This window comes from Saccopteryx leptura, chromosome 7 (assembly GCF_036850995.1).
Source record: "Saccopteryx leptura isolate mSacLep1 chromosome 7, mSacLep1_pri_phased_curated, whole genome shotgun sequence".
Taxonomy (NCBI): Eukaryota; Metazoa; Chordata; class Mammalia; order Chiroptera; family Emballonuridae; genus Saccopteryx; species Saccopteryx leptura.
The window spans coordinates 89881119-90025297 of NC_089509.1; the positions used below are offsets into that span (position 1 = coordinate 89881119).

The window sequence follows — 144179 nt, forward strand, 5'->3', positions numbered from 1 at the left end:
GTATGTATCGGATGGCTGATAATAAGAGGAGAGCCATCAGTCTAGCAGGAGTAGAAGTTGGTTAAGCAGATTGGAACCAGACTATACAGGCAATTTTGCTAGCTAGACTGAGGAGTTCAGACATTTTCTTGAATGTAGGGAGTCCTTGCATGCTTATGAGGAGGAAAGTGAAATGGTGGAAGAACTTCTAGAAAGCTCAACATGACAGACATCAGCAACATGGTCCAAAAGAGGGAGAGACTGGAAACTTGGAAATCAAGCACAATAAATCCAAGTCTTAAACCATCTAGTGAGTTATAGTGACAATGGGATACTTAGTTATATGATGAATAGCTAACATTAAGTGCATGCTCTCCATGTGCCAACGACTGTTGTACATGCCTTAGAAGCATTAATTAATACTTGCAACAACACTTCGAGATGGATGCTATTAATTATCACTCTTGTCTGACAAGAAAACAGTCTCAGAGCAGTAAAGAAAATCGCTCAGTGTTATCTGGTTAGGAAGTGTCTGAGCTGGGATATAAACCATGGTTGCAAGGCCCTCACCTTCAACTACACTCTACACTGCCTTCCAGCAATTTGTGGCTGAGCTTCTTGGTCCCTGGCCTTTCCCTGACATTGTAGTGAGGCTGGACTGGTACCACTCTGCTTCATTGTCTATTATGTTTGTACACAGACCTCTAGCCCAGGTGGCATGCTTGCCCAGGTGTTAACTTTAGACACTCCAAACACTTCCCTATGCTTGCATCTATTTCAAAGGATACCTGTGAGCCAAGAAGGATAAGATAAGGCACAAATACTATAAAATATATTCCACACGACTGTTCATCACATTCTAAGAGAAAGGAAGGAAATTCAGTTCTTTTCCCCCTGTTGCTGTTCATTAGCTGTTAATGATGTTATTTGCTTGGCCTCGTTGGCCTTGGGTCAGTGGTCTTAGGATGCATTTGATTTCAAACTGGGCGTTTTGGAGCTCACCTGATGTCAAATTGTTTGGTGTTTTACTGGCATCCTTCAATCATCACTAGATGTGGGAAATTTATTGTAAATAAATAACACTGCCTACATGTTTTTGTCAAAGCTATTGTGAAAGATCCCCGCACTTTTTGAGTCTGTGGATAATCTAGTCAAATACAACCTTGTAAAAACAAAACCAAGAACAGATATTTGCCATTTAAGTTTCTTCTAACACTACCTTACCACTTAAAAACCTGATGCAGAATCAACCAGAAGGTGGTCTAATTAGATAATGTTTAAATTAAGGTAATTTCATATAGGCAGCATAGAACAATTTATATATATATATATTTATTTTCTCACTATGAAACTTTCCTATGTAGGACAGCCATTAACTCAGAGAATATTAATTTTGGCTAAGGCTCTAGATTTATATATTTACTTTTTAAATACTACCTAATAATAAATACTGCAGTGTTAAAAAATTCTATTGTAGAAAAAACAGACTATACCTTAGTTATAAACCTAAACTACACTGCTCACAAAATTTAGGGGACCTGGGAACGTGCAGATACTCCAGTAGTTTCAGCCTTTTGTATGGTGCATTTTCACCAATGAAGTAAAAGTTGGTTTTGCGTCTCATTTGCATAATCAAACAACTTTCTTTGACTTGTTTGCTTTTCTGATGTTCTTGTTTAATAAAAAAAATCAAGTGCTTCTTTTTTTATCATTTCATATTCATTTTTAGATATCCCCTAATTTTTGTGAGCAGTGTATTTACAAATGACTGTCATCATATCATATAACGAAGGAACTTACAGATTTGATTCTATATCAATTTCAACAAACATTTATTGAGGACCCGCATATTACTTGATTCATATGCTGTAGTTTCATTGCTAGCTGGATTCTCTGTGAACTCTATTAAGAATACGTTGTTTACTGTTTTAGCAGGATGCCCTCTGGTCAGCCCCAGCAACACTCCACTGCATCAGCAGATCAACCTATTGATTAATGCTCCAGTCTATTTTAAAGTTTAAACTTTGGCCAAGCAGTGATTCAGATGGATTTATTTTTGTAAACAAGCAGATTACAACGGCAAGCAGATTTAGAAGTACTACTGAGAAATTCTGAAACCATTTTGTTTAGAAAGTTCAACAAATGGATTGATTCCATAAGAGAAATATCTAAAGCACAATGGTTAAACAATAGAAGTTCTCTGATTGTCAACTTTTAAATATGCATTGATAAATTTGTCAGGTCTCTGTGAAAATATGGTATGGAGATATATAAAGTTAAGCTTACTAGAAAACTTATGAAAGCAGTATTAAAATTTTAAAGTAATTCTTATTTGATTAAGCATGGGTCCAACTTCAGTCAGAAATGGTATTAAAAAGTAGGACTTTTTTTTTTTTTTTAACTGTAGAGAAAGTTTATCAAATTCCTGAGGAAAAGTTTAACATTTGGGTCACTCTCCCTAATAATATTGGGTTTATAGAATTGATATTGATCGAGAACTAAGAATTCTATTTCTGCTTAGGAGCTTTAAAAATTGACTTCAGAGAATCAATTTTTAAAAGATAACCTTCCCCAAATCCATGTTTCTTATTAAATTTTGCTTTACATTATTTTACTGGATTTTATTTAATATTTTGCCTTCAGAACTCCGGATTTTTTTTAAAATTTAAACAATAGAATTTCTTAAAATGGGTTTTGCATAGATGACATGTCAAATACAATCAATTAAAAATATTTTAATCTATATAATATATAAACATCTTATAATAAAACATCGAGATGCATTGTTTGAACAGACCCTGCTGTGCCCCTCCCCACAGTGTCTCTGGCTGTAGTTCTGGGCCTGTCTTTAACCCTCGGAGTGGACACATAGACAGGCAGCTATATAGACACACATAGACAGTGACTTTCAAGTCTTCCCCTTTCGTTTAGATTCCATTTAATGAGAAAATTCATTTTGTTGGTAAAACAGTTAACAGACTTGACAAATAATGTTTATCTCCTCCAAACAGTTATTTGTAAATTAACAGTGAAAGGAACTAATTAAATGAATGCTTCTCATTAGGGAATCATTTCTCTGGTCCTACTTCTCCTGTCCACAGTTGAGGAATTCTTTGTTAGTGTCCAGGGAAATGTAAGAGATGCGCCACACTCTGTCAAGGCCATTATACCACTTGTTTCTGTCCCACATTATTACTTTTATGCTCAGAAAAAGTAAGGTGTTTGAAATTTTGATGACCTTCTGCCATGCCTTCTCTTCTTTTCCTTCCTGTTTATCTTTTTCTTTTTCTTTCTTTTTTTTTTTTTTTTTTTTTTTTTTACAGAGACAGAGAGAGAGAGTCAGAGAGAAGGATAGATAGAAACAGACAGACAGGAACGAAGAGAGATGGGAAGCATCAATCATCAGTTTTTCGTTGTGACACCTTAGTTGTTCATTGATTGCTTTCTCATATGTGCCTTGACCGCGGGCCTTCAGCAGACCGAGTAACCCCCCCGCTCAAGCCAGCGACCTAGGGTCCAAGCTGGTGAGCTTTTTTTGCTCAAACCAGATGAGCCCGCGCTCAAGCTGGTGACCTTGGGGTCTCAAACCTGGGTCCTCTGCATCCCAGTCTGACACTCTATCCACTGAACCACCGCCTGGTCAGGCTCCTTCCTGTTTATCTTGCCTCCCCTTTTATCTTTATCCTTTTTCCTTTTCCTAAGTCTGTCAGGCACTCATGCTTGCTGTTGATTTTCAGGATAAGCCATACATATATTTTAAAAGCGGAGTCATATTTGCTGGGTGGGTTACACCCAACTGCCAGTGAGCACTGGCTTCCTGGTATTGTGGCCCAGTGACTTCTGGAGTCAGAGAGAGCCAAGTTTGAGCCCGGCATCATTTGCTCTGTGGCCATAACGCATTCCTTAATTTAGCTAACCTCAGGTTCCTCTTCGATAAAACGGGGGGGGGGGGGGGTAATAAGATCCTTCTCATATGGCTGTTGTGAGGAAATAATGAAATAATGTATGTAAAATTTCCTAGCATGATCTCTCAATAAGCAGTGGTTATTATCACCCTAATGTTGGCACTTGCCTTGTGAATGAATGGCTAGGGAGATAGGGAACATCTCCGTAAATCTTCATCAGTGGCTTGGCTTCTGGGAAAGCACTTCCTGAAATTATAAAATCTTTTGTGAGGAAGTGAAAAAGTAGGGATCGAATATAAAGTGACCCAGCAAATTCACTAGGTAAGGAATTTTGAATTAGATAAAGTTCAAAGGGGTAAGTGTACAACGTTTACGGGACAAAATCAAAATGCTGCCATGCAAGATGGCAAAGGTGGTCGTTAAGCCAGCATGGCTACCCTTTTAGAATTGCTAACTAAGTGCCGGTTATTCATAAAGCCAACTAGATAGTGGGATGCATGTAAAGCAAAGGGCAGGAAGTGGCCTGTCAGCTTTTCCCAGCACTGGCCTGACCCCAACTGTGGCTACGTTGTGTCTCCCCTTTAAGGAGGATGTGGGGAACTGGCAGAACTCCAGAGTAGAGCAAAAATGTAATTTAGGCTTAGGAAGTAAGGACTACGAGGAAAGGCCAGAAGCTGTGGGGTTATTTAGCTTAGAGAATCGAGTTCTAACAGATTTGAAGGGTCATTATAAAAAAGATATTGGTTGTTTCCCATTTCCATAAATAACGGGATAAGTGGAAAGAAGCTTACACTGCACTCTGGAAGGTTTGGGGCTGTGAGAATTATTAATAAGGAGGCTTTCAAGGCTCTTGAGGTAACTGTAGAGAAGAATGTACAACTATGGGTGTGCCCACTCATTCAGATTTACCTGCAAAAGAAGAATAAAGGTGCTTTTCAAATACTAGCTTTCGAATTGTCCAGTTACTTTTTGTTTGAAATAATTTAGTTGTTGACTATCCAAATCCAGTTATTAACAATACTTTAATTTGAAAGTGTAGAAACGAATTAGAAAGGTTCAGGATTTTCAGAGACAAAGCCTTGCCCATTATATCGGTTTCAGTTAACATCAACTAAAATGCTCTTTGAGGCTACATTTATTCACCACATCGTGGAAGAATCCACTTCGGTTGTGACTTTTTTGTTTGTTTAAAAAAAAAATTATTTGCAGGTTTGATCCCCAATCAGGGCACATACAAGAGTCAATGAATGAATGCATAAATAAGTGTAACAACAAATCGATGTTTCTCTCTCTCTCTTCCTTCCACTTATTTATGCATTCATTGGTCAGTTGCCACAACCTTGGCATACTGGGATGACACTCTAATCAATTGAGCTACCCGGCCAGGTGGTTGTGACTTTTAGGAAAAGTCTGATAAACCCCAGTGTGGTGTCCGTATTACTGCACATCAAGGCTTCAGTGACGGGTTTCTTGCCTTTCATTTATGTTCCCCGATGGTCATAGGGAAGGTACGGCCCAGCAAGTACTGTGAGAAAGAGTCTCAGCTCAGAATGTGGTGGTGTCCAAGTTAGAGGGAGAGGAGTACATTTGCTTCAGTAAATATGTGGTCTGTCAATGTTTCCTACTATCTTCCAATTTAGGTGGTTGATGACTAACTTCTGTTTGGATGCTCCTTCTGCTGTTTAGTGAGGCTATTCTTAGTAAGAATTTCAAAAACTCAAAATAGCTTTATTTATAGTATTCCTTTTTTCCTTTCTATCTATCATTCTTTCTATTATCACTTCTGTTAATAATTCTCAGTTACATCAGCAATACAGAACAATATCTTTTGAGGTATTTTCTCATTAGGATATATATAATACCGCTTTTTTTTGGGTGAAAATTCCTGGGTATGGATATATTGTAATTGAAAAAAATTACAATTGGTGATAATTGTGGAAGTCAGAATCATCGTTACCTGTGTAAGGGCATTATTGATTGGAGGTGGCATGTGGGAATGTTTCTGGGGCCTGTTTGTGTTCTGTATTTGGCTCTGGGTGCTGATAACATGGGTTTATACACATGAAAATTATCTTGTTTGTGCACTTTATTGTATGTAAATTATACCTTAATAAAAAGTTTAAAAACATGATTAAAGTCATTATACTTTAAAGATATTATAAATAATTACAATATATTCTTGAAGAAATATGACAGGGATATAGATAAGAAGAATGGGAGAGTTGAGAAGGAGTTGAGCTAACATGTATTAAGTACCTTCTACCTTGTGAGCATATTACACAATTTCTCATGTAATTATCGACCACTCTGTCAAGTGGGTATTCTTACTTCATTTTTGTAGATGAGGAAACAGACTCAAAGGGTAAGGAAATTGCCCCAATTCACACATACTTGATAAGTACCAGAGTCAGAAAATAAAATTATCTTATTTGGGGAAGAGAGGAATGTGTCTTCTTCTAGACTACATATCACAAAATGATATAATATATTCCAGAAATAACATTCCAAATATTGCTAGTGAAGTAGTCATAACTGACCTTGAACAAAACTTTTTTCTGTCAGATTATAGATTGAAACCTGCTTTGTGGTCTACTGCCATACAACCCTGAATGCGCCCAATCTTGTCCGATCTCAGAAGTTAAGCAGGGTCGGGCCTGGTTAGTACTTGGATGGGAACTTGTTTTGTGGATTTGTTAGCATCAGAAAATCATGACATGTCAAAGCCAATGGACATCAGAAAGTCATGATATTTCAAAGCCAATGGACATGAGGTTGGACCTGGCTGTCTTGTTCTTCAGTGTAGAGACAACCAAGAAGAGTCATATACATATGATGTATATTCTAGCAGGAAAAACATAGGTCTGTACTGTTTATTTCTGTCCACTCTTGAGGCAACAAGGAATAAAATATCACTAACTTTAGGGGCATTTCTAAGGTGATTCTTCTGTCCTGTAACCTGGCTTCTTGTGGACAAACCCAAGTAGCTGAAATAAAAATGCTACATTTGTTCTTTTTTCCTTTTTCAAAGCAGTCTTTCTGTGTTTATAAACTAAAGGACGAAAGGGCCCAAAAGGCATTGCCAACTTTTCATGCATTTTAATACATACCTATAAAACTAAATCAATGAAGGAAGCACGCATTACTCATGTAATCAATGATCTAAAGAAACCACATCATTTACTTTTAGGTTATATGAGTCAGACTGCTGGCTGATGAAAGAAACCAATTTGTACAAAGATCTTGGGGCTTTTGTTTCCTCGTGTGCAAAATTGGGCCTCTTTCATGGCTAACGTTCTAAGATTCTATAGTTTACAGCCCCAGCAAATGTGTTCTTTTGGGTTTAAACGTTGTCTGGCTCTCAATAGATAACATTTCAGAATAGAATTTACTCCAATTATGGGAGTGAGCAGATTATCTGAGGAGTATGTGTTCTTGTTACATTCCTGTCATTACTAAGAGAGCACAATTATCAATCTCTAAAGTATGGGTAAGTGGATTGATGTAAACAAGCTCATGCCAAGTGCTGAGACGTAATGAAAACATTATATAACTCAGTATGAGAAGTGGAAAACAATTATCAACAGGAGGAGGAAACAAAATGCTTTTACTGAAAAGTATAGAAAAAGGAGCTTTGAAAAAGGCTGATGAGTTACATTGAAGGGAAATATCCAGAACAAAGAAATCCAGTCTCTGTAAAAAAAACGATATAAAGGTTTATACAATTTATATTTTTATATGAGCATTCTTAAATTGTCCCAGATGGTCTTCTTTGTCATTAAATTGTTCTTAACTACCTTTAAATAAATGATTTTTATCATCCACAAGTTCCAAAACAAAACAAAAATCTTTAACCCTCGTACACATTTCTGAGGTTAAAAACCAAATCATTTTCTACAAAAGCATATAATTTTCAAGTTTCCCCAGGACCAAAATAAAAAAGAAAGTTTTCAGACACTGAAGTGGTTCAGGTTATCCTTTCATAAAGTCTAATTTGCGTCCTTGACAATAGGGAATTTCTAAAATTTCTCCATCAGTAAAACCTCACCTAGCACATTTTCTTCTAGTATGTATACAAAAAAAGAGACAAAACTTTCTTAAACACTCTGAAAATTAAACAGAGAGGAAGTGAATTGTTGCGTGAAAGGGCCGTGGGATAGGAGCGCCCACTTGATCCGCCGCTTGCCCATCGCATAAGCTTGGGCCGTTCACTCAGGCGCTGAGTTTTACCTTCAACCTCATAGCCCGTCTTTCTTTGTAAATTTTACTGATCTTCATTGCTGACAAAGCATTTGAGATTATAGAAGCAGATTTTTTTAGTTCACGGACTTGAAAGTCTTCAAATATTCGATATAAATATTCATCAATTTTGGCAAACGTGTCAAATGTTATTAACGAGGAGATCAAAACAGATGTGATATTAATGATTAGTAGGCAAAACAAGTCTTTCCAACTGTTTGCCAAGCCAGGAGAAAAAATTTCTTTTTCTTCTACCCTCCTGTGGACGACTCCCCTGCAGCACTGTGGTTGGCTTTGACTAACAGGCTCAGGTGTCATTCCAATTAAAATGTTAGCACCCTGCCTGACCTGTGGTGGCGCAGTGGATAAAGCGTCGACCTGGAATGCTGAGGTTGCCGGTTCAAAACCCTGGGCTTGCCTGGTCAAGGCACATATGGGAGTTGATGCTTCCTGCTCCTCCCCCTGTTCTCTCTCTATCTTTCCCTCTCCCTCTCTCTCTCTCTCTCTCCTCTCTCTCTAATAAAAATGAATAAATAAAATCTAAAAAAAAGTAAATAAATAAAATGTTAGCACCCTGAGGGCAGGAACTGGACCACCACTCTGTGAGGATCTCACTATGTGGACTGTCCCTCCATGGCCCTCTGTAAACTTTGTGGGTCAATAAACAGCGCAAAATTTTCCATTTGATTCTCCCCCATTTAGCAGCTTCCACCTTCTTTTTCCTTGTCTTTTGAAAAATAAGTGTAATATTTGCCCAGGGCAAACAGACTTGGGAGGCAGCATTGCATAATGGATGTAAAAATCATGCTGGTTTAACTCTTTGCTCTCCGAATTATTAGCTCTTTGACCCTGGGGAAATTACTTAACTCCTCTCATACCTTCCTCTGGAAAATGAAGATAATAGGTTCTACTTCAAAAAGGGTACAGATTAGAGGAGACCATGTCTTAAAGACTTTAACAAGGTGCCTAGTATTAACACTTGATAATTGGTAGCTACAACTATTATTATTTCCTCAAAGGTACAGATATACCAAAAAAAAAAAAAAAAAAAAAAGCAAAAACAAAAGATGTCATCGGCTATTTCTTGTCTTTCCCTCTAGTGGACACATCAACTTCTGGATTGGAGTCAAGCGAAGGCTAAACGTTAGTAGAGATTAGATCTGAGTCTCCTAACAAAATCCGTCTGGAACATAGGTCCACTGATAAAAATTAGGTTTTTATGTTTTCAAAACTGAAAGAGGTGCTTCAGAGTATTGAAATAGGGGAAGAATAGGAGTGGGCTAGGTAATAGTAATCATAGAGTATTTTATTTCGGGTAAATTATAACTTGAGGCAGTCTCTAGTAAAGCACTTAAACCACATTAGACAACTCCAGGGAATAAACTGTAGTGACCTTTGTTCTTTCTTAACTAGCAACCAACCCTTTAGAATTACATCTCCCTTTGGCTGTTTTGCCCTAAGACCATTATTGAGTTTCACCAGGGCTGCCTTACTGTATGTACTTTATTCACCATGTAGCAGTTGAGTCTTAAAGATGGGGGAACATCTTATGGACATGCTCACCAAATTTCCACCAGGTTTCTGCATTTGCTTCTGGAGATGGCTCAGAAAAATGCAGCGTCACCCTGTGTCATATTTCCAAAACTTCTTTCCTCCACTTGGATTTCTCATATATTAAGCCGATTATGAACAGCAAGAGCACTTCTGAAAACCTATGGAGCAAAAGATAGCAACATCTCCTGCACATAATAAGCATTTTCAAATCAAGTCAAATATAGCTCCCTTTGAAAGGCAGAATTAAACAAATGATGAACAAAATCTATACTTCCTGAGGCCAAGTGAATGTCCTCTTTTATGGAAGCAAATACACACTCCTTCCCCTTCCTTTAAGAAAGCCAGGTTTCAATTTATTTATTTTTGTTCAAGATTCAGCAGGAGCACAATGTTTTCTTATTTTATAGAGGCTTATTACAACACAATGACAGCACCACAATTTCCCGCAGGGGATAGAGCTTTGCTTGGCTTTAGGCCAGCTAAGCTGAGTGTCATTAAGCAATGTTGTACCTTTTGACACAGGTGAATACCTTTACGTTTATGTATTTTGTACTGTATTCTTTTAGGAAGCATTTTTAAAAATGTTGTTTTAACAACATTTCAATAGAAGCAACAGTCAGACTTTGCATGTGAGCAGATGATTTTTCCCTGGTGTGGACATTCACATAGTCTACTAGCAATTGCAAATGACCGCACTGCCCACTTCTTCGGAGGCCAAAGCAGTCATAAAATCAGTTTGGCGTGCAGAGGCCCTTTTGGTTCTTCTGTTAAAGGAAACCTGTAATTTTAAAATTGCTCCCGGATTTCATCGTTCACATAGACCTAAATAACGTTCCTTGGTCTTTTTTTTTTTTTTTTTTTTGCAGGTTATGTGGTATGTGGTCATTCTTGCTGTTGTTCTGAAGTTATAGACAGTTAAGTAAACATCTTAGGAAAAATAGCTAAGATCTAAAGCTAGGAACACTTTATATTTTTGTCTATTAAAAAAGAGACAAAGATTTTTCAGAAGTCTTCTGCCCTGCCCTCCACGCCTGTCTCTTGTTATCACTGTGGACTTTTGCCCCAGGAGACTGGGTCTCTACATAAAAGTTGTGTAACCCTTACTTTCTGAATGAGAACTACCTGAGTGCTTGCGTGTAATACTCGCCTCCCACATGGACAGGCACGGAGGCTGCTGTGTGACTAGTATTGCACAGCCCAACAGGAGACCTGCCCGAGGGGGTGAGAGGTGGATTCCTCCGCGCAAGCACAGCTGTGTAGCACGCCTTTGATCCAACAGCAGAGCTCAGTACATTATATCGGGGTCATCTCCTTCTCCTTTAGCCATCTGACACGGCTTACTGCAATTTCTTCCAAAAGCTTCCCTCCTTGCCCTGGCGGGGTGTTTCAGTTGGTTAGAGCATCATCCCAATACACTAAGGTTGTGGGTTCCATTCTTGGTCAGGGCACTTACAAAAATCAACCAAAGAATGTATAAATAAGTGGAAGAACAAATCGATGTTTCTCTTTCTCTTTCTCTTTCTTCCTTCCTCTATCTCTGTAACACAGTAAACAAAAATTTCCCTCCTTTCTGCTTAGACTGAGGGTGAGATGAAGATAGAAAATGAGAGATCAACAAGAGAAAACAATTATTTGTTTATTTATTGACAACAAATGTAAACATTTACTAAGTGCTCTTTGTGGGTCAGGCTTAGACTAAGCTCAATTTCTTACGTGCATTCTTTCTCTCACTTCTTATTATAGCCATCAAGTAGGTACATTTCAAACCCCATTTAGCAGTCGAGAAAACTGAGTCTGTGGAGAGGTTAAGAAACTTGCCCAAGGTCACACGTTAAGAGGCAGAGCTGGGACTTGATTCTGATGGGATGCCAAGGCTGTGCTCTTAACCACTGTGCTATACTGCCTCCCTGTGTTAGCATCTTTTATCTTTTGTTTCCAGCACCATGGAAGAGAAATAGAAGATAAGAAACCTGCTAGATGCCTGGAGGTATTATTATATGTGTTTGTCATTACATTAATACTATGTTATTGTGGAATGGCATGTTAAATTATTATGTTTATGTGAAACAACTGGGAAACTGAAATAGGCTCCAGCAAACATAATTCAAGCTGTTTGATCTGTGAAATATGATTATAATGATCTCTTTCTGCTGGCCTCTGTCTGTCTGTCTCTGGTTTTCTGAAGTGATCTTTTGTTTTGCATGAACAGTTGTTACTGAGCAATACCAGCTGCAGGAAAACAATTCATGACATTACCGCCTCCCCCAACTGCCCTCCCCTTCCTCCCACAGCCTCCAGTCCCAGCGTGTGCTATGATTTTGAATGAATGTGATTGACAGAGATGGGAAGCTATCACATGAATTTCTTGTATAAAATTCATTGAAGCAAAAGCTTCTCCAAGAGTGGCCCCAGCATTGTTATCTGGTTCAGACACAAATCTTCAAGGGAGGAAAAGGCTGCCGATACAATTTAATCGGAAGATAGAGAGGCAGAAGTAGGAACACTTTGGGGAATTTTGAACACTTTTTTTTTTTCTATTTTTGGCACCCTGAGGGATAGTTACATCTCAAAGCACAAATTAGAGTAAGGAGAACTTCTGAGATTATATAATGTCCTCTGTTAGACACATCAGATTTAGGGTTGGTCTAATTTACTTTGACTACTCATTTCTGAAAATTGCTTCTGGGGTGCAGAATCTGTCCTTAAATTAAGCCTTTTTCTTCTTCCTTACTTTGTTGTGAGAGTGCACTCAGCTACACAAAATCTTCAAATCTCCAGATCTTCAATAAAGGTAGAAAGCTTTCTGTTTATACTGAAGGTTCTCAGTCTTCCGTGTTTGTAGTCCACTTTCAAGTGCTAGAATTATTGGCAACACAAATCAAGGGTCCCCAAACCCCAGAACACACTACCATCCCCGTTACAATAAAACAGTCTCCCTTGGTGTCCATAAAAATAGCTACAGCAAGGGCATGGCTTATGTGCTTGCCTTTCCACGCCACATCTAGGTGTGAGGACAGCTGTTTTCTACCTTTTCCTGATGTCTTGTATGTTTACACATTTCAGAAAACATGCAATCTTTCTTTGTTGCTGGTCTGCTCTTACGCCACAGCTTTTATTTCTTTGTGAGATGAATCCTGCCCACCTCAGGAACAGTGTGCACAATTAGTTGCAGCAAAGATAAATTTCACAAGATTTGGTGAAGGGTTCAGATGCTGGGGTGCCATAGCGTACTATTGGAAAACCACTGCCTGATCTACTTGAAAATAAATAAAGCACTAAAGGGAAGAGCAGAATAAAAAAACCGAAAATGCACCCTGAGAGTGCTTGCCAAATGGCCCTACACTGGGGTGACAATGTTAGGTCACTTTTTGATTTAGTGACACTCAGAGTTGGCTGCTTTGGGTAACAAATGAACATGAGGTAGCTCAGTAAAGCCTGGATAATGAGTCAAGAATTTCAAGGGGCTCTTATAGTTTGATGGTTTAGAAGTAGATACATGGAAAGCAACATTAAATATGTGTACTTAAAAGTTGACTCTAGTTCAGTATTAAAGAATTTGATTAGCGAGTGCCTGCCATGCATTTAGAGAAGCTTTTTATTATCACTCCATGTTCAGAATTATCCAAGAGATTAGGCAAGTTTATTTTATTCTTGTGCACATTAATTTAGGAATTTGGCTGGGAAACTTTCTATCCTTTTTTTTTTAAAAAATTAGTTATTTTAGAGAGAAAAAAGAAGGGGGAGAGAGAGAGAAACATCAATTTATTGTTCCACTTATTTATGCATTCATTGGTTGATTCTTGTATATGCCCTGACAAGGGATTGAACCTGCAACTTTGGCGTATCAGGATGGCTTTCTAACCAACTGAACTACCAGCCAGTCAGCTCCTCTTCCCTTTTTTCTTAAATCAATCATCTAAAGTTGATACCATTAAATACTACAGAGTTCATTTTCCTCAACCTTCTTAGTATCACAAACAAATTAAATCTTGAGTAGCTTTGAGAAATGGGCCCAAAAGAGAAAGAATGAATAAAACCCAGTGAATTTCATTCAGAGTGAATGATATGCTTAATGCTTATATGCAACCTGACTAGGTACAAATATTTATAGATGGTTAATCATGTACCAAATATATATTCTAGGCTTTGGGAATAAAACAGTGAACCAGACAGACAGCAGTTTCTGTTAGTGTGAAGGGCAAATGATAAATAAGTATAAAAATAAATACATACATGCTAGATAGGGAAGAGTAGAGAGTTATGGGGTAGTAGTGCCAAGTCATAATGGGTAATTATGGAAGGACTTCGAATAAGGTGACATTTGAATAGAGGACTAATGGGTCTAGATATCTGTGGCAACCACATTCCAGGCGTAAAAACATCAGAGGCAAAGAACCTGAGGCCAGTTCCCATCCTGACTGTGGGTTTATCCGTGTGACTTGCTTTGGGCCATGGAATGTTAGTAGAGGCTTGGAAATCATGTGTGTTTCTTCTAGCCCTTTGCGTGATAGGCTGTATTCTTGTTTCCATCTCTGTCTGTCATGAGAGCGTGCCCTGGCTAACCTACTTCAGATGTGTGAGAAGAGTGTGGAGCAGAGAGCCAAGGCCATTGAAACCAGCTGACAGCTAGCCAAGTCCCAAACAGGAGAATGCTCAGCTAAGGCCAGCTGAAGTCCTCCCCAGATAGTTTCAAGCAGAAACTAGAGTCAGATGGAAGGAGATGGTGGACAGTGCAAAGGAAGAACCTGAGAACGGGATGAAGTACCAGTTTGAGACAGAAAGAGAAACTGGTAAACTGCCACTTTGGTGACAAAGAGGACTGAGAAGGGACCAGTGAATTTGATCATTAGAAGAATGTTGGTGTCTTTGAGAAAAGAATGTTTTGGTCTATAGTTATGGATTTTGAGGTCAAATTGCAGGGACTGAGTTAAGTTAAATGAGGAAGTGGAAGGAGAGAGTGTAGATTCCAAGAGACTTGTTAAAGAGAGATGAAATAGTAGCTGAGGGTTGAGAGAAGACATTGATGTGATTTGGGCATTTGTGCAGATAAGTTGGTGGTGGGGATTAGATTGGAATAAGGAAAAAGGTTCCAGAGAAAATGGGAAAAAGAAATGAGAGCACATAAGGGAGGTTGACTTTAGCAGGGGAAACGGCACTTCTTTTTCTGAAATGGAAACTAGAAGAGGAACATTTACCTTCACCATATCTTCACGTGGACCATTTATGGGCTATGCTTACAGAGATAAAATATCACAGTACATCATCAGTCATTCGACATAGTATGGCAATTGACATTTCTTAACTTTTTATCTTAGAGGTTAAAAGCATTTAAAAAATGAAATGTTAATATATTAGTCTTTTCAACAACCCAGTTGTTTATGTGACCAAGAAATGTCAAACTGTTAAGAGGTTAAAAAAAAAACCCAACAAAAAACCCCTCAAAGCACATGGTTTTTTACAGAATGGGAAATAAAACAGATGATATTTATCAAATGTATATTTATCCATTATAGTAACCGGTTTTGCTACATCTCCAAAATTTGGGGGTAATCAGAATAGATAATAATTGGGTGTATAATATAGATACAAATTTTATATGCTCTTTAAATTGATTATACCTTTATTTGGCTTTAGTACTTTATGAAATAGAAAAACATTTTCACAGGTATTTTCAAAAATAGGTCCGTAACTGTGTATATAAATATTTACTTGCTTGTATAATTAAGCTAAAAAACACATACAATAAAATATTTGTACTAAAATCATAGAAATTTACAGATAACTTAAAAATTTATTCATCAAAATTCTCTTCAATGTGGTTAATGTTTGTATGATATAACATAAATACCAAGAATTGATCTTTGAACCAAGATTTTATAATAAGGAGCAATTAAGGGGAGATTTCTCATTGTTATATTGGCTTGGTTTAAGGTAGTTCCAATACTCTGAGTTTGCTTTTAGAAAATATTTTATTAAGATATTTGGGGCCCTGGCCAGCTGGCTCAGTGGTAGAGCATTGGCCTAGCATGTGGATGTCCTGGGTTTGATTCCTGATCAGGACACACAGGAGAAGCGCCCATCTGCTTCTCCACCTCTCTCCCTCTTGCTTCTTTCTTTCTCTCTTCCCCTCCTGAAGCCATGGCTCAATTGGATCAAATTGTTCCTGGGCATTGAGGATGGCTCCATGGCCTCTGCCTCAGGTGCTAAGAAGAGCTTGGTTGCTGAGCAACAGAGCAAAACCCCAGATGGGCAGAGCCCCCTAGTGGGCTTTCTGGGTGGATCCCAGTTGAGGCACATGCGGAAGTCTGTCTCTGCCTCCCCTCCTCTCCTTGGATTAAAAAAAACAGTTTGGGTGACATTACTTTTTCACAGGGAATGCTAAGATAAGGATGAAAAAAGACTAAGGGTTGCTGCAAGTGAATGGACATTCTCTCTAGTTGCTTTCATGTCTTTTGACAGGAAGTGAACTGGCCACCCCCCACCCCACCTCTTGCCTCCTTTCCTTTTGCCCTCACACAGACTGTTGTTGTTGTTTTTTCTGTAAGGACAGGTGAGGGAGTTGAGGGGTCTCTCAGAAGGAGGGCTGCTTTGATCTCTGCTGGACCGGCAAGTGACCCTGGTCTCTTAGGTCATGCCTGTCTTTTTTGGGGGAAGGTCTGTCTTTTTTTAAGGATTCCTAGTTCCCGACTGTGTCTGTGCAAGGAATAAAAGCTGTTCCTGCACTCCTGACTGAGGAGGGGTGCTTGGCCTCAAATCCCAGTTCAGATTCCAACACACCCTATTGAAAAGGAAGCCTTACAAATCTGAATGTTGGTTTGAGCAACTGAGAATGAAAGCATTTTCTTTTAAATCCTTTGTGCTTTATGGAACACCTGAAGGGAAATGTCTTTAATTCTGGAGCCCTTAATAAAGAACTTAGGAAAGTTTGGTTTCTTTGATGAAGAAAAACCTGGTGCATAAAACAGATGATATAAGTAACCCTGCTTCTTTAAATGCTGTTGTTTTACCTATTTAGTGCATTGAGAATTCTTTGGAGATAAATCAAAATGTAAGCAAAACTGGGAGAGAAAGGAAAATAATAGGTTTTTCCCCCCATTACTGTATAGAGACACTAAGATATACTGTATAGAGACACTAAGACACTAAATTATTCCTAGGATGTCTAGAATTCTTAATAAAAGTTCTAAGAAAATATACTTTAAAAAATTGCACACAAGCCCTGGCTGGTTGGCTCAGTGGTAGAGCGTCGGCCTGGCGTGCAGGAGTCCCGGGTTCAATTCTTGGCCAGGGCACACAAGAGAAGCAACCCATCTGCTTTTCCACCCTTCCCCCTCTCCTTCCTCTCTGTCTCTCTCTTCCCCTCCCGCAGCCAAGGCTCCATTGGAGCAGAGATGGCCCGGGCGCTGGGGATGGCTCAATGGCCTCTGCCTCAGGTGCTAGAATGGCTCTGGTTGCAACAGAGCAACGCCCCGGATGGGCAGAGCTTCACCCTCTGGTGAGCATGCCGGGTGGATCCCGGTCGGGCGCGTGCGGGAGTCTGTCTGACTGCCTCCCCATTTCCAACTTCAGAAAAATACACACAAAAAAAATGCACACAAAGCTAAAGAGGAGAAGAATTTCATGTTCCGGGGAGTTTTCAGGAGCAGACATCTTAATGGGGTGACATTTAGGTGTCAAAGGAAAAATTGGTGTGTCACTCAAATTGAGCTCTCCTGCTCCTCTATTCTGTAACTCTAAAAGCTGATACTGAAACCATCGGAGGGCTTCCCATTTTCTTTTTTCTCTGGTTCCCAGGTCAACTCTTCATCTCCTCCAGCTCCTTCTGGCCCTGCTCTTCCTATAGACAACTACAGGCATGAATCCCTTGCTCTTCATTCCCTTGTACAGGGAGGGAAGACCCCAATTACAAATCAAACATTCCTACCCTCTGACAGGACGTGACCCCAATTACAAATCAAACATTCCTACCCTCTGACAGGACGTGACCGCGAGTAAGCTAAATCTTATGGTTTAGTTTTGAACTTCAAGTTCTGATGGCTTCTGGGGCTTCATTTTTGGTATTTTGAATTTACTATGTATAACTATTTACAGGGGTCCTCAGGTTACGACAGTCTCGACATACCATGTTTTGAGTTTATGACATTCACTCCCATAAAAACTTTGAAAAATGGAGACATGAGTGTTTTAGCTTATGCCGTTATTGTCATACTTATGGACTACATGGGTGGCTTAGTTTGGTTGTGCATGGCAGAAGAATACACAGTATTCTTTTTCTGTGGCTTAGTTGTGTTTTTATGTTCTAGATTATGATTTTACAATTGTATTAAGAGAGGTAAGTGACTTAGACGAGGGTGTGTTTTGACTTATACCAAAATTCGGGTTATGTCACTGTCATAGGAATGGAACTGTGTCATAATCCGAGGACCGTGTGTGTGTGTGTGTGTGTGTGTGTGTGTGTGTGTGTGTGGTTAACTCAAATTTAAAAGATTGAGTTAAGTTTGTATCTCCCCCTTAATACTTTAGTGAATCTCATTATCCTGAGATTAAGCCCAAGATCTTAGCATGTTTAGAATCTCCTATCCTCATTCTTTGTCTGGTTGACCCTTCTCTTCAAGTATTCAACTCAACATACATCATTTACAGAAAACGTCTGAGTATCAAGGATGTGTACAGGTACCTCATCTTTGCCTCTGTATCCCTTAGTATATTATAATAAAGTAATTTACTGATTGATTGGTTCAGCAAATATTTGTTGAATGCTTACTCTTATTGGCTTAACACTATAAACTCCACCAGGTCAGGGTTGTTTGTTATGAAACAGACTTTAATAAATATTTGTTCAATTAAAATAGATATATATTATTTTTAGTTTTAGGAAAATGCTTAATTGGTTACTCATGAATGAAATTTTCCTTAGGCAAAGTGATGTGGTTAAAAAAATCCTGTTGGAGTTAAAAACAGAATAGCTGCTGGTGGTGGCTAAAAGCCTAGTTTCAGAGTCAAATTACATGTGTTTTAAATCCTGGATCTTCTGCTTGCTGGCTTTGTGACATTCAGTTTCTTGTTTCTCACATGTAAGATGGAAATTACAACAACAGCTGCTCCACCAGGTTATTGAAAGCAGTAAGAGAGGAAGGTACAATTAAAAAAAAATGTTTATTTTATCAATTTAGAGGGAGAGAGAGAGACAGGAACATCAATCTGTTACTTTATGTGACCTGACGGGATCAAACCAGCAACTTCTACATTTTGGGACGATGCTTTAACCACCTGAGCTATCCCTCCAGGGCAGGAAGGTACAGTACAATTAAATGAAGAAGTACATTATAAACTTCACAGTGTTGTTATTTCTTTAATTAATTTATGCAGTTAATTAATTTTTTCAACCTCATCCTTGATAGTGCCTCTCAAAAACTTTAATGTCTATACAAATCACTTGGTCATTTTTAATAAAATGTAGTTTCTGATTCAGAAGATCTGCGAGGCTTGAGGGTCTGCATTTCTTTTTTTTTTTTTTTTTTTTTTTCTTTTTCTATTTTTCTGAAGCTGGAAACAGGGAGAGACAGTCAGACAGACTCCCGCATGCGCCCGACCGGGATCCACCCGGCACGCCCACCAGGGGGCGACGCTCTGCCCACCAGGGGGCGATGCTCTGCCCATCCTGGGCGTCGCCATATTGCGACCAGAGCCACTCTAGCGCCTGGGGCAGAGGCCACAGAGCCATCCCCAGCGCCCGGGCCATCTTTGCTCCAATGGAGCCTCGGCTGCGGGAGGGGAAGAGAGAGACAGAGAGGAAAGCGCGGCGGAGGGGTGGAGAAGCAAATGGGCGCTTCTCCTGTGTGCCCTGGCCGGGAATCGAACCCGGGTCCTCCGCACGCTAGGCCGACGCTCTACCGCTGAGCCAACCGGCCAGGGCGAGGGTCTGCATTTCTAACAAGCTCCTTGGGGATGCCCTGGTCCACAGAACACACTTTGGTCTAGTAGGGCAGTGGTTCTCGAACTTTATATGCACCAGAATCTCTCAGAGGGCCTGTGAAAACATGACTGCTGGGCTCCACTCCCCAGTTTCTACATTAGTAGGTCTTGGTTGGGGCCTGAGAACTTGCATATCTAACCAGTTCCTAGGTGACGCTAATGCTGCTAATTTGGGACTCTGTTCTTTGAGAATTGCTGATCTAGAAAACAAATGATTGTTTTACTTGGAGAGTAAATTACTTTTCTATGTTACTGAAAACAGGAATTAAAGACTTAAGACTTAGAGTCTACTCTTAAGATTTTAGGTCTGGTGCCTAAACACATTTAGTATAATTTAAAAAAATAATTAGCACTAATCTGTAGTTATGGTTCTGTATTTTCTAAGGCCTGCCACTGTTGTAGTAGTAATAATCTATTCTTGACCTGGGAAAGCCTGACAAGGATTGCTCTGAAAGCCAGCGAGATTTTGGCTCTTGACCAAATGTCCTCTCCCTCACATGGAGGAACAAAGGAGAGGAAAATATTTTAGTAAGGTTCTCATTAGGCATTGTGAACACTGGCTCATGCTTTGATAGCCTTTGCCACAATAAATAAGTACACTAGGATAATGGATTCTCTTCCTGGACTTAATGGAAGAGTTGGTATACTTGGCGGACGGGCATGGATTATATGACTCTTCAAGGGTTTACTTATAGAAAACCATTAAAACAGAAGCAGGGAGGTCAAATCTGTCTCTAAAAAAAGCGAAACTTAGAAATATGCAATATTAAAATATACTGAACTGAATCATCCTATGTTTGTTGGTTCTCTAGCTCTTTGGAGTCAAGAGATTTTCCTTGCAAATTCTAGATTAATTATCTTCCTAAGTCAGCCTGGTACTATTAAGTCAAGCAACCCCTCTAGTTTATTATTTATTTATATTATTATATTTTATTTTTAAAAATTTGTTAAAGTGACATTGGTTAATAAGATCATATGGGTATAAAGTGGATGTTTTTATGATACCCGATCTATATATTGCATTGTGTGCCCATCACCCAAAGTCAAACCATCTTCTGTCACTATATATTTGGTTCCTATTACCCCATATAACCTTTGACAACCCTTTTAGTTTAAAGAAAAAGAAAATAAAATGGCCATGGAACAAAATCATGCTTCCCTATCCTGAAGATGGACCAACTATGTATAATATATTTAACAGTAACTATATTTCATCTTCTATACAAAATAGAGTGCTATATTCTGGGAGTAAGTTCAAGAGTCATTCTTGACTCCAAGATGTTTACAATCTTAAGAGAAATGAGGATTTTTGTAAATAATTACACCGTAAGTAGAATGGAATAACTGGCATATCGCCCATATTCCCAATGTGAGGAGGGAATGCAGAGGAATCTCTGATATATTCTGGCTCAGGAAGTTCAGAAGGTTTAAAGAGGTAGTACTATGGGAGCTGAAATTTAAAAAAAAATAAAAGCATTTCAGTAGACAGAGGCAAGTTAGCTGTATTGAGCCTAGAACTGAAGTTTCCAATTATTGTGCTTTGCAGACATTGTAAGGTTTATTTTTCCTCAAATTGGTGGTATATAATGCAGAAAAAATATACGTGGACTTTATGAATGGAAATATGTGTTACATTTTGTTACACGAAAGGACAGTGGTTGCTTAGATATATTTTTGATTTCTATGCCTTTATTTCCCTAAGAGTCAATGGGATTTTGTTAACAAGATGACTGATTTTTCTATTGGCCCCATCTGCACAACTCTAAAATAGAATTCAAAGCTGATTATAGCTAAAAGACTAATAACCTCCAAAGACACACTTTAACTTTGGAGGACATATGAGTAAATTATTTCTTTACATCTTTCAGAGTCCAGATAATATGTATAGCAAGAAAAATGGGTAATTAACAAAGAAACCTAATAGATATAAATTTAAACTTGATGGAAATCAAACTTGTCTTTTTAAAAAAAAAAATTATTGATTGATTTTACAGAGAGAGGACAGGGGTGGTGGATGAGACATACCAAACTCATAGTTACTTCACTGTAGTTGTTCATTGATTGCTTGTCATATGTGCCTTGGCCAGGCAAGCCCAGGGTTTCGAACCGGCGACCTCAGCATTCCCCGTCAACACTCTATCCACTGCGCCACCACAGGTCAGGCAGTCTTGCTTTTTACTTGCAGCACCATCACACTTGCTTTGACACCCCACTAGATTATCATTTTCTTGGCTGTTCTATTTCCTTCCTATCAGCAATCTTCTGGTATCATTTCTTATGATCCAGCCTGGATTTGGTAACTTATTCCTTTGACCACTCTCATAAATTAACTTTACCTTTCTGACACTTTGTCTTTCCATTGCACTTACCCACCAAATCCTCAACCCTAGATTAATCCAGTATCTAGATGTCTTTATCCTTCTACTTTAAACTTATGTTACTATGTTTTGGTGTTGCTTGTAGTATATATCTATAACTGTGTTTTGTTTTATTTTTAAAACAATCTGAGAATATTTATTTTAAATTGGGGGAATTTGACTTGTTTATATTTATTGTAATTACTGACCTTTGGGGCAAATTTATGTCACTTTCATTGGAGATTTTTATAATGTTACCCCCACTTATTTTTTTTTTAGCATCACTTAATTGCTTCTCTCATCTTTATTAAAAATTACATTATTTTATCATATTTTAGTGGTTACCTTTACATATTTAACAGGTCTACTTAACAAGGTATCACATTAATAAATATCTCTATTCTTCTTCAGAACAATATCAGTACTACAGAATGTTTGAACTCTGACACCCTTGTCTCATATTCCATGTTACCGGAGTATAGAATTTTAGTTCCACTTTGTTTTTAATTCCCTCAGTTAGTCATTATTATTTTAATAAAATTTTAATTTTATGTAAGATTTCTATATTTATATATATAATCTAGACCTATTTTTAAAAGTATGTAAATCATAATAATACAGCTTGATGCCTTTTCACAAAGGGAGCAGCTCATGTAACGACCACCTAGATCAAGGAATAGAATATTACTAGTACCCCGGTGGCACCACTACGCCCCTTCTCAGCCACTACCTTCCCAAAATAACCATTATCTTAACTTGTGTCATTATTGATTCGTTTTGCCTGTTTGAAACTTATGTGGACTCTATGTTTGGCTTATTTCCCTCAATATTATTTTTGTGAGATCTATCTGTGTTGTTGTGTGTAGTTTGCTTCTATTGCTGTAAAACATTTCATTATATATATGAATATGTGTACCTTATCTACCCATTTTGTATTGTTATATATTTAGATTTTCTTCAGTTTGTCTATTACCAATAATCTACTATAAACATCTTTTATGTATCTTTTATATACAATTTGGGATACATGCGTTTAGCATAGGTTCATAGGAATGGAATTGTTGGGTCACTAGACAGGCAATTTACCTTCTCACCAATAGTGTAGGAGAGTTCTAGTTGTGCCACATTCTAGCAAATACTTGGTGTTGTTAGTCTTTAATTTCAGCCATTCTGGAGGCTGTGTAAAGATATCTCATGTTTTTTTTTATTATTAGTTATTTACTGATCACTAATGAGGGTGATCACCTTTTTTCATGTTTATTGGTCATTTTGATATCTGTTTTTGTGAAATGCCTATTCAAATTCTTTCTGTGGTTTGTACTTGTTGATTATGAACTTAGTTTTAGTTTGTTTTCCAGGTAAATAATAAACAGCAGAGCTGATTTTAGAACCCAGGCCATCTGGAGATGTTCTACCTGCTAGCATCTCAGGACCTAATAAGGTGGTACTCTTCCTTAAATTTGAGTTAGTGTAATTTAAGGAAACTAGGGGAAATCCCTGTTTCTAGAAAGAATAACTAATAAAAATACCAAGGAGATTTCAGTTGTTTTAGTTGTTACAACTGGTATATAATAATATAACATTTTCTCATACATTGTAACTGAGACAGCAAAAGAAAAGATGTGTGTGTGTGTGTGTGTGTGTGTGTGTGTGTACTTCCCCCCATTTCCTCCAAAGGTCATGTGAAAGCTGAGATAACTCAGAGAGATATTTCTACACTGAAAAAAAAATCTCTCAAATTTAAATAAATTCAAATCCCTTCTTGACATCTAGGCTGTATCTAGGACACATCTGGACTTTTGAAAACATCCAAATTGGACTTTTCCAGTTTTTAGCAGAACATTTAGTGAATAAAAATACAAGGAACTTACTAATCATGTTTTCTTTCTCTCTTTCTTTTTCCTCCCTCCCTCCCTCCCTCCTTCCCTCCCTCCCTCCCTCCCTTTCTTCCTCCCTCTCTTCCTCCCTTCTTTCCCTCCTTCCTTCCTTCTTTCCTTTCTTCCTTTTTAAAGGGCAGCAGCATTTCTGCGGGACCTACATCTCCATAGCATAGCCTTTATTTCTTACACCATTGCAGACCTGCCCATGTTAGTGGAGGAAGCTGATGTTCAAAGGGTGTGGTTTCTGAGGTTGCCACATGGCCTTGCCATGACTTAAAATATCACTCTCTGGCAGCCAGATGGCCTGGGCAAGCACCAAACATGGGATTCACTGATCTCAGAACTTGATGCCTGAGACTGGAGGCTCTTTCACCACACTTAAGTTTCTGTTTCTAAATTATCTGGAACACTTTAAGCCTTAAACCAGGATTTCACTCTTTTTTTCCTCTTTGCTTTAGTGAAAGTAGAAGGTGAGAATTAATTTTGGGCCAAGAAAGTGAATGCTGACCTTTCATCATTCCCCTGAGAACACTAATCTTTACTTTCCAGAAGAAAGTCTCCCTTCTTCAGCCTAAATTCTTTGGAAATTGTGGGCATAAGATGTGGAGAAACCCATGGGGAACTTATTCTGGGAGTCTAAAAATAGGGAAACAGCTTCAGTTTACTCTTCAGGTTCAATTCTCTACTGTGTGAAGATGCAGAAAATGCAGCTTACTTCCAGATAGTCAATGATAATGTCTTGAAAACTTAGAGAAACAGTTAACTTGAAGGAAAAAGGTAAAAAATATTATTTAGAGAAGAAAATTACTTTTTTTTCTATTTACAGAATGGAAAAAGAGATAAATTGATTCAAAAAGAGAAAAATATATATGTTAAAGGAGAGAGTTTATTTATCAAACATTTATTGAACACCTATATGGAAGGGGTAGCTCTAAGCTCTAGAAATATAATAGTCAGTAGAATAGATAGACATGTTATTTTAGCCTCATAGACTTCCCACTCTAATGGAAGGCACACGGAAGGAGTGCTACTCCAGTGTGTTTGTGTCAAGAAGGGTCAGAAATTTCTCTGAAGGTGTGATGTTCAAGCCAAGAACTGAAAGTGGCTAGATGGAAAAAGTCTTTAATTTAGTTTGGCTTCTTTTTCGGTGATCCTGTTACAAAACAAAACAAAACAAAACAAAACAAAATAAAAATCTAGTTTGAAATATTTTGTTTTTTCTCTGCTTCTATGGTTGCCTGTCACAGAGAAAATTCTAATTTCAATGAAGTACAATTGGATTTCTACCTCTTTCTCTATTTCTATCATAGCTATATATTATTTTCTATATCTCACTATATTATGATTAATTGGTTTACATGTCTGTCACTCCCTCTAGATTGTGAATCTCTTAAAATCAGGGATTAGATCTTAATAGCTTCTGTTCTGGCACATTGTAGCTCTATGAGCAAATAACAAAATCAAGATGAATGAATAAAAAATGGATTGCTTCCATAGCATCATTTTGCATTGATAAAAGTCTCATATTAAAATATACTTTCTCGTAGATATTTTTTTCAATCTTTATTACATTTATTGAGCATACCATGTGCTGGCCCAGTGTTTGTCATGGGGGTATAAGCTGACCAACATGGACATGACACTGTTTTTTTTGGCGTGTACAGTCTAATGGAGGAAGATAGACTTTATCTATACAATCACTCCAGTATCTAATTCCTAACTCTATCTAATTCCTAACTCTATTATAAAAGACAGTGTAGGTTAAAGATTAAAATAAAAATTTTAGCCAGGAAGTTTTAAAGTTTCATTAGATTTTTGGATGCCTATAAGAATTGTAACTTTTATTTTCTCCCTTTCTCCTCTCCTCTCCTCTTGCAATCATTAAGTTTTAAAACTCAAGATGTGTAAGTTCTACAAAGAAAAGAGGCATAAGTGAATATTTATTATAGATCTTTTAGCTCCTTGGCTTGGCTCAACTGTTTATGGCAAAACACATTTTTTTTTGAACAACAGCCTGATTTCCCCAAAGTTATTTCCCAGTGGTCTTGATATTTAATGTGTCAGAGCCCTACTTTGCAAGAAAAGTTTGGAATTCTAAAAAATTACCAACATTTATAAACAGGGGTGTATATCCTTGTATATTAAGAATTTGAAAAAGACACATAAATACAAGAGGTAGAAAATAAGAGCAAGTCATTTGTACTGCTCTCCAAATGTCAGGAAGATTACGCTTAGAAGCTTATGAAATAATTATATACAGCACAACATATATATTTTGTTCTGGCTCTAAATCTAAAAAAAAATTAAAAAAAGAACTTTTTAGTATTAGGATGTGAACACTGGAGAGTGAGCTGACCTCTTTAATATAGAACACACTTAAGTTGATGTCTCATTGTTGCCTTTAAAATTTGTGGGTATATATTAGAAAACACCCTCAGCATTGTTTTTCTTTCTATTCTCCTATTTACCTTTCATCCTTTCCTTTATTCACTTTTTGTCCCTGAATGATAACATGTGAACCACTGAGCTGTGTTGCTAATACATATGCTCTTGATGTTTTTTTTTTTAAAGGTATAAAAGGGAAAGGGCACTTAAAATGGTATGATAATATGGAAGAATACTTTTCACAGATTATTATTTTTTTTTAACAAAGGAAACTGCTCATAATCTAAAAAGGAAAAGCTTATTTATAATTGTTGATTAATATCATGCTATTCTTGATGGAAATCATTCTAGTCTGGTATTTAGTTGCTTACCATTTTAATAAAAAATACCAGAGCTGAATTGGTAAGAATAAAAATAGCAAGTTAAGAAAAACAGAATAAACAAACTGAAAAAATAAAAAGTGTGAACCACGACTGAAAGCCTCACCACTAAGGTAGGCCACTTCCCCACCTCGGTGTCCTCTGTAAACCCCTTGTCAGTCACAGATAACAGCCAAGTAAGAACTGTATAAGAGAAGCAGAGGGGAATTGTGGTTACCAGGGGCAAGGAAGTGGGAGTGGGGAGATGCTGGTCAGAAAGTAAAACATGCAGTTATGTAGGATGACTCTGTAGATATCTAGTTCACAGAATAATGATGGTAGTGATGATAATACTATATTGAGTACTAAAAATTAGTTCAGAGAGTACATTTCAGGTGCTCTTACTACACCTACACAACAGGTAACCGTGAAACGTGATGCTATGTTCACTAACTAAGCTGGAGTAATTGTTTCACTAAGTATATGTATATCAAATCATCATGTTGTACACCTTAAATATATATAATTTTTATTAAAAAAAGAATCATATATAAGGTGCCTTAAATCATATGTCCTGAATCATGCAGTTTCAACAGGGTGATATTGTCTGCAAGGAGGTGACAGTTTGTGTGTATACATAATATTACTTTATTAATGTACAAACCATAGATGTAGAGTGTATAAATAAATATGCAGTATACTTATGATATTAACATTTCACAGTAGGGGAGCAATTAGAAAAAAATGTTTAAAAGGTTTCTTAGGGAGAGGGCAATAATAAAAAATGGTTGAGAAACATTGTTCTTAATGGCACCTTTGTGTGGTGTAGAGGAGATAATTTACTTCTGGGTAAAACTAGTTAATTTTAAAGAATTTGATATTTATATAGTAGCATCAATTAGAAAATTACTGTGTTGCCTGACCAGGCGGTGGCGCAGTGGATAGAGCGTCGGACTGGGATGCAGAAGGACCCAGGTTCGAGACCCTGAGGTTGCCAGCTTGAGCACGGGCTCATCTGGTTGAGCAAAAGCTCACCAGCTTGGACCTAAGGTCACTGGCTTGAGCAAGGGGTTACTCGGTCCGCTGAAGGCCCATGGTCAAGGCACATATGAGAAAGCAATCAATGAACAACTAAGGTGTCGCAATGCGCAACAAAAAACTAATGATTGATGCTTCTCATCTCTCTGTTCCTGTCTGTCTATCCCTGTCTATACCTCTCTCTGACTCTCTCTGTCTCTGTAAAAAACAAAAAACTGTGATGAGATAAAGCCAGATGATAGTGTGGCTAATAAATGATGAAAGAGCCTGGCCTGACCTGTGGTGGCGCAGTGGATCAAGCGTCGACCTGGAACACTGAGGTCACTGGTTCAAAACCCTGGGCTTGCCTGGTTAAGGCACATATGGGAGTTGATGCTTCCTGCTCCTCCCCCTTCTCTCTCTCTCTTTCTCTCTCTGTCTCTCTTCTCTAAAATGAATAAATAAATAAAAGTAATTTTTTTTTTTAAAAAAAGAAAGAGCCTGAGGCAAATTGACAGGCTTCTTTCTCAAAAGCTTTACTATAGGTCAACAAACCTGGGCCAAAATTAACTCTATATTGTCAATAACAAGGCAAATCCTGTTTGCTTATTTACAGAATGTCATTTATAGATTTTTATTTACAGAATCTATAGTTTTAATGTGTACATGTACAAAAGACATTCTCTTAACTGACCCACTTGTAACTAACTTGGCAGATTAAGAGAGTTTTATCCAAGCCCTCTGTAATATGTCTGGGCTGAGGTTCATGGAAATTTGAACACCCAAGACTAGTAGGCTATACATGCTTCTCTTCTCCTCATTTGAGTTATAAGCTTACCAAGAGTCAGCTTGGTTTATTCCTAAACCTGTTAATTCCATTTGCATCTGTTACTATAATTTGTCATTATTTAGTGAAATAGCAGGTAAACTGAATGCAAAAAACAACAACAAAAATAGGATTATTGTTTCTACAAAACCCGAGTTGAATGTTTCAGAAAGAGTCAATAAATAGAATCACAACTTTAAATTGACTAGCTCTACCCTCTGGGCTCCAGAAGGCTCCAACCTCACAAAACCTGGTGGTCTTACCCTTCCAAGTTCTGGGCAGAATCCAGGACAGACTGAATTGTGTGGTTCTAGAACAGGGACCATTTTCCTTCACACACCAAACTAGTGTACAGCCCCCCCCTTCCCATGTCCAAATCTTGGTCTGTTTGGGCTAAACTCTAATGGCCTCACCCTGACAACTTCCTGAGACCCTACTCCACCACAAAGATCTGCAGGCAACCAGCAGGGGGAAGCTAGAGTTGAAATCCCTCAGGACATTTGCTGAGTGGCCTCAGACCCAGCACTGGTACTGAGATTGAACCTGTATAAATCCTGTGAACACCACCTGCCCTGACCTGGAGCCTCATTGAGAACCTACCTCATTCGACTTAAGTACCATCAGAGGCTCTTTCAGTGATTGAGCCTAACAGGCAGGCAACAGGTACAGGCAAGTGGAGGCAGATCTTGGGTTGCCTTAGAACTTTTGCCACCATGTCCCTGGGCCTGATGCTGGTAAAAGTCAGCCTTGGTGCACAGCTTGGTCCTTCCCTGCATACCCAGGCCCAGCAGAGGCAGCTAGAAATTGTGGCTCACTTTGTAGCTTCAAACAGATTTCCCAGGCTAGTCATTGGAGTGTATGATATTGGTCTATACCAGAGTCCCTCCCAAGAGGCCCCAGAACCAACACACCCAGTTTTCAACTTCAGATAACAACAGAATAGTATCCAATTAGCTTCACAAGAAGCATATTCAAAGAGAGATCGCAGCAGGTCCCCGACACTGCTGAGGTAAATTCTACTTCATGTGGCTAGCTACTGGACAGCAGCTTGTACACTGTGGTTGGGGTCAATCTTCATAATTTTCCAGCCTGAGGGTTGACCCTATGCATGGACAGGCCAATATTAATTAAAAATTAATTACAAGAGGAGGGCCCACATAACCCACACAAAGGATATTCCTGGAGCACCCAGCTTAGGTGATCAAGGAGACTGTGGCACAGGTCACATAGGACACTTACTATGGAAGGCTAGCCCACCAAGACTGGAAGTAATAGCAAATCTACATAATATATAGAAACAAACACAAAGAGGCAGCAAAAATGAGGTGACCAAAACAACAACAACAACAAAACAACCTGCTGAGACCAGCTCGGCAATGGGTGTACACGAAAGGAAAGCACTGCAGGACTTAAGAAAAAACACACAAGACACAACATAGCGAAGAGATGGGTACAGGGGACTCCCAGCCTCTAGGACTAGGAGCACAGATTTCTGCAGCCTCATCCTATTTATTTGTTTCTTTAATCATTAAGCAAATTAGTAGAACATGAGTTAAATTAGCAGCGCATGGATTCAGGTGTAGAGAAGGATGATTAACTAATACCTTTCAGGTATGCTGGAAATGGCTATAGGGATCAGCTGCCTCCTTTATGTATTTTTTCTGAAGTTGGAAACAGGGAGGCAGTCAGACAGACTCCTGCATACGCCCAATGGGGATCCACCTGGCATGCCCACAAGGGGGCGATGCTCCGCTCATCTGGGCCGTTGCTCTGTTGCAACCAGAGCCATTCTAGTGCCTGAGGCAGAGGCCATAGAGCCATCCTCAGCGCCCAGGCCAACTTTGCTCCAATGGAGCCTTGGCTTGGGAGGGGAAGAGAGAGGCAGAGAGGAAGGAGAGGGGGAGGGGTGGAGAAGCAGATGGGCGCTTTTCCTGTGTGCCCTGGCCAGGAATCGAACCCAGGACCCCTGCACACCAGGCCAACGCTCTACCACCGAGCCAACCGGCCAGGGCCTCAGCTGCCTCCTTTGAACAATCTTATCAGTGCTTGCTGGGGCAGCATTCTGCCCCCACAGGACTTGGAGTTCCAAAGTCCACACCAAAGACTTGTTTTAGGGCAGCAGTCTAATCTTTGGCCATTTTCCTACAAAACCAAACAACCCCTCCCCCCAAAGAAACAAAACATGCTCCAAATGAAAGAGAGCAGGAAAAATCTCCAGAAAAGTGTAAAATGAAATGGAGACAAGCAATTTATTAAATATAGGTTAAAAAAAATAGTTATAAAGATTCTTAAGGTACTTAGTGAAAGCTACAATAGCATTAAAAAGGAAGTAGCAACCATACAAAAGAACCAGTTAGAAATGAAAACTACTATATTTGAAATGAAAACTAAAAACTAGAGGGAATAAACAGTGGGTTGGATAAAGCAGAGGATTGAATCAGTGATTTGGAAGACAAGGTAGCAGAAAACACCCAACCAGAGCAGCAAAAAAGAAAAAAGACTTAAAAAAATTAGGATAGTTTGAGAGAACTTTGGGACAACATGAAGCATAACAACATTAGCTTCATAAGAGTACCAGAAGAAGAAGAGAGAGAACAAGGGATCGAGAATCTATTTGAAGAAATAATGACTGAAAGCTACTCTAACCTGATTAAAGAAAAAGATACACAAGTCCCAAAAGCACAGAGAATTCCAAACACAATGAACCCAAAGAGGTTCACACCAAGACGTACTATAAAACTGACACAAAAGAAATACAAAGAATTGTAAGGAAATATAATGAACAATGATGTGCCAACAAATTGGACAATCTAAACAAAATGTATACATTTCTCAAAAAAACAATCTTCCAAAGCTGAAAAAGGAAGGATCAGAAAAACCTGAATAGACAAATTACAACTAATGAAATGGAAACAGTAATCAAGTTCCCAAGAAAGGCCCTGGATCAGATAGCTTCAGAGGTATATTTTACCAAACATTCAAAGAAGAACTAACACTTGTCCTTCTCAAACTATTCCAAAAATTCAAGAGAAACTCCCCTCCCCCAAGCTCATTTTATGAAGCCAGCATTATTCTAATTCCAAAACCAGTTAAAGATACTACAAAGACACAAAATTATAGGCCAATATCCCTGATGAACATAGATGTTAAAAATTCTCAACAAAGTATTAGAAGATATTTTGCTATACATTAAAAGTATCATACTCTATGAACAAGTGGGATTTATTCTGGAGATGCAAGGTTGGCATACTATCTGCAAATCAATAAATGTAATATACCACATAAACAAAATAAAGAATAAAAATTATATGATAATAACAATAGTTGCAAATAAAAAAAAGCATTTGATAAAATCCAGCACACAGTTATGATAAAAACTCTCAGCAAAGTAGAAATAGAAGGAACATACCTCAACATAATAAAGGCCATATATCACAAACCCACAATGAACATCAAACTCAATGGGCACAAACTACAAGTGTTTAAAGATCAGGATTAAGACAGAGATGTCTGCTTTTACCACTCTTATTCAACATAGTACTGGAAGTTATAGCCACAGCTATCAGACAAGAAGAAATAAAAGGCATACAAATTGGAAAGAAAGAGGTAAAACTGTCATTATTTGCCAATAACATGATACTGTATATAGTAGAACCTTAAAAATTCCACCAAAAATAATATTAAAACTGATAAATAAATTTAGTAAAATAAAGTACAAAATAAATATCTGGAAATCAGATGCATTTTTATGCACTAATAATGAACTATTAGAACAAGAAACTAAGAAAACAATCCCATTTACAACTACATCAAAAACAAAACAAACCACCTAGGAATAAATTTAACCAAGTGTGTAAAAAGGCTGTACTTCTAATATTATGATACCAAAGAATGACATTAAAGAAGTTACTAATAAGTGGAAGCATACACCATGTTCATAGATAGAAAGAATTCACATTGTTAAAATGACCATACAACTGAAAGTAATCTATAGATTCAACTCAATTCCTATCAAAATTCCAATGGCATATTTCACAAAACTAGAAGAAAGATTCCAAAATTTATATGGACACAATTGATATACTACTAAGCCATAAAAAAGAAGTCAATAATTACCTTTTATAACAGCATGGATGGACCTGGGAGAGTATTATGCTGAGTGAAATAAGCCAGTCAGAGAAAGACAAATACTATATGATTTCACAAAACAAAGTACAAACAAAATAGAAACAGACTCATAGATACAGGGAACAGATTGACAGCTGTCAGAGGGAAGAGGGGTTGTGGGGCTTGGTGAAAATGGTGACAGGATTAAGGGAAAACATCCTCATAGGCACACACAGCAGTATGGTGATTACTAGAGGGAAAGGGATGTGGGGGAGGTAGACGGGGTGAAGGAGGGATAAATGATGATGGAAGGAGACTTGACCTGGGGAACACGCGATACAATATACAGATGCTGTATTGTAGAATTGTACACCTGAAACCTGTGCAATTACACGAAACAATGTCATTCCAATAAATTCCATAAAAAACCCAGCCAATTAAAGTATTAAATATCTCCCTCCCCCAAATAAAATCTCCACTTTACTTAAAAAAAAAAAGTTAGGCCAGGTTATATTGGAATGATACTGAAATGACCAAGAATTTACCCCACGGGTAAGGTTGGAGGGAAACAGTGAAATGGCCCAGGGAGTAAAGAGTGACATAGAATCTGCAGGTGACAAGTCAGTAAGTGTCAAGAGTATTCAGAGGAGAAAGAATATTGTGAACTGGCATGTCTTGGAAAAGTATTGTGAAAGAATGGTGTTATGTTGGAGTGGTGAAGGCTGATGTGTTATGCTTGGATAGACAGAGAGGACAGGGGAAGGTGTTTCAAGTTGTGAACAGGTCATGGAATAAGCAAAGGCCAAATGACAGGAAGGAGTGTGGTGTTTTTGGTGTTTTGAGTTTATGAAGTGTGGAGGTTTTGGACTGTGAAAGGTTTGGAATGCTGGACTGGAGATTTTTTGTTTTTGTGCTTTTTGCTTTTTCTGTAGAAAAGTGATTATTGTTTGGCTACTGCCTTTTAGAATTTTCTCAAAGCGCTAATCTTTACTGACGTTATTCTGTGAGCCAGAATTCATTCTGACATTGAAGTTTTGAGGCTGTAAGAAATTGCCGACACTTATAAACATAAGTAAATAGTCAAACACATTAAAATAGAAAAGAACCGATGGAAATAGATTAGAAAATTAGAAAACGACATTTGAGTTTGCCTCGTAGTTCATTTGGAGAGTACATTTTCAGAAGCTTTTGTCTGGTAAACCTCATGTCTTTATCTTTGAACCCTGATCTTCAAGAGCACTTTATCTTAGAATGTCAGCCCTTCAAATTTGTGGGTTTTTTCCATAGAACTGAATGTAAACTAAGTTAATTCTGCCACTTCCACTTCCTTTTGACTTTCCATTCACTGTTTTTGTAAAGCACAATAACAATGTACTGATTTGTGATGAGATATTGAGTGGTCATGAGAACCAGTCTGACCAGGGTCTTCTATTTCATTAAGTAGGCCAACATAGAAAGCCAAGTTACCATCAAGATTTTAGGTGAGGTGTAATCAGAATGAGGGTAATTCTTTTTGGATGAGACAAATGGTTAGTGATATCGAGCGATGCATGCTCAATGTGTCCATTTCCTAAAGGGTCTTTCTTAATCTTCACTGCTTACTTCCTTCAGGGTCCTAATGTGAAAGAAGTGGCATGATCAAAGGTGTACTCAAGGAGACTTTAACTAAAGGATTCTTTTTTTTTTTTTTACAGAGACAGAGAGAGTCAGAGAGAGGGATAGATAGGGACAGACAGACAGGAATGGAAAGAGATGAGAAGAATCAATCATCAGTTTTTCGTTGTGACACTTTAATTGTTCATTGATTGCTTTCTCGTATGTGCCTTGACTGGGAGGCTACAGCAGACCGAGTAACCCCTTGCTCAAGCCAGTGACCTTGGGTTCAAGCTAGTGAGCTTTTTTTTTTTTTTTTTTCTCAAACCAGATGAGCTGTAGCTGGTGACCTAGGGATCTTGAACCTGGGTCCTCCGCAGCCCAGTCCGACAATCTATCCCCTGCACCACCACCTGGTTAGGCTAAAGGATTCTTAACAGAAATATGCACAGGGTTAAGGGAATTAACAAAGATGATGAAGCACCGAGGAAACTAACAATGTTAAGATGCTGCTCCTGCTTCTAGTCCTGGAAAGATGAGAGGAGTGAGTGGTGATGGGGAACCCAGAATGAGTTATTGCCATGGAGAGGAACATCCAACCAGAGCTGTGGGTATCAGTAGAGGAATGAAAACACAGTCAGGGAGGGAGAAGACAGAATAAATACCCAGGTCTCTCTCTCTTCCCACCCTTCAATCTTCTCCAATCAGTTGGAAGCCAGATGGCAAGAGAGCCTGGACGATAAAGCCAAAGAGATCTACCTCTTGGGGTGCAGCAAGGAAAAGCCAAGATTAAGTCTGGAGAAGACAAAGAACAGCCAGCACTCTAGTAATTCAACTCATCAGTTCTTTAGAAATTCATATAATTTTACTTCCTTCTTAGAGAAGCACTTTATTAAAATTTGAAAAGTTAAATATTTGAAAAATTATTTTTTAAAAATTAAGCCACTATTGGGGTTTTGGAGAGGGTTCAGTAAATAGAACATACTGGGGAATACTCCAAGTGCTGGCAGGTGGGAGCTAAAAGACCATGCTTATGATTGGTCAAGTTAGGTTGGAGGGAACAGCTTCATGGGAGCACCTATGAATCTACCAATGGAGCTGAGAAAATTAAATTTGTTTTGTGATATTAGCACAATTCTTCTGTCTTCTCTACCTGGTCGCAGATGGCACCAAACCAAGTGGGGAAGAGCCTGTTCTGAGAGGTGTGCTTCCTTGGGGCAGTTTGGCCTCCCCCCACTCAGAGGAAATGGGGAGGAGAGGGCAGGCTTACCCACAAGGGCGAAGCTGGAAGTGTGAAGTCCAGCGGACGCCCTTTGAGAGCAGCTCACACCTGGAGGAAGGGTGATGCTGGGCCACACATGCCTCATTAGTTTTCCTGAGCTTATCAAGCAAGAAAGTCTCTCTGCCGCCTTGGGGCAGAGTGAATGAAGGGCATTGGAGGGGACGGCCTTTTCTCCACTCCATTTTCTCATTCATTGGTTCATTCAACTTGCATGCTTCCAACAGTGAGGCATCTTAGATGCTGGCAAGGTCGAGATGAATAGGACGCCATTTGTTCCTGGATGGTAATGACCAGAACAGCTGATAGTTACTGAGGGTGTTCCTTAAGGCAGGGCATGCTTTTATTTATTTCTCACAAAAAGAGTCACAGCCACCACAGAGACAGACACTGTTACTGACTTTATTTTGCAGCTGAAGAAACTGAAGCTTGGCAAGGTTAAGGGACTTACACAAAACCACAGAAATTAGTTAGTGGCAGAGCTAGGATTCAAATCTAGGCAGTTTGGCCCCAGAGCTAGTCTTCTTAATTCCTTCCCGTGTCATAGGCCAGTGGTGGAGACAGGCCTGTGAACAAATAATTACAGCATAATTAATGAGGTAAGTGCTAATGAAGGGATGTACAGAGTGCAGAGGAAGGAGTGACTAAACAGGCCTATTTGTGTGACATTTGTGCAATTTCCTGTCTATTGCCAGAAATTGACATACTGAAGTCTTTTTTGGGGCTTGACTTATTATTACTATACATGGATTCAGATACAGAGCTCAATTCATGCTGCCTGGCTGCCCCTCCCAAGCATAACAGCACTTAAAATAATTTCTTCCTGACATCTTGGACCCCTTCCAAGAGTTCTGTTCTAGCTTTTGGACAAGGCAGAGACAGGAAGAGGATGTCCTAATGTTCCCTGACTGGAGACCTACACTGGAATTTGGAATCGTTCTGGGATTAACATCACTGTTAAGATGCTATTGTCTTATACTATATAAATATGTGTATGTGTGTCAGCTGTGTTATACAACAGTCATAATACATGTGCTATATAGAATCACTAGAATCAGCTGTGACATTGATTAAATTTCTATACTTCTATAGTTTATATATAGTTCTTATATCAAATGATGATTATTTTCTTCATAAAGTAAAAATTTCACACCTCAAAAACTTTTTGGCTATGACTTTATCATAATTTAGTAATAATATATTATATTTTTTGCTAATAACACAAAAGCAATTACATTTCTGTTTCATTCTTCTAGGTAGGAAGTTGTTTCCATTTGCTCCCCTTTCTCTCAGCTTGTCTTTGAGATACTGAACATCCATACGTTTGGCTTTTATATCCCTTGAAACTAGAGTAGGTATCATTAAGCTTATATGACCAGATTGGGTACTGTAAACAGCTGTCCGCTGCTGCCAAGTGATGGCCCATTCATGCCAGGATATTAAGCACATCCGGTAGTTTGGTGTAAACACCAGGTGGAATTCTAATTCATCCAATGCAGAGCCCCTCACTCTTTCCTCCTTAATTAATGAAAATCTCTGGAAAGTCCCTGCTCAAGAATTCTGTATCCTTTTGAAGTCAGTGAGTCTCACTCCAAAATGACCCAAGAACAGGACAGGATCAGCTATACCCAAACTCCCTCTATTCACACCACATTTCTCAGAGTGACGTCACTAACTCACAAAGGAGTCCCAAGTGAACATGTAGCCCCTTTTTGTACTAGGTTACTCTTTCAGGGTTTCAGGGTTAGAGAAATCCTCCTTCCTTTCCAAAGTTGAAACTGCCTGGGAGCTTTGCAGCCCTGACTCATTACTGTGTGATTCTCCTGTTAGGGCTGTAGAGAAGACAAAGTGATGGAAGTGATCCTCACAACCATCAGATGACCTCTGGGTCTCAAGGTGATCAAAGCAGTATCTTTGGCCTCGGATAACTGGTGATGGTACTTAGACCCAAGCAGAACCATCATCAGGAGAGTTTTCCAGGAGGTGATATAGACCTGCTTAATTTGGCCAGATGTCACCACGCAAAGGTATACGAGCTCTGTGACACTACTTCAAAGACCTCTCATTCCTTAGGCATACCAGAATATCATACTGGCATAGGTGGTTTGAGAAATGGAGTAAATTTGGAGGAAGGCACAGTGCAATAGCTTTGCAAGCAGGAAAAGGGGCTGTGTCCTCTGACAAATTATCCATCATCAAAGTAATAATTTGAAAATTGACAATTGTGGCAAACCATGGACATCTCCCAATATCAATTCTCTCTTTTTTCTTGAATAACAGAATCTCCGATATGTAGCCAGGAATAGCACTGAAGCTCTGGTCATGAAACTAGGTTTTGGTCAACAGTATAACAGCAGAAGTGATGCCATTTCCGGGTTGTGCACTTAAAGTGAAGGGCAGGCCTTCCATTTCTCCATCTTAACTTCTGGTTGGCTAGAATGTGAGTGCAAAGGTCCATGTGGGTTCAAGGATGTCAGAACTACACGGCAGATGGCACCTGGGCCTCTGAGCCTGAGCTGAAACACTACACCTGGACTGCTTACTCCCAGACTGCTGGACGAGAGAGGAAAACCCATCAGTTATGTTTAAGCCACTATTAATTTGGGTCTCTGTCAAAGCAGTCAAGACTTTATCCTAAGTCAGTGACTTCAGGTTTCAGTAGAATAAAATCAATTTTAGTTGAGAACATTGCATTATTAATTCAACACATCTGTTTCAACAGATAACATTACTCCCCTCAGAGCTCTGTAGATTCCATGTAGGATACTGCTTTTTGGGGGGAAACCCAGAAAAACAAAGGGCTCTGAAATTAGGCCCAACTAGAATAGGGAGTGAAGAGCTAGATTTTCACTTTGACTCAAAATCCTTCCCCAAAGTGTCATTTACTCCAAACATTGCCGTGTCTCTCTGGCACTCCCCATGACTGACGTCTATAAGAGCAGGGCTACTTTCTCAGACATGAGTAGTGTTTGAACTTGTTGCTAGGACATCTATGGAATTTCCATATTCTATCCCAGGAAAGAAATATAATTTTTCTTTGATGCCACATTCTTCTTTAGCCAGAAATACAAGAAAACCACTGTTAGCTCTGGGGTTTGGCAGAACTCTGACGTGTGGCCTGGATCTGGGAACCCACAATCCAAGAATAAGGCACCATTTATGTACAGAATTGTTGAATTTGGGTAGAAACTAGGTTCAGCTATGTTTGTGAAGCCACTCTCATGTAGGGTCAAAAAGAGCTTATTTTTCAAGTAAGTGTGTTTCACTGTTTACTGGCGACTCTAACAAAATAATTATTTCCTGTATGGGTCACTGGGAGTGAGGTAATCCCAAGGAAAATGTTCCATTGTGCTTACTGGGCTGGGCAGTGCAGCAGCTCCAGACATTCCCTTAAAGCAACAGTAATCGTGTTGAGTGGTAAAGTCTGGTTCATATGCCCCTGGGAGGGAGATTCATTTTCTGATTGATACTTTCAGGATCTTGTGAGAGAGATGGCAAATGGGAAGGTACACATACACATACACATATCTGTGGGTGTCTTTATCATGTTGGTTCATTTAAATAGTTTTATAGGTATTTTAGAAAGAGAATGTGTATACGAGCCAACATAATGTTCTCTATTCCTATCAATGTAAAAACTGAAACTTACCTTGTACAAGTTATTAATTTGCTTGTCTGTCTTGAGCCACTTGAGGGCATGCTTCATTTGCTTTTGTCCTCCCAGCTCATAGTAATGAGCCTATCACTGAGTGCAATGCTCATTAATCATCTGGGGATGCATTCACTGCTTACAGAGAAACTGAATTCTGGGAGGGACCTAATACCTCAAAACTGATTTCCCTGGTATGATGACACCAAGATGAGAGATATTTCTGGAAAGACTGCTTGGCCAGCCAGGATTAGAGCAACTCTGTGGTGCTAGACTCCATGGTTCTAGAGATTAAATAACTCTATACTTACTGCCATCTTCCCTGGAGTCAGAGAAGTTGGCACAACATTATCCACACCAGTTGTTAGAGACTAGAGCAGCAAGTATAGTGAACTTGATCAACAGGTGACAGACAATCAAACTAGGCCAAATGGAATAGCACTTCTAGTCCATAAAGCAGAGGCATGCTTTTGAATATACATCATCTGATACTTTACTCTGCCTACTTTCCATTATTACTCTGGTATAAGAGCTTAATGTATATATTATAGATTATAGAACTGTGTATTATAAAAAAGAATGTTCATTACTGATCAATCCACTCACCAAATTTTTATTGAATGCCTACTATATGCCAGGCATTGCACTGGTGTTGAGATACAAAGTAGAACAAGCCATATATGGGGTCTCTTCACTTAAGTTTTGAGCCTCTAGTGAAAGAGATGGACAAGAGCACAAAGATATGTATAGAATAATTACCCATTGTGGCCATTTAAGAAAAATTACTAGATATTGTTGCAGGGAAGGAAAGAAATACCTAATTTACATAAGGTTGCCAGAAGTGATTGTCAGGTAGAGAAGCAAGCTTTGGGGAGGGTGAAGAGGAGGAACATTCCAGACAGAGGAAAGAACTCATGTAACGGACCTGGTGTCTAAAATAAACTGGTGTTTAGATCATGAAAAAACAGTGTTCATGTGTCGGCAGCAGAGTGAGTGATGGGAAGAGTGTGCCCTAAGTGGCAGAAGTCCTCCAAAGATATTTGGATCTCCCGTCAAGGACAGAGTATCAGTGGAGAATGTGGAATGCTTGCAGAGTGATCAGAGGACTTGAAGTCATTATCCAGAGCAAGAAGTCTGAGCTTGATTGGCGTCCTTCCACTGTATGTCGCTTCTTGTCTCAGCACTGTTTATCTTATCCAATTGAGTTCAGTGAGCAATGGAAAGTTGGACTCCATCTCAAATGAGGGATCAAAATAAGCACAGGTGGAATTGTGGAGCTTGTGATTCTAGCTCAAGTTTCAGGCCCAAATGAGAAAATCATGCTTTGGAGTGGCCATCTACAGATCCAGTTGGTACTTGAAACTAGAAGCTAAAGAGAATGCTGACATTGAAGTATACAATGTTACCTGTACATTCTGCTCCTGATCTTTCAGGATAGAAGACATCTGGCCAGTGTCCTTTATGAGTGTCATTAAGAAGCTGTCAGTTTCCAGTTGAGACTACAAGGCATGCAGTGTGTGTGTGTGTGTGCGTGTGTGTGTGTGCGCGCGCGCGCCCCTGTTCTGTATGCAGGTAGATGGATGCTGATGACCGCCAGATGTATTGGCATTGGCTATTCAGGGATTTATAACCAAGGTCTTGGCAGGAAAAAATTATATCTTTGTTTTCACTGACTGCTCTAACTGAAATTTAGCATTTCAATGACACATTTGGGCAATGAACAACAGTAATTTTAGCATCAGTAGAAATCACAGATATTTTCATATGTTATAGTTGTTGCAGGTATCTCAAATATCACTTATACTTATCACTACTTCAAAATTACAGTAATTATCACATCATAGCTAGATCTTGTTATTTAATGTGCTAACAAAGCACATTAACTACATTATGTTTTTAAAAAGACTTGAAAACCACATTTCACTATTCTGGTTTCCTTTACAATCCTATTTATTTTATTTTTGCATTTAAGACATCGTTATGAGAGGGGTTTGCAGGCTCCCAGACCACCGAACTGGTCCTAGCTCAGTGGTGGAATTCAAACAATTTAACAACAGGTTCTCTACCCTAATGACTGTTTTAAGTATAAAATAATATATGGAAAGGTAGTTTATTATTTCATGCATTTAATACGGAAATAAGAACAATAAAAGGGGTACACAAAACTAGATTGTGTTATAAGAAAGAGTTTTAAAATATTAATGAAAAATATTAAGTAATATCTGACAGAAAACAATAAAACTGTTATTTAAGATATTTCCATATTGCTCCTTGATTGGCGTCCTCACTTGCAATTTTTTTCACCTATGGACAGAATGAACGTTAGTACGGGCTTTTAGAATATGCTATTGCGCAGGTGAACATTAAAAAAAATATGTGATTGCCACATTGGGCAGCTGCCCAGGTGGCCACCTTACAGAGAATTCTGATTACCAGTGCCATTTTAACAACCGGTTTGCTGAACTCAATAAAAAATTAGGTATTGAGGCCCTGGCTGGTTGGCTCAGCGGTAGAGCGTCGGCCTAGCGTGTGGAGGACCCGGGTTCGATTCCTGGCCAGGGCACATAGGAGAGGCGCCCATTTGCTTCTCCACCCCCTCCCTCCTTCCTCTCTGTCTCTCTCTTCCCCTCCCGCAGCCAACGCTCCGTTGGAGCAAAGATGGCCCGGGCGCTGGGGATGGCTCCTTGGCCTCTGCCCCAGGCGCTAGAGTGGCTCTGGTCGCGGTGGAGCGACGCCCCGGAGGGGCAGAGCATCGCCCCCTGGTGGGCAGAGTGTCGCCCCTGGTGGGTGTGCCGGGTGGATCCCGGTTGGGCGCATGCGGGAGTCTGTCTGACTGTCTCTCCCCGTTTCCAGCTTCAGAAAAATACAAAAAAAAAAAAAAATTAGGTATTGATTCTGCTGAATTGGTGTGAACTAGCTGAATCCTACCACTGTCCTTGACATAAAACAAGTTAAGAACTGCCAGACTTAACAGACAGTCTTGCCAGTTCAATGTAATAAGAATGTTGGGGACAGACTACCCTATCCATGTGCCAACTTTCGTGTGAAGCATGTTCGCATTCTGAGTAGAAAAAGGAAAGAGGCAGTAAGTAAATACTTGTCAACCCCATGTTTGTGCAAAAACATACATATTTTTATCCAGTTTGTAAACCAATTCAGGGGCTGAATTTCTTTTTATAAAAAAAATTTATTTTTTCCTCTTTTACAAGGACAGAGAGAGAGTCAGAGAGAGGGACAGACAGGGACAGAGAGACAGGAACGGAGAGAGATGAGAGGCATCAACTATCAGTCCTTCGCTGCGACACCTTAGCTGCTCATTGATTGCTCCCTCACATGTGTCCCGACCACGGGCCCTCAGCCGACCGAGCAACCCCTTGCTCAAGCCAGTGACCCTGGGTCCAAGCTGGCGAGCTTTTATTTTTTGCTCAAGCCACATAAGCCCACGCCCAAGCTAGCGACCTCGGGGTCTCAAACCTGGGCCCTCTGCATCCCAGTCCGACACTCCATCCACTGTGCCACCCCCGGTCAGGCAGGGGGCTGAATTTCTGAGAAATAAAAAGGAGAGTAATAAATTAAGGGAGCCAAGAGAGGGAGTTCTGAGAGAACATGCTCTCAATCTTGGGTAAAAGGAATGTATTTCCACAAACCGTTGCTCAGTAGAGACCTGGGGAAAGAACAAACATAAGTTTCTTGAAACCCTAACTTCCAGGGCCAGAGAGAGTCCAAGCAGCCAGCCAGATCCTTCCCCATCCCTTGGGCTGTAGCCACAGGCTCCTCACAGAGGACATCTCTAACCATGAGGCAAATTATTAGCCCATCTGCCACCTTCCGAGGCTCAGTCACCTGATGGATGCTATTTTTAGGAAGACTGATTTCTGGCAGAGATATAGCACCAACAGCAGGACCTGAGAAGTCAGCCTGGTTTTCCAAAGGTCTGAGGTGGCACCCAGGGACATAAGAAATACCTTCACGCCCCTCTGCTGAAAGAGATGTTTGTTCACTTTTCCAGAGACTTTAGAAATAGAATTTAAAACTCAAGAAGCCATTCATTTCCCACCATCTTCCACTCTTCACCCTACAAACTGAATAATGGCTTCTGAAGATGCCTCTCTCATTAATTCACTTCGTCTGGCAGTGGAATCTCATTCAGAAGCAACACTTTAATGAAATGATGGTTTAAAGGCAAAGAGCAAGGAGTCAGAGAAATCGTCAACTTTCCCAAGATCATAGTTTCAGAGCTGGCAGAAGTGTATTTCTGTTCCTTTTTGCTGCTGAGTAGGTCTTCTCATCTATAAGATGGACCAGTAAGAGTGGCTCTTACACAGGGTTTTTATGAGATTATGTATGTAAATGGAAAAGTGCCTGGCCAATGGTTATTAATCTCTGACTGCTATAATTTCTGTTTTCTTAGACAAGTGTGACAGTTTCAAATAGGTTTCCTCCTTTTAATTTTTTTTTTTTTTTTTTTGTATTTTTCTGAAGCTGGAAATGGGGAGAGACAGTCAGACAAACTCCCGCATGCGCCCGACCGGGATCCACCCAGCACGCCCACCAGGGTGCGACGCTCTGCCCACCAGCGGGCGATGCTCTGCCCCTCCGGGGCGTCGCTCTGCCGCGCCCCCACCAGAGCCACTCTAGCGCCTGGGGCAGAGGCCAAGGAGCCATCCCCAGCGCCCGGGCCATCCTTGCTCCAATGGAGCCTCTCTGTGGGAGGGGAAGAGAGAGACAGAGAGGAAGGAGAGGGGGAGGGGTGGAGAAGCAGATGGATGCCTCTCCTGTGTGCCCTGGCCGGGAATCGAACCCGGGACCTCTGTACACCAGGCCGACGCTCTACCACCGAGCCAACCGGCCAGGGCCAGGTTTCCTCCTTTTTAATCAATACTGAGGTACTAGTGTATGTCCAGGCCTATTTCCTGTTATCTCCTTTCTTTCCCCTGGAGATTATCTTCTCTCTTATCTCTTCCGTCCTCTCTGTGATGTCTTCCTTTCTGGAGCATGAAAATGTGTTCACCTGTCTCTCCCACTTTAAACCTGTCCCTCTCCTGACCTTACATATCTCTCTGGCTCCTGCTGCCCTCTGTCCTCACCTTTGGGACCTGTTCTCCTGTAGAGAGCCAATGTTCTGCTCTTGGCCCAGTGGTAGCTTAGCGGTGAAGGCTCTGCCCTTGTAGGTGGGCTGCGTATTATTCTAACAATGTCTGTGAGTGATGGGTAAATCTGTCTAATTCTGGGGTGCTTGTTGTGCCTGCAAACCGTAGCCACATTCTTCGGTAGTACTGTCAGTAATATTTGCATCTCCATCAGCATGACTCCTTTATCTTTCTTAGTCTCCCTTATTAGATTTAGAACTAAATTAGCAAGTGGAAGGAAGTAATCGGTTGGCCTCCTCAAACCCCAACTGTGGAAAACTGCCAAGATTTAAGGGACAGGTGGGGAAAAGCAGTCTGCAATCTGATCTGTGTTCATGGCTTTTTTTATAATCCTGACCAGGGAGCCACAGAGAGCCATGCCTATGCTCCCCCTTGCCCTTCCCACGCTCCCACTGAACCAGTATGAGGCCTCAGAAGTCCCATTCAACATTGTGACTCAGGTGGCTGATATCAATCAATTGGAGTTGATGTAAGAGATTAAACCAGGGGTCCCCAAACTTTTTACACAGGGGGCCAGTTCACTGTCCCTCAGACCGTTGGAGGGCCGGACTATAAAAAAACTATGAACAAATCCCTAAGCACACTGCACATATCTTATTTTAAAGTAAAAAAACAAAACAGGAATAAATACAATATTTAAAATAAAGAACAGGTAAATTTAAATCAACAAACTGACCAGTATTTCAATGGGAACTATGGGCCTGCTTTTGGCTAATGAGATGGTCAGTGTCTGGTTCCATATTTGTCAATGCTAGCTGTAACAAGTGATATGACGCGCTTCTGGAGCCCTGACGCGTGCGTCCCGCATCGCTGCACTTTGTGGCGCCACCACATACAGCACACAGGATGCATCCTGTGCTCTCTCACTGACCACCAATGAAAGAGGTGCCCCTTCCGGAAGTGTGGCGGGGGCTGGATAAATGGCCTCAGGGGGCCGCATGTGGCCCGCGGGCCGTAGTTTGGGGACCCCTGGATTAAACCTTTTGAAAGCCTGGGTTGAACATGCTGATGCCTCCTAATTCAGTAACAGCAGCCTAGACCTGAGTGCTGACCCATATTGTAAGGGTTCCTCATTGTTTTCAGTACAAAGAATCATCTTCTTTTTTTTAGATTTTATTTATTTATTTTTGAGAGGAGAGAGAGAGAGAGAGAGAGAGAGAGAGAGAGAGAGAGAGAGGAGGAGTCGGAAGCATCAACTCCCATATGTGCCTTGACCAGGCAAGCCCAGGGTTTTGAACCGGCAACCTTGGCATTCCAGGTCGACACTTTATCCACTGCACCACAATAGTCAGGCAAGAGGCAACTTCTTACCATAGCCTGATTGCCCCTGACTGCTTGTCACCTCCCTTGCCTTTGCTCAGTGTTCCTTCTTTTCCAGTCACATCGAACTCCTCGTGGCTCTTTCAGCAAGCTCTGCACTTTTAGGCGTGTGCAAGTAGTATAGTTTTGCCTGGAAGGAAAGTGCTGTTCTTCACCACTTCCGGCTAATTTTGCTTATTCTCCAAATCATAGCCTCCCTGCCCTGAATGCTTCTCCAGGCAAGTTAGGGGATTCTTCCTCAGTGTTTCTTCCAGTGTTTGAATTCACTGGGAACAAGAGGACTGCCTTAATTTCTCTGGATCCTCAGGGTGTAGAACAAGCTGTCTCTATCATGGGCACTGAACATGTTTGTTGAGTGCATTTTCAAGGTCACTCTATATAGACTCTCCTATTCTTGTCTGTTCTTCTTTGAAGCCTAGATGATTCCAATTTTTCTAGAAGAGACCTAAGACAATTTGGCACAACAAAGCTGGGGGAGCTTCATACAATGAACAACAGCATGAGAAAGCAGCATAGATTAGATTCCTGATGTGAATGAGATGTCCTTGTTTCAATGTCTATTTTGGCCCCTCAATGAAGAGAGTGATGATTTAGGTTTCAGTTATCCCCAAACTGAACAGCTTGTAATATAAAGGGAGCTAAATGTTTTGAGAACAAGGTTAGCCTGGAATTTTCCTCAAGACCATGTATAAAAGCTATCACATACAATGTAGTGTTGTTAATGGCTATTTGTGGATGGATTCTTAGACAAATTCTAGATTTGTCTGGACCTTACCTCAGGACATAGCCTCTTTATTCTTGTTCCTTACTGTTACTATATGGCTTCTTGTAACATCTGTTACAACTTTTTTCCTCCTCCAATATTTCTGGGAGAAAACATAAAATCTTTGGGTTTTTTTTTTGTTTGTTTGTTTGTTTTTTTGTATTTTTCTGAAGCTAGAAACGGGGAGAGACAGTCAGACAGACTCCCGCATGTGCCCGACCGGGATCCACCCGGCACGCCCACCAGGGGCGACGCTTTGCCCAGCAGGGGGCGATGCTCTGCCCCTCTGGGGTGTCGCTCTGTTGCGACCAGAGCCACTCTAGCGCCTGGGGCAGAGGCCAAGGAGCCATCCCCAGCGCCCGGGCCATCTTTGCTCTGATGGAGCCTTGGCTGTGGGAGGGGAAGAGAGAGACAGAGAGGAAGGAGAGGGGGAGGGGTGGAGAAGCAGCTGGGCGCTTCTCCTGTGTGCCCTGGCCGGAATCGAACCCGGTACTTCTGCACACCAGGCCGACGCTCTACCACTGAGCCAACCGGCCGGGGCTAAAATCTTTGGTTTTATTGTCTGTTCTCACAGGAGGTGAAGGTTGTGAGTGTGTATGTGTATATGTGTGTGTATGTGTTAAGATGTTGAAGTATATTGACTTAGAGAGAAAAAAAGTATTGCATTTTCCAGAACTTAAAGAAAAACTTAAGAACGTGGTATGCTTTGGGTTTGTGCTATATCTGGCACATAGCAAATGCTTAATGAATTTTAGCTATAGTTATTATTAAAATTATTAATATTTTTATTAACAGTAATAGGATCCAATACTTGAAAACAAGTTGTTCTCTACCAAAGCAAATTCGGGGAGTACACTCTCCTGGCTCTACATTCTCCATAGGAAGTAGAGATTGTATATGTTAGCTGGAGTTCACCCAAGTCACTTTTGGGACAAACAGGATCATGTGTTTGGAACAGAGGTCAACAGCTGCTACTCCTCTGTGGCATTCCAGAGATGTGGACAGATGTATCCAGATTGACCTTTCTTATTCAGTGAGTGTGGGAACTGGTGGAAAATGGTAGGGGGAAGGGAGATATAGCAATGGGGAGGGTGAGAAGGCTCCCATGGGGGCTCAGTAACATGAGAGACCATTGAAAGCAACATTGAAGTTAACAGTTTTATTTCCTGGAGTTTCTGTGCTAAAAAACATTAGGAGATGAGGGCCCTTAACATTTTTCTGAAAGAAAGAAAACCAGGCATGACAATTTTCCCAAGGCCAGAACAAGATTGCACTTCCTGAAGAGGTCAGAGGTGACTTCTTTACCATTCCACTGATTGCACAGTAGGGAATAGGAGAGAGTCAAATCAGGTTCAGTACAAGATGTAGAGTGAAATACATTGCTTACCTTGCCCTCCCAACCCCAGTCATATTTAATTAACATTCCTGTTTCTCGAAGATATCCAAATGTCTCAGTGGCTTCAAAAAATTAAAAACTCAGCCTGACACAGGGCACTTGGTAAATCTGTGTAATACCAGCCATAAGGTCAGCAGCTGATCTTCCATGAGGACAAAAGAACATGGCTCCCTCCATGAGACTATTAAATTTTCCGACTAATAGGATTTGAAACAGCACAGTAGACTTTCCCGTTGACAATATCTTTGGGTTCTAAGATGTGTGAGTTGGGTTCTAAGATGTGTAAGTTTACACTGTCATTGTGGTTTAGAGTCTGCTTGGCTAAACCAATAACCTTTCTCAGTCTTTAATGATGGTGATTGATATTTCTGTACCTACCACTCCCCTTCTGCCTTCTTTTTTTTTTACATGTTGCCTAGTGAGTGAATGTGTTGTTATGCTGTTCTCAAGCTCAGATCAGCATTGCTTGGGTGCAGGATAGATTCTTGCTGACAGTACACAAATTCATCTAGAATCTTGTCAGCATTAATTCCTCTCGGATAATGTTGAAACTACACAAATTTGGCTTTTTCCTCTTGACGGTTTCTACATGAGCATAGGGTCAGCAGGGAAGTAATGGGAACCGCAGCCTCCTGACTGAGAGAAGATGTTGCAAGTCACAGAGAGAATTCTTGTTGAATTTTTATGAAGTTGGTATTAAAGGTCAGATATGCCTATCAAGAAGATACATTTCTCTTTAAAAACCTTGTTCCTAAGCACTGTGCAATCAATCACATATCCCAGCTATTGATTAATCAGGATTGTGTCCACTTTTGTCATGATGCTCGAAACTAGGCTTCACATTTGAGTAAGACAAAATCAAGTTTACATCTCTGTTCTACTATTTACTGTGTGATTGTGGGTAAATTACTTAACCTCTCTAAGCTTCTGTTTTCTTACCTTTGAAACAGAGGTATTAATAATACCCACCTCTTAGAGTTGTTGTGATTAAATGAGATGAGGCATGCATAACAGCACAATGCCTGCTAGCAGGAAGCCTCCAGGAAATATTAGCCACTTGGAGCCATAGACCTACCTCTTTGTGTAAGTGGTCAAAAGATTTTTTAAGGTAATTATTTTAAGCTACCCTTCACTATATTTTTCATGTAATCCTTGATAAAGCCTCCTGGATTGTTCCTGTAAATCTATATTTCTGTAATATTTGTTTACTCAGTGGAATTAGTTGATCAATATGGTAGTTATTTCTTGCTTTTTAATTTCTTTTAGTTGAAATGTAATCTTTTTCCAGGCTTTGGTCCTGCTGGTTTGTGATAATATGCATGACTTTCTTAACCATCTTTGTCTACTTTTTAAATAAGTTTTTCATACCAACAGCTGGGGTAATACTGTGTAGCTCAAAGAGAGGATCTCAGGCTTTGCTATTTTCCCACAATTGCTATGTGATTATTTGAACCTCTGTATGGCAGAGGTTTATGGAAAATTGGAAACTAAGATAAAGGCAAGTTTCTAGCTGGAATTTACATGAAAGAAGATATTGTCCTGGTAGGCATGCTCAATATTAGCTAGAGATAACCAAAGGGTTTCTCGTCATTGACTGGCTTGACAACTGTACTTCTTGAAGACTCTTCAGTGACACCTTGCAGTTTATACTGGTACAGGTTATAATGAAAGAACTGTGCACCAAGGAGGAATACTATGCTGATTTCTAAAACAGAGCTCTGGTGGTGCTCATGCTATGAAGTAAAATCAATCCACACAAATATATCATGTATATATATATTCAATGATCCATTTTGGTTGATCCAACAAACATTTGCTCAGCTCCTTATAATAAATGTGAAATGAAGAGTCATTAAATCTTATTTCTATCTTAAGGGTGTAGAAATTCACATGTCATGTGAGACATCGACAACTTATTGCATGAGTTATTTTCATCCCCACTTTACACATGAGGAATTGAGGCTATGACTTTCTTTTTTTTTTTTTTTTAAAGATACTGAACAATTTATTAAATTTTCTTTTTTTTTTTTTAAATTTTTTTTTTATTCACTATAGAGAGGAGAGAGAAGGGGAGAGAGAGAGACAGAGAGGGAGAGAGAGAGGAGAGAGAGAAGGGGGGAGGAGCTGGAAGCATCAACTCCCATATGTGCCTTGATCAGGCAAGCCCAGGGTTTTGAACCGGCGACCTCAGCATTTCCAGGTCGATGCTTTATCCACTGCGCCACCACAGGTCAGGCGAGGCTATGACTTTCTAAGGTAGTGTGGCTTCAAGAGGCCCCTAAGCCTGTGGGACTTCAAGTCCTGTACTTTAAGCCGCAAGAATCTTCAAAAGTGTTCCTTTCTCCACCCACCAATTCTCTGACACCAATTGGTTGTCCTACAATTTAATTCTAGTTTGACACTATTTAACTAGAGTTAGTGCCAGATTGCACAAGTTAAGGGCTCAGTCCTGCAAGATTGCACCCCCCCCCAGATGATGAGTGAAAGTCCCAGGTTGTCATTTGTACTTTTGACTGAGTGGCTAAAAATTATGTTCCCATGACCCACTTCTCAGCTTCAATAATTTGCCAGAATGACTCATATAACTAAGGAAAATATAACTTATGCTTACTGGTTTATTATATAATAAAAGATGATTAATGGTGGGATTCAAATAATTTAACAACTGGTTCTCTGCCCTAATGACCATTTTAAGTATAAATAAATAATATACCAAAAGATAGTTTATTATTTCATGCATTTAATATTTCAATAAGAACAATAAAAGAAGTATACAAAACTAGATTATCTTATAAGAAAGTTTAAAAATATTAATAAAAATATTAAATAATACATGAGAAAAAAACAATACAACTATTATTTAAGACATTTCCATATTGTTTCTTGATTGGTGTTCTTGACTGGTAAGAAAAATTGCACGAAATGAACATTACTACAGGTGCTTAGAATATGCTGTAGTACCGATGAACATTAAAAAAGAGTTAGAAATGTAAATTTGTGATTTCCACACTGAGCGGCTACCCAGGCTCCCAGTTTAGAGAGAACCCTGATTACAAGTGCCATTTTAACAACCAGTTTGCCAAACTCAACAAAAAATTAGGTATTGGTTCTGCCGAACCGGTGTGAACTGGCTGAATCCCACCATTGGATATGATAAAAAAAATACTAACGAGCAGCTAGATGAAGTGATATATAGGACAAGATCTGGAAGGGTCCCAAGTGTAGCAGCCTCTATCCCAGTGGCGTTGGGGTGCACCACCCTCCTATGGAGTTAATGTGTTCACCAACTCAGAAGCTCCTGGAACCCTGTAGTTCAAGCATTTTTTTTTTTTTTCATTTTTCTGAAGCTGGAAACAGGGAGAGACAGTCAGATAGACTCCCGCATGTGCCCGACCGGGATCCACCCGGCACGCCCACCAGGGGCGATGCTCTGCCCACCAGGGGGGCAATGCTCTGCCCATCCTGGGCGTCGCCATGTTGCGACCAGAGCCACTCTAGCGCCTGAGGCAGAGGCCACAGAGCCATCCCCGGCGCCCGGGCCATCTTTGCTCCAATGGAGCCTTGGCTGCGGGAGGGGAAGAGAGAGACAGAGAGGAAGGTACGGCGGAGGGGTGGAGAAGCAAATGGGCGCTTCTCCTATGTGCCCTGGCCAGGAATCGAACCCGGGTCCTCCGCACGCTAGGCCGACGCTCTACCGTTGAGCCAACCGGCCAGGGCCTAGTTCAAGCATTTTTATGAAGGCTTCATCATGTAGGTATGATCAGTTATTAAACCAACTGCAGCCTTTCCCCCTCTCAGAGGATACAAAGTGGGCCTGAAGTTTCAAGGTTCTAATCCTGGCTTGATCTTTCTGATGAACAGCCCCCACCCTAATGATATCCAGGAGCTCACCAAGAATCACCTCAAGAGAACAAAAGATGCTTCTGTCACCCAAGAAATTCCAAAGCGTTTAGGAGTTCTGTGTCAGGAACTGAGGTCCAAGACCAAATATGAAAAGAAAATGCTCCTAGAACATTTATTGTTTAGGAAATGCAGAGGTTTTAAGAGCTCTTTCCAGGAGCCAAGGATGAAAACCACAATAATACAATATTATATCACAATATTACAGGCCCTGAGATTCTGTCTTTCAGGGTCTTAACCCCAGGCTTTGTTCCTATTATGTGTACAACACCTTATAGAATTTGGTTATTTGTATTATATTTTTTTCTCACAAGTCATGTAGTCGGGACTTCAGTATACTTGTTGATTGATTAAGGTCATTTGTTTCATCACAGTGCACATGTTCTTCAGTTTCAAAATCATGTGTGAATTTTAAAGATCTGGAATTTCTTCAGAGATATCCAAGTGCATTTTTATGAAACACAGTTTGATGGTCTTTCCAGCATCTTGGACCACTAGCCCTTTTCCTCTCCACATTTCAGTCACAGACTAGATGTTAAGATGCCCTGTAAGGGCTAGATAATGCACATTTCTTATTCTTTTCTTTTGAAAGAATTTACAATACTGGAGAGGCTTGACAGTAAGGAGACAGTATAGTGCTGTGATTAGGGCAGAGCAGTTCAAGTTAGAACTATCTAGATTCTTTTTTTTTTTTTGTATTTTTTTTTTCCTGAAGCTGGAAACAGGGAGGCAGTCAGACAGACTCCCGCATGCACCCAACCGGGATCCACCCGGCATGCCCACCAGGGGGCGATGCTCTGTCCATCTGGGGCGTTGCTCTGCTGCGACTAGAGCCACTCTAGCACCTGAGGCAAAGGCCATAGAGCCATCCCCAGTGCCGGGCCATCTTTGCTCCAATGGAGCCTCAGCTGTGGGAGGGGAAGAGAGAGACAGAGAGGAAGGAGAGGGGGAGGGGTGGAGAAGCAGATGGGCACCTCTCCTGTGTGCCCTGGCCAGGAATCGAACCCGGGACTTCTGCATGCCAGGCCAATGCTCTACCACTGAGCCAACCGGCCAGGGCCAGAACTATCTAAATTCTAATGCTGGCTCCACTGTTTCTTGAGACTTCTCGTCTCTCTCTTAGAGTTATTCTTCTCATCTGTACAGTGGGGATAATAATAGTATGTGCCTTACAGGTTTTTTGAGTGTTAAATTAAATCAAGCATGTAAAGAGCTTGATACATAAATGCTAGCAATTTTTATTATGGGGAATGTAGTAGAGACTCAGTACTTTATGCATTAATGGCTTTGATATCCTTTATTTCATCTCTATCATTTCTGCTTCTTAGTATATGTGAATGCCATTGCATTTCAAGAGCAAATGTGAAAGGACCTTAATGAAATGATTTACTTCTTTCTGTGATACATGTTTATGAAAAAGAAAAGCAGATGTCAAAGTTTGTGTTTCCTTTTACTCTAAAGAACGAAAACCAAATAAGGTTAGTCAAGTAATACAATCAAATTCACTTTAATTACTGTTTTGTGAATTTGTACAAATTAGCTAACTTCTCTGAGCTTCAGCTCCCTCCCCTGCAAAATAAAGGAGTTAGATCAGATAATTGCATGGTTTCTTCCTAGCTAAGTTTGATATGTACTACTATATACATAATATTAACTAGATGTTGTATAGTCATCTTCTATATGCTCGAAGATAGCTATTCATTTTCTTCTTAGTCTTTTGTTATTAATCATGGGGAAGTTTGCAAAGTCTTTGTTTCTACTGTACATATTCTTAATCTCTGTGATGAATTTCAGAACCTCTCTTTCTAGATCTGGGTGGTCTGATTGCTCCAGAATAGGAGTAACCTTTTAGAGAACGGCATTATGCTTTCTTTAAATTGTCCCTGGAAAGACATCAGGCCCTGGGCAAAATATAGCCCTCCCCCTAAGTGGATAAAGGGTCAGAGCCAGGAATACTGCATCAAAATCTAGAAGTGAATCTTCTCTAGGACTGGGAGCATAGTTTCATGATTTACTTCTAGCTCAGAAGTGTAAGTGAATGATTTTCAAGGACAAATTCTGTCAAAGGGCAGAAAATGGTGTCAGTATAGAAGGGTCACAAAGACTGTGTTTGTGAGAAAATTGAAATGTGGACAAAGGGGGTCTATCAGGAAAGGAAATACTTTTTATCAACAGATTAGGAGACAGGGACTTATAGCCAGGTCATCAAGGATATTCACTGCAGCATTTTAAATGAGCAAAATATTGGTAACAATACTAGGGGTTTTTAAAACAATTTATGATATGATTATAGGGTAGAGAGAGTATTATGCATCAATTACAAATGATGTCTATAAAGAATACTTATATATCCTGGGAAAAAGTTCAAGCTATCATAGATAAGATTATATATCTGTTGAAAAGTATAAATAAAACATGACATTAAATATGTAAAATCTTGACGGAAAAACGCACGGAAGATAATGGACCAGAATATTAAAAGTGATCATATCAGGGTGGTAAGATTATGGGCGAGTTTGTTTTAATGATTATTTTTTTTCTTCTTTTCCAAGTGAGAGGAGGGTTCGATAGAGTGATGGACACCCTTTTGTGCTCCAACTGGGATCTATGTGGTGACACCCATCTGGGGTTGATGCTCTGCCCATCTAGGGTCATGCTTACAACTAAATTATTTTTAGTGCCTGAGGGGGAGGCTCCATGGAGCCATCCTCAGCACCAGGGTGATGTGCTCAAACCAATCAAGCCATGGCTGCAAGAGGGGAAGAGAGAGAGAGAGAGAGAGAGAGACAGACAGACAGACAGACAGACAGACAGACAGGAGAGGGGGAGGGGTGGAGAGGCAAGTAGGCACTTCTCCTGTGTGCCCTGACTGGGAATCAAACCTGGGACATCTACACACAGGGCTGACGCTCTACCACTGAGCCAACTGGCCAGGGCCTAATGATTATTTCTAATGTTGAAAAAAAAAATATATCCTTTTTAAAATTTTCTATATGAAATATGTCTAACTTCATAGTCAGAATAGAAAGCGATACAAATTATCTTTATAAAAGAATCCCCACATGTTATACAAACCAAGAAACTAGGGTAATCATATAAAGTGTAGATTTTTCAGGAAAGCAGAAAAAATGACTGTAAAAGTTTTCAGAAAACCATCAAGTGCAAGGTCCTGCGCCAGATGCTGGCAGTTGAAAACAGAGTTGGCCGCATCAGCGGAGTGGCCCTAAATGCAGAAGGGCTGGCCAGCGGACGAGGGCTTGGAGGCATGCTGACTGGCCTCGGGGAGCCTCTCTGAAGTTCCTTTTTCTGTCTATCATTTGTTATTGAATTATTCCTTGAGGGAATAGAGAGCACCCTATACCAAAGGGCTTTGGGTCACCTTATTGTCCTCCTAAGGACATGTGATGTTATTAGACTCTCGTGTTGCCTAGGGAACCTTCTCTTCTTAGTGGGCCGGGTGATACGAGTAGGGTGTGTTTCTTGAAATTCCTCGAAGTGAGCTGGGGAGGTTTGGTATAAACTAAGGAGTGTGTGTTAAGTCCTCCATGCGGCTATCTATATCCAACCCAAAAGTTCAATTCCTAAAATTTATCACTCCTTTCAACACTGATACAATGTTTCCCAAATCCTCAATATAATTTCTGTTGTTGTCTTTTTGACACAGTCTATCCTCACCCTATGAAAATCTGTCCTCTGTGAGAGGCTTTATTTGTCCTTTAGAATACCACGTTTGTCTACCCTTAAATTCCTCCTTGGCTCACAGCTCTGACACCAGATTCTATTCTCATGAGTCCATTATGCAGTAACTGACTTTTCAGTGACAAGAAAAAGCCAACTTTAAAAGAAAAGTCTAAAGTCATCAAAACAAAGTAATATCCTGTACAAAATGATGCCTTGTGGTTTGAGAACATGTGGTTTGATCATGTGCCCTAAGGAGGTAAGTCAGAGTCGGCCGTGGATGACGGAGACGCTCAGGCCTTGGCAAGAGAGTCTTCAGTGCACCTCACGCTCTGGGCTCCTCGGGGAGGAGGGGCTGCAGCCCTGACCCACCACTGGCACAATGATTTTCAGGCTGCTCCTGGCTCTCACCCTCTTCCCCTCAATTCAAGTCACAGGTAAATAATTTTGACTTCTTTCTTCCTCTGCGTTTTACTTTTGAGTTCTTTGTTTGGCTTGGTTCATTTTAAATTTTCAAGCAACTTGTGAAATTTGGGTGGTTTTAAAGTGTTGTTTTGCTATAAAAATGGCAACCTATTATTTAGAAGCTCACTAATTCTCAGACTACATTATATATTTTAATGAACATCTTTTGGAATTAAAATTCATTTAGCTATTAGTTAAAAATGTCATATTACGTATATATATATATGTCAATACACACATACACACACACATATAATTTAAGAAAACTACTATTAGCAGTTTGGTTCTGAAAGTTCTCGAATAAGACTGCCTGGGTTCATATCGCAGATCCACTTCTTACTAACTAAGCTTAGGCTAGTGTTTAAATTCTCTAAGCCTCAGTTTCCTTATGTGCAAAATGGGTATGACAATAACCTCATCTCAAGATCATTGTGAGGGTAAAATGAAATAATCTATGTAAAATGCTTAGTGCACTCAGTGCTGGCCAGCAAGGTAAGTGCTACTTGTAGTTACCATGTCTACCAGAATTGAATGAGTGCCAAAACTAATTCTGAAGTCATCACAGAAACTGGCATAATACAAATAATAAAAAATTATTAAAAAAATAATTGGCTGAAATCCGTTTCCTTAGACTAAAATACTTTAAGTTCCCAAATGATATACCTAACACTATTACAAAACTTCATTTCAAATGAAGAGATAGAGGAGTAAGAATGCTAATTTGCCCAAGGATACGCAGGTACTTGTTGAAACCAGGGTTTGGTGCTAGCGCCTGTGCTCTTGACCATTATGTTATCCCACCTAACATGATGAGGTTTATAATTTCATAGCTTCAGGTACATCCAAGGTGAAATCATCTTTAGAAAAATCGCAATTCCAAACAGAACAAACTTGTTGCTTTGGTGGGCTGGAGTAAGGTGTTTATTCAAGTTGTTCTCAGAGTAAGAAAAGAGTTCTGCTTGGCTCAAAACTTGGGCTGATTAGAGTCAATGGTCATGTTTAAATATAGTTGTTCTTTCCTTTGAAGATACATTGAAAAGCCAGTATCTGCAATTTTCTTTCTCATTTGTTTCGGTGTGGGAAGACTGCATTATTTGTTGTTCTCAAGCACCAGGTGCATGCTCTCCAAAGGGTACAGTTTCCTCACCTTATACAAGTACATAGTTACATATATATTCATATATTTCATTGTCTGATGTGCCAGTGAGAACATTGAGAAATTGTGCACATTTATAAAAGGTGTTCATATAATGAAAGACATGAGCTGGTGATGAGAGAGGTTTTGCCCAGTGTTTAGTACCAAGCATTTAGAACTACTAAATTCATTTAAAACTTATCTTTACATTTATTTTTTTAAAATGTTTTTAAGCTCCATTTTTAAAGGCTCTTTAAAATTAAAAAATTTTAAATTTATTAGACAGTAATGAATAGGTAGAAAGGAAAGAGAAACTTCGCTCTGACAAAAAACTAAAATTAATAATTGTACACGAAATACTTTTCTGATATGCTTGCGGACAACCATCTGTCATCAGTTTATTCACTGTCCTTTGAAGATATTTTTTGTAAGACTCAAAGCTTTATATTTTTTTCTTTAGAACACCTGTTGAAAGGGGTGTAACTAAAAAACCAGTCTGAGGGTTCACACACACACAAATGTTGTTTTCGACTTTAAGATACATCTACTTTCAAACACCAAATCACTCTCCTAATAACTTTTCATATGTGATGCTGAATGGTCATCTAATGTAGTAGGAAAGGGGTTATTTTGAAATCCAGTAAGAAAACTTAAGAGAAAACACAATGACAACAGACACAAATGTATGATCCATTTTAATCCATGGTGCAAAACCTTGCACGTGCTCTTTGTGTCTTCATGTTTACCCTCTATGGAGATATTAGAAAGATAAGAAAATTGTCTGGTCAGAATGTAATTGTCCTCCTTAGAATTGTGAGAGACTATTGATAGATCTGTGTTGAGGTGTGTGCGCATGCATGTCTGTGTATGTGTGTATATATAAGGAATGGACGAATAGTTCTTTTTTTTTTTTTTTTACTAATTTAATAATGCTAACTCATTGGCTTACAGCATAACTTAAAATAATTATTCTAAGAAGGTTAAACCAAGCCTGGTTTTGCATGACTTTAGTGGTACTCAGAAGATCTTTATGGCTAAATTAAAGAAGCATGACTTAGCAAGGGTAAGGAAACCTTCACTTAGACAATTCTTTTATTAAAGTTATATGTTTTCTACCAGATTTGGGTAATTGTGCAATTGAGATCTACAACAGAGGATTCTTTTGGATTTTTGGAACATGAAGTTCAACTTAGAATGGCAGGCCCTTGAAAGCGACCTGACTTTTGATTGGTGATGGAAGGCGTGTGCCCATAGTACATGACATTGTTCACAGATTTGCAGCTAGTAGTGGTTACTTTTCAGCAAGCTCATTATTCAGTAGAAAGGCAAAATCAGGGCAACAACTTCATTTTTTCATGAGAGCATTTATTTTCACTTCTCCAAAACCTTAAGAAATAAACTGTCAACACGGCCAGTTTGAGCAGGATAGATTCTCCTAGACTTCTGCATTTCCCTCAGCGTTTCTTTTTCTAAGAGAGGCTCAGGAGGCAGAAAAATGGCATTTAATCATTTAAATAATCAGCAAAGCAAGGTAACTAAACTTTATTTTTAGGTCAGTAAATGACCCCTCTGAGGTAGTTGTTCACAGAAGGAAGTAATTTACCACACAGGAAAGTGTTCTGAGACTGGACTTGGGAAAGTAAGGCAAAAAGATGAACAATCAAAAATGCAATGTAATCCGCAGATTGCTGGATCCACATGGCATTCAATACACAATAGCCAGTTTCTCTGACTGTTAAAAACTTGATTGGGTGCTTTTGTCATTTCAAGTAAATTTGACAGACTTTTCAGAAGTATAGACCTTGCGTAAGAATTTTGTTTTACTCCACTGCCATATCCTACAACAAGGTGTTACTCTTTATTTATTTAAACCATCTAGAAAGGACTTTTACAGCAAGGGCTGTTAAAAAAATATCAATATCAGGAAATAAAATGACTTATTTTCACAGATAGATTAGAAATAGAAACGAATCTGTGACCTTAAATTTGAAGCTCTCACATTCAAACCTTTACTCTGGGTGGGGAGGGGCTCTCACTGTCTCTCACTCTTTAGAGATAGACCGTCCTCCTTCTTAATGCTTTTATTCTATTATCATGAGGGTAGAGACTCCTTGACTGCCATTTGGCTTTTATTACATGTGCATATCTTCCTCCAAGTATTTCCTGCATGCAGTGAGCTGACATTTACAAAATGAAAAATTTTATGCCACCAATATCCCAGAAGCAAATTCTGTTTGTGGTTTCTCGTCTTTAGAACAACATCGCTGTATTAACTAGTATAGGCATTGATAAGGCTACCCAATTCATTGCAGACTTTCTTGATTAAAAATCAAAACACAGCTATTTCATAGCAGGTCATTGAAAGGATAAAATCTTTCTTTCCTTCTTTTTATCTTGATTAAATTTTTGCTTGCCTTTTTTTTTTTTTTTCTTTAAGAAGTTTGTTCTTTATGGAACTTCACAGAATTTTTCTTCTCAGTAGATCGTTTTGCTGAACTTCAGGAAAGAAAAATGACATCCGGTGGCTTTGTAACTGACGAAGGGGTCTCTAGTTTTCTAAGCTGTGTTAAGGAATATGTGTCTCAATGGTGATTTCTTTGACTTTTTTTGGTCAGTGATGTGCTGTTATCATCAAAAAATGTACCCAGAGCTTTCAGTCTGAGAATTGTTGCATGAGAATTGGTTTCTGAACCTAGAGGGAAGTTAACGCAGGCACAACTGAGAGGAGGTTGGAAAGCACGTGTCTAACTTCTTGCTCCTCACTCCCATTTTGATGACTCTAGAAGAGAGAATAGGATCAACTGCTACCCAGTTGCTCATTAGAGGATGTGAGAAACTGACTTGAGACTTCTCTGGCCTTTGTATTTCAATGCTAATTTCACAGGCATCTTAATTTAGTCTGTGTGTGTCACCATGCAGGCTAAATGTGCTTATGTTTTCATTGCTGGAGAATATGCATGATGGTGGAGAACTTCCTACTTAACTTTGAGCTGCAACTTTATTTCTGTATCACCATGACCATCATCTTTTCATTCATCACATCTGTGTTATCTTGGGAACTCTGGCTGCCAAGGTAACTAGGTTAATGGTTCCTGATGGTGTTGTCAGAGTCACCCACTTACTGTTTTTGCTCTGACCTCTGATCTAATCGTGAGCCCCTTTCTGAGGTATCTGTGTCACTTTGTTGGCTCACAATCCGGAAGGTGATGTATTGATTATAGCAGTAGTTCCTATTCATCACCCGTTCATTCCCACAAAAATCTGTTATCAAAATGTCTTACATTTTAACAGTGACATAGATTTCCTGTAAAGAACTTAGGTGGGTGTCTGTCTTTTTTTTTTTTTTTTTCATTTTTCTGAAGCTGGAAACGGGGAGAGACAGTCAGACAGACTCCCGCATGCGCCCGACCGGGATCCACCCGGCACGCCCACCATGGGGCGACGCTCTGCCCACCAGGGGGCGATAATCTGCCCATCCTGGGCGTCGCCATGTTGCGACCAGAGCCACTCTAGCGCCTGAGGCAGAAGCCACAGAGCCATCCCCAGCGCCCGGGCCATCTTTGCTCCAATGGAGCCTTGGCTGCGGGAGGGGAAGAGAGAGACAGAGAGGAAAGCGGGGCGGAGGGGTGGAGAAGCAAATGGGTGCTTCTCCTGTGTGCCCTGGCCGGGAATCGACCCGGGTCCTCCGCACGCTAGGCCGACGCTCTACCGCTGAGCCAACCGGCCAGGGCCTGTCTTTTTTTTTTAATTGCTAAAAAGGTAGAGGGTTGTGCTTTTTATTGCTGAGAGATACTTGACACAAAATGAAGGGTCAGAATATCCCTGTGGCTGTATTTGCAGCTTCCAGGTGACTTGATGACTTTCCTTGATTCTGAGCTCTACTAATAATCAGGGTACATAGTTTAAGATCAGCTTTAAGAATGTTGAGTCTAGGAGGGTTTCATTTCTGAGCCACAGACTATCCCATAGAAGGTGGGCGAGAATGGGCACATAGGAGGAGACTGTTTCCTTATACCATGACGCTCCTTTGGGGGCTAAAACAGGGTGTTAGTAAGTGATAGGTCTTGGAAGTACTGGGTATATGTGTTCTAAAGTGCTTGTTCCTTCTGATGCTTTAGTACAGGGGTCTCAAACTCGCGGCACTGAGTAAACTGCATGTACGATTGTGCTTGTTGTACTGATTTTTTTTTGTTTTCAACTGCAGTGAGAAAAGTGTTGCGTAACAGTTGCCTTTTGTAGACCTAGTGCGGCCAGCCGAATGGCTGTGATCTTGCTCTGCGGCCCACATGCTGAGTTGAGGTCTCCCTTCATGTGCTCAATCATGTGTTTATTAACATCTTCTATGTGCTATTCTAGGTTTTGTGGTAGATACAAAAACCCACTTTGAGCTTCAAGGAAGTAAAAACGAGTATTGTGAACTCTTTTTAGAAATTGTTTTTCATTTAAGACTATCATAATGATACTTTATTAACTCTTTCTTATTTTGTGGAAAACAGTTATATGCAGAAGCATCATTGAATTGTTGAACTACAGACATTTAGAGATGGCAGGAAACTTAGATATCTCTCAATGTATAGAAAAGGAAGTTGTGTTGATGGTTCCTAGAAGATGCTTATAGAAAGATGATGCTGTAATGTTTCCTGGCAATTTTGGATGCATTTAGGGTGGACTTATCTTACTTATCCAATTTATCTCCTTTCTTACTCTAATATAAGATCTTAAGCCCCAATATTGCAGCTTTCTTCACTGTCTCACACACCTGCATTCTGCATATGTTACCTTCCTGATAATATTTTCCTCTTGGATTATCCTTCTTCTTCCTTTCAACCCATCCAAATCCTGCCTGGCTTTCAGTTCATGTCCTTAGTGCAAGATTCACCTTCTTGGAGAAGCTTTCTCTGGGTATTCAGCCTTCATTATAAACTTGTAAGAGGCATTTCAATGAGAACGTAACTCAATCTAACAAATATTTATTAATCCTCTCATATTTTTAAATCAGTATCAGGATCTGAGGGGATATAAAAAGAGGAAAATAAATTTAAAGACTTAATTAGCCCACAAGAACTCCCTCCTTGTGTAATTAATCAAGTTCTCTCTGCTTTCATGGACATTATGATCTAGTTCGGAAGACTATATTTAAGAGGACATAACAGCTGGAAACATAAATAACACTTAGCAGTCCCCTACTTCACTATGCCATTTGATGTCTTAATTGCTTTGCATGTATTATTCTTGTAATCTGGGGTGTCCTCTATACTTTTAAACTGAAGAAGCCTTCTCTAGGGCCTCAAATGGAAAAATGAGGGATTTTTTTTCTTCTCAGAGTCCAAACTTGTTATTGTTATTATATGTTGACATCTGTTTTCTCCACTGTACTGTGAGCTTTTTTGGGCAGGATCATGTCTTATTCATCCTTATAACCTAAGTACTGTGAACAATGCTGGGAACATTATAGGTGTTCCACAAATATTTGTTGAAAGAGAAAGTGAATTAATACTAAAATGAGGAAGCATACAATAAATACTCTGGTAAGGTAAATATAGATTGGTAAGTCTTAATGAAAGGTTGGGAATTTAAAGCCAAAAGGCTTTAAATAGATTATGTTATTAATAGTAATTAGTAGTAACATTTAATTTGCACTCATAATGTGCCAAGCACTGTTCTACCTGGCTTTCCCAGTATTAAATAATTTATTCATTCCTTAAATCCTGTGAGGTACTTTCTATGATTATCCTCATCTTTTAGATAGGGAAACTGAAGCCCACAGCAGATATAGCAGCTGCCTGTGGTCACACAGCTAGTAGGTGAATAAATCACTCATTCTCCAGGGTTCATGTCTTATTGATGCTATTTTGCTTGAGAAAGGAGACACAATACAAATAGGGAAATCAAACCAGAAATATTGTTTTATGTTCTTGGAACTGATATCTAGTCTGAATGTTTGTCGACCTGGAAAGATAGGATAGAATCAGGTGAAACAAAGGATTGAATATTGATCCCAGAAGTTCACAATTCATTTCCAAGGCATTGTGAAGAAGCTGAACATTTTTGGAAGCAGAATGATCTAGAATAAGTATGGTTTTGGAGACTAATATCAAGGAGATTATGTTATAACACTCTGTCGCTTTACCAAGAAGAAGGTAGTAGATTAGGATTTAGGTTGTAAATTTGGGGCTAGAAAGAAGCAATTATTATGATAGATTTTTTGACAGTAGAAATCCCAGAATTTAGAACCTACTGTAGGATGAAGACAAAAGAGAGGGAAGGATCACAAATGATGCTAGGGTGTTTGGCTTATCAGAGGAGTGCTGGTACAACCACCTGAGATCAAGATGTTGAGAAACTGAGTTTTGGAGAAAAATAGTGTTTAGCTTCAGACATGTTCAATTTGAAGTAAAGGCTTGAGTTGTCAGAAAAATATCCAGAACAGACTGAAGATATAGAGACTGGGTAAGAAGAAAAATAGTTCTGGTGAGGAGTCAGCCGAAGAGAATGATGGGTAGTGAAGGACAAAATATATTTGGAGAGGCAAGGGGAATAAGGCTAATGAAGTATTATAGTAAAAAAAAAAAAGAATTAAACAAAGAAACAAACATTGGTTAACAGCATTAATTAGATAATGGAAGGGGAAGTGTAATTTGGGAAGGCCACTGATTTGGCTAAAAGGAGACCACCTGTGACTTTTGAGTTCAGGCTGTGTTGGGAAGGGAGATAAGACTTCAAAGTATTGAGACAAAGGACAGGAAATTACTAAAGTGAAGACAATTAGGAACGTTTATCACCTTTAATGCTTAGCATGGTATTTTTGTACATAGCAGGTATGTAATAAATGTGCAGACTGAAAGACTTTATTATATTTGACATCTAGAAGGAACCAAATGCTGGTCTTGAGTGTGTGTGTGTGTGTGTGTGTGTGTGTGTGTGTGTGTGATATTGCAGGATATAGGGGAAAGAGGGCTGGCAATTCAGAAAGAAAGCAGGAGGAGATGGAAGGGAAAAAGGATGATGAAGGCAGTTTTGTCCAGAAGATGAGGAGGGAGATGATTTGGAGCGTAGGAGATTATAGAAAGGAAGACAAATATCTAAGAAGAATAGGGAAGAAGAAAGGAGATTTATAGAGGCAGAGATGTGTTAGGAAGAAGCGAGGTGAGATGAGTGATTTTGTGCTGACAAACGTAATGTCAAAGACTATGTTTACATAATTCCTCAGAACAAGTTACTGTGTTAAACTTTTATCAGCAAAAGCCACTGAGTAATATATACCTTGACTTTGAAGCCCATGGGTACTTTAAATTTGCCTGAGCCTTCAAAAATGCATGCTATGGCTGGGCGTGGCCCCAGCTTATGGCTGAAATAACAGGATCACAAGGTTCAGAGCAATCCTGCCCAACATCACGGGCAGGGTTCCATTTTCCAGTCAGGAAAGTTAATCTCAGCATTTCCTTGTGTTTTTTGGAACAAGGATGTGGCTGCTTGCCCTTGGCTTTGGAAAGGCCATATCTAATATTCTTTTTACCTTTCTTTTTCTGAACTCAAAAGCTAAAGCTACCATTTTTTCAAGGTAGAAGATATGATTAGGAGTTATAGTCTGTCACACTGTGGAACAGCTTTTTCTGCCTTCGTTTTCTCATCTGATATATGAAGGGGTTGGACTTGAAGACATCTCAGGTCTATTTCTGGCTTAAAATTGCCTCTTTAGTGGAATAAAAAACTCTGGCTTTTATCAGCTCTAACAAGGCAACTCAACCACCCACCTCTTTGTACCTCCCCTTTGTAGATGCACTTATGATCTCTCCCTTGTTTTCCTATGTAATGTTGAGGTCCAACATAGCAATTATTATCAAACTTCCAAGCCATGACTTTTACCTAGAAGATTCTGTATGTACCAAGGTGGTCCTGAGAAGGTTCTTCAGAAGTAGAAGATTTAGGGAGACTGAAACAAATAGGATAAATATACTCTCATCTTTTTTAAGAGTTGTTTTGAATGAGGGCTCAGAATGATGATGTCTCGGGAGGAAAATATGGTTCCTAAATGTTGTTATTGGATTAAAATATACATTTAAAAATAAAATATTAATAATATAGGAGGTCCCTTGATACCTGTGAGATTTCTTTTAATCTGTTAGTTGAATTACTGTTATGCTACTTATATAGAAAGCTATAAAACCCTGGTTACTTACTATTTGGACTAGAGGCATCCTTCTAGGGTAATAAAACTTGATTTTTGGAAGTAGTTTGGTGACTTTGGGTAAGGGAACCTCTTTCATATAAGTTAAGGTGCTCTGGGCCTGACCTGTGGTGGTGCAGTGGATAAAGCGTCGACTTGGAATGCTGAGGTCACCGATTCAAACCCCTGTACTTGTCTGGTCAAGGCACATATATATGGGAGTTGATGCTTCCTGCTCCTCCCCCATTTCTCTCTCTCTCTCCTCTCTAAAATGAATAAATAAAAAAAAAGTTAAAAAATAACTTAAAAAAAACATTAAGGTGCTCTGTCATGGTGTCTGTCTTCCTAGATTGTCTTTCTGTCACTAAAATCTAAGAGGACAATTGCAGACCTGTGAATGGCAGGGTCTGGATCACATTGCATCCAAGATTAAATTGCTTTGCATTTAGAAAGTTTCAGTCCTAGTCTGCTCACCCTGAACCTTTTCTTTAAGATGCTTTGCCTGCCACTTAAACCCAACACACATAAAACTGAACCCAATAGCTTTTTATCCAAATTTTCTCTCTTCATTTACTTAATTTTGTCAACAAATATCACCACTTTTGCTCTCACCCAGCCCATGACGTCTGTGTCACTTTTGACTCCTGTTCACCATCACTGAGCACAACCTGAGCACCAATGACTTGTCCATCTTTCCCATCCCAGTTGCAACCTCTGTAGCTCAGAGCCTATGGGCTCATATAAACACTATTACAACAGCTTCTAATGGGAAGCCTCTCTGCTTACCTCGTTTCACATGTCATTGCAGTCTGCACTGATGTGCTAACACCCCAAACTAGCTCTTACCACCCTGTTCTTAATTCAGATGTCTTCAGTGTCTCTCCTGCCTTTCTAGAAAAATCCATTTGCATTTTATTGGCATTGAAAGCTCTCCATGATTATTATCAGCCATCTTCACCTACTTCCCTGTTAAATAAATGGGATGTTCTGCTAGTTTCCAGTAAACTCTTACACTAGAAGTCCTTTCCTTTATTTTAGCTTGTCTAAATTTACTCTAGACTTCATGGCTAAGTTAAAGGCCAGCCTGTGTGCGCACGCACGCCCACCCTCCAGAATCGTGACATCTGGCCTCTTTCATGTGACTTTCAGTGAATCTTTATAAAGCTCATGCACCATACATGGCTTTGGAATGTACCTAATTGTGTACCTGCCTTAGGATTTCTCCTGGAAAGAAAATGCTGCATCTTTTACATGTTTCCATCTCCCAGGAACCTAGTACATTATGTCCAATTGCCGTATTTATTTGCTGAATGAATGTATGACTTTGTCAAGGCAGAAGTTAGAATACGACAAAACAATTTTCTGACACATCAAAAATTATTTTCAGAAAGTACTTATCGATCATTTTGATAATATTTTTATCTTTTAAGAATTAATGACTTAGGTCTAGGTGCTCAGATGGGACTTTTTGCTGTTGAACTATTTGACCTTTGAGTTACTTTCTGACAGTTTCATGTAGCATAAATACTTTAAATTGGGGGTCCCCAAACTACGGCCTGTGGGCCGCATGCGGCCCCCTGAGGCCATTTATCTGGCCCCTGTCGCACTTCCGGAAAGGACACCTCTTTTATTGGTGGTCAGTGAGAGTACTGTATGTGGTGGTGCCGCAAAGTGTGGCATCGCTCAGGTACAGTACTACTTCCGGGGATGCGGGATGCATGCGTCAGGGCTCCAGAAGTGCGTCATATCACTTGTTACAGCTAGCAGTAACAAATATGGAACCAACACTGACCATCTCATTAGTCAAAAGCAGGCCCATAGTTCCCATTGAAATACTGGTCAGTTTGTTGATTTAAATTTACTTGTTTTTTATTTTAAATATTGTATTTGTTCCCATTTTATTTTTTTACTTTAAAATAAGATATGTGCAGTGTGCATAGGGATTTGTTCATAGTTTTTTTTATAGTCCAGCCCTCCAATGGTCTGAGGGAGAGTGAACTGACCCCCTGTGTAAAAAGTTTAGGGACCTCTGCTTTAAATTATAGTTGACATACATTACATTAGTTTCAGGTGTACAATGTAATGATTTGACACTTATTTACCTTACTAAGTGATCACCACAATGTTTAGTAATCATCTGTCACCCCGCAAACTTATTATAATATTATTGACTATATTTCCTATGCTATGTTACATCCATGAATTATTTATTTTATAACTGCAAGTTTGTACCTCTTAATTGTCTTTATTTTTTCTACTCATCCCCCCCACTGCCCTCTCCGCTGACAACCATCTGTTTGTTCTCTGTATCTATGAATCTGTTTTTGTTTTGTTTGTTCATTTGTTTTGTTTTGTTAGATTCCACATATAAGTGAAATCATATTTTTCACTGTCTTTCTCTGTCTGATGTATTTCACTTAACACAATACTATTTGAGTCCATCCATGTTGCCACAAATGGCCAGTTCTCATTCTTCTTCATGGCTGAGTAATATTCCATTCATCTATCAGTTTACACTTAGGTTGCTTTTTTATCTTATCTAAATAATGCTGCAGTTAACATGGGGGTGCATATATGTTTTCAAATTAGTGTTTCATTTATAAGAACAAAGGAACTCTATTCCAGTGTTTTTCAACTACCCATCCACGGATCAGTCCGCCAGAAATTTTGAGCTGGTCTGCAAAAGAGTTAACCACCCTGCTGTTGTATGAAGATTATAGACCTAATTATCTTAAATTTGTTTACATTCAGGGTGATTTCTGCTTTAGTAGTCCCTAAAATAATTCTCCTATTTTCACTGGTCCCCACTGCTCTATACTACCGTGCTTGCATGTATAGAAGCACAGATCAGGGTTAAATGTGGAGCTTAGATTAGTGGTGACCAATAGCAGCTTGTTTAGTAAATTTATTAATTAGGCTTCTAGTTCTATTGTTACCTTTACTCATTTGTACTTGTTTGAACTAAGATTTCTCTAGATTTTATTTAAGAATCACACTTTCTATTGATAAAAGTTAATATGCTCACCTGACCAGGCAGTGGTGCAGTGAATAGAGCATTGGACTGGGATGCAGAAGACTGAGGTTTGAAACCCGAAATCGCCAGGTTGAGCGCAGGCTCATCAGGCTTGAGTGTGGGCTTACCACCTTAAGCGCAGAGTTGCTGGCTTGAGCAAAGGGTCACTCACTCTGTTGTAGCCCCCTGGTCAAGGCACATATGAGAAAGCAATCAGTGAACAACTAAGGAGCCACAACGAAGAATTGATGCTTCTCATCTCTCTCCCTTCCTATCTGTCTGTCCCTATCTATCCCTCTGTCTCTGACACACACACACACACACACACACACACACACACAAGAGTTAATGTGCTTGATGTAGCTGATAGTTGTACATACACAGTCATAGCTGGTTGCTTGACCTCTTGATAGAAGTTGTTGCTTCTGTCATGGCCTCTTTTACACAATTGTCTTTTCATTTGTTTTTGTAACCTTACTCTCTCCTTGCCCCTTTAGACCTAAAGGTGATCATAACTCTGCTACTATGAGCTACAGCTTCTAGCACTACGCCTTATGGTTCCACACCTTTTCAAACAGTCCTTTTATATGTAAAACCCTCCTCCTGCTTCTAAATTTTAAGTGTGCCATTTGTTTTCTGCTAGTATCCTGAATGAGACAACATATATGTACATATATTATGATTTTTTTCAAAGATTTTTTAAATCTCTATTTCTTGTGAAAATGAGAGAGTCTCAGGATGATAGTCAACAGAAAACTAGACCACAGAGTTATTTTGAAAATATAATCAGCATTACTTTTTATTTTAACATAAATTTTAGAGGGCCTGGAGCCATTCTGAGTGTGGTAAGTCATTCATAGCTCTGATTTTATCTTTCTAGTAGCTCAAAGAGGATGGTGAAAGATGCTGTAGTCTGATGAATGTTTTGTACTCTTTCTCACGTCTGTAAGAGGCCAAATCTAGAGTTACCACAGCCAGAGATGCCCGAGTCTCCCTTTACTTCCAGAAAGCAGTTTGTCCACATGTTCCTGAGCAGACAGACCCCGACTGTCCTATGGGGCAGCCTACTTCTTAGGGAGATTGAAAAGGAGAAAGTAGTCAGATGGCCACATGTTGAAGAATACGCTGGGCCTGAGCAAGAAATATACTCAGAAAGAGGTTATGGTAACTTTACCAGCTCTGTGGTCAGGAGGGAGGTGTTCTGTGCCAGGGAAACCAGTGTCACCTTCACAAACATCATAATGCAGGATGATTGAAAATAGAAAGCCTTTCATTTGCTTTGGTTCCTGCCAAACTTGTTAAATTCTGTTATGTCAGAACTAAAAAAAGGGGAAAAAAATAACGTGATTACAGTTTTCCAACCTGATTTTTAAACTGCAAAAGAAACTCTGATTGGGATATGAAGAGATGGAACCCAATAAAATTCATAAGAGGTTCTGAAGGGAAGTCACATTGCTAATTAAATATCTATTACATTATTTCTACTGTTCCCTTAACTTCTTAATGCAAATTTCAGTATTGAGTGCTGCCTGCTCTACTCTGGTTCATCAGCCTCTATAGGAATTTTATGTCTCTGTAGTATTATGATAGAGAAAAAGAAATACAAAACATGGTAAACTAAACATGACAAAAAAATGCAGTTTACAAAGACCATGAAGTTAAGAATTTCCCCAATGAGGTACAGACTGAAGGGTGATTTTATGTATTGACTAATGTTCAAACCCTTTTGCATACTTGGGCAAGCTAAAATGGAAGAGCTGCTATGGTATAATTATTGGTTGTGGATCTGAAATAATTTATAAGAGACATTTCATTGTGATGGTATTATCTGTAGGCCTTATCTGGGATCCATCTATGATCTTCAGTAAGTCTTTGAAATGATGAGCAAAATGTTTTGTGTATGCATGCTAGAGGCACAGAATGTTTATAGACATACTTTGTCTAAATATGGCCATGAAATCTACTCCTTGTGAAAATGGGGATGTCAATTTTGAAGAATGACAAAGTTGATTTTCTATTCATGAATGATTTAAAATATTACTCTTAGAATCGTAACTACATACACACATACATACATATATACATACATACATCCTTGGCTTTTTCACTATTTGTGTGACGTTGCTTAAAATGTTACTTACTTCATTTATTTTCAGTTGCCTCTTTTATAAAACAAAGGATTGACTTAGATTATCTCCAGCTTTCTTTCTAGCTGAGTACTTTTTGCAGCATGGGACTCCAGCACAATGGTGAAGAAAATGAAATTTATCTTGGTCCTGACTTTCCCCACTCTATTTACTGCCTTGCTCAATAGTATTCCCCTCCTTAACGCTTACTGCAGACATATAGTAACATCCGATTATCAAGTCCAACTTTGAGAGGATCTAAAATCAATCACTGATATTGTGTTGACATTTTGATGCAACCTGGCAGAGAGAAAAGAACAATAGATTAAAATTCATGAGGCATGAGCCAAGTCCTAAGGGTCATTTACTTGTCCTACAACATTGGGCAAGTCACTTGATTGAATTGACCTCAGTTTTCTCACCTATAAAATGGCCATAAAGATGAATACTTTGCCTATTTACGTCACATGTTAATATAAAGTTCATCTGAGATAAAGTAGGGGAACATGCTTTGTAGTCCTATATATGTAGGTCATAATTACTAATTTATATCAACATGTTTCCTACCTTACATTTTAGGCTTTATCTTGTTTTGAAATCTAAGCATTAACTAACCTGGTGAAGAGGGTTCTTTCAGGGTCAGCATTCATTCTCTGATACTTGGAGCTACACCTTACAGTTGGTTATCCATTTCTGTGCAGAGAGTTGACTTGGTTATTAATATAGTACTGACCGTCTTACAACAGGCAGAAATGGAAAGCTTTTTTGTTGTAATCAAGCTTCCTCCCCCACTCCATTCTCATGGAAGCACAAGCAATATTCAGTTTTATATAAGTCAACTATAGCACAAGATTCACAGATTATCTGTGGGAAATCTTTTAGCTCTTACTGCCTTGCTCATAAGTAGCAGATAAGTAACTTCTCACCTCCAATCTGACTCTTCATATTGTCTGTTGTCAAGGAGGAGTTGTGAGGGAAAGAGGTTTGAGGTTACTGTTTCCTGTCTCCACACCTTTAGCTGGTTTAGCTGCTAGGAAAGGCTTTGAAAAGCAAAACACTAAATTCATTATCAAAACAACTTGTCAATTCAGTTATAGAAATGTCAGTCAACACAATCTTTTGATATCGTAAGCAAATACAATAGACAGATAGACAGTGTTTCTCTTTTAACCTAGTAGATTTGACCTAAGTAGACTTTGCCTAATTACTCAGAGTAGGAAACCCAAATATTTATGGGGAAAAGGCTATGTCTATTAGGACCAAATTAGCCTGAGAAGGATGTTTTCTACTCCTAGCATGAACTGGAAAGCAAAAAGGAATCAAATAGAAGTTAAATATGGGGAAACTAAATATTTGTTTACTTTTTTCTGAGTCTAGATATGTCCTTAAGTTATTTGAAGTACTGTGGGGTCCCTGAAACTTAGAAAACCAAAATACATATCAAAGCCAAATATCATTTGATGCTTTGGTTATTGGTTGCTTTGACTTATCCATGTCATTACTCCACTCCCATTGAGTAAGTGGTGTGGATTTTTGCACATGCTCTATTTTAAGGAAAAATAAAGAGGAATCAGAATTGTGTCTACTGAAATTCATAATGATCACAGTATGTTCAATATCACTTAGAGAAACTGATCATCTTTTTCTATTACCAAAAGTGAATTTGCTTCCTTTAGTTTCTCTCCAAAGCAGATGTAGATTTTGAAGTCCTATTAGATGGTTTCTCACTTAGGTTTTTCTGAATAACTGACATGAGTCAAGCAGAACGAAGTACTATAAGGATATAAAATGTTGAAAAACAAGAGGTTCTATAGGTCAATTCTGAACTCAAGTTGAACCTTAATCTAGGAGGATGTTAGTCATACACTAGCACATATTAAGCAAAACACCTTAAGAAAAGTTTCTGTGTTTTAAGGCTCAATCAATTTAAAAATCATATGTATGGACACAGAAGAGGACTTATTGAGAGATAAGTTAGAGGTCTCTATTTCATCAAAAGGTCACACAAACAACAATTTCATGTTCTTTCCCCCACAAAAAAATATTAGCACAAAAAGTCACACACAAGGAAGGACTTTTTCTACATAAAAGTTCTTATCATAAGAAAGAAAAATTGTGAGGGAACTAAGATGGCAATGGAGTAGCTAGGTGTTATACTTACCTCCTCCCAAGGCCAAACTGGAATTACAGCTAAAATATAGAGCAATTTACCTGTATAAGCAACTAAACTAGCTGAAGAGAAGACTTATAACCAAGAAACAGAAGAAACCATTTTGATAATGGTAGGGAGGGCAGAGACATCGAAGGACTGGCCCACTCTTATGGGAAGCAGCTGAAATTCTGGAAGGATATCTCAGCAGCAAAGGTTCCTCCTGAGAAAAGGGGGCTCTCAACCTCAAACCAGGCTCCCCAGCCCAGATGACCAGAGTTGAGCTGAGGCACACACATAACATCTGGCTGTGAAAATTAGCAGAATTGTGTCACTCAGGCAGAAATAAGTATAGTCTTAAAAAGCCAACATATGAATTCTCATTTATAGCTACTCACACTGGGCTCTGGCAGAGGGAAAGTAGAGCAGATTAGAGTCACAAGAGGAGAAACTGGGGTTTGTGACTCTGGGGAGAGATCTGAAGGAACAGCTGCCAGGATCCCTGAGCTAAGTTCCTTTCCCACAACACATACTCCATCATTCCTGGTTGGAACACTTTTCTCCTTATGGCATCAGCCTGGGGGAATGCAATAACCCATCTTCTGGACTCCCTATTGTTCCACCTTGTGGAGATTGCACCTTGCTTGAGCTGGGGTGTAGAGGTCTGGACAGAATCAGGGGGTGTCAGTGACAGAGTTGTATGGCTTTGGGACAGGGACTATTCTTCTCACTTTCCCATAAATCTGACTTGGGCCTTATCCTCATGGGAGAGCCACAAGTTCCATTCTCTGCACTCCTGGTGGCTTTACCACCACAACTCCTGGTGGCTCCACCCTGCTAAGGTCTGGGTAGAATTTAAAACAGACTGAGTTGTGTGGCTGTAGCATGGGGGCGTTTCACTTGTACACCCAATCAGTGTAGATCTCTCTCCTCATGTAGTCAAATTTTGGTCTGTTTGGGCCTGATAAACTCTGCTGGCCTCACCTGGATAACTCCTTGAGACCTTGTCCCACACAGAAGTGTGCAAGAACCCAGTGGATAACAGATAGACTTGGTATACCCCAGGACATTTGCTGAGTGGCCTCAGATTCAACACAGGCACCGAGTTTGAACCTGTAATGATATGATCAACACCACTTGTCCCTACCTAGTGACTCACTGAAAACCAACTTCATGCAACTGGAGGAGTATCACCAGAGGCTCTTTCAGCTGGCAAGTGGAGGTAGGTGGAGGTAGATCTCATGGTGATACAGACTTTAGCTGACCTAGTGCCCTTGACCTGGTGTTGGTAAAAGCCGGCCTTGGTATGCAGCTTGATTTTTCACTCATACACCCAGGCCCAGAAGAGGCAACCACAAAAAGTGGATCACTCTGTAGTTTTAAACATGTTGTCCAGGGTCAGTCACAGGGAGTATTTGACATTGACCTGCAGTAGAGTCCTTCTCAAGAGGCCCAGGGGTCAGTTTCAGACAATATCAAAGCAGGATCCAATTAGTTTCACAAGCAGTATAGCCAAAGGGAGATCTCACCAGACCTCACTGAGGTGAATTCTGCTTCATGTGGTTAGCAGCTAGACAGCAGCTTGCACATGGTTGTTGAGGTCAATCCTCACAGTCAGCCAGCCTGAGGGTCAACTTCACACACCCATACGACAATATAAATCGAGACTCAATTACAGCAAGAAAGCTCACATAATTCACACAAGGGATATTCTTTTTTTTTTCCTTGTGGGAGAGACAGAGAGAGTCAGAGAGAGGAACAGATAGGGACAGACAGACAGGAAGGGAGAGAGATGAGAAACATCAATTCTTTGCTGCGGTTCCTTAGTTGTTCATTGATTGAGTTCTCATATGTGCCTTAACTGGGGGGCTACAGCAGACTGAGTGAACCCTTGCTTGAATGAGCCAGCAACATTAGGCTCAAGCTGGTGAGCCTTGGTCAAACCAGATGAGCTCGTGCTCAAGCTGGCAACCTTGGGGTCTCAAACCTGGGTCCTCTGTGTCCCAGTCTGATGCTCTATCCACTGTGCCACTGCCTGGTCAGGCACAAGGGATATTCTTGTAGCTCCCACTTCAGGTGATCAAGGAGAGTGCACCACTGGGTCACACAGGACACCTGCTACATGAAACCACCTTACCAAGACTGGGAGTCATAGCCCATCTACTGAATACATAAAAACAAACAAAAAATAAGGAGACTAAGAAATATGCCCCAAATGAAAGAACAGGAGAAATCTCCAGAAAAAGAGCTAGATGAAATGTAGGCAAGCAATTTATCAGATTTAGAGTAAAAAAAAAATGATTATACAGATACTCAAGGAATTTAGTGAGAACTTCAGCAAAGAGCTAGCAAACAAAAAAGGACATAAAAACCATAAGGTAAAAAAAATCATTCAGAAATGAATAATACTATATTTGAAATAAAAAGTAGGTTGGATTAAGCAGAGGATTGAATCAGCAATTTGGAAGACAAGGTAGCACAAAACACCCAAAGTAGCAAAAAGAAAAAAGACTTTTAAAAAATGAGGATAGTTCAAGGGACCTTTAGAACCACATGAATCATAACAACATCCATATCATAGCAGTACCAGAAGGAGAAGAGAGAGAGCAAGGGATCAAGAATCTATTTAAAGAAATAACTGAAGACTTCTCTAACCTGGTGAAAAAAAAACAAAACAAAACACACAAGTTCAGGAAGCACAGAACATCCCAAAGAAGATGAACCCAAAGAGGCCCACAGCATGACACATCATAGTTAAAGTGGAAAAGGTTAAAGATAAAGAGAGAATCTTAAAAACAGCAAGAGAAAGACAGTTACCTGTAAATGAGCTCCCATAAGATGGTCAGCTGTTTCTCTTTAGGTCAAAAAGGATTGGCATGAAATATTCAAAATGATGAAAGGTGAGGACCTACAGACGACTACTTTACCCAGAAAAGCTATTATTTAAAATTGAAGGAGAAATACAGAGCTTCCCAGACAAGAAAAATCTAAAAGATTTTGTTACCGCTAACCAGTATTACAAGAAATGTTAAAGGGTCTTCTTTAACAAGAAGAAAAAGGAAAAATTAAACCAAGGAACATAATTAAAAGACTAAAATGGCAATAACTGTGTACCTATCAATAATCACTTTTGATATAAATGCTAAATGCTCCAACCAAGAGATATAGAGTAGCTGAATGAATAAGAAAACAAGACTTGCCTGACTAGGCAGTGGTGCAGTGGATAGAGTGTCAGTCTGGGATGCTGAGGACTCAGGCTCAAAACCCCAAGGTCACCAGCTTGAGCGCAGGCTCATCTGGCTTGAGCATGGGGTAGCCTGCTTGAGTGTGGGATCATAGGCATGATCCCAAGGTCGCTGGCTTAAGAAAGGTGTCACTGGCTTGGCTGGAGCCCCCCACCTCGGTCAAGGCACATATGAAAAAGGAAACAATGAACAACTAAGATGCAGCAACAAAGAATTGATACTTCTCATCTCTCTCCTTTCTTGTCTGTCTGTCCCTGTCTGTCCCCCTCTCTTTGTCTCTGGCTCTCTTGCTAAAAAAAAAAAAAAAGAAAGAAAAAGAAAATAAGACTCATATATATATGCTGTCTACAAGAGACCCAACTCAGAACAAAAGATACACAAAGACTAAAAGTAAAAGGATGGAATAAGATACTTCATGGAAATGGAAATGAAAAAAAAAAACCCCAATAAAAGCTGGAGGTAGCAATAAGTGTATCTGACCAAATAGTCTTTTAAATGAAAGCTATAGTAGGAGACAAAAAGGAGGTCATTATAAGATGATAAAGGGATCAATTCAACAGGAAGATATAACCCTTGCAAATATTTATGCCCCCAACATAGGCACACCTAAACATGTAGAACAAATCTTGATAGACATAAAGGGTGAGATAGACAGTAATACAGTTATGGTAAGGGATTTTACCACCCTAATAACATCAATAAATAGATTTTCTAAACAGAAAATCAACAAGGAAATAGCTACCTAAAATGACACACTGGAGCCTGACCAGGTGGTGATGCAGTAGATAGAGAGTAGGACTGGGACACAGAGGACCCAGGTTTGAAACCCTGAGGTCACTGGCTTGAATGAGGGCTTATCTGGCTTGAGTGTAGGCTCACTAGCTTGAGCATGGGATCGTTGGCTTGAGTGTGAGATCATAGACATGACCTCATGATCGCTGGCTTGAGCCCAAAGGTTGCTGGCTTGGCCTGAGCCCAAGGTCGCAGGTTTGAGCAAAGGGTCACTCATTCTGCTGTAGCACCCCAGTCAAGGCACATATGAGAAAGCAATCAATGAATAACTAAGGAGCCACAACAAAGAATTGATGCTTCTCATCTCTCTCCCTTCCTGTCTGTCTGTCCCTCTCTGTCCCTCTCTTTGACTGTCTCTCTGTCTCTATAAAAAAAAAAAAGACACACTGGATCAGATGGATTTAACTGATATCTTCAAAGTATTTTACCTCCAAACAGCAGAATATACATTCTTTTCAAGTGCACATGGAACATTTTCTAGATAGATCGCATGTTAGGATACAAAACAAGTCTCAGTAAATTTAAGAAGGTGGAAATGATAAAAGCATCTTCTCTGACCCTCTGACTGTAATGGTATGAAACTAGAAGTCAGTCACAAGAAAAAACCTGAAAAACACACTTGACATGGAGGCTAAATACATGTTATCAAACAATTAATGGGCTAACAATGAGATCAAGGAACAAATAAAAAATACCTTAAAACAAATGAAAATGAGAACACAACAATTTAAAATCAATGGAACACAGCAAAAGTATCCTAAGAGGGAAATTAATAGCATTATAAGCCTACCTCATGAAACAAGAAAATACTAAAATAAACTATCTAACTTTACATGTAAAAAACCCAGAAAAATAACAAACAAAGCCTAAAGTGAGTAGAAGAAAGGAAATAATAAAAATCAGAGCAGAAATAAAAAAGTCTAAAACAAAAACTCAACAACACAAGAGATCAATGAAACCAAGATCTGATTCTTTGCAAAGATAAACAAGATTGACAAACCTTTATCTAGACTCATCAGGGGAAAAAAAAAGAGGACCCAAATGAATAAAATCAGAAGGGGAGAAGTAACAGTTGACTCCACAGAAATACAAAAGATTTTAATAATATATTATGAATAGAAATTGGACAATTTGAATGAAATGAATAATTTCCTAAAAAAGCCAAAATTTTCCAAATCTGAATCAGAAAGAATAAAAAATCTAAATAGGCAGATTACAACTAATGAAACTGAAGCAGTCAACAAACAAAACAAAACAACTTCCAACAAACAAAAGTCTTAGAGTAAATGGCTTCACAGGTGAATTTAACCAAAATTTCAAAGGACTAACACCTATCCTTCTCAAACTATTCCAAAAATTCAAGAAGAGGGAAGACTCCCAAACTTATTTTACAAGGCTAGCATTATCTTAATTTGAAAAGCCAGAGCCTGACTGGTGGTGGTGCAGAGTATAGAGCATTGACCTGGAATGCTGAGGTCCCAGGTTTGAAATCCTAAGGCTTGGGCATAGGCTTGTCGGCTTAAGTGCAGGGACATTGGTTTGAGCTCAGAATCATTGACATGATCCCAAGGTCACTGGTTTGAACAAGGGGTCACTGGTTCAGCTTGAGTCCCTCACCCCCATTAAGGCACATATGAGAAGCAACCAGTGAACAACTAAAGTGAAGCACCTACGAATTGATGCTTCTCACTCCCTTCTCTCTCTCTCTCAAAAAGGAAAAACAAAACAAACCCCAAACCAGATAAAAACATTAAAAAGACAGCAAATTATAGGCCAATATTCCTGATGAACATAGATGCTAAAATTATCAAAAAATTTTAGCAAACTGGATCCAGCAATACCTTAAAGAGATAATATACCATAATCAAGTGGGATTTCTTCTGGTTTTGCAAGTTTAGTACAATCTCTACAAATCAATAAATGTGATTCATCACATAAACAAAATGAAGGGTAAAAATCACATGATCATATCAATAGATACAGAAAAAGCTTGTGATAAAATCCAGCACTCATTTATAATAAAAACTCTCAGCAAAGTGGAGATAGAGGGAACATATTTCAATATAATAATGGCTGTCTATCACAAACCCACAGCCAACATTATACTCAAGGGACAAAAACTAAAATGTTTCTCTTTAGATTAGGAACAAGACAGGAATGTTCACTTTCACTACTCTATTCTATATAGTAATGGAAGTTCTAGTCACAGCAACCAAACAAGAAGAATAAATAAAAGGCATCTAAATTGGGAAGGAAGAGTAACACTGTCATTATTTACAGATGACATGATATTGTATATAAAGGACCCTAAAGATTCCACCAAAAACTACTAGAACTGATAAATGAATTCAGAAAAGTAGCAGGATACAAAATAAGTACTCAAAAATCAGTTGCATTTTTATACACTAATAATAAACCAGCAGAAAGGGCAACTAAGAAAATAATCCTATTCAAAACTGCATAATAATAATAATGGTAATAATAATAATAAACCTAGGAATAAATTTAACCAAAGATGTAAAAGACTTGCACTTAGAAAATTGTAAGACAGTGAGAAAGGAACTGAAGAAGAAATAAATAAGTGGTAGCACATACTATGTTCATGGATAGAAAGAATTAACATCTTTAAAATGTTCATACCACCCAAAACAATCTGTAGATTTAATGTAATTTTTATCAAGATACCAATGTCATATTTCACAGAAGGAGAAATACTTCTAAAATTTGTATGTAACCACAAAAGACCCTGAATAGCCACAGTAATCTTAAGAAAGAAGAAAAATTTGGAGAAATAACTCTACCTGATATCAAACTATACTACAAGGGCGTAATAATCAAAACAGCATGGTACTTGCATAAAAATAGACATATAGATAAAGAGCATAGACTAGAGAGCCCAGAAATAAACCAATTCCTTTATGTTCAATTAATATTTGACAAAGGAAGCAAGAACACACAGCAGGGTAAAGCTAGTCTATTCAATAAGTGGTAGTGTGGAAATTGAACAGATATGGGAAAACAAATGAAACTAGAGCACTTTTTTACACTATATACAAAAATTAACTCAAAATGAATTAAGGTATTAAATGTTAAACTTGAACACACAAAAAAATCTTCTAAAAGAAAGCATAGTCAGTAAAACCTTGGGCATTTCTTGTTGGCAATATTTTTCTGATATATTTTCTTGAGCAAGGGAAACAAAAGAAAAATAAACAAATGGGATTACATCAAACTAAAAAGATTATGCATAGCAAAAGAAACTATTAACCAAATGAAAAGACAACCTACTAACTCAGAGAACATATTCAAAAATGATGCATCTGATAAAGGGTTAATTCCAAAATTTATAAAGAATTCGTAAAACTCAACACCAAAAAAACCAAACAATCCAAGTATTTATATAAAATGGTCAAAGGACCTGAACTTTTTTTAAAGAGGAAATACAGATGGCCAATAGACATATGAAAAGATGTTTAACGGCACTAATTATCAGAGAAATATAAATTTATTTTTTTTTTTTATTTTTTTTTTTAAATAAATTTTTATTAATGGTAATGGGATGACATTAATAAATCAGGGTACATATATTCAAAGAAAACATGTCCAGGTTATCTTGTCATTAAACTATGTTGCATACCCCTCGCCCAAAGTCAGATTGTCCTTCGCCACCCTCTATCTAGTTCTCTGTGCCCCTCCCCCTCCCCCCAACCCTCCCCCTGTCCCCCCTCCCCCCACCCCTGGTAACCACCACACTCTTGTCCATGTCTCTTAGTCTCATTTTTATGTTCCACCAATGTATGGAATCATGTAGTTCTTGTTTTTTTCTGATTTACTTATTTCACTCCTTATAATGTTATCAAGATCCCACCATTTTGCTGTAAATGATCTGATGTCATCGTTTCTTATGGCTGAGTAGTATTCCATAGTGTATATGTGCCACATCTTCTTTATCCAGTCTTCTATTGAAGGGCTTTTTGGTTGTTTCCATGTCTTGGCCACTGTGAACAGTGCTGCAATGAACATGGGGCTACATGTGTCTTCACGTATCAATGTTTCTGAGGTTTTGGGGTATATACCCAGTAGAGGGATTGCTGGGTCATAAGGTAATTCTATTTGCAGTTTTTTGAGGAACCACCATACTTTCCTCCATAATGGTTGTACTACTTTACAGTCCCACCAACAGTGAATGAGGGTTCCTTTTTCTCCACAGCCTCTCCAACATTTGCTATTACCCGTCTTGTTGATCATAGCTAATCTAACAGGGGTGAGGTGGTATCTCATTGTAGTTTTGATTTGCATTTCCCTAATAACTAATGAAGCTGAGCATTTTTTCATATATCTGTTGGCCATTTGTATCTCTTCCTGGGAGAAGTGTCTATTCATGTCTTCTTCCCATTTTTTTATTGGATTGTTTGTTTGTTTGTTGTTGAGTTTTATGAGTTCTTTGTAAATTTTGGAAATTAGGCCCTTATCTGAGCTGTTGTTTGAAAATATCATTTCCCATTTAGTTGGCTGTCTGTTTATTTTGATATCAGTTTCTCTTGCTGAGCAAAAACTTTTTATTCTGATGTAGTCCCATTCATTTATCTTTGCCTTCACTTCTCTTGCCATTGGAGTCAAGTTCATAAAATGTTCTTTAAAACCCAGGTCCATGAGTTTAGTATCTATGTCTTCTTCTATGTACTTTATTGTTTCAGGTCTTATATTTAGGTCTTTGATCCATTTTGAATTAATTTTAGTACACGGGGACAGGCTGTAGTCGAGTTTCATTCTTTTGCATGTGGCTTTCCAGTTTTCCCAACACCATTTGTTGAAGAGGCTTTCTTTTCTCCATTGTGTGTTGTTGGCCCCTTTATCAAAGATTATTTGACCATATATATGTGGTTTTATTTCTGGGCAGAAATATAAATTTAAACCACAATGAGATATCACCTCATACCTGCCAGAATGGCTATCATCAATATATCACCAAACAAAGTTTTGGTGAGGATGTGGAGAAAAGGGAAACCTCGTGCACTGTTGGTGGGAATGCAGACTGATGCAGCTGCTGTGGAAAACAGTATGGAGTTACCTCAAAAAATTCAAAATGGAGCCCTGGCCGGTTGGCTCAGTGGTAGAGCGTTGGCCTAGTGTGCAGGTGTCCCAGGTTTGATTCCTGACCAGGGCACACAGGAGAAGCGCCCATCTGCTTCTCCACTCTTCCCCTTCTCCTTCCTCTCTGTCTCTTTCTTCCCCTCCTGCAGCCAAAGCTCCATTGGAGCAAAGTTGGCCAGGGCGCTGAGGATGGCTCTGTGGCCTCTGCCTCAGGCGCTAGGATGGCTCTGGTTGCAACAGAGCAATGCCCCAGATGGGCAGAGCATCGCCCCCTGGTGGGCATGCCGGGTGGATCCTGGTTGGGCACATGCGGGAGTCTGTCTGACTGCCTCCCTGTTTCCAGCTTCGGAAAAATACAAAAAAAAAAAAAAAAAAAATCAGAATGGGATTGCCTTATGACCCAGCTATTCCACTTCTGGGAATAGATCTGTAGAAACCTGAAACACTAATTCAAAAGAATTTATGTACCCGTATGTTCATTGCAGCATTATTACAGTAGCCAAAATTCAGAAGCAGCTCAAGTGCTAATCAGTCAATGAATGGATAAAAAAGCTGTGATTTTTTTACACAATGGAATACTACTTGGCTGTAAAAAAGAGAAAATCTTATCTTTTGCCACAGCATGGGTGGACCTGGAGAACATTGTGTTAAGTGAAACCAGTCAGAGAAAAACAAGTAACATATGATTTCATCTATATGTGGAATCTAATGAAGATAATAAACTAACACATAAAATAGAAACAGACTCATAGATACACGGAGGAACAGACTGACAGCTGTCAGGTGCGAGATGAATTGTGTGGACGGGTGAAAAAGGTGAAGGGATTAAGGAAAAGATTTACTGACACAGACAACAGTATGGTGATTACTTGAGGGAAAGGAATGTGGTGGAGGTAGAAGAGGATAAAACAGAGGTAAATGGTGATGGAAGGAGACTTGGGGTGGTAAACACATAATACAACATATCAATTATGTATTATAGAATTGCATACTTGAATCCTAAATAATTTCATTAACCAATGTCACCACAATAAATTCAATTAAGAAAAAAATATTCTGTAATTATGTATGGTGATGGGTGTTAACTAGACATTGTGGTGATTATTTTGTAATATATTCATATATCAATTCATCATGCTGTACACTTGAAACTAATATAATGCTATATGTCAATTATACTTTAATTAAAAAAAATAACTTGTTCTTTTTCTCTCAGTTGTTGGATATGCCAGCAACCAGGAGAAAACTGAATGTGTAACAGCCAGTCTAAATACTGCGATCTCGGCCCTGTTTTTCCCTGAGAAAATTTTCAACTTGTAAAGCTGAGGTAACGAGCTCAAGGGGAGTCTGATTCAGTTAACAATGCTGAGGTGTGCCTTTGGAGGCTCTATGATGTACCAAAAGAATATCTGTCTTCCAGTCATCTCACTATATTATGCTTGTGAAGGAAAAATACTCGCAGAGAAAAAGACCTCTGTTTCTCCCTTGTGAAAAACAGCAAACACTGTACTCAGCTCCAGGGAGTCAATTGTATTCCCAAGAACCTTTGAGGCAATTCAAATTTTCTTTGCAATGATCCCTTAGGCTGGAAGAATGTCTTCTTTATATTCCGGATGTCCAAATTTCACTTCTGTTTCAGAGCTGTCTATTCTGGTTATGCAATGAAGAAGAGACATAGGCCAAAAGAAAACAATGTTACTTACTGGTTGTTCTGTGTGGCCTGAGGACAGTCGTTGTTAACTCCTCCTTCTCTCTCCCTCACAACATCTAAGCCAATATGGTGTTCTGTCAATTTTAGCCTGTAAATATTGAATTTATTAACTTCTTTTGAACTGGAGTTCTCTCTAACCTTATCACCTGTTTACTAGACTACTATAATTGTATCCTAACTGGTCTCCATCTATTCATTCTTGTACCATTCAAATTTATTTTTCATGTTTTTGCTGAAGTGATCTATATAAATTGAAAAGTTTTACATATTACGTTTCTGCTTAAAATTGTATAATAGATCTTCATAACCTATAGGAGAGTGCCCAAGTTATGAACTATGCTTGCTTTGTCAATCTTATCTTTTACAATCTGGTCCAGCGAAATGGAGGTAGCTGTACTTTCCGACAAGTTATATTCTTTCTCACCTCCTCGTCTTCTCTGCCTATTGTTCTTTTCCTCTTCTTGTCCTCTTCCCCAGAGTTCTCTACCTCACTCCCTACCCCAACACACATTCTCTAACCTCATCCCACCTTTTAACACAAAAACTCATCTTAGGCTAATTTTATGTATCTTTCTTCCCTACCAGGCTGTGAACTGCCCAAGAACAGAAACTGAACTTTGTTCATCTTTGGGAAATCAAAAAAATTTTTTCCTACATGCATCTTGGGAAGGTATCACACACTGAGCTAGACAAGACATATTAAGCAAACTACTGGAATGTAGCCTGCTATGAAGTATAGTAACATCATTTTTCTTCCCTTCCTCTCCCTTCAATTCCTCCACCTAAGTGTGGGTGCGAGAAGAAAGCCAGACTGGGCAACTATCCAGGCTTTCTCTCATTTTCTTGCCCAAGCACTCCTTCCCCCTCTAGGGTTTCTCTCACTTTCTTGCCCAAGCACTCCTTCCCCCCTTATTAAATCTCTGCACAAGAGCTCTAGTCTCATCTTTTTTCTTATATCAGCTCTCAAAGGCAGATCAGGAAGAACTTGAGTGCTCATTACAACAGAATCCAAATAATTAGTAACAGAAATACAATTCCTGAAGGGCTCAGTAAGCAGAAATACAAATACCTAACCTGAACTTTGAGGTTGGCGTTACTTGCTGGGGTTGATTCTTATCAGAACCTGCCCAATGATTTCTTCTAGGTACACAAAGAAAAAGGCCAAGCCAAACAAAGCCAAATAGAAAATAGGTTGGATTTTTCTATTAAGCAGGTTGAACTTTTTGATTCTTTTCATGTTTACTTTCTAGTGCTTTTGGGGAGTGTTTGTTGAATGAATACTAAATGAAGCTAAAGTTATTGTTGAGACACAGATTTAGAATATAGACTTAACGAATGGTAGTTAGATTTAGCTCCTGGTAAGAATGGTAGTCAGGTCACTATCCTTCACTTATTGATTATTTAAAGAGGTACTATTACTTGCACAGCATTATACAAAAAGCGTAACATGTGGCCCTTGCTCTCTAGTTTTCAAGAGACTTGAAAACTAGGGGTCTAGGAAATACACACAAATCAAAACCTGAATGAATTGAAGCACACAGAGCAAGAGGTGTTTAAAATGTAGAACTGACTGTATTTTAAAAGTATAAGTTGAAGGCTGATGTCTAATTGAGTACATTCATTTACCCTAAGAGATAGCATTATCTGCAAATTAAAAACTTGAAAACACATGAGCTGAAATTATATAATTTTGTGGCACTATCATGAGTGAATGCTTAGAATTAAATTGGTCTCATTGTCATTATATTAATGGCCATTATCGTAACACAGCTTTTCCAAATATAGTTAATTTACAAAATAATTTCTTTGAAGGCAATTAATTCCTGCAAATTTTCAGCTTAATTTTATAGCATGATATTTTCAATTATGCAAGAGTCTCAGATAGTTATAGTTTAACTGATCTTGGTAATATATAAAGTGGAAGATAGCATTCCGGCATTTTTAAAATGGTGTTTAAAAGTTTTAAAATATACAGTTGACCTTTGAACATGGGTTTGAATTATGAGGGTCCACTTACATGCTGAGTTTTTAAATAAACACTGTAAATGTATGTTCTCTTCCTTATGATTTTCTTTAAATTGAATTTATTGTGTTGACACTGGTTAAAAAATTATTCAGATTTCAGGTCACAGTTTTACAATACATCTTCCATACATACTGTATTCTTATGAATTTCTTAACATTTTTTCTTCTAACTTAATTGTAAGAATATAATATATAAACATATAATATAAAAATATATGTTAATCCACACTTTATTCTATCTCTAAGGATTCCAGTCAACAGTAGACTAACAGTAATTAAGTTTTCAGGGAGTCAAAAGTTATATGTGGATTTTTGATTGTATTGGAGTTGACACCTAAGTTGTTCAAGGGTCAACTGTATTTTCAACTCAGACGTTAAGTCAGTATTGATTCCAGGAGAAATCAATGTCCACAATATTTAACACATAATAAATAGTGAATCATATAACACTTATACAATGTATTGAAATTATGAGACCAATATGTCACACAGAGCAATAATCATCCAATAAACAAAAGATATCAAGACAAAAAGTGTTGAATCTGACCAAATGGCAAACACGTAGTGATTGTTTTGAGACCTGAGAAGGAAGAGATACTAGCCATGGCGTTAGAGAACAAAGTATGGAGAGAGGAATGCTCACAGTATGCTCTGGGATGTTGACTTAAATATAAATAAATAGTCCAGCTAATTGGTGGCACTTTGGTTTGAGGAAGTGAGGTTGGAAAAACCTGTGGAGACCTATGAATTGAGGGTAAAATGAGTTTTCAACTGTTAAATCACTGGTTTCTAAACTTGACTGCAAATTTGAATCTCCTGAGAACCTTTAAAAATACTGATGCCCGGGTCCTATATTAAGAAATTCTGATTTAATTGGCCTGGGAATCCAGGGTTTGTAAAAGTTCCTCTGATGTTTCTAATATGTTGTCAGCTTGAGAAATCAGCTAGGCTATTGTGATTTTCAACCCTAAGTGAATATGAGCATCAACTAGGAGAATTTTTAAGATGATATCAAAGATAACTCAGAAAATGGAAGAAAATACTTGCAAATCACATATCTAATAAGGAACTTATTTAAAAATATGTAAAATCCTCTAATAATTCAAAAATAAAAAGACCAATTCAGTTAAGAGGGCAAATGATCAGAATAGACATTTTTCTAAAAAGGATATACAAATTGCTAATAAACATGAAAAAATGCTCACCAGCATTAGTCATTAGAGAAATGCAAATATCACAGTGAGATAGCACTTTATATCCAGTAGGATGGAATAAGCTGAACAATAGCAAGTATTGGCAAGGATGTGAGAAATTGGGACCCTCATACATTGATGGCGGGAATGTAAATTGGTGCAGTTGCTTTGGAAAACAGTTTGTGAGTTCCTCAAAAAGTTAAACATAAAGTTATCATATGACTCAGCAATTCCACTCTTGGTTTGTACCCAAGAAACTTGAAAACATACGTCCATACAAAAACTTGTACATGAATGTTCACAGCCCCATTATTTATATTAGCCAAAAAGTGGAAGCAAATGATGAATGGAAAAGCAAAATGTGGTATATCCATACAATAGGATATTTTCCAGCCATAAAAAGAAATGAAGTTCTGATACATTTTACAATGAATACATCTTGAAAACATTAAGTGGAAGAAACCAGACACTAAAGGCCACATATTGTATGTTTCCATTTATTTGAAATGTTTAGCAAATCCATAGAGACAAAAAATAGCCTCGTGGCTGCCAGGCACTGGCAGGAGGGAGGCGTGGGGAGTGCCAGCTCATGGGTATGGAGTTTATCTTGGGAGGTAATGAAAGGATTCTGGAATCGGATAGTGGCAATCCAGTCACAACTTTGGGAATATACCCAAAACCACTGAATTGTACACATTAAAAGGGTGAAATTTAAAAAAAAGGCGAGCTCTTGGGTACAATAAAGTTGTTATAAAAAAATTAAAAGAAACAATTCAAGCATTCTCTCCCCTGCAGCATAAACCAAATTATTCAGAATTTCTGGGTATGGGACTTGGGCATTTTTAAAAGTGTACAACCAGCATTGAGAACTATGTAAGAGATAAAAAGCTATTAGTGATTTAGTTCTATGAAACTCCCTTTTTCCCAAAGCAAAAACAAAACACCTTGAATGCATGAATTCAAATCCAGGTTAAATTGTAAATTTTATTTTAATAGGTTCTGATTTTTATTTGACTCTTCAGTATGAGTGTATAAAATGTTCCTGCAAACAAATTTTAAAAAATGCATATAGGTAGACAATTTTTAGAATACCCCCCAAATGATAGCAAAAAAAGTATTTATTTATTTATTATTATATTTTTTAATTATTATTATTTTTTTTTGTATTTTTCTGAAGTTGGAAACGGGGAGGCAGTCAGACAGACTCCCGCATGCGCCTGACCGGAATCTACCCAGCATGCCCACCAGGGGGCGATGCTCTGCCCATCCTGGGCGTTGCTCTGTTGCAACCAGAGCCATTCTAGCGCCTGAGGCAGAGGCCATGGAGCCATCCTCAGCGCCTGGGCCAACTTTGCTCCAATGGAGCCTTGGCTGCAGGAGGGGAAGAAAGAGACAGAGAGGAAGGAGAGGGGGAGGGGTGGAGAAGCAGATGGGTGCTTCTCCTGTGTGCCTTGGCCGGGAATCGAACCTGGGACTCCTGCACGCCAGGCCAACGCTCTACCACTGAGCCAACCGGCCAGAGCCAAAAAAAAATGTATTTAAATTTGTATCAAAGACACAAAGCAATTTATTTTTTTTAGAGAAATTTGGAGTGTTTTGGTTACAGATGGACCAGCAAAAGAATTCTTGTGGGCCTCTTCCATCTTCTGGGATTTAAGGGAACAAATATGCAAATTTCTTGAAAAGATTATTCTCAGAATTTGCTGTGGAAGATACAGTTTTGGATTACAGTTTCTCTTACCTCTTTATCTTACCTTTGGAATGGCTTATAAACAAAGTCAAAATTTTTTCAAAACATTTAAATTCCTTCACAAAAGCCTGTATCACAATTTTAGAACAAGTCTATTGGTGCATCTAAGTCAAATGTTAAGAGCCATATCCAAGTGTACCCCTCAATCAGGAAATTAACACAATTAAGCATCCTAGGAGCTAAGTACAGATTTAAAAATTCTAAATGCATAACTGTGATGCTCAGTGCCAACAGAAGACCACATTCCGCCTTCCAAGTGAAGATATGTTTCATTGTTCCATTCAAAAGAGGGTGAAAATTTTATCAAACTGTAAATTTTTAAACTCTTGGTACAATTGTCTCCCAAAGAGCTACTGCATCTTTGTCTGTCAAATGAAAACCTTTGCTGAAATTCTGTTTGTTTTGTTAATTCATATATTTTGATATCAGAAAAAAAGTCTTTAAACCCTATTCTAAGCAAATGATTTTTCCTCCTCCAGAAAACAAGATTTTGGTGAAGCAGACACCTATTCTCGTGGCGTTCAACAATGAGGTCAACCTTAACTGCACGTATACCTACGACCTCTTTTCAAAGGAGTTCCGGGCATCCCTTTATAAGGGAGTAGATAAGGCTGTGGAAGTCTGTGTTGTGAATGGAAACTACTCCCTTCAGCCTCGGTTTAAGGCAAGCACGGGATTCCACTGTGATGGGAAATTGGGCAACAAGACAGTGACATTCTACCTCTGGAATTTGTTTGTTAACCAAACGGATATTTACTTTTGCAAAATAGAAGTCATGTATCCTCCTCCTTACATAGACAATGAGAAGAGCAATGGAACCATAATCCATGTGAAAGGTAATATGCAACTTTACCAGTGTACCACTCTAACTGTTCAACTGGCGTCTTGAAAACTAGGTCATGATTAGTGGTGGGGTTGGACAAATCCCAAAGAGGATAGACCAAAGAGGAAGTCTACACATTCTAAGCTAGTGATATTTTGCATATTTTGGTCCCTCTCACATTCCTCCATAATGTTCAGAAGGAAGGAAATGTACTCAAGTGCCACCCCCATATCATTTAATCTACTCTATTCTATTTTCAGAGAATCAGACCTGTGCAACTCAGAGAGCTCCTGAGCCTTCTAAGCCATTTTGGGCACTGGTGGTGGTTGTTGGAGTCTTGGCTTTGTATAGCTTGATAATAACATTGACTTTTTCTACTTGCTGGGTAAGAGAAACAGCACTGCTTTTATGTAACTTTTCTACTATACATGTGATTTGATAATATTCAAGAGTTTTGCCTATGTGGTTTATTTTCTGTTTAACATGTGATTTTACTATTTTCTTTTTTGTTACTAAACTTAAGTAGGTTCTCGTTTAGCCTGTCCAACTTTATCTGAGATAAAAATCTGATAGGTATCCTATTTTCTAGAAGGCATTAGTTAGGAGATCAGACAGAATAAGAAACTAAATGGTTAAATTAAGTTGGTTATTAAGGGAAGTTACCTTCTTTTAATCCCTATTTTCAATATCATTATGAGATTTAAAAAAAGTTTTAATATATACATGTATATAAAAATCTAAGTAACTTGGGAATTCAGATAACTGAAGTCAGTTAACAACTTTGGTTCAGGTTCAAAAATCAATGAGAAATTTGTTGAGTGAAATTATGCATTCAAACCTAGCAAAGAAACTAGGTCTGTTTATCTGAGTCATATTTTTATCTCCTCAGAAGCAGTTGAATTTTGTGAGGCCAAGTATGGTGCTGTCATTATGAAACTTTAATGAGAATTAGACTTTTCTGAGCTCTCATCATTGAACTGAAGTTTACCAACTTTCTCATCACTGAATTGGAGTTTACCAACTTTTCCAAATATTCATGCAATAAACTTGGTATATATACTTATATATTTTACCTTTTTCCACGTTGAATTTTTCACAGAAGTTTGAGGAAATCTTGATGACCGTATCTACTGTGAAGAATGGCCCTCCTTCTCAAGGATCTTTCCCTTACCCAGGAACCTCCTGTTCTTATGTACACATTGGGGTACAGAATACAGCATGATTGACTCCACCTTGTCTTTGAAAATTTTTCTAAAATTCTAAAAGTTAGATGCATGTACAAGTCATTCCTTCAACAATAACAAAAAATTCTGTGCTCCTAAAGAATAAAGGACAATTTCTCTTTATATTTACCACCTAACTAGTATTAAGAACATTTAATGCTTAATGAATGCTTAAATTTATAACCTCCATAGAGGCCACACTAAGGATTTGATGAAGATGCCTGAAGTAGAACGCCCATCTTCAAGGCACACTCTACACATTTAATTAATCCGTACATGGTCAGAGATTTCTGGAAGCCATGCTATGTAAAGCCATCCTATTTATAACAGTTTTGGCCCTAGGAGGGATTGGGCAGTCATGGGTTCACACACATGCCAATGACTGATACAACCTGAGATGCTCTTAATTTCTTGTGACATGTTGTCAAAGTTTGTGGGGAACAAAGGTATTCCCCACATACTTCTTCCATTTCAGAAGATCCTAAGGGTGTTCTAGACATTGATCATGCTTCCTGTTGCCTCATCTCTACCTTTAGCCGGGTAGGGAATAAAGAGGCTGCTTGTTCCTGGAAATCCTTTATACCAATTTCATCTTGAGAATTTGCCTGCCCTCCCTTCTTCAAGTTGCCCAAACCTGATGGGGGCCTTTTATATAGTAAAATATTGCCTTAGTTCCTCCTCTGATGTTACCTGGGTCCTTCATCTTTCTGGTTCTTGGTGTCTTCATCCAAGGTACCTTGTAGCTTTGAACCACTATGGTGTTTAATGATTTAAAAATTTAGACTCTTAGTTCTTGTTTTCTTCCTGATCCCATTGGAAATCTCAACTTCTTAATTTAAAAGAGAGAAGATGGGGGTCCAGGGGCTGGCTAAAAAAGATGAAGGGATTAAACCAAGAAAAAAAAACCTCATAGGAACAAACAAGAGTGTGGGGATTGGGAGAAAAAGTGGAGATTTAGGAGGATGGAGGGGTACTGGATGGTGGTGGAGGGAGACTTGATTTAGGGTGAACACACAATGCAATATATAGATGATGTATTATAGAATTGTACACCTGAAAGCTGTATAATTTTATTGACCAATGTTAACCCAATAAATTCCACTAAAAAAAATCAGGTGCAGTGGCTTTTGAGTACCCTTCTAGGAAAGGTGCTCCTTGTAACATGCTGACTTAAGTCAATATAATTTACTAGCTTTGCAGGAAGTAATTTTGGGAACTGCCTTAACTTTAAGTGGCTAAAAGGGTTCTGCTTATCATTTAAAACTTATTGTAAATATGCATTAGAATATCAGTTCCTATAATCAGGCACTGACTTGCTAAATTGCTTAAATCAACCCAAAGGGCAAAAATATCAATAGCTTCTTATTTTCAAGGAATTTTAACAGTTTATTTTTAACTTGGAAACCACATAGACACAAGAAGTTTTTCCTTGGCAGTACTACTGATTCCTAGTGGGGTTCATCTTGCTTTGTCTTGAGAAAACATATTTTGGTCTTATTCTGTCTTACTGGATCCCCATAAACGGGAAGATTGCAGTGCTTGGTATATCTTATCATTTGTGGCCTTATGTAGTCAATTTGGTTACCCGATAATGACCCTTGACTTGCAGTGGTCTGACCTCAGACCTAGCTAGTGGTCTTTGTATTCTCTGACAAAAAAGGTGTGAAATATATATATTTTTTATTTTTAAAAAATAATACAGCATTTTTACCCTGGGCTCATCTTTTCTTGCTGCTGTTATTAAGCAACTAGCACCTTGCTGAGTTAGGCAGCTAGGCCATTAAGGATCTCTACAGTTTAGACATTTCCTGGGTACTTTTTTGGGATCCTATTTTTGGCTGGTCTGCTCTATGCCTTGGTGCAAGTTGCTGTTTTCCGGAACTTCCTGAAGGCTTGTGACGTGTTACCATAGGCAATTCATGGCTGAGTGGGTTTCTGGGAGCAGCTGCAGATTCTGTCTCAGTTCTTGACCTATTGTTGACATTTGAATAAATAAAGAGCTCCCTTTGGCCAGGCTACCACAGACCAGCACCTGTTACTCTCACTCAATTCTCCATTCTCTGAATTGCTTTGTGTGTGCCTGTGTCTTACTATTGCTCCCAGGAAATAAGTGGGTAAGAGCTGTGGTGAAGGGAAGGGCAAGGGAGGTGGGTCTTGAAATCATACACCTTTCACAGACATTGAATGGTGAAGGGGCAGAGTAGATGACCCGGTCACACAGACACATGAGGTGAGTACTCTGCAAACGTATATGCATATCCTAGATGCATATGGACACTGTGAGTTCTATACACTGTTTCTAATCATGTGTGTGTCATTTCTCTCCTACTGTTGTGTTTAGAGTTACGGTGATGATGACTAGATCCACCATCCGACAACAATGTGAGGGTAAACATGGGATTTGATTGCAGCAGATCTCTCATAGTCTTTGTGTGAAACCCGGAGAACCCCAGAACCAAGACATCTTCATTATTGGGCCCCCTCTGCCAGCTCAAATTTTATTTGCGTGTCTGGAGACAAAGACTCTCACTTGGGAATCTGGCAAGAGGAGTCCTCAGGGTTGGAACAAGTACTAAAATACTTCTCAGGGTATCACCAGCAGCCTTCTACATTGATTTGGGGGCAGACATTTCCATGTCCTTAATCCTATCACTCTGCAACTTTATGCCCAAGAGAACTCCTCCTGTCTTTCATTTACGGAATGTTTGATGAGCAACTTTCTTCATGCACTTGGTTTCTATGACTATCTCTCTCTGAATGAATCCCCTAATCATGTGCGTTTAATGCTATTGTCTTAGTTCCAGCTAGATAACCCATCCATCATCTCAAGTCCCAAGTGACTAAAGCAGAATTTATAACCTCCTTCAAATACACTTCTCCTACTGTGTTGCCTTATGTCCATTGATGAAATACCATCCTTCTAGTCATCCAGGCTCAAATCATCAATCATCTTTGGATATGAGCAAGAAGGAGTAGTTAAGCAGCCTAACAACACTCATGCAAATTTGATGATACATTTTGTATCTATTGCTTTGTTTTCGTTACATTTTTTTTTTCATGACCAAACTCTAGTTTAGGATTTCTCAGTCTTGGCACTATTGACATTTTGGGCTGGATAATTCTTTGTTGTTGGGAACTGACCTGTGCAATGTAGGATATTTAGCAGCATCTCTAGCCTCCACACACTAGATGCCAGTAGCATTCCTCCCATGTGTGACAGTCCAAAATGCTTTCAGACATTGTCAGATGTTCCCTAGGACAGGGAATAAGGGAGTAGGGGGTGGCAAGAATGAGGTTTAGGAGATCTGGCTTGGGTAGCTACATATATATATATATATATATATATATATATATATATATATATATAGTGTCACAACTGGGAGAGAATTCAGACTTAGGGGAAAATCTTGAGTTTTTTTTTGGATGTGTTGCATTTAAAATGACTTTGAAGTCTAGTTCAGAGATAAAAATTGGGGTAAATAAGTGATAATTCAAACTGTGAATGTTGAGATTGCCTAGGGAGAGGAAGGATGGAGTGAGTAGAAGGGAAAGCCTAGGATAAAGCTGAGAGGACCCTGACACTGAAGGGCTAGAGAAGGATGAGCTTGCAAAGGAGGCAGGAAAGAGTGGTCAGAGAGGCAGGACAAAAACCTGGATGGAACCATCTCATAGAAGCCAAAGTGGAAGAGTGCTTCAAAGAGGAGTAATAAAGAGTGCTGCTGTGAGTTCAAGAAGATGAGGACTTAAAAACATATTAGTCATATTTAGTAATGTGGAGGTCAGTTGTCTTCCAACCTTTAACACTTACTCATACCCCTGTGACAAGGAAGGTGTGAACTGCTCAGGTAGAAGTGCATGGAAATAAGGCCAGTGCTAAAGTCACTTGCTTACTTAATTATGCAGGTGTTCATATCATTTATGTCCAACATATTTACTTATTTATAAGGTTATGTGTCAGGAAATAGGCCATTTATTTTTCTACCATAAAGAATTCTAAATCTAGAAATCTGGATGGCTTTCCATATTTAGAATTTTATGGGTCTTTTATCAAATGTATAAATTTTACCATCACATTGATCCAGTAAAGATGCTCCTTAATCAAAACTATGTTAAGATTCATGGAAGTATAACTCTTGTATCAGGATAAGTATTGTCTTACTTTCCTCACCCCTCTTCGAAATTTATCCAGAGGGAGTTGAGTCTGAGGAATAAAAGTGAGTGACTCTTGTCTTTATGGAAACGTAAACACATGTAAAGGAATGAGACTGTAACAACTTGCTTAGAACTATCCTCCTGTTAATTTGGAATCCACAAATATGAATTTATGATTACTCCAGACTCTGAAGGGCTGCAGGTCTTCTTTGGTTAACAGCTTGTTAAGCAAATGACTAATGTAAAAAGATTGCAGTGGAGATGCTTAACTTTTGCAAAGGAGGAAGGGACTTTAAGAGTATTTGCATATCAACAGCAGATACACTAATTAGATATGCCTTTGAAATTCAGGTCAAAGGACTGCTTTGAGAGTTAACTGAGGTGCATTTCTCTAAAATACTTTCTTTGATCCAGATTTTTCAAGTTAATTTAGAAGAGTCCAACATAGTTAGGTTTGATTAGTCATGATCCAAGTCCAAGGTGCTTAATGAATTCTCGGTGTTTAGCTTCACTTGACAATCCATGGTCTGAATAGTTGGCTCCAGTGTCTTAGAACTTCTCCCATGACATCACCTTCCATGTCTCTGACCCTCTCACAGTGACACTTCTCTTTTCCACAGATGAGTAGTAAGAGGAACAGGATCCTTCAGAGTGACTACATGAACATGACTCCCCGGAGGCCAGGGCCGACTCGCAGGCACTACCATCCCTACGCCCCGGCGCGAGACTTTGCTGCCTACCGCTCTTGACACGGACGCCTATCCAGGTGCCAGCCGGCTGACACCTCTTCACCTGCTCAACTCCACTGCTCTGGATAGGAATGGACCGCCTCACCTTCAGCCGGCCACCTCAGGCCCTTGTTAGGCCACAAATGCCAATTTTTCTTGACTGACTAGACAAAATAACATCATTGTGAGACTCTGAAAAGAAGTTAAAGAATATTACCATAGCAGGCTAAATCTTGTAGTGCCATGACCAGAATTCAAACTTACCATGTATTTATTGATTTGATTGAGAGGTTAGGGTAGAAAATAAAAAGTGAGTGAATTCTGTTAGCCTTAACATCTGCTTACAATTTTACTCTTTTCTTACTCCCCTGCACATGGCGGTCAAGTGAAGTGTGATATTGAACTTTTAGATGGAGAAGAAAGGTTAGAAAATCATTCCCTTTGGTTAAATGGGGGTTTAGGGTGGGGATAGGTTAGAGAGACTTTAACATTTTTAAAACCACGGAAACACTGTCTGTCTCTCATGAAATGAGCCACTTCGTTTCTATTCAGTGTTGTTTTCCTTTTAATTTAGAAAGATGTAGACAGACATTGTCTTGGATCAATTCTTGTCATATTTAGTCATTTTGACCAATGGATTGCCTTCAAAGCGATGCAAGGCACACTGACTTGCTTTTCCTACTCCCTGTGATGGAAATTCAATGTCGTCTTCATAGTATGGTTTCAAAAAAAATAAGGTCATCTTCCCACACCAAGGAAGAATATGTTTGGATATAAAGCCACTTGATGTCAAAATTATTTGAATACTATGAGGGGTTAGTTGTTTAGCAGCACATTCCAGGCAGCTCCCAGGGGGGCTTTTCTGTTCCATGTATCTCAGGTGTGCACAGCTGGTCTCTTTGTTGTCTGCGTAGAGATCTGCAGTGGGTTGAAGACATGAAGATACTGTGAAAAAGGGATGTTCGCATCCATTAGGGTGTGGGGAATGAGTGCCAGGAAGCTTGTTCTGAAGGAGGGAGAATGGAAGGAGTGACTCAATTCTTGTCATGTGCAAAGGGGCTGGCAGGAGCCCTGGCAACAAGAGGAGCCTTCTTTACAGAAACTTGAAGTGCTTTCTGGTTCAAAGCTTCAGAACTTGGTAGGTTCGGATGCCTGCTTACCCTGGAAGTCCATTGACATGGAAAAATATTTTGGAATATGTCTTTTGAGATGGCATCAAAGTTCTCAAGATAGCCTGTAAGGCCTGACCCTGGAATGACCGTGGACAGTTTTCTACCTTCAGTTTGTGTCAACTGGAGTGTGCCTGGGGACCTTGAAGAATGGCTCTAGTGCTGCCTTTACAAATTGTTCAGTGCTTCAGTTTATTCAGAGGTTAGAGGATTCTGGGTGTTAGAGGCAGATAGACCTGGTTTAAGTCTCATTGTTAGTTTGCCTCAGGCAAGTCACAGTCTCTCTTAGACTCTGGCTCTTCTACTATAAAACGGAGATAATAATCACAAATGTCTGTTCCTACACTGTCATCTCCTTGAGGATATGGCCCTAGTTTGTCCTGTTTTCTATTTGTCCCTGACAGTACCATGCCTGACGTGTAATGTTAGTCATTATTATTACTGCCATGTATATAAATTATGTGTAAAAATTAAACTAAGCAATGATCTGAGAAGAGAGACAATATTGTAACACAAATTTAAGCCTACTACTCAGGGAAGAGGTGTTATGAAATTTGAGAGCCTCTTAACTTCCACCATTTTCCTCTTTCAGATTATTTTAGCTTATAATGAACTATACAGCATTCCATGTCCCACCTTTATGTATAAAAATAGAACTCTTTAAATTTTTTTTTGTAATGTGGGGAAGGGAAAGAATACTATGATTCCAGAGAGAAAATATTGTACCAGGGTTGACTTTTTAAAGTGGGCTTCCATCCCATGAATTTAGTTGATCCAAAGAAGGCCAAATCAAGTAGTGTTTGAGTGACAAAGGACAGTGGTACTTAAGCTGGGAAGTGTGTCATATTGTCAGTCTCTTGACACAGAGTTCTTTAATCCAACTTATCAGATTGGCTTTAAAAATAATAGAACTGGAGAATTTGTAGAAAAGGCAATAGCAAAAAAATAAATAAATAAGAAAATAAAGATGGAAAGATTTGATCTTTGGTACCAACTGGTTTTATTTTCTGATGGGAAAAAATAGGTTTACTAAAGATGAATCACACTTTAGATTTTCTTACTCACTTTGAACAGAACCAAAGTAGAAATGTTAATAGGGAAGTCCCTTTTCACTATTAGTATAAACTAAGAAATGGTTTGAAAACAGTGGTTTGAGCCATGCTTTTACAGTTTCAGATATGGTAATTATGAAGAAAACAATGTCTTTTGCAACTTTTATTCTAAGAGTTTTGTACTTAGTATTTCTATAATTTTTTATTGTGAGTTTTTTTAAATTTTGGGCTGAATATGTCAATTTAAAGAGTCCAAGTATACATTTTAAGTTCTGTGTACTCAGTGATAAAATTACTGAACTACCATGTGCCCATTTTTAAATTTGTGCTTTAACACTGTCTTTCAGAGCAGATATGCTTCACTTTTGGCAACAAAATTAGAGGAAACTTGTTATTTTAAAAGAATGTGGGATACATTTTTTTTATAAATCTCCAACTTTAGCCCTTTTATTCTTTTTTTTATAATCCAGACTTTCAAGTATTTTCACTTCAAAGCAAGGTAACTTCTAGCTTGGCTTTAGTCACAATTTCTCATCAAAACAATGTTTTACGTTTCTGAGATGTGAGGCTGGGTTTACCTATGTATTCTGTGTGATATGAATCTGTCTCTTATAGGTATATGCTTTCTGACAGATTCCTCCTCAACATCACAGTCATGTTCCCATTTCAGGGCCTTTATACATATTATTATTTTTTCTAGACTGCTCTTCTCCAGATAGCTACTTGGCTTGTTCCCTCATTTCTTTTAGGTCCTTGATCAAGCATCATCTTCTATCCTTGTTAAATGTCCCCAAACTCTATCTGCTTTCCTTGCTTGTTTTTTTTTTCCCTATAGCATCTCACCAATTCTTACACTAGATTTTATTACTTATTTATTTATTATTTGTTTCCCCAAACTAGAATGTAAATTTAATGAGGGACAGAAGTTTACTTTGTTTATTGCCATGTTCCCAGTGCCTAGAACAGTGCCTGGCATGCAATAAATATGTATTTACTGACTGAATGACTCTCACATACCTTAATAAATCAATGGTCTGTCTAAATGTACAAATCACGTTCTGAGAAGGAGAGAGCCAGTTCTGTTTTCCATTTTCCTATTCATAAGTTTGAACATCCATTTTTTAAAAAAGTGAAGCAGAAGGTAAAAAGATGTACAAGTTAAACATGGTGAAAGAAAACTTGATGAATGTAAGTTAATTTATATTTAAGAAATTTTTACACAATGAGGAAAAACAATAGGGTTAGAAAGAATCATCTTAAAAAGTCATACAAATAAGCCAGTGAGGAGTTACGTTGATTTCCTACTTGAAGTCTCCAAAATAGAGTGTGGACAATGTTTTAAACATGCTTTCAGCCTAAGACTTCTGAAAATGTTGCTTTTGTAGTTAAAATCCGTAACACTACTGAACTGCTGCTCTTTTTGGTGGAGTGATTTTGTCTCAACATATCCTATAAATGCCTTGCCTGGCTATGATTCAGAAAGAGCTCGGAGATGGGGAAGCTAGGACAGACAATTTCAGCTTCTTTAGCTGTCATGCTCATGTCATGCTCATGTCACAACTGAACACTGTCATGGCTTGCAAGAGTTTAAAAATAAAATAAAAACAAACAAAATTGTGGCACTTGGAACAAGTTGAAAATTCAAATCAGATGTATTAATCATCACACACACACAGACATACACTGTTATCATCTTGTGGTAGGGGAAGGCCCTTGAACAAGAGACTGGTCTGATAATTTATGTAGCAACTCCTGTTTACTTCATTGCAAATTGTGCTTTGAGGGTGGCCTGAAGTCAAAGACATGTGCAATGAGTTCAACTCCACACTTAAACTCTTTTCTTTCTTGAAATGGAGCTCAATAAACTTAATAAAGATAACTAAAACTTGAAAAAGGTGAGCCTCTGTTTCCTATTCCAAAAAAGGCTGAACTCAACTAATCACTCATGACTTCAATAGGACAGATCCAATCAATTGAAAAGGGACAACCTTGGTAAAAATCAGCCATTACATAAATCTGTTCAATAAACATTACTTTTGGGGCTAATAAAAATAATGTAACCTACTTCTCTAAAAAGGTGCCAGTACCTTTAAAACTCAAGTTCAAAATGAAATAAAATACAAACTTCATGACTTGACCTAACAGACATCCTAATATGTTGTAGCCATATAAGTATGTAAATATGTAAGTGCCTGCAGTGTCAAATTCACTCCCCCCCCCCAATTCTGGTAAAACTGATTGATTGCTTTTAAAGCACTACTCTTTCTCCTATCTCATATTGTGTGTAACAGAGATAATGGATGAGTGAGAGAAATCAAAGGAACTTCTGAATCCATCATAGTGGCGGCTGAGGACCACATTAAGCAGCAGCAAATGGGAAGGTCTTGGAACTATACCAGAGCTTGTCTGGTAATGTATCTGTGTCTCCAAAACTGAGAAGCATTGCTTCAATCCTGACTTTTCAACAGGGGTGTTCAGAGGTTGGTTCTTCAGGAAAAATCTGAGTGGGTGGACGACTCAACTTTCTCCAATTTTGTATTCCAAAGGAATTAGTGTTTTCCCTTCAAAGGTTCATGGGCTCTCAGCACTGTTCAGCGTAAAATGTGGCATGCTTTCTCAGTGTGCCTTTTGTTCATTTGAGGGTGTGGACACCGGGTTCTACACTTGAAAAAGGCTTGGGCTGAAATGTGAGTGAGCCCAGAATATTTTGTCTTTTCCAAGCTGACCTCACTATTGAGGCCACTCCAAAGCTAGAACGTGTGTTCCTCAAGCCCTGTTCCCTATCCTATTCACCTGTTTCAACTCTGTGAAAGGTCTTGGGGTGCCAGGAGTTTGAGGGGACAAAAATTTCCAAAAAAGTGAACTTATTTTAGAGTAGGGGTGGATGGGATTCTACTTATACCTCAACCGACAGAGTTATCTCAATGGCAGATTCAAACACTCCCCTGGAACGAATTGTGAGAGCTGGGTGGAAATGTCAGTTGAGGCAGAAAAGCAGCAAACAGCTTTGTTTTCCTACAGTTGTGGTTTTACATAGTGATGATGACACATGAAGATGAAAATGTGCAGCATGAACTCCAGTTGTTATCTGAGTGAGCATCTCTGCCAACACTGAAGGATATGTGTGGGTGTCACCTGCAAGCAAAGAGAGAGAGAGAGAGAGAGAGAGAGAGAGAGAGAGAGGGAGAGAAAGAGAGAGAGAGAGAGAGAGAGAGAGAGAGAGAGAGGCCCTGTTTCGGAAAGAAAAGCCAGCAGTTAATCAAAGATCAACAGTGACAAGTGGTGCTGTTTATTTCATGAGCTTTATAGCTGACTTCCTTCCCCTTGCTAATCTCCAAGTCTGCATTTACTCTCTGGACTAAATATATGTGTGTTTGGTGGCTGAGAAAGAGGGTAGAAAAGACGGTCTTGAATGGGCGTTATAGCAGTTACTATAGTGGTTTAATCATTTCTTCTGTCTTCTGGGTGCACACTTAGCATTTGCTATGTTAGGTTCCAAAGTGTAACTGTTTGCTAACTGTTGGGAACCCACAACATTTACACACGGGTAGACAAACTTGAGGTAGTTATTGGGGCATCTTGTTCACTCCCAACTCTATGCAACTTTTATTTCAGTTGTTTTATATTTCTTTCTCCCCCATTCCTCTTCATTTATTCAAAAACTATTTAATGAGCATCCCCTCAGCTCTAAGAAGTGGGCTAGGTACTGGCAACATGGCAGTGAGCAACACGAACATTATTATCTCCACACTTACCAAGTGTAGAGTGTAGACTTTGTATATTCCCCTTCCTCTTATTTAATACCCTGTTTCTCAGCGTAACCACTTAGTCTTAATTATAGGCTCAGATCTTAATATAGCTATTTTATAGACTTTGCCTTGGCTTGCTTGAAATTTATTTCTTTGTAATGCTCTATTTAGCATCCCTAACTTCTTTAGTGTCTTAGGTCAGGGACTGACAAGTTTTTTGTTTGTTTATTTGTTTTTCTTTTTCTGGATGGGAAGGGCCAAATAGTAAATATTTCAGGCTTTATGACCATACAATCCCTTGCAGCTACTTGACTTGGCCATTGTAGTATAAAAACAGCTAGAGGTGATATGTAAACAACTGAGCATGTCTGTGTTCCAATAAACCTTAACTTGTGAGTATTGATTGTTTAATTTCATACAATTTTCATGTCACACAACATTAATATTCTTTGATTTTTTTTTTTTTTTTTCTAACACATGTAAACTTCTACTCTTAGCTCATGGGCTGGATTTGGCCTGCAAGCTGAAGTTTGCCGACTCCTAACAGAACCAAGGCCACAGTTTTAGCTACAAGGTGTCTTTGAGTTCTAGTAGCTACTACCATCTACATTTTTAAGGCCAGAAGGAATTATTATGAATATGTGCAGAGGCTTACTGGGGTTGGCAAACATTAAGTATCTTTTTGAAAGAAAGACAAGGTTCAAGGAAGAAGGAAGCAGAAACTTCTGAGGCAAAGTCATTTTAGGCAGAAGAAACAGGAAATTATAAGAAAAGAAGATAAGAAGCTATTTAAGATGATAGAATCCGCCCCCCCCCCCCCCCCCCCACACACACACATTGTTGCCAAAGGCCTACGGATGTTGGGAATTATGGTCAGTCTTCTCTTAAATCCTGTTTGCCCTATCTCCTCTTTTCTAAGCATCAAATCCTCTTAATCTCTAAGGAAACAAAATAAGTGTTAAGTCACAGCAGCCAGGGGACAAAATATGATCTGTCTTTCCCTGCAAAGTCTTCCCCACACAGCACAATCAAATCCAGCTGGGGCTGGTGCTCAGAGGTCAGGAACAGCTATGTCAGAATTGGCCTTCATTTTTTTGTCCATCACACTCTTTCCGTCTGCACTTGGCTGCTATTTTATGGTGACCAAGGGTGAACCCTTCTCACCCACAATTTAAACGAAGGCTCAGCATTTTACAGGTAACTGGTGAAATCAGTGTTATTCAGATTAGAAAGGCACTGACCGAACACTACCATTCCTTCAGCTCCATTCTCCACTCCTGTGCACAGCTGCTGGTCACACCCAAGGTACAAATAGTCCCTGGAAGCAGCCCAGTGTATGTGGGCACCCTGAGCTACACACCCATTCACACCATCTGGGCAATTTAAAAATAGGGCTAAATGTAGCATTTAGCTTGATCTGGCCAGCTAAGATCAGGAAATTGTTTCTAAAAGGTCAGATGATTAATAATGTTATGCCAATGTCTAGCGTGTCAGTAATGAAAAACGACTCTGGCTGAATGGATTTTGTCCTGATTCTGTACATGGTATTCCAAGTTCTGAGTCTGGGCAAACAGCCTCGGGAATTCCAAGATTCTTTTCCCTAGCTTGCAAGGTCACTGTGTACATTTATGCATGGCATGCCCCGCACAAAGACTTCTAGCCAATGGGGTAGAGGGGTCTGAAACTCAGTCAGGGTCCTCTTATTATAAACTATGCACGTACAAGAGCTATGCCCATCTGGAGAGGGCCCTTTTCTTCAATGTCCAATGTGTTGGCTATATAGGCTCTGACAGAATGATTGCCTTCTTTGCCACTTGGTTACTGGGCTCTTTATAGAATAGATTAGATCACCATTCTTAAAACAGGAGTTATCTAGAATGAACAAAAGTTAAAACAAAACCTCAAAAATGGAATGGTTCTTAATATCATAAAATATCTTTCCTGGGTTCCTTTTTTAGTAATTTCTTCCCCTCAATTTTTTATACTTTCAGTCTGTCAGGTTTTTTTGTGTTTTGTTTTTTTGTTTTTTGCTGACATACATCTGGTGGGTTTGTCTTTTAGGAGTAATGTAAGAAGAAACTTTCTGGTTCAGATCTCAAAGGGCCTAGAGAATACTGGCTTGTGGGTTAGTTCTTGGAATGTCCCTGGAACTTTTCAGTTAGTTGCAGTCTACTTTAGTTTCCTAGTTATCAGTACATGAGAGGGAGACTAAATGCCCTCAGGGCTAATTCCTATAATAGTTGTCATACTCCTTATTATAACTATCCCTAGATAATTCTTCCAAAATAAATGGCATTGTTTTGGGTTTTCTCCTATAATTACATGCCTAAATTTTACAGGTAAACATTTTATATTTGATATTTGTCAATCAGGATTATTTGAGTAAATCTATAATTTTCTGTAATTCTTTATTTTTTATTTTTATTTTTTATTATGTGAGAGGCGGGAGGCAGAGACAGACTCTCGCATGTGCCCGGAACGGTATCTACCCGGCATGCCTCCTACCAGGCGATGCTCTGCTTGTCTGGGCTGCTGCTCTGTTGCTCAGCAACCAAGTTATTTTAGAGCCTGAGGCAAGGCCATGGAGCCATCCTTAGGGCCTAGGGCCAACTTTGCTTGAACCAATCAGGCATGGCTGTGGGAGAGGAAGAAAGCAAGGGGTAGTAAAGCAGATAGTTGTTTCTCCTGTGTGTCTTGACAGGAACTGAACCTGGGACTTTCACACATCAGGCTGATGCTCTATTAATAAGCCAACTGGCCAGGACCAATTTTCTGTAATTCTTAAATTCAGTAATATATCAAAGTCATTTAAATTAGTGGTCCCCAACCCCCGGGCCATGGACCGGTACCGGTCCATGGGCCATTTGGTACCGGTCCACAGAGAAAGAATAAATAACTTACATTATTTCCGTTTTATTTATATTTAAGTCTGAACAATGTTTTATTTTTAAAAAATGACCAGATTCCCTCTGTTACAACCGTCTAAGACTCACTCACTCTTGACGCTTGTCTCGGTCACGTGAAACATTTATCTGTCCCACCCTAAGGGCCGGTCCGTGAAAATATTTTCTGACATTAGACAGTTCCATGACCCAAAAAAGGTTGGAGACCACTGATTTAAATCACTTTCTTGTAATAAAATAATGAATTTTATTTGTAAGTTTAGGTTGGAAATCTTAAAAATTTTGTGGAACTTACAGATTTACTTTGAAAAGCACCTTTGCATTATAGAATGAGAAACTATTACATAATTTTTCAAGTTTGACATTTTTCAAATAAACTTCTTGTTATTTTTTTAAGACAGAGAGAGAATCAGAGAGAGGGACAGTTAGGGACAGACAGGAAGGGAGAGAGATGAGAAGCATCAATTCTTCGTTGTGGCAAATTAGTTGTTCATTGATTGCTTTCTCATATATGCTTTGACGGGGGGGGGGGGAGGTGTAAGGGGCTACAGCAGAGAAAGGGACCTCTTGTTCAAACCCGCCACCTTGGGCTCAAGCCAGCCACCATGGGGTCATGTCTATAATCCCATGTTCAAGCCAGCGACCCCTGCATTCAAGCTGTGACCTCAGGGTTTTGACCCTGGGTCCTCAGTGTCCTAGTCCAATGCTCCATCTACTGCACCATCGCCTGGTCAGGCTAAACTTCTTGATGACAAATCATACCTTTAATATAATAGATGCTCGGGACATCTGGGCTAAATGAATAATTGGATGGATGAATGAATGAATGACTATCTTTCATGTGAATATCTGCAAGTTGTTTTGGGTTTAACAGATTAGATGAACCAGGTACTAGAAAAGATGGGAAAACTGAGGACTATTGATAAAGATTTATCATTTCTTAAATTGTTAAATGTATCTTATTAATAAGATATATTTTCTGACCTTGTTCAGACATTCAGAAGCAAAAACTATTAACCTTTCCTTGGCCAGTTTGAGTTAGATTTTTTTACTGCCTAAAGCTTAAAGCATTCTAACTGATAACTTCTTCATGTTTATTGATGTATATTAATACTCATAGATTATATTACTTAAGGATACAAAGAACTTGACTCAATGGTGTCTTGTCTTATTGATATGCTCAATTATTAGTCTCTAAAAACTCTCGGCCCTGGCCGGTTGGCTCAGTGGTAGAGCGTTGGCCTGGCGTGCGGAAGTCCCGGGTTCGATTCCTGGCCAGGGCACAGAGGAGAAGCGCCCATCTGCTTCTCCACCCCTCCCCCTCTCCTTCCTCTCTGTCTCTCTCCTCCCCTCCCACAGCTGAGGCTCCATTGGAGCAAAAGATGGCCTGGGTGCTGGGGATGGCTCCTTGGCCTCTGCCCCAGGCACTAGAGTGGCTCTGGTCGCGACAGAGCGACGCCCCGATGGGCAGAGCATCGCCCCCTGGTGGGCGTGCCGGGTGGATCCCGGTCGGGCGCATGCGGGAGTCTGTCTGACTGCCTCCCCGTTTCCAGCTTCAGAAAAAATACAACCCCCCCCCAAAACAAACAAACAAACAAACAAAAAACCTCTCAATAACTAAATGTTACCACACCCAGGATAATGTCTATATATGTTGGCATATATTAAAATTTGGGCAACTTGCCTCTTTGAACACATTGCTTATTGGGGATGTGATAGATCATAGAATAGTGAAGATAGACAGCTTCTACAAGAGATCACTAGGATATTTTCCTTTTCTGCCTTCTAGAATATGAATTAATGAGAAGGAGCACCTCTCGGAAAGAGCCCAGGGAAATTTACTGTCATATTTTTAATTAAAATGTATGTGAAAAATGGGAATATTGACTTACTTCCTTGCTGTATAAAATAGCACACTCCAGTAAATTCTATCAATATTCTTTAGCTGAGAGGTTTTTTTCTTTCTTGTGTTCCTTAATATTGATACTACCCTAAACTCCAGAGGTCAGTAGGAGAGATAACTTTTAGTAGGTATAAAACAATATATATTTAAACAACATATTAAAATTAAAACTTCAAAATGTATATGTTTAAAAATATAAAGCTAAAAAATTACATTGTTGATTTAGATCAATGGCTTAACATATAATTTTTTAATGGTAGAACCCTCTTTCATTTTTCTTGTAATGAAATATTATCAGGAGATCAAAATAAGTGTCCTTTCCAACTCTCTTAGCTTTGGGCAGTGGATCCTCAGGCAACATTGAGCTTTGGGGTCCCTGGAATGACCTACTAAATCCTAGAGAGGTTTTGAGTTTCCCCGAGGAAGACTTGTGCCCTAAGAAAAGGATACAAACTGAGCATAAAATGTGTTCAATATAGCTATGGGTACTTAGAAGTACAGAAAAATTTAAGATGCATTCTTTTTTTTTTTTTAAATAATTTTATTTTTTTAATGGGATGACATCAATAAATCAGGATACATATATTCAAAAATAACAAGTCTAGGTTATCTTGTTGTTCAATTATGTTGCATACCCATCACCAAAAGTCAGATTGTCCTCTGTCATCTTCTATGTAGTTTTCTTTGTGCCCCTCCCCCTCCCCCTTTCCCTCTCCCTTTCCCCCCTCCCTCCGTAACCACCACACTCTTATCAATGTCTCTTAGTTTCACTTTTATGTCCCACCTACGTATGGAATAATGCAGTTCCTGGTTTCTTCTGATTTACTTATTTCACTTCGTATAATGTTATCAAGATCCCACCATTTTGCTGTAAATGATCTGATGTCATCATTTCTTATGGCTGAGTAGTATTCCATAGTATATATGTGCCACATCTTCTTTATCCAGTCATAAGATGCATTCTTAACCTCAGAAATTCACTATCTGGTTGCAGGAAAAACTGGTCATAGAGCCCAAGCAGTAGGTACCTAGTTCCACTTGAATGATGCACGATTCCAGTTCAGAGGTGAAAGATTATTGTGGACTGGATTTCCAGATCTGGCTTGGAACTGATCTAGAATGAAGGGTATTGTATATACATCTCTTCAAACTCGTGTGAAGTAACACTGCCTGGAGGAAGAGTGTTTGCATTTTTAATCTTTAGAAATATTGTCAATTTTCTTTTCAGAGATGATGTATACTCTCATCAGTCATTACAAGAGAGCCTATAACCCCATTTAGTCTCAACGACACAGTGTTACCAACTCTTGGTCTTTGCCAATTTAATAATTTAAAATTGTATCCTATCATGATTTAATTTGCATTTCATATTTTAATGAATGAGATTCATTATCTTTTTATATAGTTAAGAGCCATTGTATCTCTTCTTCTGTGAATTGTCGATTCATATTCTTTGACTTTTTTTTTTTTAGTTATCCCTTGGCTTTTTAGTGTAGGACTTCTTTAAGGAAACTAGCCCTTTGTTTTTAACTCTTTTATTTTAGAGATGAGCAGATGCAAGCTTACTGTTTCACTGTTTATGCATCAGCATTTATTAAGCACGCATTCCTACTAGGCACTGAATTGGCACAGGTGTTAGATATAGCACTTGTCCTCAGGAAGCTTCCAGGGTATAGAAGATATGCTATTTCTTCCATGTTTTGGAGGTCTATTATAGAACTATGCATAGGAAGTTGTTGGAGCTCAAAAGTCTTCTGTTAAATGAGTTGAGATGATCAAATGAACAATAAAATAAGACAGATATAATATTAAATAACTTATCTATATTCATTGTAGTTTTTATTTTATTTATTTATTCATTTTTAGAGAGGACGGGGGGGGGGGAGAGAGAGAGAGAGAGAGAGAGAGAGAGAGAGAGAGAAGGGGGAGGATCAGGAAGCATCAACTCCCATATGTGCCTTGACCAGGCAAGCCAGGGTTTTGAGCTGGCAACCTCAGTGTTTCCAGGTTGACACTTTATCCCACTGCGCCACCACAGGTCAGGCTTCATTGTAGTTTTTAGTTGCAGTTGAGATTATGCCTTGAATGTTCAGAAAATAGTCCTAAAAGAAGTTGGTTTTAGGATTATTTATAGGATAATCTTCTTCAGAACCATGCAAACAATTTTGGTATTTTTTTTTCTAATTTCTTTACAGTTTATTAAAATTTCACTTTTGTGGCACTTTTGCATGTAGGTTTATTTGGAAAAATAATTTTCTCTAAAATTTAAAAAGTACTTTAAATTTATTTTAAAAACAAAATATCTACATTTAGATCTGTTTCTTTTTATAATAACAATAATAGTTCATACCAAATAATTGTAGCCAGAACAAATATGGAAGAAATTAAATTTTCTAACAAAGACCACAATTTGCTCTTTACTTGAAGATCTTCTCTCATTTTACTTAATTGTTCTAAGGTATTCTCTGTCTTGTCTCTGTCAAGTCTAACTGTTTTAATAGCATTTATGAGGCATTCCCATCATATATTCAAAAGCAGGTGTAAGGTCAAATTTGCTATGGATGTGTTTCATTAAGAATTTTATCTTTTGGCAGATTCATAAAATATTTTGTATAATCTTTGAATCTTTCCAAAGGATGTTATTACTTTTAGCACTCATGAAGTCATTGTCTTTGGTGCCAAATACAAATAATGAGTCAGATGTGACTTCTGTATTTTTGACCAAAATTCTGGCTTGTACACATTTTTCTTTCCAATCATGTTAGTGTCCTTCTCATAGACTTTTCTTTGACAAGTGAAAAAAAGAACACATTAAAATAAAACTAGAATTGTTTTCTTTAATTTTTAAAGACTTAAATAAGTGATGTTAATATTTTTTTTCTATAGAATCTTACAGAACTGAATTCTACCACATCATGTCCATTTAGTTGCCATGTCAATATGATGAGCACTAAGACGTGCCATCTGATCCGCTGCAGGTCCAAGTCCGCATTTTTGCAGCTGCTAGAGTGTTTGCTTCTGATGGCAAACACTGAAAATCAGGAGTCGCTCATTCTCAACCCAGGGTTAGACTTTCTTCCTAGCAACAGCCTTTGTTCAATGGTGGGTTCATTTAGAGGTACCACCGTTGGGACAATTCTGAAGGGCCAAATCCCTGCTCCAGAGCTTCTATCAATAGTAATATTGACCAAGGCTTCTGTTTTAACTGCAGCTATAACTCAGTTCAACTTCTTCCTGTGCCCAATCTTGTTTCCCTCACTGTGCCTCTCCCTTGAGTGATTTCTTGTTTTGTAAAAACTCAAATAAATTTAGAGTCTCAGAGTTTGGTTTCAGGAAATCTAAGCTATGCTAGTAAAGAACCAGTATCCATCTTCATGTATATTGACTAGGCTTAGAGACAGAGGCGGATTAAGGTCAGTTGAGGCCCCGGGCGCAGAAGAAAATATTGGGCCCCTTAAAAAAAGAAAGAGGAGAGACAGGGAAAATAAAAATACATGTTAATCATATTTTTAAATAAATGAAAACTATTATATAATATTAATGATGAAATTGCACATATGAAACCAAACTTGGTGTCATTAGAAAGAAGTATAAAGTTGGGGTTTTGCAGGGCCCTTCAGAAGTCGGGGCCCAGGGCACATGCCTGGGAGGCCTGCCGTTAAATCCGTCTCTGCTTACAGATATATTCTGGAGTCCTTTATATTGTTTAACATTGTAAAATGTTCTAAATATGTGGAACTATTGCAAATACTGTGCTACTTTGTGAGCATTTCCGGAACCACCAATTGAAACTCAAAGAGAAGCAAGGAAAAGGATGTTGTGGGAAGTGATGGCTTGTATAAGAATCTAAAGCAGTCATGCTATCTAAAAGGAAGAATTTTAAAAGTTAGTTTTTCTTTTCCTTTGATACAATGTTTCTAGCACTCAATCCTCCCCAAACTTGGAAGAAGTGCCTGCAGCTGAGATGGGCAGAGTTACAACCTGCAACGTCTATGCCATGTGGAGACAGTGGCTCAGTGTTTGGGGATCATAGGACAAAAGATGTGAAAGAGGATTCCCCGAAGCCTCATATGTGGAATCCTCAGGACAGCTAGCTTTTCCCTATCAGGTTTCCAGGGTGGGAAGAGAATGCAGGACCCTGGAGAACACCAACAGCTAAAAAACGGACCAAGGCAGGCAAACCTGGGAGGCCTAGAAGGAGCTGCGAGAGAGAGGAAGGGAGGAGGAGAACTGTCATGTTGAACCACATGAAACTGCTGAGATTTAACCTTTTTTTTTTCTTTAGTAATAGACAATTTTTAGAGAGCACTTTTAAGTTCATTGCAAAATTGAGTAAAAAGTACAGAGAATTCCCATATACTCCCCCTGGCCTCCCCTGCCTCAAACAGCCTCTCTCACCATCAAGACCTCCCACCGCAGTGGTCAATTGATCACAATCAATGAACCATCATCAACATATCATTACCAGCTAAGTCCATAGTTCACATTGGTATTCATCTTGCTATAATTCTATGGATTTTGACAAATGTATAGTGACATGTATTCATCATAATATCATATGGAAAAGTTCTACTGCCCTTAAATTCCTTATGTTCCACTTACTCATCCTGTTCTACCTCCCCACCACCCTACTCCTGGCTATTTTACCATTTTTGATTTATAAAAACTGATATTTCATATGTTTCAATACAAAGAAAAGAAAGGATCACATTTACTCTAAAGGAAAGGCTGAGTGTGAGAGTGTGGTCAACAGTGTTCATTAGATAAGGAAGATGAAGGATGAACCTGACCAGGTGGTGGCACAGTAGATAAGAGTATCGGACTGGGACACGGAGGACCTACGTTCGAAATGCTGACGTTGCTGGCTTCAGCAATTCATGGTTGCTAGCTTGAGCCCAAAGGACTCTGGCTTGAGCAAGGGGTCACTTGCTCTGCTCTAGCCCCCTGGTAAAGGCACATATGAGAAAGCAATCAATGAACAACTAAAGTGCTGCAAGAAAGAATTGATGTTTCTCATCTCTCTCCCTTCCTATCTGTTCTTTTTTTTTTTTTCAGAGAGAGAGAGAGAGAGAGAGAGAGTCAGAGAGAGGGATAGATAGGGACAGACAGACAGGAATGGAGAGAGATGAGAAGCATCAATCATCAGTTTCTCATTGTGGCACTTTAGTTGTTCATTGATTGCTTTCTCATATGTGCCTTGACTGTGTAACCCCTTGCTTGCTGTGTAACAAGCAGACCAAGTAACCCCTTGCTCAAGCCAGCGACCTTGTTCAAACCTGATGAGCTCATGCTCAAGCTGGCGACCTCAGGGTCTCGAATCTGGTTCTCCGCACCCCAGTTCGATGCTCTATCCACTGTGCCACTGCCTGGTCAGGCCCTGCCTATCTGTTCTTATCTGTTCTTCTCTCTGACTCTCTCTCTCTCTGTCTCTGTCAAAAAAAAAAAAAAGAATAAAAGAAAAAGATGAAGGATGAAATCAACTCTTTGGATTTAGCAAGTAGGGCCTTGGTAAGGTTAGTTGAAGTAAGATGGTGGGGCTCAAAGTAAAGTCCTATCGGGAAAAATTGTGGTCAAAGTGAAGAATAGGAGGTTAAGAGAGCAGAACTTAGGGCAAGAAGTTTCCTGGTGAAGAGAAGTATCTTGGCATATGCATTCCTTTTTTTGGTTTGAGAGCTCCTGATGGTATCTCCAAAGTCCAGTAAACTATGAAACAATGGGGCTGTGGTAGGTTCTCAAATGTTTGTTGATTGGAGAGCAAGAGGAAGACAGTAAGGTATAGGGAAGTTTTGTTGTTAGAAGGCAAAGATTTAAGCTGTTTAAGGAAAGAGGATATCTGGTAGAAAGGAAGAAATGAAAGCTAAAGGAATAAGAGGAAATAATGGATGGTGAAAAACCCTTGAGCAGTGATATTAGTTGGTAGAGTTGGGGAATTGAGAGAATGGAGGGTTTGGGAGGGGTTTTAAGGTTGGGGAGCAGTGAATCTTGGCTTGGAGAGAGATGTTGGTCTCTTTCTCACACATATACATGTGACAGAGTGCACTGCACATCCCTTATTTGTAGAGTGTGAGGAGAGGCTATTTTGATCATCTACTCCTGAAATTTTGCTTCACTATCCACTGAATGGAAAGGTATAGACTATGAAGGATTTGTTTTCTGCAAAACCAGCTCTTCTATTCTCCTCTGGGTGTAAAATGCACAGGATGACTTGATATGATCAAAACTTGCACTCTGTTCCTATTATGTGTGGACAGAGCTATTGACCTTTTCTACATGTGGTCAGTTGGTTCTGTGAGGATTGTTGGCTACACCTGCAAATAGTACCCAAAGATGTGAGTTCTCTCTCCTCCAGCTGTGCCTTTGCTCGTAATCTGTTATTTGCTGATATGTGACAAACCATTCCAAACTTAATAGCAGGGTGGAGAAATGGTGATGCCTTGTTTTAATTCACACTGTTTTCCTCCCATCCACATGGAAAGGCAGAAGAGCTGACACTCCCTTCTTATATACCACGATGAAGTAATTATCCTTGTCATATTATAAAACTCTACTGGATATCAGAGTTGATTGTATGGATTGGAAATCTCTTATGTATCACTTCAAATCTTCTTATTCTTGCCTGTGTCTTTTTCCCTCTTTTGCTGAGGCAATCAGCTTTATACAGTTTCAAACTGACAGTACCTCATCTCATATGACCTGTGTGCATCTCCTCTGCTCTGGGGCTTCTGTGCTTATACCTTAGTGTAGACTCCTCACGAACACACTTAATGCCCCCATAAGCTAGGCAAATTAGATTATGGCTCCCAATCTTTATTATCTTTCTGTAATAGAATTATATGCTGAAAACCATTGTCAAGTGTTTTTATTTTTCTTTTTTTAGTACTTCTCAGTAGAATAGTTGGATATTTTATCTCTGTGCATTGATTTTGGGTTGTGCCATGTAACTTTCTTTAGCCAATGGAATGTGAGTGCATGGGATGCAGGCAGAGGCTTTAAATGTGCGCATGTGGTTTGACTTTTCTGATGTCTCTGTCATTTTCCATGAGAGAACATGTACCAGGAAGTTTATGATCTGAGAAAGACATATGAAGCAGACTTGAATCCATACTACTCACAGCCTAAAACAGAGCATGGGGCCCTGGCCGGTTGGCTCAGCGGTAGAGCGTCGGCCTGGCGTGCGGGGGACCCAGGTTCGATTCCCGGTCAGGGCACATAGGAGAAGCGCCCATTTGCTTCTCCACCCCCACCCCCTCCTTCTTCTCTGTCTCTCTCTTCCCCTCCCGCAGCCCAGGCTCCATTGGAGCAAAGATGGCCCGGGCGCTGGGGATGGTTTGGCCTCTGCCCCAGGCGCTAGAATGGCTCTGGTTGCGGCAGAGCGACACCCCGGAGGGGCAGAGCATCGCCCCCTGGTGGGCAGAGCGTCGTCCCTGGTGGGCGTGCTGGGTGGATTCCGGTCGGGCGCATGCGGGAGTCTGTCTGACTGTCTCTCCCCGTTTCCAGCTTCAGAAAAAACAAACAAACAAACAACAACAACAAAAAAAAACAGAGCATGGTCCACTGACTCACATGCATAAGAAAAAGAAATACAATTATTTTTTGGCAAGCTGATGAAATTTTGGAGTTGTTTGTTATGAAACATTATTGCAGCAACAGTTAGCTAACATATATGTACAACCTGGAAGTGTAGGGTATTAATGTCCTGTGGGATGAACTTTGAACCAGTGGGAGTTGGGAATCAATGGTTAAATGTTTCCCCCTTCTACTTCCAGATTGCAGACAGTGTTTCATGTAGTCCTTTGGAATGGAGAAACCAGTCACACATAGTGGTGACTAATTTAATAACTCATCCTTGAATTGGCTCTCCCCTTACCTGGCTTTATGTCACCTGGTCACCACTTTTGCTTCCTGGATCCCACTCTCCAGTAATGCATTTATATAGAAGTTTTTGTTTCACGTTCTTCTTTTCAGAGGGACCCAAGCTAAGACACTATACATTTCCTTTTATTTTTGGTTGGTTAAAAGTTTGTATACATCGTTCAGATATTGGAAGTTCCAAAGTTCCAACCCCTTCACACTTTTGCTAGTAACTAGATGGTCAAATGTTTTCAACAAACTTCGGGGGCTTGAGGGTATGGTATGTGTATAGGAGGGCTAGTGAGCATATGTTGATTTGATTGAAACTGAACTTGTCTTTCTCTTTCTATCTGAATCCACAGCCTCTTCTGTTAATCATGAATATAGCCCTTGCTACCACCATCTGCCCCTAGTTTCTTTCTCCTTGGGCATTTGGCAATGTCAGCGATAAGGAAACACTTGGTAATTCTCAAACGACTTTTCAAAGATAAAATGGCCTGACTAGGAAAGCAATGAGTTTCTTACCACCGAGGAGGAGTTAGCTAGATGATCATTTGCTAAGTATGTAAGAATTAAATAAGCAAGTAAATAAATAAATAAATAAATAAATAAGATCACAGCTACCATTTGTTTGGCACTTGGCATAATCTTAAGCATCTTAAATACATAACCTTGTATCTTCATAATAACTCTGCATAATCTTCATAATTGTTTATTTTCTTCATTTTTCAGTTCAGGGAATTGAGACTCAGGTAACTTGTTCAAAGCTGTGTGACTAAGAAGTAGCAAAGCCAAACATTTTGTCCAACTTCAAAGCCTATATATATATTCTTTCCACTAGTTTGCTTGTCAATTTCATTATGGTCTAGGTGCTTAAACCATCTTGACCTTAAGTCCCTTCTACATGAGAGATTCCACAAGTTTATGAACTTTGGTTTCAAGGCATAGTAGCAAAGAATGATGAAATCATACTGTATGAAGAAGTTTCCTTCCCACTTGTTTTTCTTTTCTTCATGTTTTTTTGTAGGGGGCAGAAATTGAAATGATTAATACATCCTTGTAACTCTTTTAACAAACAAGTGAGTACAGTGGTTTTCACACTCAAATCAAACCCAAGGTTGTTCTGACTGTAGACAAGCTCTTGCAGAATCTAGTCATTTATAAATTAGGCGAAGCTTGTGCCTAACTGCCCCAACTGGAGTGGAGAGAATGAGCCATGGAGATCTGTGGGGGTATGGGGGCCATACTGGGGGAGGTGTAAGTGATATTTAGAGAGACAACTACCACAGTAAGTGATCTCTTATACCTGTGTGGCTCCTGGGTGTTTGGGCAGAATTATAAAAGTACTAAATATAATGCAAAGGGAAAAATAGGGGCAGGGGAGTTAGATTTGGTCTTAGAACTTATGCTCTGACTCATAGAGACATGAAAACAATTGAGAGAAGGGGGAAAAGTTATATGCTATAGGCAGATATGAGTGCACATAGATAAGACAGCAAATCTGTGATTTTGAGAGTATTCCCCAAATGAATAAGTGAATGCCACTTAGTCTATGCTAATTAGATAACAAAAAATAGGAGTGCAAAAGTGAAAGAGGGTGGGCAAAAAAAGTATTTTGCAAAAAGAAAACAGGTGAGGGTCAAATAACTTGGGGAACATTACAGGTAATATTCCTTTCAGAGATTCACACTGTATATAAACATATTAAAGGTTCTGAGAATAAAAAAATAATTTACTTTTAAACAAATATTTCCAATCTAATTTTATCTCTCAATTTTTTAAAAGTACATAACATCTATTAATAACTCACAGAACTGATGTTCTGCACCACATTTTAGGAAGCTGATCTAAGACCTTTTTTGGTTCTGTTCTTGGCATCTACAGAAGGTTGCTAACACCTGTCTTAACCAGTTTGAAACTGAGAATTAAAATAATAATAGTAATAATACTAAGCAACTTAAAATTGTATAGCATTTTTCATATATGTATATATAATACATGCAACAAGTCTGAGTAATGTACATAGAGTATGTGTGTGTGTTTACACACATAAATTTGGTTGAATGTAAAATATTATAATAAAACCTGTGTACACCTGCCCTGCAGTAAAAAATAGAAGAGAATCAATTTTGGAAGCTTCCCGTATCACTCCTCTATTCCATCTCCCTTTCTTCTTACCAGAGAAAAATACTGTTTTGTGTTTTGTCATTTACTTGCTTTGCTTTAATTTTATCATATATGTATACTTCTTTCAGCAATATATTTTTTAGTTTTGTATGTTTTTGACCTTTATATAAAGAGGCATATTGTGTATTTTCTTCTGTAATTTGATTTTTTGCTTACTATATGATTTGAGATATTGATCTTTTTTGATGCTATTCATTTTCACTGAATCATCATTTATTGTTTGACTATGTCAGGCCCATTCACCAGTTTAAGTTGTGTCCCCCCCCCTCCCCATTTTATGGAATGAAGCTATTATCAACTTGTGCATTCATGTAAAATTTTCTTTAAGGAACACGTAAGAGTAGAACTTCTCTTTAAGCAATATATAAGTGTAGAATTGCTGTTATAGGTTATTTTACTTTTCAACTTCTCTAGAAAATGGCAAATTGTTTCCAAGTTGTTATACCAATTTTGTTTTATCACCAGCAGTGTTTTAGATTTCTGTTTCTCCATATCATAACTAACACCATTGCCATTTAATTTTTGTTAGTTTGAAGGGTGTGAAGTAGTATCTCAACGTATTTTACTTTGTATTTTATAGATTTCAAAATTTTGGTTGTAAAATGTCTACACAAGTCTTTTATCCATTTTTCTTTCTCTTTTTAAAATTTTATTTAGAGAATAAGCTTTAACAGGGTGACATTGATTAATAAAGTACATACATTTCAGGTAAACATTTATATTGCACTTGAACTGTTGATTATGTTGTATAACCATCATCCAAAGTCAAATCATTTTCCGTCATCTTATATTTGTCCCTCTTTACACCCTTCCCCCACCCCCTTCACTTCTTCCTCCTCCCCAATGTCCCCCTCTCCCTGGTAACCATTTCACTTTTATCTATGTCTATGAGTCTCAATTTTATATTCCACCTATGTGTCAAATCATACAGTTCTTAGCTTTTTCTGATTTACTTACTTCACTCAGTATAATGTTCTCAAGGTCCATCCATGTTGTCATAAATGTCACTATGTCATCATTTCTTATGGCTGAGTAGTATTCCATTGTATATGTGTACCACAACTTCTTTATTCAATCTTCTATTGAAGGCCACTTTGGTTGTTTCCATGTCTTGGCCACTGAGAATAATGCTGCAATGAACGTGGGGGTGCATGTGTCTTTACATACCAGTGTTTTCAAGTTTTGGGGGGTAGATACCCAGTAGAGGGATTGTTGAGTCACATGGTAATTCTTTTCATAAGTTTTTGAGGAATGACTATACTTTCTTCCATAATGGTTGTACTAATTTGCATTTCCACCAGCAGTGAATGAAGGTATTTTTCTCTCCATAGCCTCTTCAACACTTGTTACTACTTGTCTTGTTGGTAATAGCCAATCTAACAGGTATGAGGTGATATCTCATTGTAGTTTTGATTTGCATTTCTCAAATAACTAGTGAAGATGAGCATCTTTTTGTATATCTGTTGCTATTTATATGTCATCATGGGAGAAATGTCTGTTCAGGTCCTGTCCCCATTTTTTAATTGAATTGTTTGCTTGTTTGATGCTGAACCTTGTGAGTTCTTTATATATTTTGAATATTAACCCCTTATTGTAGCTATTGTTTGTAAATATCATCTCCTATTTAGCTGGCTGTCTATTTGTTTTGCTGTCAGTTTCCTTTGCTGTGCAGAAGCTTTTTAGCTTGATATAGTCCCATTCATTTATATTTGCCTTTACTTCCCTTGCATTTGGAGTCAAATTTATATATTGTTCTTTATGGCCAAGGTCCATGAGTTTAGTATCTATGTTTTCTTCCATGTAATTTATTGTTTCAGATCTTATATTTAGGTCCTTGAATCATTTTGAAATAATTTTTGTGTAGAGGAACAAACTGTACTCAAGTTTCATTCTTTTGTACTTGGCTTTCCAATGTTCCCAGCACCATTTATTGAAGAGGCTTTCTTTTCTCCATTGTGTGTTTTTGGCTCCTTTATCAAAGATGATTTGTACATATATATGTGGTTTTATTTCTGGGCTCTCGATTCTGTTTCATTGGTTTGTATGTCTGTTTTTCTGCCAATACCATGCTGTTTTGACTATCGTAGCTCTGTAGTATAATTTGAAGTCAGCTAGTGTGATACCTCTGGCTTCATTCTTTTTCCTCAGGACTGCTTTGGGTATTCGGGTTTTGTTTTTTGTTTGTTTGTTTTTGTATTTTTCTGAAGCTGGAAATGGAGAGAAACAGTCAGACAGACTCTCGCATGCGCCCGACCGGGATCCACCTGGCACGCCCACCAGGGGGCGACGCTCTGCCCACCAGGGGGCGATGCTCTGCCCCTCCGGGGCATCGCTCTGTTGCAACCAGAGCCACTCTAGCACCTGGGGCAGAGGCCACGGAGCCATCCCCAGCGCCCGGGCCATCTTTGCTCCAATGGAGCCTCGGCTGCGGGAGGGGAAGAGAGAGACAGAGAGTAAGGAGAGGGGAAGGGGTGGAGAAGCAGATGGGTGCTTCTCCTGTGTTCCCTGGCCGGGAATCGAACCTGGGACTCCTGCACGCCAGGCTGATGCTCTACCACTGAGCCAACCGGCCAGGGCCAGGTATTCGGGGTTTTTTATGGTTCCATAGAAACCTGGTAATTTTTTGTTCTATTTCTTTAAAAAATGACATTGGGATTTTGATGGGGATTGCATTAAATTTGTATATTGCTTTGGGTAATATTCTGTGTTCATGGAATGGGTCTTTCTTAAAATGAAATATTGACAGTGTGATATAATATGATTAGAGATTAAAAATTAGAAATATCCAACAGAACCAATGAGGTTGCAGGAAGGCTTGCTGGTGAGTTCAGTGTTTAAAAGACCACAGCTAAATGTGGAAGTTTAGAAAGTAGCCAAATGTCACTAGATCATAGTTCAAGATATCAATTCATTTTTTTAGGGGGGGGGGACAGAGACAGAGAGAGAGACCAAGAGAGGGACAGATTGGGACAGACAGACAGGAAGGAAGAGAGATGAGAAACATTAATTTTTCATTGCAGCATCTTAGTTGTACATTGATTGCTTTCTCATATGTGCCTTGACCAGGAGGCTAGAGCAGAGCGAGTGACCCATTGATCAAGCCAGTGACTTTGGGGTCAAGCTGGTGGGCTGTGCTCAAACCAGATGAGTCCTTTTCAAGCCAGCAACATCGGGGTTTTGAACCTGGGTCCTCTGCATCCCAGTCCTATGCCCTATTCACTGTGCTACCACCTGGTCAGGCAATATATCAATTTTTATGTTTGTTTTTTGTTCCTGTGTTTCACTTTCTACCCTCCTTTCTTCTATATTCAAGTAAGAAAGTGACTCTTAAGTTTGTTGTCTCAGAAGAGATTTGTGGTTAAGGTGGAACATCTAAAAGATTTTCTAGCTTTTGTTTCCAAGAATTTAAGCCCTTAAGAGTCTTTAAGCAAAAAGGTGCAGAGCATCCTTGGGTTGGGGCCAAATGTCTAGGAAAGGTGGGATTTTCACAGGTTAGAAAGTGTTTGTCTTTTTATTTTATTATTATTATTTTTTTTATTTTTCCAAAGCTGGAAATGGGGAGGCAGTCAGACAGACTCCCGTATGCGCCCGACCGGGATCCACCCGGCACGCCCACCAGGGGGCGATGCTCTGCCCATCCGGGGCGTCACTCTGTTGCGACCAGAGCCACTCTAGCGCCTGGGGCAGAGGCCACAGAGCCATCCCCAGCACCCGGGCCATCTTTGCTCCAATGGAGCCTCGGCTGCGGGAGGGGAAGAGAGAAACAGAGAGGAAGGAGAGGGGGAGGGGTGGAGAAGCAGATGGGCGCTTCCCCTGTGTGCCCTGGCCAGGAATCAAACCCGGGATTTCTGCACGCCAGGCCGACGCTCTACCACTGAGCCAACCGGCCAGGGCCAGTGTTTGTCTTTAAAATGGTAAGAAGTGGAGTGGTCTGTAGATGTTTTGAGCAGAGGTGACTTGTGCACTGTGCTTTGGCCGTCTTTGTTTATTGCCATATCCTGGGATTCTCTAGCACAGGGTTTGCTACCCAGTAAATAGACATAAATTTTGTTAAATGTATGTTTGTCCAAAACCCAGAATGAAATGACTTGTGAAGAATTCTAAGAGTAACAAAAAGGACCTTTGAAGAGTTGCCTGATAGTAAGGGGAAAAAGAAAGAGCCTACTTACTATTTGACCAGGATGGGATATCAAATGACACAAAGATAGCAGAGTTACTAAACTCGTATTTCATTTCCTTGTTTTCTAGAATGGAAAATTATCTCTCAACTGAGATATGTAAAATAAACATGGTTAAGAGAATTTCTCAGTGCAAATGTGTGGTTAGTCTTTATCTCTGTCCTTTCTACCTTTTTCTGTGTCCTGGGGGCCAGCTCCAAATGGATCCTACTCGGCTAACTGGCTCTAGTTGGGTTTGGACAATGGGAGGCAGTGGTGAGAAGTTGAGAGCTGAGTGAAAGAGAGGGTGTGGTATTTCTTCCCTGCATCTTCTCTTGCTTTGGTGCCTCATTCCTTCACATCTACAGCTTTTCACCAGATGACCCATCTTCTGTTCCAATTCTAGTTTGCAGAGGCCTCCGGTAACATTTCTTCTTGTGCCTTTGGGACGAAAGGACTAGCCTGTGCTGGCTGTTCTTTCCCCTTTTAGATGCACCTGTCCCCATCTTCCACTTTGCTATATACCTAGGAGGCTAAAAAGGCTCCCTTTCTTCAGGTTTCCAGGTGGGTTTAGCCAATGAGCAGCATCAACAGGATTTCCTAGTATGGGGATGGGGTGAATGAGTTGGGGTATTTATTCTCCTGTCCCCTTTTCTCTTTCAAACTGGAAAAATGATAGCTCTCCAGAAATATATGAAAAGAGGCACATGGTAGCCTCCTCAAATATTTAAAATGCTGTTGTGTAGAAGAAGGAATATACTAGTTTCTGAAGGCAGAACTCAGACAAAGAGTGATGTTATTGTGAAACAAGTTTTAAGGTTTAGTGTAAGAAAGAATTTGTTATCAATAGATCTGTTCATCCCAGAACAGATAGTTTGTGAGTGGTAATAATAATAATTTTTAAGTGCCTACCGTGTGCTAAATATTTTGAGATATTATTGATATATAATATTATATAAGTTTAAGGTATACAACATGTTCATTTGATCCACTTAAATCTTACAAAATGATTAGTGCTGTAGCATTAGGTAACACCATTATCATGTCATATAATTACCATGTCTTTAATGTGGTGAGAACATTTAAAATCTACTTTCTTAGCAACTTTCAAATACACATACAGTATTATTAACTATACCCACAAGTTGTACATTAGATACCCAGAACTCATTTTTGTCTAACTAGAAGTTTGTATTCTTTGGCCAACATCTCCTTTATGTGCTAAATTCTTAAATCAGTTAATCATAACAACCATTCCTGAGGCAGTACTGTTATAAATATCCTTACTTTGCAGATGAGGAAAATAAGTCTCAGAGAGCTTGAGTAACTTGCCCAATGACACACAGATGATATATACAGGACAGAGCCAGGGTATGAATCCTGGTCTTTTGAATGCAAAGCTCATGCATTTAAACTTTATGTGATATGGTCCTTAGGAAATTTTGTATCAGGTAGTGTAGACGGCAGTTCAGAAGAAATATTTTAAACAGGATTTTATTGTTGTGTTTGAATTGAACTGACATGGAAGGTGTTTCATAATAGGAATGTGTAAAAAATTCTGGGAATACTGAAATCTCCTATTAAGTTAACTAGAACCTTTGTGTTGAAGGGTGCTGAGGAAGCCAAGGAATTATACACTGATGTAGAGTTAGACAAAATCCATTGCTGGTCCAACCCAAACTGTGTCATAAGTGTGTGGTTGCCATAGGTAATAAATAATAGCATTAGAAAATCTGGGAGGTTAAGCAGAAGAAAGGAAATAATAAAAATTAGAGCAGAAATAAATAAAATATAGAACAGAAAAACTATAGAAAAAAATTAATACAACAAAGAGTTGGTTCTTTGAAAAGATCAATAAAATTGAAAACCCCCTGGCAAGACTCACTAAGAAAAAAAAGAAAAGACTCATATAAACAAAATCCAAAATGAAAGAGGAGAAATGACCACAGATATCAGAGATATACAAAGGATTATCACAAAATACCATGAAAAATTATATGCCACCAAATTCAACAATTTAGAAGAAATGGATAAACTCCTAGAAAAATACAATCTTCCTAGATTGAATCACAAAGAAGTAGAAAGCCTAAATAGACTGATAAGCAGGGAGGAAATAGATACAACTATCAAAAACCTCCCCCAAAAATAAAAGTCTGGGGTCAGATGGATATAGTAGTAAATTCTACCAAACATTCAAAGAAGAATTGGTTCCTGTCCTTCTCAAAATCTTCCAAAAAATTGAAGAAGAAGCAATACTTCCAGACACATTTTATGAAGCCAATATATTCCTCATAGTGAAACCTGGTAAGGACAACACAAAAAAAGAATACTATAGACCAATATCTCTAATGAATACAGATGCAAAAGTCTAAACAAAATACTAGCAAATTGAATACAACAACACATCAAAAAAATTCATCATGATCAAGTGGGATTCATCCCAGAATCACAAGGATGGTTCAACATACATAAAATGATTAACGTAATACACTATATCAACAAAACAAAGAACAAAAAGCATATGAGCCTATCAATAGATGCAGAAAAGGCATTTGATTAAATACAACATAATTTTATGTTTAAAACACTCAACAAAATAGGTATAGAAAGAAAATACCTCAACATAATAATGGCCACTTACAACAAACCATCAGTTAACATCACACTAAATGGTAAAAACTTAAAACTTTACTTCTAAAATCAGGAATAAGACAAGGCTGCCCACTCTCTCCACTCCTATTCAACATAGTGCTGGAAGTTTTAGCCAGAGCAATCACACAACAAGAAGAAATAAAAGGCATTCATATTGGGAAGGAAGAAGTAAAGGTTTCACTTTTTGCAGATGACATGATCCTGTATATAGAAAACTCCAAAGACTCCACAGAAAAGCTATTAGGAACAATAAACCAATACAGCTTACAAAATTAATATACAGAAGTCTATTGCTTTCTTATATGCCAACAATGAAACCTCAGAAAAGGAACTAAAAAATAATCCCTTTTACAGTAGCAACAACAACAACAAAATACCTAGGAATAAACATAACAAAGAATGTAAAGGACCTATATATTGAAAACTACAAGGCATTATTAAAAGAAATTTAAAAAGACACAATGAAATAAAAAATATTCCTTATTTGTGGATAGGAAGAACAAATATATTTAAAAATGACTATATTACTCAAAGCAATATACACATTTAATGCAATTCCCATCAAAATTCCAATGTCAATTTTTAAAGAACTGGAACAAAAAAATCATCAGGTTTATATGGAACCATAAAAAACCTCAAATACCCAAAGTAATCCTAAGGAAAAAAATAAAACAAAGCTGGAGGCATTACAATACCTCACTTCAAACTAAACTACAGAGCCATGAAAATCAAAACAGCATGGCACTGGCAGAAAAATAGACACATAGATCAATGGAACAGAATAGAGAGTCCAGAAATAAAACTACATGTATATGGTCAAATCATCTTTGATAAAGGAGCCAAAAACACACAATGGAGAAAAGAAAGCCTCTTCAATAAATGGTGCTGGGAAAACTGGGGAGCCACATGCAAAAGGATGAAACTTGATTACAGTTTATCTCCTTGCACAAATATTAATTCAAAATGGATCAAAGACCTAAATATAAGATCTGAAACAATAAATTAAAAACAACAAAGGTACTAAACTCATGGACCTTGGCCATAAAGAACATTTTATAAATTTGACTCCAAAGATGAGGGAAGTAAAGGCAAAGATAAATGAATGGGACCACATCAGACTAAGAAGCTTCTGCACAGCAAAAGAAACTGTCAACAAAACAAATAGCCAACTAAATGAGAGATGATATTTTCAAACAACAGCTCAGATAAGGGACTAATATCCAAAATATATAATATAAAGAACTCACAAAACTCAGCAACAAACAAACAATCCAATAAAAAAATGGGAAGAGGACATGAACAGACACTTTTCCCAAGAAAAAATACAAATAGCTAACAGATACATGAAAAAATGCTCATCATCACTAGCTATTCGAGAAATGCAAATCAAACTACAATGAGATACCACCTTACACGTGTCAGATTAGCTATTATCAACAAGACAGGTAATAACAAGTGCTGGAGAGGCTGTGCTGAAAGAGGAACCCTCATTCACTGTTGGTGGGAATGTAAAGTAGTACAACCGTTGTGGAAGAAAGTGTGGTTGTTCCTCAAAAAATTAAGAATAGAACTACCATATGACCCAGCAATTCCTCTACTGGGTATATATCTTCAAAACTTGGAAATATGGGTACGAAAAGACACATTGCAGCATTGTTCACAGTGGCCAAGACATGGAAACAGCTGAAATGCCTTTCAATAGAGGATTGGATAAAGATGTGGTACATATATACAATGGATTACTACTGAGCCATAAGAAATGATGACAGTATCATATAAGACAACATGGATGGACCTTGATAACATTATACTTAGTGAAATAAGTAAATCATACAAAATTGAGACGCATGGACATAGACAAAGGTGCAGTGGTTACCAGGGGAAGAGAAGGGTGGAAAGGGAGAGGGATTTAAAGAGAAATAAAATATAGGGTGACAGAAGATGATTTGACCTTGGGTGATGGATATAGAGCATAATTGACTGTTCAAATGATGTGGAGATGTTTTCTTTAAATCTATGTACTCTGGTTGACCAATATCACCCTGTTAAATTTAATTGTCTAAATAAAAAAAAAAAGGTCTGAGTGGTTAAAATGACCCAAGGTGCTATTTCCTATGTGTGAGATGTTTGGCTAAAACCCAAGCAAACCTTGATATAGCCATTGCCAGGAATGTAGCTGGGTTTTCATTGGATGCTCAATATCTCTCTCTACAGGGCTTGGAGGTACAAATTCTCTGTCTTGCGTTGGCTGTAATAATTTGTTTAGTTCACACTCAGCCACATAGAAACAAGCCCTGGCAGTCTTAGCACTTTTGTCAGGTAGCCATGGAGACGCTGTATTGTTTCAGAAATTCATAGCTTACAATGGGGGATAGACTCTGAAAGCACTGGAAATGCATCATAACTCTTTTTTCTGGCTTGTATTTGCAAAAATAGTGTAAAACAAATACAGCTGGACCCAAGTATCCAATCCAACTAAGAGACTCAATTTGACAGAATATAGTTCTTCTAGTCCTGCATTTTATAACAAGCAAGTTTTTAATCTTAATTCAATTGGCCATTAAGGAATTTCTGCCTGCCAAGATTAAATACTGCAAATAAATGTACACTCTCTGTTTTATAAAAATTTATACCTTGTCTAAACTGTTTCAGAGGTCATCCTAGACCACAACAGTAAAATATGTCATTTAAGTGTCAAACAAAACAGAATTCATCTACAAGAAGGAGAAAGTAAATATATTTAGACCACAGAGTAGAACAGATTGCCACACTTGGGCAAGAAAATTGCAGTAAGATTTCTAGTAGTTAAAGCTATAAGACAAACACAGAGTTATATATTTTTCATTTTCTGACAACAGGAAGCAAATAAATCCATAAATAGATAGATATTCCCTCCCCGCCCCTGCAACTAAATGAAATCATGAATGAATGGCATGGGGTCCTGCAATAACACAGAGATATAGGAAGTGAACAGAATGTTAACTTTGGTATAAAAAATACTGGGACAAATCTCAGATGGCTTTTGAATCAGCCATCCATTAAAGACAGAAGGCTTGACTTTAAGAAGTAACAATGAAGCCATTTATTTTGCATCAGATTCTGTTGATACAGAGCTAAAAGTCTTTTTCTAGGGTCTAAGTTAATAGAGAAATAGCATTGTAAAACTCTCTATCAGGGACTTTCCAGCTTTGGTGAATCACCTTGGGAGCTTGATAAAAAGGTGGATTCTTCAGCCCTTTTCTCAGAGATTTAAGTTCATTGTGGCTGTGACAGGACCCAGATATCAGCATTGAGATAAAGATTTTCTATGGACCCAATTTGGACAAACACAGATGAGATGACATTAGTGGATTTGGGGCAGGCGCTGAATCAAGGTCTATTTATAATGGGTGTGAAATGAACTAGAGGCATTTCATAGCCCGGGTGGAGTTGAAGTTCATCTGACTCTCTTAAAGAACCATGGAGCTGCAGGCATTATTTCTCTTCACAACAGATTAGACTAAATATCTCTTTAAAGTATCTGTCATGAATTTCTTAGAGCAAAAAGCATACTATATCATTCTAGTTACAGAATTATGTGAGCTTGGTGTTATGTCCAGAGTCCCAAGAATGTTAAGTGTATCCTTAAATGGTTCCATTTTTTTTCTATTGCTTGCAGTTATGGAACACAGTAATATATAGGCTGTGTCCCCATGAAGAGAACTCATGCTTTGAAGTTCTTTTTATATCAGAAAAATCTAAACATGCCAGTGGACATCATGAGCTAACCCTGTGGGCTTGGAGGAGCACATGGGTGATGGGGCAGGGAAGTTAGAGGCCAGGTCAGAAAGTCCCTTCAATTTTTCTTATTGCTGACACCACAGCTTTTTGGGGTAATGTTCATACACATCCCTATTCTTGAGGAGGTGCAGGTCAGAGAGCATGTGTGGGAAAGGCAAGTATCCATGACTGTTTCTGAGAGTCTAATCCATGCCTTAGTAGTGGTGGTACAACATGAGACCTTTGGGGAGATTCCAAGATGGTGACTGAGTAGGCGGACATTCCAATTGCCACCTCCCAGGACCAAATTGGATTACAACTTAATTTAAGAACAATCATCTTGGGCCCTGGCCGGTTGGCTCAGTGGTAGAGCGTCAGCCTGGAGTGCAGAAGTCCCAGGTTCGATTTCCGGCCAGGGCACACAGGAGAAGTGCCCATCTGCTTCTCCACCCCTCCCCCTCTCCTTCCTCTCTGTCTCTCTCTTCCCCTCCCGCAGCCCAGGCTCCATTGGAGCAAAGATGGCCCGGGCACTGGGGATGGCTCCTTGGCCTCTGCCCCAGGCGCTAGAGTGGCTCTGGTTGCAACAGAGTGATGCCCCGGAGGGGCAGAGCATCGCCCCCTGGTGGGCGTGCCAGGTGGATCCCGGTTGGACGCATGCGGGAGTCTGTCTGACTGTCTCTCCCCGTTTCCAGCTTCAGAAAAATACAAAAAAAAAAAAAAAAAGAAAAAAGAACAATCATCTTGAAAAACCAATGTTAGATTAAACAAAGAGGACTCTGTAACCAAGGATCACAGAAGAAGACACACTGAGACTGGTAGGAAGGGCGGAGATGTGAAAAGGGCTGCCCTGCTCTGAGGAGTGAGGGGCAGTGGAAGGTCCAGAGGGACTTTCACTGCAAGAGGGTCACCCTAAGAGGTGTGGGTGCTCAGTCCCAGGTCTGGAGCTCCAGCCTAGAGCCCCAGAACCTAGAAGAGAAACTCAGACAGAATTTGGCAGTGAAAAGAGCCAGGTTTCTGTCTGCAAGAAAGAGACAGCTTTCTGGGATGCAGACTCTGTTTTACAGGGCCCGTGCAGAAAATCTCTTTCACAGCCACTTACCCAGGGCTCTGGGGGAGGGACAGCCGAGAGGATTGGAGTTGCATGAGGAGAATGTAGAGTTGGAGGCCCAGGGAGAGAAAAGGTGGGGAATGGCCACCGGAACCCCTGTGCTGAGTCATTCTCCAATACTGCAGTTGCCATCTTTCTTGGGTGGAGCAATCCCCTCTGAGTGGCATCAGCCTGCGGAGAAGCAACAGCTCCGCCTTCAGGAGTCTCTCCTGCTCCAGTCAGGGTGAAGGGTCGTTCTGAGATGCCAGGAAGCAGGGGGCACATTAGTGACTCAGTTTTCTGATGCTGAGACCCCCCCATGCTCCTGAGTCTAAGACTGGTGCTTCCACCTCACAGGAGAGCCAGAGACTGGGCGGGCAGATCATGCCGCTGGGTCTCAGAGGGCACACTCACTGGACTCCTGGGGCCACACTGAGGTTTGTGAAAAAACTCTGGACAGATTGACACTTGGGGCCAAGGGGTGGAGCCACACCTACCACCCCTCCTAATCCCCGATTTGCTGCAGGCTCTAGACTCTAGCAGAGGTTTATTCAGTGGCCGAGACCACCAAGCAGCCAGCAGACAGAGGCAGCAGAAGGACAGACTCAGGGGACCTTGGCCTTTTAAGTGGACTTTCCCCCAGGCCCAGTGTGGGTAAAAGACAGCCTAGGTGTGCAGCTGGTACTTCCATGTGCACCTGTGCCCAGCAGAGTTAGCCACAAACTCTGGATTGCTTGTAGCTCCAAGAAGGTTGGTGAGGGCCAGTCACGGCCACTGGCTTGTGCCGGGTTTCTGCCAGGGAGGCCCAGGGCTGGCACATCCAGTGGCCAGCTGTGGAGAACATTGATTCAGGACCTAACAACCCTTGCTAAAGTGGTATCCTAAGAAAGGGCTCCTCACACCTGGCTCAGCTGAAGTGAATTCTGCTCTCTGTGATCAGCACTGGCACAGTGGCTCATGTGCATTAGATAGGGTGGAGCTTCACAGCCAGCCAGCCTGGGTGCTAGATATCCTACCCTGATGGCATAGACTCCAAAGGGGGAAAGGAGAGAGGCTTGGAGCATGAACATTCAAAGTGTGGGTCCTTGTGAGCCTATTGTTGGATCTGGTCAAGGGCTTAGTCACTTTCTAGGGGGCACAGTCAGCCCCAGGAGAGGACTCTCTCAGTCTTCCTCCCTGAGACTAGTGCTGTAAGAACTTCTGCAGAGGGGACTGTCAACCCCACTCAATCTGAACCTACTATTCACCTTGTTGGGGAGAAATAAAATTTGAGTATCCAGCAGCGGCTGAGGGATTAGGCTCTGGAGTAGGGGCCACAATTCCTGTACTGAGCTACTTCCCAAGAGGCCCCTGAAGTAGGGGGTCCTACAAACATTGTATTCCCAACCTCAGGTGCCCTAACCCAGTGGTTGGCAAACTGCGGCTCGCAAGCCAAATGCAGCTCTTTGGCCCCTTGCATGTGGCTCTTCCACAAAATACCACATGTGGGCATTACCTCGATAAGGAATATACCTACCTATATAGTTTAAGTTTAAAAAATTTGGCTCTCAAAAGAGATTTCAATCGTTGTACTGTTGATATTTGGCTTTGCTGACTAATAAGTTTGCCGACCACTGCCCTAACCAAACAGGCTTGCAGCCTGTAGAGGGATTGGTTGGGTGAAGTCAGTCTGGTCTCACACTACAGTCTTTCTACAGAAGACTCTGGCAGAGCTGCAAGAGGAGGTGGAACAGCTGAAAACTGGAGGCAAATCTTACAGAGATTGGGTCATTTACAGAGCTGCTGTCAGATCTAAGCAGGAGGAAGCTAATCCTTATACACAGGTTGGCCCCTCCCATACTACCCAGGCACAGAAAACAGAGTCACAAACAGCAAAAAGAGCAGTAGCTGCAGACAAGTCACCGACAGCAGGTTACAAGGAACAACTGATGCCAACCTAAGAAGATCTAGAACCAACACACTGGTAACTGGTGGCAGACAGCACCAATCCTAGACTTAGCTAGCTACATAAGCAGCATGCCCAAAGGAGTAGTTGATACACAGACAAAATGGGTAGACAAAAAAATGCAACCCAAATAATTCAACGAGAAATCCCCAGAAGAAGAACTAAGTAAAATGGAAGTAACCGAACCACCAATGTAGAGTTTAAAATAATGATTTTTAGGATGCCCAAGGATCTTAGAGTAACAATAGATGGACATAATTAGCACCTAAATAAAGAGATAGCAAGCATCAAAAAAAGGACATTGAAATCATAAAAAAGAACCAGTCAGAAATGACAAATACAATATCAGAAATGAAGAGTGCACTAGAAGGAATCAATAGCAGGCTGGATGACAGAGGATCAAATCAGTGATTTAGAAGACAAGATAAATATAAGCACAGAAGCAGAACAACAAAATGAAAAGAGGCTCAAAAAGACTGAGGAAACTCTAAGAGAGCTCTGTGACAACATGAAGAGAAACAACATCTGCATCATAGGGGTTCCTGAAGGAGAAGAGAATGAACAAGAGATAGAGAACCTGTTTGAAGAAATCATAGCTGGATATATCTCTAAACTGAAGAAGGAAAAAGTCACACTACTTCAAGAAGCACAGAGACTCCCATTAAAGAGGAACCCAAGGAGGCCTACACCACCAAGACACATCATAATGAAAATGCCAAAGTTAAGAGACAAAGAAAGAATACTAAAAGCTGCTAGAGAAAAACAGTTAGTTACCTACAGAAGAGCACCCATAAGGATGACATCCAACTTCTCAACAGAAACACTTGAGGCCAGAAGGTATTGGCAAGAAGTATTCAAAGTGATGCAAAACAAGAATCTACAACCAAGACTACTTTATTCAGCAAGACTATCATTTAAAATTGAAGGAAAAATAAAAAGTTTCCCAGACAAAAAAGACTCAAGGAATTCATTACAACCAAACCATTGCTGCAAAGAATGTTAAGGGGACTGCTATAAATAGAGCCAAAGGAAAAAAAAAAAAGAAATCTTGAAAAAAAATAATCTAGATTAAAAGAATAACATGGCAATAAATAAGTACTTCTCAGTAATAACCTTAAATGTAAATGGATTAAATGCTCTAATCAAAAGACATAGGGTAGCAGCATGGATAAGAAAACAGGACCCATACATATGCTGTCTACAAGAGACTCACCTCAGAAGAAAAGATGCACATAGACTGAGAGTGAAGGGATGGAAAAAAGTTTTTCATGCAAATAGAAAAAAAAAAGCTGGCACAACAATACTTATATCTGACAAAATAGACTTTAAAACAAAGGCTATAATAAGGGATAAAGAAGGTCATTACATAATGATAAAAGAAGCCATACAACAGGAGAATATAACCATTGTAAATATTTATGCACCTTAGATAGGAGCACCTAAATATATAAAGCAGATTTTGATAGATTTAAAGGGTGAGAACAACAGTAATACTATAATAGTAGGGGATTTTAATACCCCACTAAAATCAATGGATAGATCCTCCAGACAGAAAATTAACAAAGAAACAGCAGCCAGCCTTAAATGACACACTAGATCAAATGGACTTAATTAACATCTTTGGAACTATTTACCTCAATGAAGCAGAATATATATTGTTTTCAACTGCTCATGGTACTTTCTTTAGGATAGACCACATGTTAGGACACAAAAGAAGTCTCAATAAATTTAAAAAGATTGAAATCATATCAAACATCTTCTCTGATCACAAGTGCATAAAACTAGAAATCAACTACAATAAAAAAACTGAAAAGCATTCAAACACGTGGAGGCTAAATAGCATGTTATTAAATAATGAATGGGCAATGTTAATGAGATCAAAAAAGAAATAAAATTTCCTTGAAACAAATGAAAATGAGCATACAACCACTCCAAATTTATGAGACACCGCAAAAACAGTCCTTACAAGGAAGTTTATAGCATTGCAAGCATACTGTAAGAAGCAAGAAAAAGCTCAAATAAACAACGTAATGCTGCAACTAAAAGAACTAGATAAAGAACAACAAATAAATCCCAGAAGAAATATTAATATATAGAAGGAAGGAAATAAAGATCAGAGCAGAAATAAATGACATAGAGGCTAAAACAACAATACAAAAAATTAATGAAACCAAGAGCTGGTTCTTTGAAAAGGTAAACAAGATTGACAAACCTTTAACCAGACTCATCAGAACAAAAGAGAGAGAACTCAAATAAAATTATAAATGAAAGTGGAGAAGTAACTACTGACACCGCAGAAATACAAAGGATTGTAACAAAATACTATGAAGTTCTATGTGCCAAAGAATTGGACAACCTAAGTGAAATGGATAAATTCCTAGAAACATACAATCTTCCAAAACTCATTCTGGAAGAATCAGCAAACCTAAACAGACCAATTACAACAAATGAAATTGAAACAGTTATCAAAAAACTCCCAGCAAACAAACAAACAAACAAAAAAAGTCCTGGACCAGATGGGTTCACAGGAAAATTTTACCAAACATTCAAAGAAAAATTAACACCTATCCTCAAGTTATTTCAAAAAATGTAAGAGTGAAGACTTCCAAGCTCCTTTTATGAGGCAAGCATAATCCTCATTCCAAAACCAGGTAAAGACACTACCAAGAAAGAAAACTATAGGTTAATATCCCTGATGAACTTAGATGCTAAAATTCTCAACAAAATATTAGCAAACCAGATCCAGCAATACATAAAAAAAAAAAAATCATACGTCATGATCAAGTGGGATTTATTCTGGGAAGGCAAGGCTGGTGCAATATTTGCAAATCTGCCTGACCTGTGGTGGCGCAGTGGATAAAGGTCTACCTGGAAATGCTGAGGTCGCTGGTTCAAAACCCTGGGCTTGCCTGGTCAAGGCACATATAGAAGTTGATGCTTCCAGCTCCTCCCCCTTCTCTCTCTCTGTTTCTTTCTCTCCCTCTCTCTCTCCTTTCTAAAAATGAATAAATAAAATTAAAAAAAATATTTGCAAATCTATCAATGTGATTCATCACATAAACAAAAGGAAGGAGAAAAATCACATGATTATATTAAGGATTTAGAAAAGCATTTAATAAAATCCAGCACCTATTTATGATCAAAACTCTCAGCAAAGTGGGAATACAAGGAACATACCTCAACATGATAAAGGTCATCTATGACAAACGCACAGCCAACATCATACTCAATGGGCAAAAATAAAAGCAATCCCCTTAAGATCAGGAACAAGGCAGGAGTGCCTTCTTTCACTACTCTTATTTAACATAGATCTGGAAGTCCTAGCCACAATAATCAGAGAAGAAGAAGAAATAAAAGACATCATAATTGGAAAAGAAGAAGTAAAACTATCATTATTTGCTGATGACATAATACTGTACACAAAAAACCCTAAAGTCTCAGCCAAAAAACTACTAGACCAGATAAATGAATTCTGCAAGGTGGCAGGATATAAAATTAATATTCATAAATCAGTAGCATTTTCATACACCAACAATAAACGGTTTGAAAGAGAAATTAAGGAAACAATCCTATTCACTATTTCAACAACAACAACTAAATAAAGTACCTAGGAGTAAATTTAATCAAGGAAGTAAAGGACTTATACTCAGAAAATTATAAGACATTGATAAAAAACATCAAGGAAGATACAAACAAGTGGAAGCATATATCGTGTTCATGGATAGGAAGAATAAACATCATTAAAATATCTATATTACCCAAAGCAATCTATAAATTCAATGCAATTCCTATCAAAATACCAATGGCATACTTTAAGGATATAGAACAAATATTCCAAAAATTTATATGGAACCAAAAAAAGAACATGAATAGCCTCAGCAATCTTGAAAATGATGAACAAAGTGGGAGATATCCCACTTCCTGATGTCAAGTTATACTACAAGGCCATTGTACTCAAAACTGCTTGGTACTGGCATAAGAACAGGAATATGGATCAATGGAACAGAACAGAGAGCACAGAAATAAACCTATGCTTTTATGGTAAATTGATATTTGACAAAGGAAATAAGAGCATACAATGGTGTAAAGACAGTCTCTTCAATAAATGGTGTTGGGAAAATTGAACAGCTACCTGCAAAAAAAAAAAAAAAAAAAATCGAGACAACCAACTTACACTATTCACAAAAATAAACTCAAAATCGATAAAAGACTTAAATGTAAGTCGTGAAACCATAAACACCTTGGAAGAAAACATAGGCAGTAGACTCTCTGACAATCTTTCAGAGCAATATTTTTGCCGAAATAGCTCCACAGGCAAGTGAAATAAAGGACAAGATAAACAAATGGGACTATATCAAACTAAAAAGCATTAGTACAGGAAAAGACACCATTAACAATATAAAAAGACAACCCACACAATGGGAAGATATATTCGCCAATATGTCTGACAAGGGTTTAATAACCAACATTTATAAAGAACTTCTGAAACTCAACACCAGAAAGGTAAACAAAAGAGGTGTAATAGGGACACAGTGGGAGGATGGGAAGGGTGTTATATTCAGTGGGACACTTGAATCCATGTTAACACAATGAATGAAAATTAATAAAAAAATAAATAAAAGAAATTTAAAAGACTTTAAAAAACAAAACAAAACATGAGACCTTTGAAGGTCTGCATGAGAGATTTCTAAGTCATGAATCTTTTTTTTTTTTAAATCATCACATCAGAGCACAGGACAAAGTTGTAGAAAATACAGACAAGTCCAGTTAGACAATGGCAATGTATATATTATACTACTCCTATACCAAATTGAAAGCTTAAAAATCTTATCAGACATTTACTTTGTCTTCACAACATAAAACAATCAATTGGACCATTCCCCCCACCCCGTATTAAATGACTGGTTAAACAGCTGTTTAACTTGACACTCTGATTTTCATTATTTATTGTTTAACATTTGTCCCTGATAATATTATCAATTCTAAGTGTTAAGAATATGTTTTAGTCAATTACAATATATATCTTATGTTTTATTTAGAAGATTGTTTTTCTCTGCTTGTCTTTTAACCTCCTAAAAGCAGGCAGCCAACTTATTAGTTCATCTATTTTGGCATGATAAAACAATGAATGATTTAAAAAGTTTGGAAAATGTTTAACTGCACAATAATGTCCACCTGATAATGCTGTTTATATACTTTATATGGGATGTATACTTCATCCTGTGGAAGGATTTCCTTCATTTTGAATCCCCCAAGATTTTGGGATGACTTCCTTCTTCCTCTGGCATTGCCTGTGTTTTGAGAAATAATGCCCAGGAGATAGATAACCATCTTGCTGTTGTGAAAACATATGTGTTCTCGTACAATTTCTATTCTCTCTTCCTTGTAAGTAATGAGATGAAGAACTGAGTTTAAGCACATCATCAAAATTGCACAGTAAGTGGTCAGGAGTCTTTCAAATGGCACTAAAAGAAGCTGAATTACAAGAGGAAGAAGGCGCAGCTGGAAGCTAGCAATTGCATCATCTGGCCTTCCTCAGCTGAACAAAGAAAATTATTTTGTAAAGTGTTTACAGATGCTCTTATTTCAAGTGACACAATGCATTTGTTTCAATGGAGGTTTTCAACGTGCAGCTTGGAAGTTTTCCTTAGTATGGAAAACCCCATAACAGTCCATTGTACCCTGGAGTATATTTGAAGGGAAATGGTTGAATCTTAAAGCTAAACTAGTAATTTGGAGAGCTTCAGAGGCTGATTTTTTCTGGAATGTTTCCATTTTAGATCACAGCACAGAAATTCTGCCTTTGTGTCAAAAGGGAAGACCTGAAAAAAGACTTGCCACAGCCATGACACTGGTCCTGCTGTGTGATTTTAAATCTGCGGTGTGGCTTGACTGATCGTGGTACAGTGGATACAGCATTGACCTGGGATGCTGAAATCTTTGTTTCAAACCCCAAGGTCATTGGCTTGAGTGTGGGTTTGTCAGTGCTCACTTGAGCATGAGGTCATTGACATGATTCTAAGGTCACTGGTGTGAGCCCAAAGATTTTTGGCTTGAGCGCGGGGTCACTCACTCTGCTTGAGACCCCTAGTCAAGGCACATACAAGACACAATCAATGAGCAACCAAAGAGAAGCAACTATGAGTTGACGCATCTCACTATCCTCCCTTCCTGTCTGTGTCTCTCTCTCTCTAAAAAAGAAAAAGAAATCTGCAGTGTAAGAATACTCGCACACTTATACTTTTAGGAATTGTGAATTTTTTTTTAGGAAAGAAAGGATAAAGATAGGGTTCTGAGATCAAAACAATTGTCATTCATTAGGTTATTAGCTTATGAGGTTGAGGCTGTCTTCAAAAATCTTATTTTATGCAGCACAACAAAAACGGATAACAAAAATGTAAATATTTTCATGATTGATCGATAGATTAATCGATTATTTCATGATTATAAATCAATTGTTCAAGAAACAATCTTCAGATTTAATGAAGGAAAAGAGTAGGTTCTTCATTAGCCAGTTCAAGTAGTGAATATGCCACTACTCACCATTCCCTATCATGTAGGAAAGTAGCTTATGGAAAGGAGAGACATACAAATTATTAAAGTAGGCCCCGGAACTGAAAGTGGAAAAGAAGAAGGCTAACTTGATTGAAGTCACTGTATCTTTCTGATTCAGAATCTTGGGAGAAGTTCTCTGTGTACCTTCTGGACTTGACTTGACAGGTCAAAATAAACAGGAATATCAGGAAAAATTTGTTCAGATCTTTTATTTTAGCTTTGTTTTCCCAGTTTTCAGACTTGATGGCCAACACTATTGCCCCACATGACAATTCACCGCCCATGTCTCTTTAGCTTCATTTCTTATTATGTTAGTGAGATCATATGGTATAAATTTAGACTAATTCATAACAAGACAAATGCAGACCTTATAAGATTATCTTTTAACTTTAAATTTAGACTCTGGATTCTGTTTCCTTATTTACTTCCTCATTTTATTTCTCCATCCTTTTCTCCCCCTTCACTCCCTACTCTTTCATTCTTTCTATTATTTGCTAGACTGGCTATCTTGACCCTTTAAATAATGTATTAAGTCCAGTTCATTTTGGCCAATACTAAAGGCACACTTGTACTTTGCAATTAATACTAATAATCATTTAGACAAGGCTTACCATGTGTTAGGCAAAGGTTTTACATGTATTTCCTTGTTTAGTCTTCAACCTCTAGGAGGTGCTGTTATTGTTACTATTGCTATTATTATTATTATGCCTTTTTTTCCTTTTATATGTTAGTCTGAATCCAGGTTCTCCTATCTTCATTATACAGGTTGACTCTCAGCCAGCAGATTTAGCAATTGTTGAAAAGCAAAAATCAATCCAGCTCCTATTTCTGTCCCAAGCTGCCAGCAAGGGTTGGGAAAAACATTTTCAGGCTGACAGTTATTGTCAAAAGCAGCTTTTCCCTTAAGTTGCCTGGCAGAAGCCAGAAGGTAGGCTGAGTCTCCCTTGATTGCAGAAGCAAGGAGAGCTCTGGTTGGAATGGAGGTCTTTAGTATATTTCATTCTTGGATGAGCTGCTTTACTATTTTTTCTCTTTCACTTTGGGTTTTTATCTACTTCTCTCTTCTGTCTCTAAAACACACTTGGAGCTCTCTCTATAGAGGTAATTTCAAAAGTTTGTTTAGGGAATCATGTTTTGGGTTTTATTCTAGGGCCAAATGCTATGATTTCTAAGCATCTGTTCCATATGCAGTGCTAAAAGACATTATTTCAACAATTTCCCATGGTCCAGTTGTAAGAGCAGGTGCAAGGTCCAGGTATGAGATCAACTTATTCTGGGTTCACATACTGCTTTTCATGAGGGGACAATAATTTTTTAATGAATCATAGGATAAATTGGTGAATAATGTTTTGGTACCATCCTTAATGTCTTTACTGTTACAATAGCAAGTTTCATAGGGCAATCCTAAATCCTTTATTTTAATATCTGATTATGGTATATGCCAGAGATCACATCAGTAAAATTAATTCCATGAGGGGTGAAACACAATGCACAATTTTCTGATGTTTTGATTTGATTTTAGGATAAATTTTTAGTGTATCCAGTGCAGTGAAGAAGTCCTTCACAAATACTAGTTATTTATCAGCGGTGAAGTCTAGGTTACACCTTTGAATAAGTGAAGATATTTTATGTTGATCATTGCCATTAAGGCAACAAAGAACTGGAGAAACGCACTGAGGAGCTAAATAAACAGCCATCCCCCTTCTTCAATTAGGCATGAAAGAGAATTTGGCTTGTAGAGAGAGCCTCTAGATATTCTTATGAAACAAACTGGGCTCAACTCCAGCACACAGAAGAATGGATGATTGTAGAACTAAAAGAAAACACCAACTTCATTAATTCAGCCTCGATTAAAATTAAGCTGACATCAGAAATTGGAAATATTTAGTAACAGGACTCTTGAAATTATGAAGAGCTGTTGATAACATGTGTTTTAGAAATACAAAACACTGAGCTGGCTTCTTAACCATCTTGTTTTGAAAGATAAGAAAATATGTTAGAAAATATTTGCATACCAGGCACCAAATATTTGGGTTAACTTAATCCCTATGCTCTTTCTTAGCATTATGTTGAGTGTTTATCTATTGCTCTTTAATAAAAAAGAACAAACATTTTTTCTAAAATATTGAAATTTTAATATTTTTAATAGTTTCAAAGACTGTTGAGTTATAATTTTAAGGGTTTGAATGATTGAAATAAAGGATCATATTTGTGAACTTTTTAATAAAGAAAGCTGTTAAAGTTTTCTTTATCAACTGTGAAGAGACTTCTGGTATTCCAGTTCTTACTCACTCTTTCTTACATAGCAACAGAATTTTTAGCTGGATAGAAAGATATCTAGAATAGAAGCAAAGACATATAGCCATGGGACTACATTACGGACAATAGGATGTGAGAAGTAAATTGTAAACTTGTGAAAATATTCTCAAAGGGAGAAACTATTCCTTACTTCTTCCCTTCCTCCTTGGTAGGGTCTGGAATGTGGACAGAATGATAAGTCATCTTGGAAAATGCAGAGAAGAGCAGAACTCTATTTATACAGAGAATACATAGAAGGACCTGAGTTTCTGACCAGAGATGTGGTTATATCTGCCTAAGACATCTTATCTCCAGACTTCATTTACATGAGACAGAAATAAACAGCTGGCTTTTAAAATTATTTTGTCATTTTGGAGCTATCTGCATGCCCCAAAGATCTTACCAAATAAACCAAATTTGTGTAAACTTGAACCCTGTTGATTAAGTTCTAATTAACTCAATCAAATAAGACTCTCCACATAATTTTAAAATTAGGAACACACTGAAATATACTTGTAAAAATGTTATTTTAGAATTTTGACAAGAAATTATGGAAACACAATATAAAATCTCAATTTTCTGGGACAGTAAAGCCTCCAAAGTTGTGTGCTTTAGGTTCAAAGCTGTCCAATAGAACTTTCTGCAGTGATGGAAGTATTCTTTGGCTGTGCTTCCCAACATTGTAGTCACTAGTTTCATGTGGCTACCCAGCACTTGCAATATGGCAAGTATAACTGAGAAACTGGTCTTAATTTTTATATAATTTAAATTAATTTAGATTTATAGAGCCATAGCCTTAGATTATGGTGATAGTAATTTTATTTTTCAAAACTTTTACTTTTAAAATTGCTTTAAAGATTTTATTTATTGATTTTACAGAGAGAGGAGAGAAGGAACAAGAAATATCAACTCATAGTTGCCTCACTTTAGTTTTTTATTGATTGCTTGTTGTTGACTGGGCAAGTCCAGGGTTTTGAACTGGCGACCTCAGCATTTCAGGTTAACATTCTATTCACTGCACCACCACAGGCCAGGCAGTTTTTTAAACTTTTAAAGCTCAAAAACATAGAGACTATCTCTCTTTAAGAATTTCAACTTTCTGGAGAAACCCCTGATATAAATAACTTACAAAATATATGCTTAGGTGTCTTGACTTGATTTGCTTTATAAGGTTGTTAGTCATAAGTCAATTAAATATTGGAGAAGAGAGCATCTACCAAATATGATGTTTTTGATACAGTTGATATTGAGCTTTACTTTGCAACAGCAATTATGTAGAAGTAAGGCCAATGATGTACTGAGGTCTTTCCTTTATAATGACAGTAAAACCAAGTGATTAACTGGCAGAGAGAATGCTTACCTTTCTGTCCTCTGGTTGGAATAATGTGCATGAAGCGTGGCCAAAGTGGCAATCTGCTTAGTGATTAAGCACAGATGATATCAGACCAAGGTTCCATTAGAAGATCAACTAACTCACTGTGTGATCTTGGGCAACTGGCCTAATTATCAGTTTCAGTGCTTTATCTATAAAATGAAGATAGTAATAATACCTATCTACACTTGAGAGGCTCAGATGAGATAATTTTTATTAAGCTCTCAGTGCAGTTCCAGGATAAGTGTAAACCCTCCGAAACTTACAGAAAGATAGATTACAGTCTAGTTCTAGAACCAAAGGATTAAAATGATAAAAATGAACAAAGAAAAAACTCTCCAAGACAGACATACTCAGCCACCAAAAGAATGCAGTGATCTTGCAAATGTCTTAGAATACTTCTCTATAGATGCAGAAATAGAATACATAACAGCTAGAAGACCAATCAACTTATTAACTAATTAATAATTCACTAATTTACATATATCAAATTAACAAAATGTGATTAATGGGAGTGATGTAAATGTTAAAAACTATATCTACTTTCCAGCAAGTTGAGTTAGATGCAGAGATTTCTATCATATGAGCCAGAAAGCTTAAAAGCAGTCTCATGTGGTTGACAAAGATAAAGGTTGGTCAAATATATCCTGATCTATTATTTATTTAGTTGTTCATTTAATTTCCTGAAAACAAGGTCAAAACTAGTGCATATGAAAAATTAGGTTTCTTTAATTCATGTCTCTTATAGGCACATAATTAGAAAATCAAATACATTCTGTATGTATTAATTAAATTAACCACCTTTAGGAAAACTATGTCTTTGGGTTGTATTGAGTTGGTGATGTAGCATGAAAAATTTCACATAAGAAATTAACAAATTGACTACTCTCAATTTCAGCATTTTTGGTACTGAAATATATGCTGGTCATTTGGTATTTTCTTGGTTGTATAGCAGAAAAAAACAGATGAGTTAAGAGTAAAAGAATTATAGTCTTAATAAAAATGGGCAAATTAAAGAAGATTGTGTAAACCAAATTAAAATTTATGTCAAATAACCTCTAATAACTTCAGTCACATTGCTTTACCATTTTACCTGATATTTTATTACCTTAATATTTTGTAAATTCTTGAACTAAAGCCAATGACATCCCAAAGAATGCTATTACAGGATTGTATGACTCTAATGTTAAAATAAAAACAACAACAAAAATAAGTAAGCTGAAATGTTGGATTTTCTTACTTTTATGACCTCATCTAGCTGCATTTCAGAAGAGGACTATTAGTCATGTCAGGGGTTACAGTCACTGGAAGACAGGAGTGTGTGGGGAGTAGGGTAGAATTTAAAGGGATAGTGATGAAAAACTGGTGTTGATGAGAACTGGTTAAAGCCATAAATACTAATGTTGTATGCCATCTTGGATTTGGCAATGAAGTTGTTCTGGTTTGAGGTATAGTTATTTACCCAGCTCTGAGATGTAAAGGAGTTTTATGTGTTCATCAAGGTTTTGGTTGTAAGTATCAGAAATAAACCCCAGTTAAATGAAAAAGTAATTATTGGACAACTTACAGAATGGGAGGTCTAAAGAAGTAGGCTTGAAAATAGACAAGAATCAAGAGAGGTTTGGTTGCAGTAAACAGGACCATGGTTCACCACTTCTCAGTGCCACACTCACTAAACTCATGATGCTGGTGCTTTCATCACATTCTAGTTCCCAACTATCTTTATATCTTTGTGTTATCATCACAGAGTCAAAGTCCCTGATGAGAAACATCTACTTGGGTTGAACCTATATCCTTTGCCTTATCTTTCAGGGCCGAGACAAGTTATCTATTGGGTCTTTCTGGCTTCCAGTTCAGGATACCAAAAGTGGGGATTATCTTCAAGAAGTAAAGGTGTTCAGATAAAAAAAAATGTCCACAATGTTCTCTGGACCAGGTACTCTAGAGTTGGATTTACTAGTTCCTCAGCTGAGCAGGACTGGAGCTGGACCAGGTAAAACTGGATCATGTGAGGGGGCCACTCAAAAGAGGCTATATCTCTGAATGACAATTTTATTTTATTTTTGGTTTGAACAACAGAAATTAATTTTCTCAGAGTTCCAGAGGACTGAAGTCAAAGATGAAGGTGATGGCTGGGTTGTAGATGACTTGGCTTGTAGATGACTGTGTTTTCCACTTGGTCTTCACATGGTCTGTGTGTGTGTGTGTACCCTAATCTCTCTTTTTTTTTCTTAAAAATTATTTTTTATTAATTCTAATGGGGTGACATTGATAAATCAGGGTACATATATTCAGAGAAAACATCTCCAGGTTATTTTGTGAATGACAACTTTAAATCTTTGCAGAAGTCACATAATCAAAGTATATATTAAATGTTGCACAGGGCATGCTAGAAGAATGGTGGTTCAACAAGCTCCATCTTTGTTTTCCTTTAATTGTTAATAACTCCAACACAAAACTTCTCCTCAGCTAACTGGGGTTCAGGGTTGGGAGGCAGGTGGCATGTGGAAGGCTGAGCTTTCATTCCCTCTACCTCCTTAAAGCCAGTTAAAGTCCAGATAAAACCTGGGGAAAGATTTTAGTGCTTTTCAAATTCCTGGGGAGTACTTGGCCCGTGGATACATCCTGAGCAGTCAGGAAAAAGGCTGACTGGCTAGCATGAATATGCCTGTCTTTTTGGCTCCCAGGAAGCCAGAATAAGTAAAGGCTAGGTCTTCACCACTTCTAAGGTGGAGAGAGCCAGAGAAGCCCAGAAAGAAGAGATGTATCCTCCAAGTTCCTCAGCAGGGAACTGGAAAGGTTAGATTGCTAAAGTATCTTCAAGGATAGACAAAGGAAAATAACACTATACTTCAGGGGCCAGCAGTCATAGGGAAAATAAAATAATCAGAGTAGACCTTAACAAAATTGGAGGAATTTGCTTGAGAAACGACTAAGCAAACAATAAATAAATCCAAAGATCTCAAGAAAAAGGATTTATATATGTGTGTATAAATATATGTATATATCTATTCACACACACATACACATAAACTCAAAAGGCAAATGACAGAGTTGGAAAAAATATTTGCAATTTTGATACCCCCAAAATGGGCAACTGGTATGAACAAATAGTTCTTTAAAAAGTAAACCTAAACAATCAGTAGCACATGACAGATTGGTGATGTCAGACTATTGGCAATGTGATACTCTTAACTTCTCTCCTTGAAATTTCAACAAATTGAACAACTATAGCACAGTGAAGGAACCCCAGCTGAACTCGCAGACATGTCTGGAAGATTCATGCAGTGAATGGAGTAAAAGTGGGAACTGGTGAAAAGTGGGCAGAACATAAAGTGTACTTGTGGTGGGCTTTGGAGAGGAGAAGAGACAAACCCAGAGTGACTGGGGTTTCTTCTTTTTCTCTACAGGACTACAGAGAAAAGGGAAGCATGAGCTCTCTGGATTTTGTTTGAGGGGTATGGAGAGGGAAAGTTAGAGTTACTGGGTCTCCTGCTGGGAGGAGCAGTAAGACAGAGGGGCAGAATGGAAGATGAACCAAAATGGCCAGAGTGTAGGGTGATGGCCAGTGTTCCCATGGTCCACCTGCAGCCCGCACTTAGCAGAGACATAGAGAGCAAAAGTGCAGTCCCCTATCCTCCCAGATCCCACCTCTCTCACCTCGTGATAGGGAAAGTGGAAGAGATAAACAACACAGCTAGCTCCCCAGAGCCATTCTCTCCTCTAAAGAATAGAGGTGCTCTATGTCAGGTTCCAAGGTCTGTTGAGACTTGGGAAGTAGTGCCCTGGAAGCCTGAGATCTCCATTGTTAGAGCCGTAAACCAGAAAGCTGGAGCGTAAAGTCAAAGCCATAAGGCTGAAGCCATAAAGCCATCACAACATACCCCATCCACCAATACTACTGCGGCTCTGCCTACATCACTGTGACAACATCTCAGTACAGCCCAGGAAATTCACAGAGATAAAAATTGTAATACAGCAACATCTACTGGAAGAAACCTCGCAAAACCAAAATTTATTTTTTCTTTCCCTCCCTTTTCCTTCTTTTTCTTATTTTTTCTCTTTTGTTTTTGAATTTTATTTTCTTTAATTTTAATATTTATTATTCTTATTCCTTTGTGGGTGTTTTGTATTTGATCTTTTTGTTTACTTTCAATTGTTTCTTCCTGTGGGTTTCTTTTTTACTTGTCCTAATTTTTAAAATTTTTATATTTTATTGTATTTAAAAAAATTTTTAATTCTTAGTTTTTTTTTTAATGGTTCTTAACAACACCACTTTCAAATGCCACCAAGAAAGAAGAAATCAAATACCATAACTACACAAGACAGACTAGTTCAGAAAAAAATGAAAAATATCCAGAAAAAAAATCACAAACACATGGAAATGATGGAGTTAAATGATAGAGAATTCAAAATTAAAGTTGTGAAAATACTTGCATCT

The 144179-nt window shown here is 38.8% G+C and overlaps 1 protein-coding gene across 2 annotated transcripts; it reads left to right on the forward strand.

The window, feature by feature from the left end:
• Window positions 1-11615: 11615 nt before the first annotated feature.
• Window positions 11616-99529, forward strand: CD28 (CD28 molecule). 2 transcript variants are annotated; one of them, XM_066345630.1, is made up of 4 exons: window positions 11616-11661; window positions 88653-89009; window positions 89257-89381; window positions 94992-99529. In XM_066345630.1, exons 1-4 carry the CDS (start codon window positions 11652-11654, stop codon window positions 95118-95120), a joined length of 621 nt encoding a protein of 206 aa, XP_066201727.1. In that variant the 5' UTR covers window positions 11616-11651; the 3' UTR covers window positions 95121-99529. The 2 variants fall into 2 exon arrangements, with proteins under 2 accessions (XP_066201727.1, XP_066201726.1); XM_066345629.1 differs by lacking the exon at window positions 11616-11661 and adding an exon at window positions 55586-55745.
• The last annotated feature ends 44650 nt before the right edge of the window (window positions 99530-144179 follow it).

Bases quoted from the DNA above. Each gene is read 5' to 3' on its own strand.
- CD28 (XM_066345629.1), top strand. From the start codon at position 55,691: ATGATTTTCAGGCTGCTCCTGGCTCTCACCCTCTTCCCCTCAATTCAA. The intron at 55,746-88,652 runs GTAAATAATTTT...TTCCTCCTCCAG, and splicing joins CCCCTCAATTCAAGTCACAG to AAAACAAGATTTTGGTGAAG. The intron at 89,382-94,991 runs GTAAGAGAAACA...TCTTTTCCACAG, and splicing joins TGACTTTTTCTACTTGCTGG to ATGAGTAGTAAGAGGAACAG.